This window comes from Micromys minutus, assembly GCF_963924665.1.
Source record: "Micromys minutus genome assembly, chromosome: 5".
In the NCBI taxonomy this organism is placed as follows: Eukaryota; Metazoa; Chordata; class Mammalia; order Rodentia; family Muridae; genus Micromys; species Micromys minutus.
The window spans coordinates 60,570,058-60,709,287 of record NC_137974.1 but is presented as its reverse complement, the minus strand read 5'-3'; the positions used below and the strand labels follow the sequence as shown (position 1 = coordinate 60,709,287).

General features: G+C 43.5%; 4 protein-coding genes across 6 annotated transcripts in view; 1 reads left to right on the top strand and 3 right to left on the bottom strand.

Annotated features, from left to right (window-relative positions):
• Positions 1 to 24,450: 24,450 nt before the first annotated feature.
• Positions 24,451 to 35,140, bottom strand: ANKRD66 (ankyrin repeat domain 66; the record flags this gene model as incomplete). Its single annotated transcript, XM_080917454.1, has 3 exons — positions 24,451 to 24,667; positions 30,061 to 30,289; positions 34,978 to 35,140. The coding sequence occupies 3 exons, from the start codon at positions 35,138 to 35,140 to the stop codon at positions 24,451 to 24,453; spliced, it is 609 nt and encodes a 202-aa protein (XP_080773580.1).
• A 22,077-nt stretch (positions 35,141 to 57,217) lies between these two features.
• PLA2G7 (phospholipase A2 group VII) lies at positions 57,218 to 93,344 on the top strand. Of its 2 annotated transcripts, none has more exons than XM_080916769.1 (12): positions 57,218 to 57,489; positions 74,237 to 74,376; positions 79,357 to 79,478; positions 79,859 to 80,003; positions 81,732 to 81,825; positions 83,183 to 83,251; positions 84,625 to 84,748; positions 86,857 to 86,970; positions 88,650 to 88,741; positions 90,012 to 90,182; positions 92,476 to 92,624; positions 93,085 to 93,344. In XM_080916769.1, exons 2-12 carry the CDS (start codon positions 74,271 to 74,273, stop codon positions 93,189 to 93,191), a joined length of 1,293 nt encoding a protein of 430 aa, XP_080772895.1. In that variant the 5' UTR covers positions 57,218 to 57,489; positions 74,237 to 74,270; the 3' UTR covers positions 93,192 to 93,344. The 2 variants fall into 2 exon arrangements, with proteins under 2 accessions (XP_080772895.1, XP_080772896.1); XM_080916770.1 differs by lacking the exon at positions 57,218 to 57,489 and adding an exon at positions 70,302 to 70,491.
• A 2,449-nt stretch (positions 93,345 to 95,793) lies between these two features.
• On the bottom strand, positions 95,794 to 110,404 carry TDRD6 (tudor domain containing 6; the record flags this gene model as incomplete). Of its 2 annotated transcripts, XM_080916749.1 has the most annotated exons (6): positions 95,794 to 95,873; positions 97,229 to 97,292; positions 100,577 to 100,666; positions 102,272 to 102,396; positions 104,356 to 108,225; positions 108,808 to 110,404. In XM_080916749.1, the coding sequence occupies 6 exons, from the start codon at positions 110,402 to 110,404 to the stop codon at positions 95,794 to 95,796; spliced, it is 5,826 nt and encodes a 1,941-aa protein (XP_080772875.1). The 2 variants fall into 2 exon arrangements, with proteins under 2 accessions (XP_080772875.1, XP_080772874.1); XM_080916748.1 differs by having other exon boundaries at positions 104,356 to 110,404.
• Positions 110,405 to 119,712: 9,308 nt separating this feature from the next.
• SLC25A27 (solute carrier family 25 member 27) overlaps positions 119,713 to 139,230 on the bottom strand; it is a 23,824-nt gene continuing 4,306 nt past the window's right edge. Inside the window, exons 3-10 of the mRNA XM_080916972.1 lie at positions 138,387 to 138,471; positions 135,551 to 135,673; positions 131,736 to 131,848; positions 127,252 to 127,336; positions 125,473 to 125,565; positions 124,834 to 124,936; positions 121,369 to 121,425; positions 119,713 to 121,276 (exon numbers count right to left, since the gene is read on the bottom strand). Coding sequence (XP_080773098.1) covers positions 121,199 to 121,276; positions 121,369 to 121,425; positions 124,834 to 124,936; positions 125,473 to 125,565; positions 127,252 to 127,336; positions 131,736 to 131,848; positions 135,551 to 135,673; positions 138,387 to 138,471 — 737 coding nt within the window. The 3' untranslated portion in view covers positions 119,713 to 121,198. The remainder of the gene's footprint in view (positions 121,277 to 121,368; positions 121,426 to 124,833; positions 124,937 to 125,472; positions 125,566 to 127,251; positions 127,337 to 131,735; positions 131,849 to 135,550; positions 135,674 to 138,386; positions 138,472 to 139,230) is intronic.

Sequence of the window (139,230 nt, the reverse complement as noted above, 5' to 3'; positions counted from 1 at the left end):
TTTCCATTTATGTACCAGTTCCTAAAGTAATGACCCTGATTCTTAATCATATATGAAGAAATGCCTAGGACATAAGTTTCGGCTCATTCCCTGACTAGCTCTCAACTTAACTAACCCATGTATTCTATTCTATGAATGCCATGTAGCTGGCTACTTCTCAGTTTCATGCATCTGTCTCCTCAGAGTTTGGAGCAAATATCCTCCCACATCTAACTCTATCCCAGAGTTTCTCTCTCCCTAGTGGAACTTCAGCCTCCTATTTCCCACCTCAGCTAACAGGCCATGAGCTTTTTATTAACAGGGGATGCCACCATACTATACACAAGAGAGTCTCTCTACAATATTGTGGTAGCAAGCACAGTATAACACTGACCCATGAGACACTATGGGTTCAGTGAGATGTGGTCTGCCATTCTTAGGAGGTGAAGAGGATTTTAAATACTCATATTATCATGTTCTCTCTGGCGTGTAAATATGCAACTTGGTCATTCCTTCCCTGAGGATCGTTTTGTCCTAATTCTCAGAGGCCTCAAGCGAATTTAATTCTATGGGTTTCATAACATTTTGTTGTTGATTTTCTTCTAAAATGAGCAGCCTCTGCATCTGAGCCAGGCTGTGGGTCCCGGGTCAGCATGCTTTAGGGAAAACTCATCCATCCATTCCAAATTTGAACCATCAACTAGCTGAGCAGATGGAAATAATGTCTTTTGAAGACTTTTGCCAGTAACCACACATCCCTAAATAATTATTTACCCCTTGTCCTCTCTGTGGCTGGGCAATGAGGGTAAGTCACAAAGTGGTCATGGAACAAAGTGAGCTACTGACAGCTGCTAGGTCTGTGTTTAGAAAAAGCTACTTGGTTGTCTTCCAGCAACTTAGGTCCTGGGGTAGCTATTTGCCCCCAAAGAAGCAAAATGGGACTTCTTAATTCTCAACTCAGTGTTTCATCATGGTTGATTTTAATTTGATTCTACTTAACCTAGAGTTCAATTCATGACTAATTTTAACCCATCTACACTAAGAGGGAACATGCAGTTACAAATAATCCACTTGCCACAGTAACTACAACCAGTATTTAATATGGCCCCTCGTGTGTACTTTTGTCCACACTAAATACTGAGGGGTAAGCACCAAGAAGATTGCTGCACATTCTTTTCTCAAAACCTTCAAGTCTGTTTATTTTTTTCCCCTCTTGATAATTCTGCTTCTTTCTGGGAAGGGAGAAGATATATCTGAAATAATGTCCATTATGGAATACTTTTAATCTTACAAAAAATTAAAAATATTTTGGAGTTACTACAATGGGTAGTGGTCAATGCCGAGACTCATAACTGTTGAAATGTTAAGATTAAATGCCCGAGAATGCTCAGCCATAGCGATAGGATGTCTATCCTATCTGCCTACTGCCAAGACTAAGAGAACATCTTCAAAGGGGGTTACAAAGACTGTACGATCCACGCCTGGGTTGGAGAGCTGTGAAATGCTGTCTTCTGGACAGGACATGGCTGTTGCACACATGAACTCAGGATGCCCTGTGCTTCCCTGAACAAGATCTAGCCAGTCAAAAGTTCGGCATAGAAAAGTGAGAAGTCACCACTTTCTACTGTAGGCTTTGATTTTTAAGATTCCTATTTTAATAAGGGTTCTCAAATACTTGAATCCCCCTCCCTTCTAGTCCACAAACCACAGGTAGGGAAGAAAAGATGGTAAGTTAAACGAGGTGGTGTGGACCTGTTTAAAAGTATTTTTGAGGTAATTCCAATCTCTTTTGTCAGAGTATCAGCATCCCGTTCCTAAGTGTCACCAAACACAAATCGGCAGCAACTTCCCAATCCAGCAGAAACAGCCAGGCCTTCAACAAGTCAGCTTGAATCCGTGGGAGTGACTAAAGGTAGTCAGAATGCCAGAAGAAGTTCTCTGCTGTGCGTCTCTCAACAAAGTAAAGATTAGTGAAGATGTGAGACCAATGAAGCTCTGCACAGCTAGCTATGTAAGTAAGCCATCAGAGTCCTACGTGTATACTTTCCAAACATCATGTGTTCTCTCCTGGGTCTGCTTCATCAAATCATCACACAAATTGGCTTCAGCAAAGCTTTATATGACACAACCAAAACATTTCACTTCACTTCAAAACATTTCAAAACCGCTATATTGCCAGTTGTAAATGCAACTTTTTCTTTTCATAAGATGGAATTGTCACCTTGCAGGGTTACTGTGTGCTCTTTCTGAACTTTGACTGGCTGGTTCAACTCAGCTGTTCTGGCCCAAACTCCTCTCCAAGCTGACTGATTCAGTCCAGCTTCTCTCAGCTTCTCAATGAATTGTTCTACTTGGCCTCAAACTAACTCTGGCAATTTGTTTTAATCTTCTGCCTCTTTTTTTAAATTGGATATTCTCTGTATTTATATTTCAGGTGTTATCCACTTTCCACCAATTCTATCCCCACTTCCCCTTCCATTGCTTCCATGAGGTGCTCCCTCTCCCAACCTCCCTCTCCTACCTCAGCACACTGGCATTCCACTACACTGGGAAAAGGAGCCTTCACTGGACCAAAGTCCTCTCCTCTCATTGATGTCAGAGAATGCCGTTCTCTGCTGCAATCACACCTGGAGCCATGGGTCTCTCCATAAGAACTCATTGGTTGATGCTTTAGTCACTGGGAGCTGTGGTGTGTTTGGTTAGTTGATAATTTTGTTCTTCACGTGGGGTTGCAGACTCTTTCAGCTCCTTCAGTTCTTTCCCTATCTCCTTCACTGGGGTCCCCATGTTCAGTCTGATGGTTAGCTGCAAGCATCCTCCTTTGTATCAGTATGACTCTGCCAGAACTTCTGATGAGGCATTCATATCAGGTTTCTGCCAGTAAGCCCTACTTGGCATCAGAAAAGTGTGTGGGTTTAGTGGCTGCATATAAAATGGATCCCCAGGTGAGGCAGTCTTTGGATGATCTTTGCTCCAGTCCCTGCTCCTCTATTTGTCTCTTTATTTCCTTCCATGAGTGTTTTGTTCTCCCTTCTAAGAAGGACATAGGCATCCACCTTCTGGCTTTCCTTCTCTTTGAGATTTATAATTTCTGTGAATTATTTCTTGGTTATTCCAGGCTTTATGGACTAGTATCCACTTATCAGTGAGTAGATACCATGAGTGTTCTTTTGTGACTGGGTTACCTCACTCAGGATAGCTTCAAGTTCCATCTATCTGTTTCTGGCTCCTTCTTGTTCTCTAGCTTCACCTGCCTCTGCTGCCATGTACTGAACTGCACAAACTCAGCTCCCACTGCACCACACTGCCCCACTCTTCTCTCTTAAGTGACCTCTCTTTCCTGCCTATTCTTGTGAGAGGTGAGCATATCTTTGATTCATTCATCAGATGTTTCCCTGACTCATCACTTTGTCTGACACTCAATTTGACATCATTTTCAAACATGACTGATTCCTTCTACAAACTAACTTTACCTTTATTGTTTGGGATTACTTGTATGTATAACAGCCAGAGGGATTAAAGGTGTGTATTTTCAGCTGAATCACACAGACCTACAGGATCTTTGGATGTGATTTCTTGCCAGAGCAGCCATGCTGCTAGATTAAAATTCCTGTCCGGTCAGTGATCTTACACTGACGGTCTGCTGGGGGAGGAAATGCCACTTTTCTGTGTCAGGAGTGGCCACTGATGGTTGTCCCTGCTCCAGTGGATAATACCCACGTGTATACAAACAGCTCTAACTCATCCAGTAAGTTAAAACATTGGAAATAAACAGGGGTAGTTGTGGGGGAATTGAAGTGGAATGTGAAGGGTGTGAATGTCATACATGCAGAAGCTATGTCCTATGCATGCATGACACGTTCATAGAGTAAACAAAAACCTTAGACTGGAAAAGCTAGGGTACCATTGACATATCCAGTTTTCAAATGTTTTTGCATGCCTATTTTATGCTCATATAAGTGTAGGTATATTTAAAGTTGATCCTGTGCCGGGCTTCCGGGCAGTTGCAGTGATGAGTTCTCATCTGTTTTCCCAAATGATGCCTTTTGTGGGAATGCGTTGCTGTTTCACTCTGACCAACAAACCCTGGACATCACAGAGCTCCGCCAAAGACACTGTTCTTGAATGTCTCAACTTCAAAAACCACACCAAACCAGACAAACAGAAAATGAATGCATAACTTCCTCTATTTTCACAACTCAGCGCTACCGAATGCAGAAAACTGGAAGACAAAGTGAGAAATGCTCACTTTCTTCAGATCCCTGCTGTTGGAACCCATATGTGTGGCCAAAACAGTTTTTCCTCCCTGTTCACTTAAGGGGGAAAAAAAGCCTGCATTGCATTAGGCTTATAGGCTGGCTTGCAAATGTTCTCCCATACTGATGAGAGGCTTCATGATTTGCAGTGGTTAGCAATAATTTCCCTAAATGCTTTTGCAGAACTTACCTAACTGAGCCTTTGTTAGGCATATACAGGTTATTTCCATGTGATCTTGTTTATTATAGGCAATGCCACCATGGATGGAGAACCTTGCATTTATAATCTTAGGCACCAAAGGATAGCCCCTTAAAACAAAGAACCTAGGGTTTTTGTTTTGTTGGGGTTTTTTGTTGTTGTTGTTGTTGTTGTTGTTGTTTGTAACAATAAAGAAACCTGCTACAGAAGATCCCTAATCTCCTGGCCTCCAAAAGCATCTCATAGGAACTTCCTTTTGCCCAAGGCCTCCTGTTTTCAGAAATTCCAGGGATGCGATGCACCGAGCACTGTGGTTAGCAGGCTCAACAAGACAAGCAATTCAAAAGACGCAACTGCTGTTTTATCATAGAAAACAATTTAATGGGATGTGGCTTCCTCCTCATTTATACTACGGCGGGGGTGGGGGGAGAGTTCAGTGATTTACCCAAGGCCACAAAAAAGCTACAGGCAGCATATGAATTCAATTCTAGCTGATGTCACACCCCAAATTACCCGTTTTGTCTTCCCAACTTTACAAAGGCTAAAAAACTGGTATGACCCTAAACACTACATGAATTCAAGGCCCTAAAACCTGTCCTTTATCCTTAAAAAGATTGTCCCATGTTCCAGTATCTTCTCTCTTTAGTGGGTACACCCTAAAACTTCCAATATTGGTAGAAGGGACAATATTTTAAGCCCAAGTATCTGATTCATAGTCACCCTTTGTGGTGATTTAAATATGTGTGACCTAGGGTATAGTAGCACTGTTGGGAGGTATAGCCTTGTTAGAATAGATGTAGCCTTGTTGGAAAATATTTGTCACTGTGGTGGTGGGCTCTTAGACACTTCTAACCACTTGGGAGCCAGTTATCTCCGGTTTGCCATTGGGACAAGATGTAGAACTCTCAGCTCCTCCTGCACCATGCCTGACTGGATGCTGCCATGCTCCCACCTTGATGATAATGGTCTGAACCTCTGAGCCTGTAAGCCAACCCCAATTAAGTGTTGTCCTTATAAGGGTTGCCTTGGTCATGGTGTCTGTTCACCACAACAAAACCCTAACTAAGATACTTTTCATACCCATGATACAATTCACCTAAGATTTTTGGAACATTATGCTTTCCTATAAGGCAGACCACATAAGAAAACAGACCAGGCTTACCCAGTTGTTCAGTATGATAGATAATGGTCAGACGAGGTGGCCAAAATTAAAATCACATAGAATTATCATATTCTGTCATGATTATACTAATGGTTATTACAAAAGTCTACATTTATCTCTTTATGCACTTATGTGTTTGTTTGTTTCTTTGTGTGTTTACAAGAGTGTGGCTGTGTGTGCCATGGCCTGAGTGTGGAAGCCAGAGGAATAGACAACCAACAGGAATCAGTTCTCTCTTTCCACTCCATGGCTTCTGGGGATTGAACTCAGAAAATCAATCTTGTTGACAAGTGCCTATACCCATGGAGACATCTCTCCAGTCTGAATATTTTATTATGAAACTTTTCAAATTGACAAAAATATAATAAAGCCTCCATTTCAACATATCAATTATTGACTCAAACCTGCCCCTCTTGTCCTATCTCCTACTTCAACTGTTCAGTAAATTGTCCAAAACCTGAAACATAAGAACCGTCATCTTCCTCTTCACTCCAGAGCTTCACCCGGACACCTAACTCAGCTCTCTAAGGTCTCAGGCAGAGTCGACTTTGTGACATTGCAACTTGACATCATCATTTACAAAGTTCACACTTTCAATGTGCCCAGTCCAGTTACCAAAGTAAACCTCGTCAGGTTTTAGGTGAGTCTGTGAGTTTGTGTTGGGTCGCATCCATAGCTACCTCAGGATGTAGGTCAGACACATCTTTAACTACCTACTTCACACCCTTCCATAGCCCCTACCTCTTGGGCACCGGTGCCTCTATTCTGTTGGGTTCTAATCAGACTCCCACCAGTTGATGCAAGATGGGGAGAAACATTAAGAATGTCAGAAGTAAGGTATTGTGAGAGTTTTTGTAGAAGCAGCACTAGGTTGTGTGTGTGTGTGTGTGTGTGTGTGTGTGTGTGTGTGTTTCTCTTAATGTAACTCTTTGTGATGTTACACGCACTCAGAATATCAATTCTGGCTTCGTGAACAGATTCTGTTCCAAACCAAACACCAAATTTCAATAAGTTACAATATGAAGACAATCAGTTTTTGAAAGCTTTGGTTTTCTTAACTGTGAAATGATCACACTCATGGTGTTACTTTCAGATTCTTCGTTTGTCTGCTGAAAATGTTATCTAGTAGTATTTCGCTTAGTTTACAAATACACTTCTAGAGATTCTATGCTGAGTGGCTAGACTGGGACTTCTGGTAAGAAAGGTTCATCTTTGGTTTTGCATGGTCTCCACCAGGGGGCGCGCACATCCTAGTAAATTAAATACTACTTCCCTGAAGTCACAGACATATTCTCATACTTCAGGGAAACCAGTACTATCGTTATCATGGTTAGTGAGGTCAACATAATGGAACCTAGAGTCACCTTGAGGACAAGCCTCTCCCCATGCATTTGGAGGATTATTTTAACTAGGTTAGCTGATGTAGAAAAATCCAGCTTAGCTGTAAGACAGAGCATTCCCTTGGTGGAGATCCTGGAGTATGGAGATCCTGGAGTATGGAGATCCTGGAGTATGGAGATCCTGGAGTACGCAGAGTCGGAAAAGCAAGCTGGGCACACCGCAGCATTCATTCCTCTCGATTCTGACTGCATATGTCATGTGACCAGTTACTTGATTTGTTTGACGTGATGTACTGTACCTGAACTGTGAGCTAAATGAACCTTTCCTTCCTTCAGTAGTGTTGGTCCCACCATTTACCATAGCAACAATAAGGAGACAAAGGTGTTACTGTGGGCACAGATTATAAAAAACTGAAGCATCATTTTTATTAACTTACTCAGTGATTTTAAAAAAAGATAACTTTTACTACAAAGTGATTCCTTTTTTTTTTTTTTAAGTTTTATTTGTGCAAGTGGAATGAGCTTGTGAATTTGCTCTCAGCACCAAAATGGTAAAATAAGGAACTAACTTTGAGGTTCCATTAGCACTGTAGCAAGCTCCTGGTTCATTAACTTATCAGCATCTTGCTTAATACTGGTGCTCCCTCATTACATCTGTGTGGTCCACAAATATAAAAGGCACTTTGAAACACCACCTAAATTTAAGTGTGCAATTCACAACCCACAGGCCTTACTTTACTTATTTGCTTGTTTTTGAGAGATGGCTTCATGATGTAGCCTTAGCTGGAATGGAATTCTCTATGTAGACCAGGCTGGCTTTGAACTCATAGAGATCTTAACCCTACTTGGCGTGCTGGGATCAAAGGCATATGCTACCACGTGTAGCTATTTTGTTATTTATAAACGAATATACAGTGTATTAGATATCATTGTGGCATTTTCAAATAAAGTATGTTTTTATACATTCTCCCTCTTGACCCTTCCCCCACACCTCTGTTCCTCTTAATTCCCTGGTATATTCTCCTCCAGTCTCTTCTTTCATGTTCAGGAATCCAAATCAGGTCCAGATGTTACTCAACAGGCACCTTTCTCCTGAGACATCTTCCCAGACCCCAAAACAGAGCTTTTAATAGTGCCAGTGATAGAAATAAGACATCAGGACAAGTTGCACTTTAGATCCATGTAAGTTCAAAAACCCTGTGTTAAATACACATTTTACTGAAAAATTAAGATGCTTACCTATACACTGTGATTTTAAATAAAATTTAATGTTGAAAATATTTCTGTATTTGTATGGAGCTATAGTGCTATTGATTTGAGCTCTCTACAGTTAACAAATGTATTGGGGGGCAACTATTGTTTTAAAATTAGAAACTTTCCTTTTTATTGGTCCCTTTCTCTCAGAACTGAAGGCCTTTTGTTATTGTTATTGTTAGCAAAATGAATAGATTGGCAATTCTGTGGACTCCCTGGGAATTTGTACTGTCACAAAAAAGTTAAGTTTGGGAACCATTAACCTAAGAATGCAGTCATTCCAAAATATAGAAGAGTCAAATAATTCCATTCTATGTATATTACAGAAAAAAAGAAAAGCGAAAGAAAGGGAGAAAGAAAGGAAGAAAAAAGGAATGAATGAATGAAGGAAGGAAGGAAGGAAGGAGGGAAGGAGGGAAAGAAGGAAAAAGAAAAGAATAGAGTCTAAGCAAGCCATGGGGAGCAAGCTAGTAAGCAGCACTCCTCCATGGCCTCTGCATCAGCTCCTACCTCCAGATTCCTGCCCTGCTTGAGTTCCTGTGCTCACTGCTTTTGATGATGAATTGTTAGGTAATGTCGTGTATGAAACAAACCCTTTCCTTTCCAAGTTGCTTTTGATAATTGTTTTCCTCTCATTCGGGAAAGTAAATAAGCAAGTTTAGGGAAAGGTTCTTAAGGACGATCCCAGTGTTGGCGGGAAGCGTGGGTTTCCAATGTGGGTTTGCATCACCTAGAGAAAGTAAGTATTGCTGAGCTCCAGTCTCTGGATTTTAACATGAGGATGGTAATATCTGTTGGTGACAATAAAAAGTGTCAACCTTGTTCATACAAAGCTGCATGTGGTATGTTCCACACCCTGGCTAATACTGCTGTAATCATTGCAATCCTTCTGCCCTTGTTAACATTGTCACTGTCATTATCTTCCTGCCCTCTCTAATTTTGCTGTCACCATGTCAGCATCACCTTGAGGTAAATTCTCCCACCCTCCACCTCTGCATCATCACCTGTGTCTATTTTCATTCTAAGGCAGGTGACTTGAGTCGTTCGATGAGAGGATGGGGGCTAGATGCTTGTGTGTTTTCTTATGCGTGGCTACTGAATTTAAAACACAGTGTTTGTGCCCTGTGACCAAACCAGTCTATTTCCATGTGTTTAACAGAATGAAAGGAAGACATATAAAAGAAAGGATAAATGAGCAGTCTCTGCAGTTTTGGCTACAATGGTCTCAAATGGAAAGCAACCCAAATATCTATCAAATGGTGAATTCTTCCCTTCTGCTTCGTGTAAATCATACATTCATGTCAAGTAGAACCCAATAACAGCCCAGTTCTCTGGAAAAACAAAACAAATGAACTCATGATGTTTAACTATCCACAGAGACCTTGCAAGTTGAAGGCAGGGTACTAAGATATAGTTCAGGGCAGCATGCAAAAAGATGGCTTTGCTGGCAAACAGACAGGACCAGCTAGATGGTGGGTAAAGCAAGAGCAACTTTCCAGAAGCGGAGGAACAACATAGCTATTCAGAAAAGTCACAGACTGGCCAGAACCACAGGAGACAAAGGCTTCCCTTTATAAAACTGACCTGTCATCAAACACAGTTGAGGGTCGTGAATGGGCTGACATGACATGTCCTGAACATCTGTCTACTCATCCTATAACTGGGCCCTCTGTCTCCTTTTGTGGAATGTTGTCCTCCAGGAACATCATGACCATTGTCCTGTTGAGCTATGTGTAAGTTTATACATTATATAGCATAGCTATATAATGAATACGCATAGCTTTGAGTAGCTATGATTACCAGAAGGACGACACCACCATCAGATTGTGACCATTAGCTTTCCACCATGGAGAATGCACACAGTTAATGTTGATGGAAGAGAGTGATCTTTTGTGCGGACATACTTTGATAACTACTTCTACTTAAATGCCTGTTTCTCTGAGCTTGACTTACAGGGAACCAGTCCTTTGGTCCGTCACTCATGTCCTTTCTATGGTGAACAGACATTTATTCCTATTTCCTCAAAAAGAATGAACACATTTCCCTCTAAAGTATATTCATAAATCTTGCATAGCTTCACCACAGCCAAAGAGGCGGGTGAACCAATAATACAACAGAACTGTAGTGATCATCCAGTTGGAAAAGTATTTGTCACACAACTATGAGAGTTGAAATCAACCCCCAGCACCCACATAAAGAAGCCAGCATGGTAACATATGCTTGAAATTCCAATGCAGGAGCAGTGAAGGCAAGAGAATCCTTGAGGCTCACTGACAAGCCTTGCCTGCTTGTGAGCCCCTGGCCAAGGAGAGACCCTGTCTCAAAACATAAACAACAAAAACAAAAACACAGCATGGGTGGTATCTAAGCCCCAAGCCAGGGCTGATCTGGGGAGTCCATGTCATTCACACACACACACACACACACACACAAAAGGACCAAAGGTAGGAATAATATCTCCACCTTCAGTCACAGTACGTTAACTTCACTAAAGTGCACTGTGAAGAGCCGGACATGGAGATGCTCCAGCTACCCAATAGCCTGGTGGTTAGCATGGTGTGAGCTACCTCTGTAACTTCACTCTCTCACCCAGAACCCCAGAGAGGGTTGGGGAGATGGTTTTGCTGACCAAGTGCTTACCATACAAACAAGAGGACTTGAATTTGACTCCTAGAAGCTACCTAAGAGAAGCAGGTATGGTGGCACAAACTTCCAATCTCAGTGCCAAGGAGGCAGAGACAGGTGGATCCCAAGGCTGGCTCCAAACCAGCCTTGCTGAATTAGTACCTTTGGGTTTCAGTGAAAGATACTGTTTTATTAAACAGGGTAGATAACAACTAAGAATGTCACCTGAGGGTGACTTCAGGATTTCAACCTACATACATGTATGGGCATCTTGCACATATATGTGCACTGCACACGTATTTACACCATATACACATGAATGCATGCAAGCCCCTAGAACAGTGATTCTCAACCTTCCTAATGCTGCGACCCTTTAGTACAGTCCCTTATGTTGTGGGGACTCCCATGATCATAAAATTAATTTCACTGCTACTCTTGATAATTGGAATTTTGCTCCTACTATGAGTCATAATGCAAACATCAATGTGATCTGATGGTCCTCTGTGACTCCAAATGGGGTTGTGACACACAGGTTGAGAACTGATATCCTAGAAGAAAACACCACCATCCTTTTAAATAATTCACAAACATGGGAACTCAAAGACAAGCAATTTAGAGAAACAATGATTTGTCTTAAGTCTTGACACCTGTTAGAGCAGATCTTAAGATTTGGGGATTCAAAGGGCTGATGGTTGGGCCGCCTCCTAGTTGGACCCTTTAGCCCAGTTGCTTCAGTAATATCCTTAATTGTGCCCCCTGTATATGTTTGCCCTGTCTCAGTATGTTAGTAACGTCCCCTGTCACAAGCAATCCTCCCTAAAGCCTGTCAGAAGCATCCTAGGGGCTACATCAGGGGCATTGGTGACCTGCCCTAACTTACCGGCCTGGCTTATCCCCTCCTCTGGCATTCCTGAACCACCTCACAAACATCACACCGTACCACTGTTTGCCATAGCAGCTCTGGTCTCTCAGACTGAGTCCAGTTTTAGGTCAAGGTCTCTCTTAGCAGTTCTCCTGCTTGAAGCACATTCACTCTTCTTTCAAGAGGCTGCCTCTGTCATATGACTTCTTTAGAGGAGAGTTATGCAAAACTTGTGGCCTTCCCTTCCTTTTTCTCCCCTCCCCTTCTCTTCCCTCTTCTCACTTACCCTCATCCCCCCCTCTCCCTCCCTCCTCCCCTCCCCCAGCTCCTCTCTCCTTTTTTTCTTTCTTCTGACAATAGTTTCCTGCATTCTTGGCTGGCGTTGGACTTGCTCATCATCTGATCTTAAGTCCCTGGTGCTCCTGACTTTAGCTCCCAAGCGTGGGGTTTCCAGGTATCTATTTCCAGCCCTGGTTCTTTTTTATTGCACTGACTATATAACATCTCACCTTCCCTGCAGAATGAGACTGCATTGCTCACTTCGGGACTCATCTCCAGCACCTACCTGAGCCTGGCACCTAACCTGCTGAGTGGATACTGCTGAGTGGCTTGTTGAGTAAAAGAGCAATGGAGATATTATTGTCCCTCCATCTACTCATTTGCATGGAATGAGCAAGATGAGCAGTTCCATAGAAACAGGAAGCACCCAAAGATGGGGAGTGACTACTGACAAGCAGATGGCATCTCTAGTGCAATGGAAATGTTCTAAAATTAGATTGCACAACATTTGCATTGTTTACAACATTTATTATAGACAATGAGACCATTTTATGGCATATCAGATAGACTTCAATGAAGCAATAAAACTTAGTGAAAAATAAGTCTCTGACTCCTTACATCTAGGGCCAGAGATTTTTCTGATGTCAAGGAAGAATCCCAAATTCTACAGAGCTTAACCTCTAAGGTCACTGGAGACCACAAAACTCAATGTTCCATGTGCAACTTGACTTCTCTGTGGAAGGTAGTTTGCTATGTCATGTTCTTCAGTGGCAACTGATAAAAAGGTCCCATGACTATGTGATTCCCCATAATAAGTATTAGAAACAAGAAAAAAGTCCATGGCTCAATATGCTTGGACATTAGCCCAATATGTATACAAGTTAGATAGGACCAGAGAAGTGTCCCAGTGTCACCAGCCAGGGGTAAGAACCTAAAGTAGCCAACCGAAGATATTGTCTCAAATTATAAAGTTACAGTACAATGTTGCCCAACAGTCACATGATTCCCAGTGGGTAAGTGGTTTCTAATTTCCCTTTTGCAAATTCGGCATGACTGGGTATGTTCCCCACTCCAGTATGGAAGCATTTTTAAGAGCACACTAGCTTTTTAAACCATGTCCCTAGAAGGGAACCTTTTTGTCTGGTCTTGTCAAATGAGATGGGGGAGAAAATGGCTTGCTGGGAGAGATGCTACCATACCTGTGATATTCTTACTTACCATCCCCTAGTCACCAAACAGAACATAGCAGTGTTTTATGGAAAAATCACTTTTCCTCTCTGAGCATCTGATAGCCCATCCATAAAACTAGATTTGGACCAGAGTTTTAAGATCCTGTTACTCTAGTCATAAGAATGGTTACAGCTGTACCTGGGCTGGAGAGGGAGTTCAGTCATTGGAGCACTTGCTCTTCACATGTGAGGACCCAAGGTTGAGCCCCAGAATCCAGGCAGGCGGGGAGCAGAGACAGCTGCATCTCTGAAGGTTACTAAACGCACATCCTAGCTGAGTTAGCAATCACCTGTTTAAACAAACAAACTAAGGGGCTCAAGAGATTATGCAGAGGTTGACTCAGTGTTTGTTCATTCTGCTAAGAGTTGAAAGTATGGTGTCTTAAGAAGGATCTTCCTGGTAATTTTGTTGTTGCTGTTAACCTGACACAAGTCAGAGTTATGAGAGAAGAGGGAATCTCAATTGAGAAAATGCCTCTATCATATTGGCCTGCGGATAACTCTGTTGGGGATTTTCTTGATTAATAATTGATGTGGGAAGGCCTAGATCACTGTGAGTGTTGCTCTTAAGCTCATGGTCCTGGGTCCTATAAGAAAGTAGGCTAAGCAAGCCATGAGGAGAAAGCCAGTTAAGTCACTCCTCTCTGTCTTTGCTTCAATTTCTGCCTCCAGACTCCTGCCTTGAGTTTCTGCCCTGACTTCCCCAGTGATGGGGTGTGGCCTGAGAGTTGTAAGATAAAATACACCTTCAGCGATCAAATTAATTGGGTCCTGTCTCTTATGTCAGCCTTGGTTCGTGAATGTGTTTGGGTGTGGGTTTTTGTAATAACTTTTTTTAGAAACTAGTACCTTTGAACCAAGTTGAAAACCTCAAGTTTCTTCTGTCTGTGATTGGTTTGTGTGCTCTGTACTGAATTGGTAGGAAAAGGTGTAGTGTTGAGTTTGGACTATGCTACCTTTTGCTCCCAGAGGGTCTCACACTTCCAGCCACCTGCTCAGGAACTTTTTGGATTCTTAAATGGGAAATAAACACACACACACACACACACACACACACACACACACACACACACACACGCCAGCTAATTTTTATTTAAATGCCTTCACTACCTCAAAGGGTGGGCACTTCTACACCTTATTATGCTACCCATAATCTAATTGGGGAAATGGCCAGTGGCCACTTATCTGAATTCTTACATGGCTCGTGGCTTCGTTCCTGAAGTTCCTACATCCAACTATCTCCCACAGCTTCGTGGCAATCTCTGTCTCCTCCCACCTGAATCCTAGCCTGTGCAACTCTAAGGCTCCCACCCTATCTTCCTATCCCAAGCCATTGGCCTCTGGCATCTCTATTTATTGATTAAAAAACAAAACAAAACAAAACAAAAAACGACTGGTGACTAGGGCCTTTAGTGTTTGGACATGCAAATTCCCAATTGAATCAAAGCATTAGAACCAATCTCCAACAGAAAGGATGCTCCCTTAGGGTAAGTGATTGACCTTTGAGTGATGTGGGATTATGAATGAAGGGTCAAAGTGGCTCTTAAGACCCAAGTCATATGACCTTCAACTCCTGAGAGTCTACATTCAAAGGCTGAATGAATACCCTGAAGCTCAGTATTGGTAGGAGAACAAAACTTAATTCTCTGAAATTGGGAAACACACACATTCTCTCTCTCTCTCTCTCTCTCTCTCTCTCTCTCTCTCTCTCTCTCTCTCTCTCTTCCCTCTTTCTCTCTCTCTCTCACTACAAACACTCTTTAGGAAGTATTGCAGTGGGCAAGTGAGCCCACTGTTTTGCATGGCTGTGGTGGGTGAAGCCTAGAGAGTTATGACCCCAGGGTTTCATACCAAGATTGCTTCTTGCTCCTGATGTGCCTTTTTATATTTGTCATTGCTGTATGACATAATGTGATTGGACAAAGAAAGACCCTTTCTTTCTGAAGTCTGTTATGATAGATTCCTTGTTATTAGCCCACCCTATTGAGCATACTTCCTTTAGATCTACATGGAGATTAACTCTTATAAAATAATATTGTTTGGATGAATTAATGATTTTTCAGATTTCTTGATTTGATTTAAATAGTTTTAGGAAGGTAGAGTAACTGATAGACAGTTTGAAGAGATCGTTTGAGAGATAATGTTAGAGTCGAGAATTTAATGTATCCCTCCTCACAGGATAGTAAGTCAAGGCTGCATAGGTGGGAAGAGGAAAACCATGAGATTTCCTGTGGTGTAAGTATATAGCTTGCACTAGGAAGGAAAATAGGCTTGGAACATATTAATGATCAAGTAAAACATTCATTGTAGGTTAGTTCTAGATATGAGACCACAGAAGTGTACTTGTGTTCTTGAACAAGGGACAAGGGGTGAGTAATTACTATGAGTATAAGAACAGAAAATCAGTGACTGGCTAGACTTCAAAACTAAGATGTAAGATAGATGACTTGTATCTTGTTTTTTCAAAAAAAAAAAAAACCTTTGTTAACCTACAACATAAAAAACTATTGCTTTGAACTTATAATGATCATATGGAATAAAAGGTGGATAAAACTACTGCTTTGAACTTATAGTGAACCTGTAGAATAAAAGATAGATTAAAATGTCTAGTTAAGAACAAGTTTTAATAGAACAATATGTACTAAATAATCCTGCTATAACTCCCTCTTGTGTAATGATTTTATCTGTTTTCGAATGAAGTCATTCTTATGTAGAGAACTTTGAGGAAATAAAAAAAGGCTAAGAGAAAAAATAAAGTTGTTAGAGCTTGCTTATTAGAATAATTCTCTATCCACTGCCAACAGTGTTTATGTGTATATGTATATATGTGCATGTATGTATGTATGAGTACATGTATATGTGCGTATATGTATTTGTGTATATAAGAATATATGTAAAATGGTTAGAGCTCACTCACTAGAACTTTGTTCTATCTACCAAAGGTGTGTGTGTGTGTGTGTATATATATATATATATATATATATATATATATATATATATATATATATATATATGTATATATATGTGTGTGTGTATATATATGTATATGTATGTATGTATGCATATGTATGTATATGTATATATATGTGTAAAATGGTTGGGGCCTACTTATTGAAGCTTTGTTCTATCCACTCAATGTGTGAATGTGTATATGTCTGTCTGTCTTTCTGTCTGCCTGTCTGTATGCACATATGCATGCATATGTGTATGTGATCTTGCTTGTTGAAACCTTCCTTGCTTCACAGACTAAGTTTGTGTCTATGAATGTGTCAATTTTCTTTCTTATTGGTCCCCAAAGAGTTAAAGCGTTCAGAGTTTCTCACTGGTCACAGAGAGTATGGTCTCCAGATAATTAAACAGCATGTTCCCCAATATCTTTATATGATTAATCATTTTTACAGATAAAAAACAATTACTCCCAAGAATGACATATGTTCATGTCTAAGAAACTTGTTATAGATTAACCAAGTGTAATTAAGCAAAGTATTTTTCTCAGCTAGTTTCTTTTACTGTCAGGCTGTAATTTGTGATTACAAAGCAAGGATTGATCATTTTATTTTTTATCTTAATATTTAACCTTATAAAAACTTAAAAGACATGCATACTTACATATATACACACATATCTTGACACGTATGTATATGCATATGTATAGACAAACTGACATACATATATACATTTGGTCGTTGGGGCAGAGCCCCCCAAGTCACCACTTATTCCTTCTCTCTGTCCTTCTTATACCTTCATAGATAAAAGTTCTTTAAACATTACCTCATAGATAAAGTGTTATACAAAAGGGGAGTTACAGAAGAATGTTGATAGTGAGTGCAAAGCAGTCTTTTGTTCTATCAGCTCATTATAAGTTCAAAGCCACAGTTTCACATGGCCCTGCTTTATCATAGTGCACACCTGTAGCTTCATCCTTGGACCTGACCTAGAATGAATGTCTTTCCTTGATTGCAAATTCGTGTCACAGCCTATTTCTCTTTTTTAGTGTAATTCTGAAGGCCCATTGCATTCCTTATTATACAGCCTTCCTTACTATTCCATGAGGAGTGATGAGGAGGGGGCACAGCTATTCTTGATTCTAACTTTATTTTATCTTTCTAGCAAAGTAACTAAACCCATCTCTTAAATTTTTCTTCCCAAAATTATGTGAATCAGGAATTCTATAAAATCATTATTTCGTGTAGGCAGCATTAATTCATGAAAACATCTTTGTTGATCTGCAGGAAATCTGCCCAAGAGAGTGGGCAGGAATCATTAGGCTATGTAATAGTGACAGAAAAGGCATACCAGCAGAAGCAATCCTGGGATGAAGTCTCTAAGGATCCTGCAACTCAGAGCTTACCCTTCGCAGCCTTACAAAGTGATGGGCCATTTCCAGAAAAGTTGCTTGCATGCCTTTAGCCTTTCCTAGATGGCTCATGACAAGGTCTAAAACACTTTTGCTGTTTTTAATGTTATGTTTCACATGGCCCCCCAACAGGATGTAGTAAAAAGGAGCTGAGTATAGGGTTTGCAAACTCCTCTGCTTCTGAATTTTATTCAGTGAAGGACTCAGCCTATTGTGTAATGTCAACCATCTCCTCACTTGCCAATCTGCATGCCAATCATCTCTAGAAATACACACACACACACACACACACACACACACACACACGTGTCCTACCACATTTTCTAGGCATAAATTAAAGTAAGTCAAACTGACCACAAAAACTAAACATCAAAGCTGTGATATGTTATCTTTTTATGTTTAAGTCATAGTATTTTGTTATGCTTAGCTCTCACTGTGTAGCCTTGCCTGTCCTAAACCTTACCATGTAGACCAGGCTGGTCTTGAAACATAAAGATCTACGCGCCTCTGTCTCTCAGGTACTGTGACCAGGTACTGAGCCATCACATCCAGCTGTCAAGCACTTTTATCACTGCATTAATGAATAATATTGGTCTGTATGTTTTGTTTTGAGTCAGTGTCTTGCTCTATGAACTAGCCTAGCCTGTAAGCCACTTATCCTGCTTTTTTGCCCACGTTCTGGGACTGCAGGCATGGTTTTCAGGGTCATCTGGTATTAAGTAGGCTGGCCTGTAATTTGTTGGCCCCTGCCTTTTCTTCCCATATTCTGGGACTATGAGATTCTACTGTAATACTTTCTACTGGATTCATCTGGGTAAAGCCGACACTCTAGAAAGGGTAGGGAAGTGTTTCTATTTCCTGAATAACTTTATCTAGAAGTCATAATTCCTAAACTGGTGATAGAACAAGGCCAGTAGATCCACTTGTTCCTGATCATTTCTTTCTTGAATGGTTCTAACAACAAAAGGCAACTCCTTTCTCTCTTTATTCTTTGAGTTGAGATCATGCTATGCTGCAGTCTTGTCTCGCACCTCAGCCTCCTGAGCAGTGGAGACTATATGTGTAGGCATTGCTATCAACCTTCAAAGGTAAATATAGAACTACTTGTTCCTTTCTAGGGAAGCTCTGACAAATGCTATCTATCTTCCAATGAGTTTTTACATTTCCTACAGGTCATAAAACTTGAGGTGGAAATATTTGTTCCATTCTGTTTTTGAATTTTTAAATTTGGTGCATCTGGGTATTTTTACCTGTCTGCAACTATGTGTGTGCCAAATGTCCTGCACTTCAGATACCAAAAGTGAGCATTGTGTCCCCTGGAATTGGCATTGAAGATGGTTGTGAGTCTCTTTGTAGATCTTTGGAATTGAATCCAGGTCTTGGAATTGAATACCAGCCAGTGCTCTTAAACACCAATGCATTTCTCCAGTGCCTTAATAATATTTTAGTGTTTGTAGGGATCACTATCTTTATTAACTGAGATACTTTGTAAAATCTACATTTATGTAGTCAGACTATCATCATGAAACTAGGATTATCTTCCAGATTGACATTAACTGTAGACCAAAGCAAAACTGATTTAAATGGCCATGCCAGTCTTGTTAAATAAGGACAACTGACTTGTCCCATCAGTACATTTTGCAACCCACTGAGTAATTTGTTGTAGCAACATTTTCCTCCTATGTTTGGAATTTTCAAGGTGGACAGTCATGTGAATAGTATTTTCATAAAAGAGAAAAAAAGAGAAAACTGGGCTCATGAATGGTTGTGTAGGATTAGTTATTTTTCTGTCACTACTCTGTCAGGGACTCATTTTGGAATGTCCCCCAAAGAATGTACCTTCTTTGTGAAAGAAAAAAAACAACAAAGGAAAGGGGAAAGGGAAAGTGAGGAACAAAATGAGAAGAACGGGAGAGAGGGAGGGAGGGAAGCAGGGATGGAGGGAGGGAGAGAGAGAGGGAGGGAGAGAGAGAGGGAGGGAAAGAAGGAAAACAGGCAGGCAAAGCCCTAGATATATTCTGAATAAAGACTGAGAACACAAACAAACAAACACACACACACACACACACACACACACACACACACACACACACACGGGTCAGGGACGAGGAGGAAGAGATAACACTATCTTTTAAATGAAATGGGGGTTACAAATGTTTTCTAGATGAGGGAGAGGATAAGCAAGCAAGCAAATAAAGAAACAACAGCAACAGAATCCTTCACAGACTCTAAGCACTTTAGAGCATAGAAGCCATTTTCTTATCTGTTCTCTCTTCCAAGCCTGGTGTTTATAGACTGGCACCATTTAATTCTGGCCCGAGTTACTGAGCTGGCTGCTGTGGCAAATTTCCATAGTGTGTGATTGCTGAGCCGTGGCTGTATGTACAGCAGGTATCCTTAGCCCCTTTAGGATACTCTACTGACTCTGTTTCTTACACTTGAAGCTTAGTAAAGACCTTCATCTGAATGAATCAATCGATGAACCACTGTGCAGGATTGCATGCCTCGTGTGCTGGAACGTGCACCCACAGACAGGACTCCAAAGCCTTGGGTGTTTCCTGATGCTCTTGGTCCACATACACATACACCCACACATATAAAATAACACATTCAAAAGGTGCAAAGGGGCTGGAAAAGTGGCTCGGTGTAAGCGTGAGGATTGGAGCATGGATTCTCAGAATCATGTAAATGGCAGGCTGGAGTGGTGACTCCCCTATAATTCCACCTTTGGAAGTTTGAGGCAGGGGATTCCTCAGAGTAAGCTGGCTGGGGAGACTGGCTATACTAGTGTCTTAGTTAGTGTTTCTATTTCTGCAAAGAGACCATGGCCACTGCAGTTCTTACAAGGAAGCATCTCATTGGAGCTGGCTTACAGTTCAGAGGGTTAGTCCATTGTCATAATGGTGGGAAGCATGGGGGCACACAGGCAGACATGGTGCCTGTCAGAACTCGGTCTAAAGAATGATGCCTGGTGAACAGTGCCCTCGGGGAGTGAACAGTGTGGGAGGCTTCAGGAGAAAAAGGCAGAGAGCCTTTTACCTCAGGTGAGTTTTGTTCCCTGGATTGCTCTTGGGTGTGATTTCATGCCTTCAGTGACGAACATTTATATTCAATGTATAACGTGTTTATTCTTGTTGGATGTTGGATCATATCTATAGAACCCAGCGTGCCCTGGATCTGGATATGGCCTCTCCCCAGCTTTCATGCTTCCCCAGATATAATCTATAAAGCCTGCCATGTATTGTGTTCAAATTGACCTGTCCCAAGGAAGTTTTAGGAAAGGACTGCGCTGTTAATATTTAGTATGTGCTTACTGGTGTTTATACTTTTTTTTTCTGATCATATTTTTCTGACCATGTTTTTTTAAACTCAAACAACCTTCCTTGGACTACTGCTTTTTTCCCCCTACATCTGTGTATGAGGTAAGGTTATCTACAGCATCAGACTGTTAGTCCACCCCATCCTTTTACAGTCCTCAGATCTGAGGTCCAGCAGACACAATCTGCACAGGTTGATGAAAGTCCACAGTACCGCAGAGATAGCTGAGAGCTCTATATCTAAATAGCAAGCAACAGGAAAAGAGCAAGACAGTGGACCTGGCTTGAACATCTACAAAAGCAAAGCCCATCTCCTGTGACTCACTTCCTCCAACAAGGCCACACCCCCAATCATGTGACTCCCTGTGAGTCTGTTGGGGCCCTGCTCATTTAAACCACCACAACTAGCCAGTGCTAGGTTGACTTAAGACATTTGCTCAGTGAATGAGGTAGAAGCATGATGAAGGATGATGTCTAAAATGAACCTTGGTCCTACACACGCACATGCACCCAGATATAGGTGTGCCCACCCACAGGCACATATGCACAAACACATGTGCACACCATGAACACAGATGTGAATATGGAAAAGTGGAATATGTAAGAATCATGCATGATCAAAGAAAGATTTTCATATAACTCAGTTGTTGACCCAAATGGTTCCTAATAATCATACTTTGGATGCTGGATATACTCAAAGCATTGTGTCCTCTTGGTGTCCTGAAAGTTGGTCTGAATCAGGAACCAACAGGTTTGTGTTACAGTCTTCATTCTTCACCACAAACCAAGGGGTTTGTGTCACAAATCTCAAATGGTACCATTCAAGAAGTATTGCTAAGTCTTTCTAATACATACTCTCTAACAGAACAATGAATAATGAGATAATGCCCCAGCCTGGGATTAATGCTTTTATCAAAAAGCCTTCTGAATTTGTTTTCCAGGGCAGTGTATTAGTCAGGGTTCTCTAGAGTCACGGAATGTATGGTAGTCCGTATATAGTAAGGTATTTGTTGGTGACTTAGTCTGTTGTCCAACTCCCCAACAATGGTTGGCAGCAGCTGTGAGTGGATGTCCAAGGATCTAGCAGATGCTCATTCCCACAAGGAAAGCAGGCAAAGAGAGAGAGAGCCTTCCTTTGTCCATTGTCCTTATTTAGGTCTCCAACAGAAGGTGTGTCCCAGATTAAAGGTGTGTCCCACCACACCCAGATCTGGGACTTGCTTTGTCTCAGATGACCTTGAGCTCATTGATCTCCTTACCTTAGTGTCCTAAGATCCATAGCCTCTGTGCCTCAAGATCAGTATCAAAGATGAGCCCCCCAATTCTAGATTGTGGTTCATTCCAGATATAGTCAAGTCGACAACCAGGAACAGCCACTACAGGCTGATACAACACATCACTGCATACGAGACATGTATATTATGTTTCTATTGCTGTGATAATACACTATGACCAAGGCAACTTCTGGAAAGAAAAGGAAACCGAGGCTCATGACACCAAATAGAGTCTCTGATGGTGGAAGAAAGGCATTATGGTGGTAGGAGCAGAAAGCTGAGACCTCACATCTTGAATCATGAGCAGGAAATGAAGAGAGTGCACTGGGAATAGTCTAAGCTTTTAACTCTCAAAGACTGCCCTAAATAATTTACTTCCTCTCGAAAGGCCACACCTCCCATGCCTGGAAAAGAAGTGCCACTAAGTGAGGATGAATATTCAAATGTCTGGGATTAGGATGGTTATTCACGTTCAAACTACCACAATACTGAAGCCAAATATTCTCTTTTTCATAGTTTCGGAGGTCATGGTATCACCACCACTTCTGAGGTGACTTGATGGTTATTCTTTATTGTCACCTTGATGGGGTTTAGAGTCACCAAAAACGATGTCTGTGAGGGTATTTCCAGAGATGTGTAACTTGGGGAGGCTCACTCTGAATGTGTGTGGCAGTATTTCATGGACTGTGGTTCTAGACCAAACAAAAAGGAGAAAACATTGAATAGAGAGAGGTTTTCTGAATGCCTCCTGCTAAATTATTAAATGAAAGATTCATTGCCAGACATAGGCCATTTTCCTTTGAGTCTTTGGTCAGGAAGGCCTGCAGGCCCCTGAAACAACACAGGCTATTGCCTTTGCTCTTGGCTGTCCATCATAGCTAGATGGTAAGACCCCATTGCTAAGGACATGGGATGTATAGAAGTCAGGCTGGAACTAACGTGGAACTTTCTCCCTGTTGACTATCTGAAGAGCCAGTAGGAGCTATATTAGCTGCTGGGGGAGAAAAGTCATCAATGGACTAACCTGACGGTAGACCTGCCACACACGGGTGCAATAGTGGCATGATTATTATAGGTGGAACCAACCGCTTCCTGATTTGATTTGAGGATTGCTCCAAAGGAAGAAATTCTTATCCAGCACTATAAACCTGGTCAAAAGCCCATAGCTAAGCAGCTCGTAGGCCCTAGGGGGTGGACTGCTACTGTTGCCTTGCTAAATAGACATGTTGTTGATTAGAGAAGCATACAGTGGACAGCCATCAATGTAGAGACTCATAATGGGCCAAGGGTATGAAAAGAAATAACTGTTTAGCCCTGAAAGAGACATTTATGTCAACACATACACACACACACACACACACACACACACACACACAATGTGACATGTCCATATGCCTCCCAAAAATAATCAATGTGATATATAAATACAAAAACACTCACCCTACAAAAGCTTCTCATACTTGAAGGGAAATAAAAATAAAAAATAGAAAGTGCTAAAATTAATTTTACTAGAATGTTTTATTTAGCACTAAAACATCTGTCATTTTTCAGCAAACCAATATTAAAAGTAGTTAATACAGCATTTAACATTTTCTTATATGGTCTTCAAAGCTTCAATATGTGTTTTTTTTTAATGTCTCAATTTATATGCTATATATTTTTTGGAATATCTGATCTACTTTTTGTAAAATCTACCATTGAAAAACTAGAGTGACAAGCCCACAGTTCGCCATTTTCTGCCGGTGCCCATTGCCATATGGAGCAGATTCCCTTCCAGACAGGCTTTTCTCTTGTCTCTCATTGTGTAGAAGCATTTCTCAGACCATTGACCCTAGCTAGATATGATCATAGGTAAAATCTTCAATGTTGGTACTGTGGGCTCCCACAAGAGGAAAAAAGAATATTTATAGATTAAATCATTCATGTTGGGGAGTTTTTAGATTTTTGTTTTTGTTTAGCTTCTTATTTCGTCTTTTGCCCCCAGTCTAATTAACTTAATTAGAAGAGCTCTTTGAACTTGAACGTTCTGTAGCTATGTGTGTTGGTGAGGTGAAGGGCAGGCCATGCTGACACTGCATGTCACAGAAACAAAATGCAAGCAGCTGTCAGCTACGTGTCCCCTCTGTGTCACGCTTCTGGGCATCGGGTTTTGCAAGGAGACCTCGGATCCAGTAGAGAACACTCTGGCAAGACTTTCAGACTGAAAGACAGGCTGGGACTCTCTGCGGAAGCCTGGGGAAGGGCGGCTGAGTCAAATCCTGTGGAGACATCTGAGTATCCCCTCTGCCTCCAGTCTGAATCCCGGAGCTCCACCTTCTCATACCCTCTGGGCGTTAGAACGGTTGCGTCTGGTGGAGCCTCGGGCGTTGGAATGGTTGAATCTGGTGGAGACTCGGATTCTCTTCTTTTTGTTGGTGTTTTGATCCGGAGCTGGAAGGGATAGCTCTAACTCCCTCTTCTTGAGGTCCCAATCTGGATCTTGCTCGTCAAACAACAGCCCTCTCTGGCGCCGGTCCCTGCATTCCGGTTCAGCCCTGCAAAGAGAGCAGATAGGGTGGAAGGAGGGGCCTGGCCAGCATCGCAAAGCTACACACAGCGCAGGCCACTCCCACAGGTTTATTGAGAAGGAAGGAGGACAAGATCACACATGTTCAAGAACACACCTTAGATTCTAAACCTCCTAAAGTTCCGAAGGCCCCAGATACCAGAGAAATTACCTGAAGACAGGAAAAGCTAGAATGTGGTCTGGCTGTGACTAATCTCAGTCTGAAAGACAGCTGGAAGGAGGGGCTGCTCCTTTTCAAAATGCTCAAATTTCCAGAACAATCTTCATGTTATCGGGAAGCTGTTGTTTTTATAGAATGTTAGGGAAAAGTTGATGCCCCGGGTTTCGGCATCAATGTTAGTTAAAAGATGAAGGGAGTGGGGGAAAAGATGAAGAGAGTAGAGGGGGATATGGTCCATGAAGGTTCGAGGCCTGGGGACAAGGAGGATGCCTCTGGGAAACCCATGTTGGGAATCCCTTCCTCATAAGGGACCAGCCACACGACAGTATAGTAAAGAATAGAGTTTATTTAGGTCATGGGGGGAGTTAAGAGGATAGTAGAGGCAGAGAGAGAGAGAGAGAGAGAGAGAGAGAGAGAAGTGGAGACGCAGAGGCTGGCCATGAGCAGGTGGAGAGAGGGGGGGGAAGTGAATGGGGAGAGGAGTGGCAAGGGGGGGGGAGAGAAAGAGACCAAAAGGCCAAGAAAGCAAGAGAGAGAGAGAGAGAGAGAGAGAGAGAGAGAGAGAGAGAGAGAGAGAGAGAGAGAGAGGAGGGGGCACGGATCCCTGTTTATAGTGCCAGATAACTGTGGCGGAGCATCCCTGGCTGTTGCCAGGTAACTGTGGGGTAAGGTTTACAGAATTCCTGTTGTATTTCTTTCTATTTTCCTGTTTATAAAATCACACATGTTCATTGTTTAACATTTTAAAGTATAGCCAGGCACGTGTGCAGTACCCAGAATGTATAGTGAACTCCAGGCCAGCCTGGGCTACAGGGTGAAACCCTGTCTCAATCAATCCATGAATCAAGTGAGTTGAAAGGGCTGAAACATGAGAAAGAAAATGGTAATTGCATTCATTGTATGTATAAATAAATTAGGTAAGAATCACCTAGGAACTCCCTTCCTCACAATGTGAACTGGGAAGCTATGCTCTAATCTCCTTGCCTAGAGTCAGAAAACCTCTGTCCCCTCTACAGGACACGCATGGCCACATCCTGTATTGTGTGAGCAACTTTACTAGCCTGCCTGTTTCAGCTCATCCATCCTATGATGAGTTCAGCATTGACTTCTCGCCTTACTAACTCTGGTCCCCCACCTACCCGCTTTAGCCTGCGAGTCTCCTGACTGTGATCACTCAGTTGGCTAGGGCCTTCTGCTTCCACATTCCCTCCACCTTTTCTCTCCAACACCGGACCTATGCACATTTCCAACATGGTAGCTATACCCACACCCACAGGTTTTGCTCTCTTCCTTCTGCCTGATCTTCGCTATCCTTGCACGACCATACTAACTACATCTTCATCCATAATTCGGGCCTCCAAATTCCCTAATATCAGAAGGGAAGTAAGTTCCTGTGGGATGTGAATTCACATGTGATGCAGTTGACTATACAGTTTTTGTCTGCTTAACATTGCCTGCCCACTTTCCCTGACAGTACCCACTCCATTTTAGCTGTTCTCAGGCCAAATGTTATGTGCCTAGCTGAGGACGGGCTAAGATTGCTGAGCGGCAGGGGCTGGGACGATCAGTGGTTAGCCAAGGGCAAGACTCAGGAATTCCAGCATGAAAGGCTCCCAAGGATAAATACTGAGGAGCTGGGCACAGGGTACCTCACATACATACACACACACACACACACACACACACACACACACACAGAGAGAGAGAGAGAGAGAGAGAGAGAGACAGAGACAGAGACAGAGACAGAGAGACAGACAGACAGAGAGAGAGAGAGAGAGAGATATGGGGGGAGGGACGGAAGGAGGGAGAAGGGTGGGAAGGAGACAGAAGGAGAGAGGGTTGGGGTGGAAGAAGGGAGAGAGGGAGAAAGAAGGGAAAGAAAAGGAATATTTACAGATTAACTGGCTGTGGATAAAGAAGGGCTCATTGTGTTAGCAACAGGAAGTTGGATTATTCGTTTGAGAATTGAGTCAGTACAAAGATGGAGAAGGCTTCTGAAAAGTGAGCCAGAGATGAGGAAGAAGAAACAATTTTGTAGATTATCTCCTGAGTAGCCTAGGGGAGAAGAGATGTGTGTGTGTGTGTGTGTGTGTGTGTGTGTGATGTGTGTGTGTGGTGCATGCACGTGCATGCACTGTCTGTCTAGCTCTTTGTTCATGTATTTAATAAGATCTATTTGAACATGTTCACAGACCAAAACAAGGAGGGGGGAAGAAGAGAATAAAAATAATTAACAAGACAGGAGGAAACAAAGACAAAGCAAAGAACACAGGGTGTCTTTCCTGTGGAGCTATGGAAGACAAGGTGGGCTGAGGAGCCCATTCGCACACCAAAGCACCTGCTGGCCTCAGGCTCTCTCAGCATTACAAACACCCGTCACAGGGTCCACGCTGGCATGCTGGCTAGTTTCATCTCCCCTCACCCTGTCTGTACCTAAATTTCTCCTGCTCACGGCATCTTTCCCCTACTCAGTCCTACCAAACTCGGCCATTTTGACCATGTACTCTCTTGGCTCTTGGCCTTCCTGGCCCTCTCTTTACTCTCTCTTCTCCTCTCTCACTCTCCTTTCATGGCCCAGTCTGTTCTACTGGTCACGTTTAATCTTCTCAGCCAGACCTTGGAGCAGTCATTGTGCCATTTCTAAGATGGGGTCTCTTTGAGTTACTTCTACAGATAGCCAATCGCATCCTAGGCAATGGTTTTACTAGTTTAACTTTTTTGGGGGGATGGCAGTGCCAAAGATTGAACCCAGGGTCTCACATGGGCTAAGAATGTGTTCCACCCCTTAAACACACTCCCCCGTGCCATTTTTCAGTTGTGGGATTTTGATTTTGGAGGCTTTGTTTATTTTGGGGTTTTGTTGTTGGTTTTTTGTTTGTCTGTCTGTCTGTTTGTTTGTTTGTTTGTTTGTTTGTTTGTGACAGGGTTTCTCTGTGTAGCACTGGCTATCCTGGAACTCACTCTGTAGACCAGGCTGGCCTCAAACTTAGAGATCCACCTGCTTCTGCTTCCCAAGTGCCAGGATTAAAGGCTGCATGCATCCCCACTGCCTGCCCAGTCTCATTTTACTGCTTCTTTGAGACAGTCTTCATAATTTGCCCAGGCTGGCCTTGAACTCACTCTTTAGCCTAGGTAGGCCTGGTCTTGAATTTACAGTCTATCTGGGTCAGCCTCCTAAGCAGCTGATATTGAAGGCCTAAGCCACAGTCCTGGTTGAGCAGAACATTCTGACCATAACTATAGTTTGAAATTCATACAAGACAGCCCTCTGTCTCTGTCCTTTATCATAAGCTAGAATTGTGTCCAGGTTTTCTGTCTCATATTCCTTTCCAAGCAACAAAATTTAGACCATGCCATTAAAATTTTTCTTGTATGAATTGCTTGTTGACCCAACCAAATAATAGATTCATAAATTTTATTTCTATATTTCTCAAGGTTATAACTGCAGAGAGCAGAATTTATACTTAATCATATTCAACTGCTTGACTTAGGTAGTAAATAAATAAATAATACCTGGCAAGTTCTAGTTGGGCTAAAGGAGTCATAGGTAAATGTAGATGGGTCTTAAAAAAAAGAAGTCTCCTATGTGCCAGGGTGTTGGTACCCAAGAGCTCCTCCCCCTTCTCAGAGGAGAAGGGGAGCGGGGTATGGGAGGGACTAAATAGGGCAACTGCGAGGAGAGAGGGGTGGGCTGCGATTGGATTATAAAGTGAATAAATAGATTAATGGAAAATAGAAAATACAAACAAATTAAAATTAAACCTTCATAAAATAAACATACAAAGAAGAACAGAAGTCTACTTCATCTGCATCTTGTTTGTGTGTGTGTGTGTGTGTGTGTATGTGTTACATGTATGTGCTTCTGTGCTAAGGAGTACATGTTCACATGTGTACATACATGTACATAAGGAGACCAGAGGTCAGTGTAGTGTATCTTCCTCTTTATATTTTGAGATAGGATCTCCCATTGACCTTATAGCTTGCAGTTTTGTCTGGATTGGCTGCCCAGCGAGCCCCTGGGATCCTTCTGTCGCTGAATGGCTACCTTGGCTCTTTTACATGGCTGCTGAGGATCCAAACCCATGTCTTCTTTTTTGTAATGTAAGCACTGACAGAACCATCTGGGCAGCTCAGGAAGTGGAAACTGAGGTTCAGGAGGCAAGTTTTAACTTGTACAAACAAGCTATACCGCTAGCTCAAGTACCTTTTAGAAACCTGAGGGTGGCCATGAAGCTTAGGCCAAGTCTTGTCCTCGAACTTAGTGCCCCGCTCTTATCAGAGATAATTCTTGTAGGATCTAAAGCCAAAGAGCAAGGTACTTTTCCCCCTTGACTTGTCATTCTGATAAAAGAGAAAACATTAAAATGCACGTAAAACACATTACAGGGGCTGGAAAGTTGGCTCAGGCGTTAAGACCACAGGTGCCTTTTCTGCAGAGGACCCAGAGTTTTGTTTCTAGTGCTGAGCACTTGGTAGCTCCAGTTCCAGGGGGACTTGGCGTTCTCTCATGGCCTCACAAGCAGGTAAAACAGTTATCCACATAAAGTAAAAGAAAATAATCTGAAAAAACTACAACAAAAATGATACCAGTCAAAAGGAAAGGTGGTTCTCAGCCTGTGGGCCACCACCCCCTTACAGTTGTGTATCAGATATCCTGCCTATCAGATATTGGCATTCTGATCCAAAACAATAGAAACTTATAAGTATAACTTATAACAATATAATTTATAAGTAGCAATGAGATAATGGTTGGGGGTTCACTACAACATGAGAAATTTATGACAGGGCCACAGTGCCAGTTGTGGTGGGGCATGCCAGTAAAATTTGCTGAAGGAGACAGAGGCAGGAAGATCATGAGCTCGAGGCCAGCCCGAGCTACACACTGGACTGCAGAAATGGCTTAGTAGTTAAGAACACTGACTGTTCTTCCAGAGGCTGGGAGTTCAATTCTCAGTAACCACATGGTGACTCACAACCACCTGTAATGGGATTTGAGGCCCTCTTCTGGTGTGTCTGGAGACAGCGACAGTGTAGTCACATAAAATCAATATATATTTAAAAAGAGAGAACCTAGGGTCACAGCTTTAGGAAGGTTGGGAGCCATGGGGTTAGGTCTTTTTGATTATTTACCTGAGATTAGTCAATTGACAAAGCCCCTGGTTGCAGGCTCCTTCCTGTAGCTGGAACAATACAGTACTTACATCTCCAGGAAGTCCACGCAGTCTTTCTGACCGTAGATCTGTGCAATCCTCTTGGGCGTGTCTCCAAAGAAGTCAGCAGCATCCACAGCTGCATGAAGTGCGTGCAGGGCTTTGAGTACATTCAGGTGGCCTGACTCGGCTGCAAAGTGAGCTGCGGTCCAGCCCACATCAGTTACCAAGCAGGGTCTGGCTCCATATTGTATCAGGAGATGTATCACTTCCATTTGCCCTTAGATACACCAAGGAGAAAAAAAGACAAAGGTGAGATTAAAGTGTCCTCAGGGGTCTGAGACCAGAAGCAGCCTATAGAGTACAGAAGCAGGAGGAAACTAGCTATTGGGGTACCTCTGCCTCGATATCAACATGCCCCTTCCTTCTCATTCTTCCTGGGAGGCAGCACTCCATCCTTATTCCATGGAGACCCGAGCCCTGTATGAACTCCTGTATTCTATCTAGAATGGCCCTCCTTTCTCTCCACTGTTCCAGCTTTTGCTCAAGACTTTTCCATCCTTGCACAAGCATTCCTCATTGCTTCTGCAACTGCAGTATCTTCTTCATTTGCTTGGTTTTTTTTTTTTTTTTTTTTTTTGTTGTTGTTGTTTACTTTGTAGAATTTGGGATTGAAGCTAGGGCCCTGCATGCCCTACCCATGGTCTCTAATACTGAGTTATAGTCCTTATTCTCGTTACGTTTTGAGAGAGGGTCTAATTAAGTTTTGAAGATTTCCTTTGGCTTTATTCCATAACCTAAACAGTTATTGAACTTTCTACCCTACTCATAATAACCAAAAGTTGGAAACAACCTAAATGTCTCTTAAGAGAATAATGAATGAAGATTACACAGAGGAATATTACTCAGCTGCTAAAAATGGTATCATGAAATTCCCAGACAAATGGATGGAACTAAAAAAAGTCATCCTGAGTGAGATATCCCAGACTTACAAAGGCAAATTTAGTATGTACCCACTTATATGTGGATGTCAGCTGTGAAATCAATGGTAACAAACTATCATCCATAGAGCCCCAGAGATTAACTATCAAGTAATATACTACAGGGTACAGACAGATCTCATTAGGAAAGGGAAATAGAACAGATAGTTATGAATAGATGTGAGGGGCTGAACTAAGAGGACCAAGTGGAAAATGAGGGGAAGGAGGGTTGTGAGAGGGAATACAGGGAGAACAGATAAAATTAAGGAGCATTTTGAAGGGTAGTATAGAAATATAATACAGTAGAAATGTGTTCTCTCTCTCTTTCCCTCCTTCCCTCCCTCCCTCCCTCCCTCCCTCCCTCCCTCTCTCTCTCTCTCTCTCTCTCTCTCTCTCTCTCTCTGAAATCACCAAATACCAGGGGAGTCAGAGACCCAACTGTCCATCTCTTGTTACCACACAAAACTTCCAGTACCAGGATTGGGTTCATTGAATTGAATTGTGGGTCAAAAGGACCTCATGGAAATCCTCAAACAGCTCAGGCTGTGGCCAGTAGTGTGGGTTGCTCTCGGCAAACTGCCAGCCAAGCCTCGTTGCTGAAGACAACACCTACACATCTCCTGGAGGATGGAGATGCTGACCCAGTGCCTACACAGAGCCTGCAGCCCTGTGCTTCGCCATCTTTGGTATAAGAAGTTACTCTTCACAATCTCTTATATTTATTTATTTATTTACTTTTATCGGGCATATTTTATTTACATTTCAAATGTTACCCCCTTTCCCGGTTTCCCCTCCACGAACCCCCCATCCCATTCTTCTCTTCACACACTCAAAAGAGAGATGTGAGCCCCAAGCCAGCCACAAACCCTTTATCCACAACAGCGTCCTGTCTGCAGGACAAGTTAGACGATGGTGGCACAGAGCTTATGGGAGTAACCAACCAATAACTGATTTGCCTTCAGCCCCACTCTAGGAGATGCAACTCATACCCAGCACTACCTGGGTGACCAAGAACCTGAGACTAGATAACCCATGGACCTAGGGTAAAACCTGTTAATATTGGTCTAAAAAAGGGAGGGAAGAAGTGTACTGATAAAGACCCCTAATGACATTCTGTTATACTCATAGATGAGTGCCATGACCAGCCATCACCAGAAAAGCTTCCTCCTGGAGCAGATGGGGACAGATACAGACCCTGGAACACTCAGTGCTAACTGGGATGTCACCATCAAGTCCCTTTTCAAATAGATCAGGAAACCCTGCAGAAGAGGAGGCAGAGAGACTGTAAGAGGCAGAGGAGATGTGGACACAAGGCTCTCTACGTCAGGATGAGAAAAGTTCATCTGAACTCAGAGTCCAAAGCAACATGCATAAGCCTACATGGGTCTGCACTAGGTCCCCTACACACACAGTATGGCTTTCAGTTTAGTGTTTATATGGATTCCTGAGTGTACAAGCAAGTGACTCTTGTGCCTGCTCCGGGCTCCTTTCCTTCTGTTAGTTTGTCTTGTTCAACCTCATTACGATAGTTCTATCTTATTATATTTTATTTTGTTTTATTTTTTAAAATGAATGAATGAATGAATGAAAACCTAGCCACTAGGGTAAAGGTTAACAACTGAACTGTCACTTATACCTGCTGGGAAGGGAAAATCAGTTTTCTTCAGTAGGACACTGGGTCTATCAACCACTCCAGGGCAGGCCTCATGTTCAAGAGTTAACCAACTTTGTAAGGGACTGTGGGGCTTGTTTTGGTTTGGTTTGGGGTATTTTGTTATTGTTGTTTGACTCTGTGTGTGTGTTGTGTGTGTGTGTGTGTGTGTGTGTGTGTGTGTGCCCGAGCGCGCAGTTTTATTCGGCTACAGTTTGCTGGGTTTGGTTTTCTATTTTTAGGTGTGGTTTTATTTGTTTCTTTGATTTGGGTGGTGGTGGTTATTGTATTGATTTTTTGAAAAAGAACTTGAAGTTGGGTGGTAGGGAGAAAGACAGGCTCTGGAAGGACTTGAGGGAGGGAAAGAATATGATCAAAATGTTTTTTAAATTTAAAAGTGTTTTGCATGATAAAAATATAACAAAACATTAAAAAGAATCAATTTTAACTAAAAAACAATGTTTAAGACATGGGTCGATGAGATAGTCCATTATGCAAGCCTAGTGACTCGAGCCCAAAGTTATTCAAAGTAGACGAGATCCAACTCATGAAAGTTGTTCTCTGACTTTCATATGTACACCATGGTTCTCACATCACGCACACGGCTTGCATACACACATACACACACACTCTCTCTCTTAGCAGTTTGAGCACTCTTAGGATACACCTGACACAGTTTAAGAGCACAGGGCTTTCTATTCAGACTTGTGGGGTTATATCCTGCCAGCCATCAATCACACACATACACACACACACACACACACACACACACACACACAATACCTTGGATAGGAAACAAATGCCTGGGAAGTGTTAGTGATATATACCCTTAGTCCCAGCACCCAGGGCACACAGGCAAGTGGATCTTTGATTTTGTGGTCAACCTGTTCTATGAGTCAAGTTCCCAGACAGCCAGGGCTACACAGAGAATTCCTGTTCCCAAAAAAAAAAAAAAAAAAAAGAGAGAGAGAGAGAGAGAGAGAGAGAGAGAGAGAGAGAGAAGGAGAAAGAAGAAGGGGAGGAGAAGGAGGTAGAAGGAAAAGGGACAGAAAACAAATGCTTTATGTACAATGCCCTCATTCCTCATTTGTAAACTAAGGTTATTACTAGTGGTCTCACTGAATCCTCGAGGAGTATGAATGAATTTCCAGACAGGAAGCACCCAGCATCATGCCCAAAATACAGCCCATGTTCCCTAAGATGTCATCTGGTATGGCTACCAATGCTCTCTATTTAGATTTCTGCAAAAATACCCCAAGCTAAGTTTTCTTACAGCTGGTCTTACTTTCTGCCTGGTCCTTTGTGCCCCTGCCCCCAAGAAAGAAAACAAATATGGAGAGCAAAGTTGACTATAATACTGTTTTACTTAACAGGTCTTGGTGGTATTTATTACTAAAGACTTTTTAAATGTGTGTATGTGTGTGTGTGTGTGTGTGTGTGTGTGTGTGTGTGTGTGTGTGTGAGTAGGTACTTGCTTAGTTAGGGTTTTACTGCTGTGAGCAGACACCATGACCAATACAACTTATAAAGGATAACATTTAACTGGGCTGGCTTACAGGTTCAGAGGTTCAGTCCATTATCATCAAGGTGGGAGCATGGCAGTATCCAGGCAGGCATGGTGCAGGCTGAGCAGAGAGTTTTATATCTTCATCTGAAGGCTGCTAGTGGAATACTGACTTCCAGGCTGCTAGGGTGAGGATCTTAAAGCCCATGCCCACAGTTACACACCTATTCCAACAAGGCCACACCTCTAAATAGTGCCATTCCCTGGGTCATGCATATTCAAACCATGACAGTGCTCACACAAATACATAATACACATGTATACATGTACTCCAGAGACAGGAGATGTTGATTCTCCTGGAGCTGGAGAATAGGTGGATGTGGGTGCTGGGAACCAAACTCTGATCCTTATAGAAGCAGTAATCACTCCTTACTGCTGAGCCATCTTTCCAGCCCGGATATCCAAAGACTTTTGTCACAAACTTTATGTTGTCTGACTGGCTGGGGGGGGGGGGTAATGATTCATCTTCATCTACTCCATTAATGACATCATGATGGCAGAGAACTAAGAGGAGCACATTTATAGTCTCATCGCTGTACACATAATCTAGCTCCCCATCAGAGCATTCCCACCACTGCTTCCATTATATAGAAGAATTAAAGGGATGCAAACCATTAGATAATATTGTCCAGGTGCTACATTGGTAAGGGTTAATGCCAGGGTTGAAATGTCCCATCTATTGCTAAAGAAACGTCCATCCCACTCTCTGACACAGGCTGATACACTTAGGAAAGTGGACTAGGAATGGGTCCACAGAGGCACTGTCCCCTGACCTCTGATTGCAGCCCAGTGAAGCGGGGTCCTGTCGTTCCAGTCTACATCCTTGTAGTTTGGGTCACAGAGACCTTTCTTCAAAATCTTCTTCACTGAATTGCAGTCCCCTGCAGCCACAGCCTGGTGGAGCTTTGTCATGTCTGATATTTTCGACAGTTCCATCCCAGAATCTGTTGGAAAAGATACAGGTCACTGAGAACTTTTCACACCTAGCAAGGAAGGGCTCCCTAGGTTTCCCATTAGTGACTTGCTTTCCTGTCTTGTGGATTTGTATCTGAAGTTGCCGTGTATGTGTGAGTGTGAGTGTGTGTGTGTGTGTGTGTGTGTTTGTGCATGTGTGTGTGTATGTGTGTGTGTATGTGTGTGTGTATGTGTGAGTGTGTGTGTGTGTGTGTGGGTGGGTGGGTGTATGTGTGTGTGTGTGTGTGTGTGCATGTGTGTGTATGTGTGTTCTGCTGTGTGGGTCCCCTAGCTCCCAGCTAGGATGGATAGTACTCACTGTTCTCCAACCCAAAACTACTAATAGCCCCCACTTTACCCAGAATTATCTCTAAAGTCAAAGACTCACACTTGACTGTGTGTCCTCCTCCCACCCTTCAGTGTGACTTTCTCCTCCTCCGTCAGAGTCCCCTTAGTTTTATGCTACCTTATTTTGACTGTGGAATTCTGCATCTTGCCTTTCTATTGAGTGGAAGCATCCTGAGATGCGGTGGGAACAGCAGTAATTTGCATTCAGTTTGGATCCAGCATCAACGCTTCATGGACACCAAAAGCTACTGCCACACTTCATGGGGAGCACAGCTTGCCCACACACAAGCAAAACTGCTATAAACTGTCACTAAGGGTAGGCCATGAGGGGCATGGAGAGATGGCACATCATTAGAGTGTGGTTTTTTTTTTGTTTGTTTGTTTGTTTGTTTTTTCTCAAGCATGAGAACATAAGTTCAGATCCCCAGAACCCACATAAAAAGCTGAGCATGGTAGCTCACAGTTGTAAACTCAGTATGAGAAATAGAAACAAATGATTCCTGAGGCTCCCTAGATAGATGGCCTGATGTTCCAGGCTAGTATGACACCCTGTCTCAAACAAAGAGTGGGAGGCTGAGAATGAGCCAACACCTAAAGTTGTCATCTGAACTATACACATACATACACGTGCACACACACATACACCACACACACACACACACATACACATACACCCCGCCACACACAGCTTTTCTCCCACACATTCCCACATATACATATGCACACATACACAAAATACTATGCCATGAGAAACCAGCTTTCATACTGCAATCTACCAACCCTTAGGGGTCCCTGATTTTAGATTTGGGGGACTTATGAAGTGAAAAGTGTTTTTGTTGTTGTGTTAAAATGTCACAGGTCTTGTTCCTTTTGTTCTTACTCATCTGTGGTTTAAAGGCAACCGGAGAGAAAACTGCTGATGGCGGCAAACTGCTGTTCACACACTTCCCAGAGTGCACAGCCTCAAGGGGACACACTCCATGTTACAATAAAGAGCACTTTATGGAATCCTATACCCTTAGATAATTAGCCTAGTAAAGTTGATTGTACAGTAAAATCATGCCAACATGTGGAAATCCCCATCACCCACGCACCAGTCTCTCCATATGACAAGCACTGAATGCTGCAAGATGGAGCACAAGTAAACAGAGTCCTGGAGGTGGGCCAGTTGCTTCCAATGGAGTATGGCTGGTATATGACACCATTTCAGATGCTACCTCACAACAAATCTTTGAGACATCGTCATATATTGGATGTAGATTCAGAGAAGAAAACCCATAAATACTTCTCCATATCCAACTGTACAAATATCTGAAACCACTATTTCTTTATATACTTCTATCAAAACATGACAGTGAACTCCAAAGATGTTATAAGGATCCAGCTGACTCCAATGAAGTTAGCTGTTTAGAGGGAGTCAGGGAACAGACTTTGTTGCTGTGGAGAGCACAGTTACTTTTCATTAAAATGTTTCATTTTGTTCTCTTAGTTTTATTTAATCCCACGAGAAATGCAACTCATGAAACTTTTTTAATAGATCTTAAAATATACTATTTCTGTCACTGTGGCACAAAAAGAAGGAACTGCGTCTATCAGACCATTTGAGGGCTGAAGAAATGTGTGGGTGGTTAAGAGTGCATGCTATACTTCCCAGGGGACCAGAGTTCTGCTCCCCAAACCTGTATCAGACAACTCATAGCCACCTATAATTTCATCTCCAGGGGATCAAATGCTTCTACCATTTGGCTATAACCCACAGACCTCTCCAAAGGATTAAAAGAAATCTTTGAAAATGGAAAATAATCCTTTAGCTTTGCATGGTGGTAGCATCAATGAATCCAAATATATAAAAGCTCCTTGGATGATGTTTAAAAGTATAAACCATCCCGAGATCTCAAACCGTAAGAAATGCAGATGAGGAGACAAAGTAGGAAATGGGAGGAGGCAGTTGCTTGAACTGCACTCACTCAAGATGCCCTAGATCTCAAGGCTCCACGTGAGAACTGGAAAAGGAGCCAGTTACATGCCTTACAATTTGTCATTGCCAGCAGCCAGAGAGGCTCATTAGAAATGAAAACTATTGGGCTCAATATCCTCTTCCTGAACCTGAAACTCTGGGACAGGGACCAAGGATGGCTGACATGGGATCTGCTGCATCATCAAATGGGAGAGTAGCCCTAGAGCCGGTGAATCAGAGAATTAAGCATAATTAAAACACAAATGCCCAGGGGGCAGGAAGAAAGAGCCAGCCAGTAAGGATGGGAATCAAATGGAGCTGTTCTGTCAGAAGCCTGGATCTGATCCTAAAGAGATGAGTAGGGGTCATCTTGGTGACTGACAATGACTGATCTGGTGACAGGGAGGCACATGCTGTGAAGTGAAAAATGTGTAGACCAGGGCCTGACAACTTTTCTTTCTGCAAGGCATCACACAGCAAATCCCTTTTAGGCGGAGGGACCAAGTGAAGGCAATTTCACCCAGCAATGTATAATCAGCTTATATAACAAAGGGAGGGGAGTCTGTTCCCACCTATTTCTCCATTTGCCTGGAGTGGGATGTGCCATCTACTTGGGATCCAGTACCTACTAGCAATAGACATTCTTGAGATAAACAAGTCAAGCCTGAGCATGTGACCAGTGAAAGCAAAGGGTTTCTCTCAGTCCCATGAGAGGAGACCTCAGGAGACCTTACTCCTCAGCAACCCCCACTTAACAGCTGACCAGTGTTGAGCTACTTCACTTTGTGGTGTACACTGTTGGCCTATGTAAGGATGAAACATTAAAATTCAGCCTCCGCCATTCCCTTCACGGGCATGCAGAAACCCCTGGCCTTTTCCATATCCCTCCAGGCTCCCCTCTGAGACGTCTGGATCTCTCATCCGAGGCAGTGTGTTTACATCGATGGTGGACAGGGGTCCTGCTCCTCACCCCTTCTGTGCCTCCTGCTTCTGAGTCAGACAGGGCCTGGCTTGTGACCTGAAAGTTCCTTCACCCTAAGAACTGTACTAGAAAAGGCCCTACTTCTGCCACATGGCTCTGATTCTTCTTCAGAGACTCTGCCATGTTGTGTGTCTCGTGCTGGGGCCTGAGCTCAGAATCCTGCCAAGCTGTTTACTCCCTGTCTATCATCCATGACAACCATAATTCTCCCCTAAGAAAACTACTCCTTAACAATCCAAATCAGGGTCCCCCTCAAGCCCCCATCTAAGACCTTTAAGGCTGTGACAGAGTTTAGTACCAAGTCCAAAGGGCACTCTTTTCCTCCCCAAAAAGGAACAGTGCACTGACTTGATCCAAAACAGAGTCTAGACTCAGCCCATGCTGGACTATAGAAGAATTTCTGGTGGTTAGATAAAAGAGTATTTCTCAGGAACTTGTGAAATTATTTCCTACCTGCCAAAAGGAGAAGAGCCCTTGCCTTTGGCAGAAGAGACATAGGACTCTTTTTGACATATATGTGTAGTTGTCAATGCTGATGCTGAGGTTCAGGCCCATTTGGGAACTACACACACTCACTTGTTATAAATCTCAAAGCCCAGCTAGCTTTCTTGCCTTTCTCACCTCTGCTCCAAGGCTTCTTCAAACACTGACACAGGCCTAGACACAGACATACATGTACAGACATGCACACATGCATGCTGTCTTTATAGTTCACCCTACCTAGCCAATCTTGCTATTCTCTCTTTCTTGTTAGTCTCTCTTGCTGTTCGTTAATATTCGTCCTTCCTTAGTCCTGACCCTGTGCAGTCTGCTTTCTTTCCCCTTCGCTCAGGAATCTCTAAGATGCCTCTGAATATTTTCTCTCTTATCCCCCCAATAAAAACTTTCTCCCTCACACAGAGTGGCTGGTTTCTTTACTGCACTTCTCCCATACACTTAGGAACTTTCACCACTGGGATCAGCAGGGCCTGAAGTAGAGACCAAGCGTAGTGGGGGCTGGGCAACCAGGTGATAGGGTCAAAAGATCAATATGGGTATATGAAGATATGACAGCTTGCTTTCAAATTCTCCTAGAACCAATCTAGTAAGGCCCAATATGTTAGGGTGAGTACAAGCTTTCAAAACTGGTATGGGATTTGACCTAGTGATCACAAATGGATAACCTCTGTCTGAACAGGTTGCTTAGGGAAATTGTTTAATTGTGCTTCTGGCTCATCAGGTATTATTAGCTAAGGCCCAAGATTCTGTATTTGTAATGAGTTTCCATAACAGACTTAGTCACACAGACTGGCTAGCAGCTTCTCTTCTCTCTGAATAGAAAGCAGGGAGCAGAGAGCAAACAGAAACAAAAACAAACAAAAACGAGCAACATCAGAATACGCAAAGCAATCTTAAAAGAAATAAGAGGAGAGTTCACCGACTTCCTGACCTCAGGTAGTCTGGGACAAATAAAAACCAATAGGTAATTTTTCTTATTCTTATTTTAAAGTTTTGATCTTACATTTGTATTATGACCCCTTATGAATATATACATTTATCTTTACATTATATAGTCTCATATATAAGCAACTGTGTAAAACAATGAACATGAGATTATAGCTTTATTTCGAGACTTTCTCCTCTGTTCTCTTCTTGTGCTAGTATCCGCATAAACTTGATTGCTATACTTTCATAGTGAGTCTTTAAATGGAGGATTAATCAACAAGAAAAAAGAAATGTTTATAGAGATTTGAACATGAGCCGAGCAATGGTGATACACACCTTTACTCCCAGCCCTGGGGAGGCAGAAACAGGAGGATCTCTGTGAGTTCAAGGCCGGCCTGGTCTACAGAGTGATTGGTCTTCCAGGGCAACTAGGAAATACGCAGAGAAATCATATCTTGAAGAAAGAAAAAGAAAAAAGAGAGAGATTCGGACCTGAATCTTCATGGGCATGTCCTAGATATCACCCAACAGATAACAGAATAAAAATACAACAGTCAGGTAGTAGAATATCATTTGGCACTAGAAAAGAATGAAGTAGGACTGGAGAGATAGCTCAGTTGGTAAAGTGTTTGCCATCTAAGTGTGAAGACCTCAGTCCAGTGCCCAGTATCTATGGCAGGGAAGTAATTTCTAATTTCTAATTCTAATTTCTAATTCTCCCTGGGAACTGGGGGACAAGCAGTTCTCTGTGGTTCAATGGCCAGTAATACTAATCTACTTGGTGAGCTACAGGCCAGTGAGAGACTCTGTCTAAAAAAAAAAAAAACCAGGGTTTCTGGCTCCTGAGACACAAGACGCAAGGTTGACCTCTGACACACACAGACACACACACACATGTTCACATATGACACTGTTAGGTTTCAAACCTGGGACAAATGGCTGAGATGCCTATTCAACATACCAAAGTGGAACACTTCCCAGGTTCTCCCTGCATCCTCAGCTCCTGCCTGTTAAAGGGTATGGCTGGCATACCCTGCCCCATCCTGATTCTCCAGCCCTGGGCTGCTTTTCCCTGTGTAACCCAACCATTTCAGTTCTCTGTTCTTTGTACCTTTGGGCCTTCTGGCTGCTACCTCTGGCTCCTTTCTCTCCCTTCTTCCTTCTACCCCTCCCCCACAGCCCAGCTCAGGTTCATGTACACCCTGAGCTCTCCCAGAAGTCTTTGGTTCTGGTTGTGCTTTCCCACATGTCTATAATAAACTTTATTCCCCATTATACATGTTTTCTTTCTTTTCTGACACACACACACACACACACACACATGCATGCACACACATGAATACACACACACACATGCACATGCATGCACACATATGAATACACCCTCCCTCAAACATACACAAAAATAAATGAAGAGTAATAGTTTTTTTTTTTAATGGAAGAATCATGAAACATGTTGTGTGAACAAAGTCAGACATGGAAAGCCACATATTACATGCTTTCATTCCACATATGTGACATTCAGAGTGCAGGTAGACTTATGGTGTCAAATGCAGATTAACGGTTGCCTAGGATTGCTTGTAGTTGGGTGTGGGGCAAAATGTGCTGACTCTTACAATCACACTGTGATGTCAACAGTTTTCCAACTCTAAAATTCTAAAGCCCACTGACTTGGACACATTAAACATACCCAATTTAGGTGAACTGACCAGAACTCACTAGCCTATCAATAACTATGGAAATTTAGAAAGCTTCCCTTTGTGGATTAGATCAGGTATATCTGAGCTATAATATTTTGGGGAGATACGCCATAGTTTTAAAAGTAGCCAGTAGAACACTGTCAAATTACAAGTGATTTATCTAATAAAATAAGAATTAAGATTAAAGCACTTACAGTCTTCCCAGGAGCTCTGTGCTGAGGGCCGCCTTAGCTGGTTTGTTTGCACCATGGAAACTAACCCCTCCCCCCCCAGGAAAGGAGACAATCAGGCCCAGCTTTCCAGTCCCTAGGAGCTGGGAGTTGGTTGGGGCAGATTTGCCTCTGCTTCCCACTGAGACTCTTCAGGAACTCCATCTTCTACTTTCATTTAACTATGATGGTCCTCAAAAGGTTTGCAAGAGCATTTGACAGACTAAATGAAATTGAAAATCAGCTAATTCCTGGCAAGCCCAAGATAATGTAAGGCAGACCAGCTGTTTAGTAGCCAACTAGGACCTGAGGAGTGTCCACCTGTCATGGTGTATTCAGGACAGCCTCAGCCCCCAACATTCAGAACCCATCTGTGAATGAGATCCTGAGCAAATTTCTTAACTTCCACATTTCTTGGATCTCACCACTCAGAGGAAACATTTTTAACTCTGTCCCTCTGGATATTAAACATAAGTGGCTGGTGTGAGTTATAAAACGTTGGATGTGAGAGAGACGTTTAAACAATAACATCTCCAGGATGCTTTCTCCCGTATATGACATCAGCTGTCAATGACTCAGACATGAGTAGTCAGGGGAAGGGAGAACGATGGCTGACTCCTCTTGCTTATGATATTGTGGTTTGGGGATGACTACAGCTGGGCCATCTTGGAGTTTTTATTTAAGTTTGAGGAGCCTCCAGAGTGTTAAATATGGAGGAGCAGTTCAAAGTCCTGTGACTCTGGGGGATCATGTTACCTAGTTGACATCACAAACATGTGGGTGATATGTAAAGATATAAAGAATACATAAGACACACTAAGACTGGTCACTGTACAGGGGAGGCTCCAGCGCCAGATCGAGGCTCGCCATTCGTGCAAACCTGAGAGCAGAGAAAGAATTATCAAGATAGACCATTGCCAGGGAGACTATAATATCACAAAAACCAAAGGAGAAGAGCGTCATTGGAAGGAATAGGATTGGCTATGTCAAAGACAGCGGTGTTTAGTGGGCTTCTATTACAAGCTGGGGAGAATGTGTTTGAGAGCCTCGTTTCCAGCCTCCAGCGCACCAGCTCTGCATCATAAGGCTCCCACTCATCTTGACGTCTCTGAACAAACACTTACTGAAAGCCCTCTGAAGTTCACAGGGTTCAAGGGCAGATGTCCTCCTGATAAGGTCCAGGGGAAGTATGATAAGAGCTATGCGGTGGAGGGAACACGTGGGAGTTTCCATCAGCAAACTGCAGACATCTGGGGCCCCATCACCTCCTATGTGTTTACTCCCCCTGAGAAAAACATTTCTAATGTCAAACCTCTATCCAGCCATCAGCTGGCCAGAGAGCAAGGTCAACAAAGGCAAGGGTGGGGGGCAGGATTTCTTTCAGTAGTGAGATTCTCACACCCCATTGAAACAATGACCCCTTCCCAAAGCCTCAACATAATGTTATATACTGAAATACCAAGATGAAAACTTTGACGTAAGTAATGCACAAGGCCACATACAAATAAGATGAAGTTAATCATGATAACATTAAGTATTTATTTGTTACAAGTATCAGAATATACTGAGGATAAACAGATTCTGTGAGGGCTCTTCTCCAGCGACCAGCTATGTGAATGCCAAAAATCTAAACCCTGGAGTTGGGATATGACTCAGCTGATAAGAGCACTAGCCTAGCATGTGTAAATCTAGAATCCCTTTACAGCACGGCATAAAACCTGAAATGGCAGTGCATTCCTGCAGTCCTAACGCTTAGAGGTAGAGGCAAGAGGAGCAGGGTCAACCTTGGCTACATTATCAGTTTAAGGTATGGGATACAGAAAACCTTGTCTAAAAAAAGATGAGAGGAAGAAAGAAAGGAAGAAGGAAAGGATGGAAAGATGGTGTGGACCACATGGTGACCACACTGCTGCTTGATGGAATTCCAGCCTATTAACATCACAGATCACAAATTCTCCAGCATCCCTTAACTTCCATCCTTGGTGACTTTTCACTGTGCACTATGGGAGTTTCCTTATGTTCTTTCCTTTGGGAAATTTTGTAAGAAATGCGAACGTATACAATGGCAGTCTCTCTGAACAAAATAATTCTTCAGGAAAAAAAAATAAAACTCTGCCACTGTGGAACCTGTAAGCTGATAATTCTGTCTGCTCCTATACAGAAAACCCCATTGTGCCCACCTGTTTGCACTAAAAATGGGGAAGTTAAAGGTTTATAGTTCCAGAAATTCTTAGGCACGTTTACCTGGTCCTAAGGATGAAAACACATGACCTAAAGAAACAATTGGCCCGGATCCAGAGTCTGAGACCTTGGAAACTGAGGGCAAGAGTTCAGTTAATAAGTATAGAATAGTACCCATGATTGATTTCCTGGTTACGTGACATACAGGATTAATAGCAAGATCTGGTGTGCCCCCATGAGAAGCAGGGTCTGTTAAGAAGCTAGACTGGTTACCCTCCCTCTGCCATGTCCTGGAACATACATTGAAGGAATTAGGATGGAATCGCATATTGGAAAAAGAGTAAGCTATCAGGACCTTCCCTTTGGGGAGTGTATGAGGAGAACAGGCCCGTATTGTAAGACATAGGCACATAGGAGCATAATTAGGAAACAGCTCAATGCGTGTTATGTTACCTGGCACAAATACTGTATAATGCCCCTTGAGGAATGAAAATTGTTCTTATAGGTTTGTTTCTCAGGGCTCCATGTCTGACACCCCTGACCACAAAGGCTGAGAGCTTACAGGAGGAAATATAAAGAGGCGTCCAATAGGGTTGCTAAACTAAGAGAGCAGTAGAGACTTAGATGCCTACTGAACTTACTGTTCTTGCTTCAAAGAAAAATACTGCAAGGAAGCTGATGACCTGAGGCATAGACTAAGAAGGCACTTGCTGGTATGTAGAGAGTTCTGTTGATTTTGGTTGTGGTATTCATGCTTTTCTCTACAATCAAGCATTGCCTCTTGAAGAGGCAAGTTAAAGTCACTTAACACCTGCACCCTAGTTCCTGAAGTAATGACTCTGAGGCTTAGTTATATATATGAATAAATGCCTGGGTCGTAAGCTTGGGCTTGTCCCTCAACTAGCTCATAACTTAATTAACCTGTTTATTCTATTCTCTGAGGGCCACATGGCTGTTTTCCTCTTCTCAGTTTCATGTATCTGTCTCCTCAGAGTATGGGGTGAATCTCTATCCCAGAGTTCTCTCTCCCTACTGGAACTCCCACCTCCTACTTCCTGCCTCAGCTCATTGGCCAATCAGCTTTTTATTGATAGATGATGCTTCCATACAGAGATTCTCTCGACAAACTCACATGGAACAGTTATGAAAGGACAACATAAACCCCATTTGTCTCCATCTAAGGACCAGGCCTGATTTCAAAAAGAAGGCCATAGGCACCAGCTTCTGGGACAGATCATAAAATCCAGAGCAAGATCATAAAACCCCCCTGCCAAAGAACAGCCTGGTGATAACCACAAAAAAAAAAAAAAAAAAAAAAAAATGGGGAAATACCTTATCTCAAAATGGGCCATCTGTGCTGGGCAGCCCTATCTCATCCTATGATTAATGTTTGTGACATAGGAATGCAGACCACTGATGACCCTTGACCTCCTAGCACCCACCCATAAAATTTTAGATTACCTGATCCTTCTAGATTGTCCCTTCAGTTCCCTATAAGAAGGCCTGCACACCTTTGTCTGGGATCATCATTTCAAAAAATGGTTGACCCTGCACACTGGTTGTTTCTGCAGAATAAACATTGTTTTTGCATGCTCTCTGAGTCTGGGACATTCTTCCAGTTACTGAAGTTGAGGCTTTCTGCCTAGAAAATGATGGAGTTCTGACTTCAAGCCAATTTTCCTTCTTTAAAAGTGATGCGCATAGTCGGATGTACCCATCGGTGAGGCAGGTCGCCCTGAGAGCTGCACAAAGAAAATGGAATGTGTGTGTGGAAACTCTATTATTCAAGGGATGCCTTTATGTATTAGACATCCCCCCCTAAAGATTGCTTCATTACCCTTGATTCCAAACCTGAAGTATAGGGAGTTTGCACATAAAGAATCTGAGGGGTCTAGAGGGCACAGGCAGATTCAGATCACCTCTCTCCTCATGGCCTCTTCACCGTAGCCAGACAGCTGACTCTACTCAGAGCTTGGCAGCATCATTGTCTGAACCCTGATCTCCAGGAGCCTCCAGCATTCCCACATCTTGAGCTAACAAGCTGAAACTCATCTTCCCTTAGCATCCCTAAAGCTTTTGTTCCTGTCTATATCTATCCTTCAGGAACCTCCGCAAAGCCTTCTGGGTAGTAGGACCCTGGTTCTCTTAGACTTGAGAAGGGCTTATCATGGAACTAAGATTACAGCCCTGTGCCAGTCATCTCAAGTGGGCTCTGCATGCTTTGTCACCTTGAGAGGGTAAGTTAGGAAATCCATAGGGTCACATTTTCTAGGAAGGACCATCTGGAGAGGTAGTCATGGTTCTCCCTTGACCTAAACTGGATGCGATGTAACCTGAGAGGGATATGCACAGCCTGCTTACAGATGGTTGAGGATTACTGTCTTGGTTAGCTCGTCCTTCTACTTGCCTGTATTAACACAGTTATCTTTTCTAGCATGTCTTCGGAGTCAATAGAAGGCCTCAATTTGTGTGCGTGCATGCATGTGTGTCACGTGTCTGTGTCTACTTCAGCTGTGGTTCTTGTGTTTTGAGACAGGGTCTCTCACTGGCCCAGAGCTATGTAGGATGTTCTGGCTCAGCAGTAAGCCCTAGGGATCCACCTGTCTCTGTCTTCCCAGAGCAGAGATCCCCTCCCAACACCATGGCTCTATTTATTTCTTTGATTTTCATTGTTGTTGTTGATACGTGGGTCCTAGAGGATTGGACTCATATTCTAAGGCTTGTAAAACAAGCATTTTACCAGCCCTAGAAAGTCCCTTTGAGAGAAATTCACAACAAAGATTTTTGACTTCTCATAATGCATGTGAAGAAAGTCAGATTTCTCCTGATGGGGGTATTAACATATTTGAGAAAGTGAGACATTGAAAAAAAAAAAGTGTAATTCTGACTGTGTTAAATGGCCTGAGAATAGCACAAGGTGCTTTGAGACCCCGAATTTTGGAATCAGTTAGAAGTCTCATTTGTCTCATTATAGCCACCCCCCTCCATAAAGGCTGACCTAGCTGGATACCATTCATGATGGACTCACGCCAGCGGCTTCCAGCTGGATTGGGAAAGGAGATGAAGAGTGGGGTTAGAGGACTGGCTCTCTAGGGAGGTCTGCCAGCCAGGCGGTGAAGGTCACAGCCCTGTCAGGAGGTTTCCTCCATAGAGCAATGCTGGCCAAGTCCCAGCCATTGCTCCAGCAGGCGCAGCATGGCTGATTGGGGCTCTCAGTGCTGCTCGGTGAAGAGCAATGTACCATGCTCTGTGGGTTGTGCTCCCTGAATGCTGTCTCTCCTTTTATCAGCAGCCTCTTTATTAACACTCATCAGCTAATCCACAGGGCTTCCAGCCAGGGCCTGAATAACAACAAAAAAAAAAGCCAAGTCCTTACCAGCAAAGGATATGCCCATGGCATGAAATCCAGAGGGGCCGCATGTAAACTGAGCTGACTATGGGAGACTGCCAGGGGAAGGTGAACGAGGCCAGATGCTGCAAGGACGTGCCTGCCTCATCAGCATGACTAGACTGCATTTCTCCCAGTGTGCAGTGGGAAGCATTGAGAGTTTCAGAATGAGGAAGTCAAATCTGTATAGATCTCTTGGTACATTCCTTTTTTGTAGAAGTAACTTTTATGCAGTAACAAAGTCTATCTTGGGTTCAGTCAGGACACCCACAGATGAGAGAGAAATGGAAGAAAATAATGCACATATTGTGTCACATAAAATTTACTCCTAGGTATTCATGATCAACTATAAATGTGAACAAAGTTTCATCTGCAAGGATGCTCGCTGAAGCGCCATTTCAAACATGTAAACACTGCAAACAACCCAAGTTTTCACTGACAAGGGAGAAATGTATAGCCTTTAAAAGTGATGTTGTAGATGTGGTTACACTAGCTTGGAAGGACAGCAGTGTCACACTGCTAAATGAAAACAGTACACTATACACACAATAAACAACTTCAATGTTTCTAACAACGCTCATTTATCTTACTCTACATTGACTTGGCAAATGAATGCCATTTTCCCATGAGCACGCACAATTCATACCAACAAGTATTTTGAGACTATTAAGGGTGTAGCTTTTAAGCATTTAATTATCACAGTGGAGTAAAGGAATGATACCGTAAATGTACAATCAAATAAGTCACAACTAGATGATCACAAATGACTCAAGGAGATAATCAGCTACCTCACAACCGGGTGACTCAGTTACAATAACACTGAGGTGCCCAGGAGCTTTGGACTTGACAGGATACTGGACAGGAAGGTCTGTCTGAACTGGCAGAAGTGTTCTCAAGGCTTTAGCCAAGAGGACAGCCCCCTACAGAAAGCACAAATATGGGTTTCCCATCTCTGAATCCCCTAAGTGGATGGAGAAAATGAAATCTGCAAAAGGTGCTGAGTTACCGTAAGATCCTGGATAACCAACCCAGGTCCTAGCTAACACGTTGAGCAGGAGATTCCTCATTATTCTGTTTATCTCTCTACTTACCTGTTTGCTGAGAGAGTCTCATTCACATGCCAGGACTGGCTTTGCCGTGTATCCAAATTTGGCCTCAAACCCTTGATCCTTCTCCACCCACACACCAACTACTGGGATTACTTGTTCACATTCACCCTTGGCTGAATTATCCATTTTAATTCTCAACAAAAACATTTCATGCAGAAGTTGATGTTATTATCAGTTTTAGGTAACCGGGGGATTCAAAGGCTGTCTAACTTGCCCAAAGCCTTGGAGGTAAACTACTGAACTGAACGCCTGCCCACATTTATCTGTTCTCTGTGTTTGTTTGTTTGTTTTAAAGACAAGGTTTCTCTGTGTAGCCCTGGCTGTCTTGAAACTAGCTCCGTAGACCAGGCTGAACTAGGACTCCCAGAGATCCTCCTGCCTCTGCCTCCTGAGTGTTGGGATTAAAGGTGTGTGCCACCACCAACTAGCTTTTCTGTGCTTAAAACAAACAAACAAACAAAAAATACTCCATTTATCTGGAAAAATATCTGTAATATTGTACCAAATTGTAAAATGTTCGTCTGATGAAATTGGACTTGTAAAAAGCTAAAAAACAAAGACCTGACCCATCAAAGACCACAGTTCTGAGAAAACCTCTGGAAGTACTAACCTTGCTTTTTGTAGTTCTAATTATGGCTAACTGTTCTTGTTGACTGTAGCATGGTCAACCCAGAACATGGATTTTGTGCTTAGAAGTTCACCCTGAGAAAGGTTCAAACACAGTGAGACTTATAGATACCCAGCAAAATGTTGGTGTCTTACCATCTGTCAGGAGACTATCTCCTAAAGTTCCATCTCCAGTCAAAGCTACACTGGGGCTATCTCTCAGAATAACAACCAAGATTCTTGGGGTATGAGCAGTAGTCAACTCCCTAACCCTACAGGACTGGCCTAACCCCAAGTTCCAGTTAACCAGTTCAGCTACTCCCAACCAGATTAAATTATACTCAATGACTCTGGAAACAAAAGGGGGAGATTGCAGATCATACTGCCTGGCTTAGAGAGACAGGCATCCTGGTGTTCTGCCATCTACCTTGAAATACACTTCTTCTGCTTGTGAAGAAGCCTGGGACTTCCAATTTCCATAAATCTGATTTTTCCAGAGAAATACACATAAGCCATCTTGAATCTAAAAGACGTGTTCTTCAACCTCCCATTGGCAGAGGTGAGCCAACCCACCTTTGCTTTGAGATGGACAAACTCAGGGTGAGGTTACAACAGTCAACTGACATGGACCAGCTGGCCCCAAAGATTTAAAACTTCTCCAATCCTATTTGATGAGACACTAAATGCTGATATCCTTCTCTTCTGTGACAGGCTTTCCTAGAAAATATGTAGACCTTGAGCTACAGAATGTCAGCTAAGAAAGTCCATCATTGTACACCAGAGGCTACCTGTCTTGGCTCCCAGCTGAGGGGAGGCAAAAGTATCCTGTCTCACCCTTCAGATGGCAACTCGAATGACTAAGAGACAGACTTGTGCGTCCCTGGGTGCAGCTAGGTATTGCTACCCCTGGAAACCAGAGTTTGCAAGAAATAGCAAGGCCTCTACACACCAACACAAAATGGGCACCGAGCCCTAGTTAGGACTGAGACAAAGCCAAAGACATCTATCTGAGGTTTTAAAAATAGCTCTAACTTTGTCTCTAGCCCTAGCAAGACCAGAGGTAGTGGAAAGGAAAGATTAATAGAGCAGAGGAGGGTGTGGACCTGTTTATAAATAGTTCTTTGGAGCATTTTTTAATCTGCGTTGTCAGGATATCAGCAGTTCAGTTCCCATGAATCAGCAGGGCAGCTCGATTCATTGGCAAGCATCACTTGTGAGTCAGCAACAGCACGTCGAACCAGAAGAAACGGAGAGGCTCTGCCAGAAGTCAGCAAAAGCAGCGAGGAGCCCTCTGAACACCACCAGAAGGTTTTTGGTGCATTCCTCCCTATGAAGTCATGGCAAATGATGAACAGCAAAGAATGGCAAGGCGAACCAGTTCCACAAAGCGCTGTCCACCGTCGGGTTGTATTTATGTGCTTTCCAACCGTCACGTGTTCTCTCAAGCATCCACTCTCGAAAAGCATCACAAGCCTGTTTTCCAGTCTGCTTCCAGAAAAACACCATGTCTGTTCTCAACAAAGCATCCCCCCACATGTCTGCTTAAGCAAAAGCCTCCCCTCATAGGACCATTTCCAGAAACACATCACAGGGCACAACTGAGTCTCCAAAGAAACCAGAAATTTCTACTTCATATTCATCTCGGGACTATAAAACTTTCTGAGTTGCTCGGGTCCAGGTATGTTATACCTAGACTAGACAGCCTAGTGTGGATGTCTCAGTCAGTTGCCAGGTTTGTGCTCGAATAAATCCAAAACAGAGAATTCTTACCCAGCAATGGGGTCCAAATAAAAGTTTAACTTGATCTGGCAAACTCTGGGAAACATGATTTCACTGAGATCTAGTCTGCCAAGAGAAGATGAAAATATACACCAATTTTTAGAGACAGTTTTCCTGGGTGGACAGAAGTGTTTCTCATGTGGATCGAAACCAATGAAAAAAAATCCTCCAGGAGCTGATCCCCTGGTTAGGTTTCTTTCTAGCAACAGGGGTCCAACAAAGGTCTGGTTTTCATAGCTGAATGTCTCAATTAATAGCTAAAGCTTCAGACATAGATTTCAAACTTGGGATTCTAAAACTAAGCCTTCCTTGTAAATTTCTTTTAAAATATTCTGGCATTTGGGAAACAGGAAAAACCTGAGGAATTAGACTCTATGCCACAAAAAGGGACTCTGAAGCTTGATTTACTAGAAATTACCCCACCTAGATCTCCAGGCCTTGGTTCTTAAACACACCCAGGTCCAGAGTCCAGGAAGTAAGGATCTCCCATCCCTATTTTCCGTTCCTGACAAGGTCTGCCTCTTAGTTAAGTCTTCCCAGAAATTGGCCAGGATTAGACACCCCACACCCCTTGTGGTACATAGAACTAGGAACTAACCAGACCAAAGACCATCAGCCCTTTGACTGACAAAACCCATTGTGATTGAGGGGAAGTCAAATTAACATTAGAGGACTTACAAGGGGCAGAAACTTGTCAAATACCCAAAGCCTTTAACCTACATGCTTCCCGTTGTTCTGACACCTGCTGTTCTGCCTTACAGGTTAATTCATCTGGATAATAGTAATGTTACCTACCCACTGAGAACTACTTGCTGGTTGTTACTAATGGTTTGACTAAATGTGCCTCCTCCGATGCTTTCTAAACCAAGTACACAGGCTGACAAGAACCTAAAAGCATCCAAACAAGTTAGAGTCCCTTGCAGGTTTGGTCCAAAAATTTAGAAAGGCTTAGACTTACTTCTCATGACATAAAGGAAAGTATGTCTGGCTTTGGGGGAAAATGTTGTTTCTATGCTAATTGATCAGGAGTAATTAAAAACAAATATTTCCATGATTGGGGGGAGAAGCATCAAAAAACCAGAGAGAGACATTAACCAGAGAATTAATACCAGTTTCTGTTCTCTAGTTACCCAGGCTGACTACTCTGCTATCAGCATTGTCTGGGCCTTGAATTCTCATTTTGGATGAATTACTGGTGGGGCTCTGTATCTTAAACTATGGGGCCAATTGTGTATTTGTTCAGTAAAATTAGTGATCCTTAGAAACAACTACACCTCCTTAAAGCAGGGTGAGTCCATGATTTGCCTCAGTCACTAAAACCAGTGAGAAATGTCACAGGGCTCCAGATCTTCACACCACTGGAGCCGTGATGGAAGTAGCCTTCAGGCCTTAGGACCAGCATGTGGACAGCACCATCTGCCAAAGGGAAAACAAAGACTGAGTAATCCATCAAAACCCATCGTTCTGGGAAAGTCTCTGAATGTACTAACCTTACTTCTGACTTCAGTAGTTCTGCCTCTGGCTGACAGTTTTTCCTAACTGATATGTCCACCCAGAACATAGGCTTTGTGCTTGAAAGCTCACCCTGAGAATGGTTCAGGGCTACACCGGAATCCTAAACACACAGGGCAGTTGATGAGCAGCCATTAAGAACTCTCTATTGGCTTAAAGCTATGTCCAAGCAGTCTTCTCTGGTGGATACCCCACAACAGGCTTATGAAAGAATATCCACTTCTGACTTGTATTTTTCTACTTGGATTAGATTTGGCGAAAATGAGTGTATTACATCATTTTTTAAAAAAAGATTTATTCTTAGCTTTTTCGTAACTCCTCCCAGATCCACACCCCCTTCCCTACCTACAATACTCTACATTTCCCTGTCCCCATAGATTAAGTTCATTTGTGCTGCCCATATATTCAAGGGTGTGTGAGCTTCCACTAGTCTGTCTGGTCAACCCACCAGTGTACAACATCGTTAGAGAAAGCTGACTGTCAGAAGCTCTATCAGAAGCTATCAATTGCTAATAGCTCCTTATGTGGAAGGCTGGGGGGTGGAGGGTGGGGACTTGCTGTCTATCCAGCCTCTCCATACTGAGATTTGGTCAGGCTTGAACTTCCTAAGCACTAGTGTGTTCTGCCGACTACTCTGATTTAGTATGTGTGGTTGTTCTGATGTGGCCGGTGCACACTGGTTCTTCTTCATACCCCTCCCAGGTTCTAAGCACAGGTGACCTCCCTCTCTTCTCATCCCTGCACTGGAGATGCCACTAAGAAAGGCGCATCACCACATGGCTGGACCCCATCGCTATGAAGAGAGTTTTAACTATCACTGGATCAATGTGGGACTCAGAAAGCATCCCACATATCCAAGGAAGATTCCCATATTGGGGGTTGATGTTAAGGTAATACAGGGTTGGACAGTGGTAGGCGGGGAAAAGGCTAGGAAAATGGAAGAGGAGGAGAGGAGGAGAAAAGTCCAGGAGGAACAGAGATGGAGGCAGAAGTGTATGTTTTTCTCAGCGCATCTCTAACTTAATGAGGTTGTTATTATTTCTAAGGGCTTCTGTGGGTCTTTTTATCTCATATTGAAGGGTAGTTTGTATCTTTGTCTATTGGTTTTAAACTTACTGTGTAGAGAGTTTGTGGATTGAGAATTTGACGTATGACCCTACTTGATAAGCTACCGGGCTGTGGAGTCATGTCTGTGCCGGGCGGTGGAGGAAAGAAACCTTCCCCGGGTGGTAGTATCCACCCGGGACAGAAAGCAGCAAAGGGGTGGTGGAGTGAACTTCGTCAGAGTTCATAGAGGCCATATAAAGCCACCAAGTTAGGGTTCTCAGCAGTGCCAGGTGCTTCCCCACCCCCCCCCCCCGAACCAGCAAAGCTCTGGATAAAAGGTTAAGCCTTCATTTTAATATTTACTGCAACATATATTACTTCTGGGTTCTTACCGTCTTCATTCGCTCCCATTTGCGCTACAGCCATTTCATAACCTTGTTTGTTTCTTTGGGCTTGGGTTTTGTTTAAACCCCACAAATGTCATTTTGTGATACAGATGGCTAGAACTGTTAATCCCAAAGATGGGAGGAGAAAGACTGAGGGCCCAAATTGTCACGGCCAATATCATCAATAAAGCAAGCTTTTTAGAAAGTCATGTATAGGGGCTGCCTCCTCCTAAGGTGGGGTTCCAGAGGTCAGGCTTGGGAGTGAGGAAACCAGGCTTTTAAAACTCAGAGGAAATGAGTTTTCAAATGAGGGATTTGGTGGGCAAAATCAGTTAGATTATGGGAGCAGAACAGAAACATAACAAGTTATCCCTCCTGAAACAGAGACAGGGCTGCACGGTGGTCACAACAAAGTAGTCATTGTTAGGTGAACCTCTCTCTATTCACCACCCCAAACCTCTTCCCACCCCCACCCCCCACAAGCCAGGGAACCCTGTCTGTACTCCTTCCCTCATTCCCTGGAGAAAACGGTCTAACACATCATCACCCCGCATCTCCCATTTCTGGCAACTCACACAAAAGTGACCACCCTGGGATTTGGCTTTTGACCATGAATAGGCACAAGCCCAGCTCCTAGCTGACATAGTATCACTCCTGGCCTAAGCTCTAGGAAACTATTCCCTTTGCTTTAACCCAGGTTTCCAACTCCACTGCACTCCTCCTGTAAGATCTGTGAACCGGCTTGGGGGCTGTCTCTCAATGAACCTGCCTTTATGGTCTTGATTTGCCTTGGACCGGCATATTGAGTTGTCCGAGAAACCTATTAGTCATAATAACAGTTAGATTGTTGTCGATGGTCAGATAACCTTTTGAAACAAAGACAGGGTTGCAAGATGATTATAAACAACTTTTTGAAACAAAGGCATGGTTTGTTCCTGGTGCAGGCATTACGGAATCATCTGCAGTTAAAGTTACACTAGACCTGACAGGGGTGGGGTGAGAAGCATTTCCACAATGTTCTGATTAAGCAAATTTTATTTAGACTGGCCATTGAGTTGCCACTCCCAAAATCAGGATTTCAGAGAGCAGACCCTCACCAGCTGTTGAGGCCCCTATTATGTGGTTAATTAGATAGCAGTGCCTAGACAGAAGAGCAGGGTACTCAGGGCTCAAGGGTTTCTGTGGGGTAAAGTGGGATAGGAAACAGCTGTGGGGATAATGGGCGGTTAAAAAGAAGGCAATAAAAAGAAATATAAGATTATATCATGTGGAAGGAGAGTCATCAGAGTATCTGGGAAGGCATATTTTCTAAGGCAAAGGGGCAACCATATTTTACAGGTTCAGGAGTTTAGCAAGGCAAAGGAATGAACATTCTTCATGGGGTTACAAGTTCAGTGTAGACAGAAAAACATGGTCTGCAGGATAAATAGGAAACAGACCCTTCTTGTAAGGAATGAAGTTTAATGGTTAACAATATAGCTCCTGTTCTGGTCTCACAGTTACATGTGGGGCATAGCCCAATCTTTGAGAAATAGAGGTTTTAGCATAAACAAAAATGAACCTAAATTGTCTTTACTACAAGATGGCCAAAATGGAGGCATGCTGGTTCTTTAGGACCTCATGCATACTAGGCAAGTGCTGTACCACTGAACAGTATCTGCAGGCCTCCATAAATATTCTACAAGTAGTTCTCAGTTACTGTGTTTCTATCCAAAGGGGCTCTAGTAGCCCGAGCATGGCAAACATGGCTCTGGCAGCCCTTGCCCTACTCCCCCATTTTCTCTGCCTTGCTAAACTGTTAGATTACATCCTAAAGCTAGCCACAGAGGTTCATTTCCTTATTTGGCCACTTCCTCCTTCTGAGCCTGACTACCAAGGTTCAGCTATTAAAGTATCAAAGCCCAGCAATCCAAAGCCTCCTTTTGGTTCACCTAATTAACATGCCTAATTAAAATGAAGCACCTCATCCTAACATGGGGGTTTCTCTCTTTCCTTTATAAACCGTCATTTTCCTATGGGCCATATCTGTCTCTTTATCTAGAGGCAGTCCTTTATCCCTCTGGGACAAATGCCCCTTCCTACTCTCCCTTGACCCTTTTCTCCCCTCTCCCTTATTTCTCTTTCCTTCTCCCTTGTCCTCTCTCTCAGATTATTTACATGTATGTATGTATGTATGTATATATGTATGTATGTATGTATGTATGTATGTATGTATGTATGTATGTATGATGTATGTATATGCCCTCTAGGGCAAATTAATCTACTCAGTACTGAGAACTTGGTCTTGTAGTGTCTTGTTCCAAGTTTGAGGACCTTTTCTTAGCTTCGTGACTACTCCAGACTCAACTATCTCTCCACCCTCACTCCAGCAGAAAATTATTGTTTAAAAGCTCATAAAGACTAAGTGAGAACTTAACCTAACCAAAACTAATCAGAAGTGTAATAGTGCAATACAACATATAAATTTCAACCTAAATTCTCTAAACATTCTAAATAGCTTTAAATGAAGATGTTTCAAAATTATTGGAAGATGAGTCTGAGGAGAAAACAGGGTTCTGAGAGAGCCTTTGTGGGAAGATATAACACACGTGCTAATGCACCCCAGAAAGGGAATCCGGACTGAACCATTGAACAATATTCCCACTGTCTAACTTGGTGAACCAGTAAGTTTGTACTGAGGCTCCTAGCAGAAGTATAGGTGAAGGGTTACTCATAGGAGCAGGAAGGAGCAACTACATCACTGCCACAGAACACCATAATACCCACCGTGGGTGAGAGGGATGACTCATTAAAGCTGCAAGCCTGGAGCTCTCCGCTTTTCTGCATGCATCCTTGCAAGCCAGATCTCTCCACTGTTCTTCAGTTAGTCTCCAGTCCCCCCCCCCCCACCCAGTTGTTATTCTTTTTATATCTCTGAGAAGGGGCCCTCAAGAAGATTCCAAACGACTTTTCTATTAAACCTTTCACATTTCCACCTTCATCTCCACCTCCACGCCCTTGGAGGGAATGTTTGCATTTGCATGGAAATGTTTTTGCAACAAACATGAATAGCCTAGTCAGACTGAGCTATAAAACGTACATTTCAATTACTATATCCCTCGAAATCAGCAAAGAAAGCTGGATAGGGGCAGACCTTCCAGTCTGGGGTATCGTCTCCTCAAGGAGTGAAGCTGGATTTTGGGTACACAGTATTAAAATACGAGCTGCGCAGAACTTTTTAGATTCTAGACCGCTGTTCAGTGATTCAGTGAACTCTGCGGATTTGGAGACCAGAATGGCGCTGGAAAGATGGGCTTTGGAGTGGACACAGCTTGTCCGAAACTTGGTGAGAATCGGGTGTCAGACTAGGAAACTAGGAGCCAATCACCGCCCCAGGCATAGTCAGGATTGCTGCACAGGCGCTTGAGGAGGTCAGTGGTGACAGCCCTGGAGCTAGCGCGGTGAGCGGAGTCGCATCAGCTAGAAGCTGTTTGGAGGCCGGGCCACAGGCTCCTCCCCTCCTGCACAGCAACCCAAGGAGGGGAGGGTCGAGCCTAAAGGTAGATTTTAAGAGGCTGTTTGCTCAACCCACCTCTGAGGTAACCTAGCACCGGGATAAAACGACTGTCCAAAAGAAGCCTGTGCTGCTGGGATCTGGCTCGCGCTGGTGACATTGGTGCGCCCAGAGCTCCGGGTACCCGGGAGTCAGCGCAGTAAGACCAGGTAAGAAGCCCCAAGACAGGGATGGGCTTGAGCTGTGGGCTTGTGGCGCTGTCACTGGGTTGCTGCGGGGACATGGGAGCGTAGTCCCCAGGGAGGGTGAGCTGGAGCCACAATGTCCTCCTGTTTGGTTCAGGACTCACCTCTGAGGTCCCCAGAAACAGGGCTGAAGAATTGTTGCGCGGAAATGACGGGTTGCTTCCGAGGAAGCCACCTTAAGAATTCAGTAGTGAGGGATGGCAGGGAACCCAGTGATGCAGGGAAAAGTGTTGTTCTTAGATCTCATCCTGGGACTCGCGAGCGCACATACTTTCTTATCCCAGATCTTAAAACGTTTGCAAACAGAATTATAAAAATGAAGCAATGCCTCTCGTTCTTGGGGCATCTGGTTGCTGGCCAGATGAAAGGATGCTTATTTTACGTTTAAGGCTGGATTTTCTTTCTTTCTTTCTTTCTTTCTTTCTTTCTTTCTTTCTTTCTTTCTTTCTTTCTTTTTTTTTTTTTTTTTTTTTTTTTTTTACAAAGACAAGGAAGCCAAAAAAACGGGAACATGGTCCTCTTGAGGATTCTATTCTATCCCATGAAAATCATTGCCAGGTCGTGGGAAGAAAGGAAGGAAGGAAGGAAGGAAGGAAGGAAGGAAAGAAAGAAAGAAAGAAAGAAAGAAAGAAAGAAAGAAAGAAAGAAAGAAAGAAAGAAGGCAAGAAGGCAGGCAGGCTCTTGCTCGCACGGTGCTGTCACCTGTAAAGGGCATGCAATCTGATTTGGGCGGCGCACGTTACCAAATTACACATTCACAAATTACATTTGACCCAAATGAGACTGCTGAGCTGGGAGACTAGTGTATGAGCATTCGTGCGTGCGTACACAGTCGTGTGTGTGTGTGTGTGTGTGTGTGTGTGTGTGTGTGTGTGTGTGTGTGGTGTGTTCCCTTGAAGCAATGAGTCTGGCAAGCAAATTTTGGAGTCATATTGAACTTCTGGGTCAGGAGTCAAAAACAAAGAGGTCTGGAGCATCCTGGCAAACTGCCAGCCCCCAGGCGGGAGCCCTAGTAGCTTCATGAAAGAAACAGCTTATTGATTTAGCCAGCTTCATGTCCTTGCCACGAGGACTAAGGCTTACTTTCCTCCCTCGGGCATTTATACACAGAACCTGTCCCTCACCCTGTACTAACACCATCCTTGAACCAGTACCGTGGCCTGTCATTCCAGGCTGGTACTGACCTCAGTGAGCCTGAGACCCAAGGCTCAACATTCGGAGCCTCTGAGAGCTTGTGACGAGGGAATTTATTGAGTCTCAGCCACTTATTAAGCTATTAAGGATCCCCCTGTGGGGTGCAAAGGGCTAGTTTAGGATTCCCTCACAGCCAGGCCGCTGGCCCTTTATTTCCTCTCTATCTGCTCACCGTCCTAAACAACACCTGGGGATCTAACTACCCCTTCTGTTTGTAAACAAACAATTTAGCACATTCATTGAGATGGCCTCAGAATATAGCATTAAGCAAAGAGCCAGTGAGGTACTTGGAATGGGGGTCCTTTTGACAGACTTCAAGGGGGAACAACCTTCTTGTTCTTATTTTTTTGTTCTTCTGAGGAAAGTCACATGTAGCCCAGCCCAAACTGGGATTTGCTGTATAGCTGAGACTAACTTTGAGCTGCTGGCTTTCGTTTCTTATCTCCTGGACTGTGGGATTCCAGGCCTGAGGCTACCTGTTCTGAGACACCAGGATGAACCCTGGTATGTCAGGTCAACAGTCTACAAACTAAGGTACATCCCCAGTTTATATATATATATATATATATACACACACACATGAACACACATTTTATTTTATGCATATTGGGTATTGGGTGCTGCCTGTAAGTCTGTTATAAGTCTGTGTACTGTGTGTCTGGTCTTTGAGAGCAGCAGAAGAGGGCACCAGGTACCCTGGAACTGAAGTTGCAAATGGCTGTGAGCGGTCCTGTGGGTGCTGGGAATTGAACCTAGGTCCTCTAGAAGAGCATCCAGTGCTCTTAATCATAGAGTCATCTCTCAAGCAGCCCCGCCCCCAGCACTACAGCATAAGCCTGCCAGCTTTTTACGATTCCTGATTAGGAGTCTGACTGACCCACTGACCCTAAAAAGCGCAGAGCCATTTACATCCAGCAAAGCCTGGATGAGGAAGTATTGGATAAAAAGAAGTTGAATGAGGGAACATTTAGTTCTAAATTATGTTCTCCAGAGTTTTGAGGAAGCTCTGTGGTCTGCTGGTATGGGAAGGAGGAAGGTTCCTACAACTTCTCAGTCAAGTGTCGGCCACCTGTGGCCTGCAATCCCCCACTACTGTGTTACTAACATATAACATCATAATATATTATATACTTATAACATATAGCATACTATATTAATTATGTATTATATGACATACAAATATAATTATATAATATTGATATATTATATATTAATATGACATATTCTTAATAATATACATTACATAATATATAACATAAATAAAAATATGTAATATATTTTATATATTATATATGTAATAATAATTGTATTAAATATCATTAATTATACTAATAAATATAATTAAATATAATAAAATAATAACTAGCAAATACAAATATATTATATATTATTATATTATCTATCAGACATCAGACATAATTACCATACCTTATATATTATGCTATATGTTATATATTATATATATTACATATCATCTATCATATTCTGTATTATATTATATATTACATAATGACTTATAGTAACAGAACAGACTCACACAGACTTGTAGAGCTTTTGTTTTTAAGTAAACTTAGTAGCTGAGAAGGAGAGAAGTTACTATATGAATACTCATTGAATTAATTTGTAGCTGATCCCTAACAAAAGCCATGTTCCTTCATTCCTTCATTTATCTGTTTCAAACCTTGGTGCCTGAATGTGGTGGTTCAGGCCTGTATTTACAGTGCTGGGGAGAGTAAAAAAGGGAGATCTCACATGTTCAAGGCCATCCTGGGCTAGACAGTGAGTTTAAGGCCAACTCCATTTATACAAAAAGGTCATGTCAAAATAAAAATAACCGAGGACTAGGGTATAGCTCAGTGGTAGAGAACTCAAGTAGTATGCACAAAGAAAGCCTGGTTTGATCCTGAACTCTGAACCAGATAATAGGTAGATAGTATAAATAGATAAGAGATAGATAAGATAGATAGATAGATAGATAGATAGATAGATAGATAGATAGATAGATAGAAAGATAGGTGATGCTGTGTACCAGGGCATGAATATGGAGAAGTTAGTTAGATATACTTTCTACTGGCAAAGAATTCTGGAGTCAAGAGATAAGCAAAAAAACAAGAACTGGTCAGGACCAGTCATCCAGTACTGCAAGTTTTGAAGACAAGCCAAGAGCTTTAGTGTCATGGAAATGACCTTCAGTGTGTAGACATGTCTCTAGCACATAGCAAGAGCCCAGCTTCTTAGACTCGCCCCTCCATTTTTTAGATTCATTTATTTCTACTGTGTATGAATACCTGCCTACGTGCATGTATGTGTACCTTGTGTGCCTGGTACTCTTGAAGGTTCCCTAGAACCAGACATAGGGAAGGGTGTAAGCTACTGAGCGGATACTGGAAATTGAACCCTGATCCTCTACCAAGAAAAAAAAAGGCACAAGGGCTCCTAACTGTGGAGCTGTGTCTTTAGTCCTTTGGATTCAGTTTTGAGGAGATAGTTTTCTGAAGAAAAGAAAAAGTTCTTGAGGTAGGACAATGGAGGAGCCTGGTGTCCAGGTGTGGGGGTCAAGCACCGTGTGTAGAAAGAACAATGGAAGAGCAGAGTGTATGAAATGGGTAAGGGAGAGGAGGGCTGGGTGTCATAAAGGAGAAAGGAGACAGGGGTCAGGTCACTCAGAATCTCATTGGCCAGATGGAAGAACGTAGATTTCATTCCAAATCGGATAGCCAGAAGCTGGATGTGCTCTAAGCAGAGACATGACAGCACAGACTTGTGTTTAGTGAGCCGTTGCTCTGGATGTGGTGTGAAGAATGGGTTTGACAGAGGGATCAGGAGAGCATCTCGAGATTGGCTACACCAGTCTAGTCTAGAGTGTGTAAGTGTCAAACAGGCACAGGATAGTTTTTGAAGGTAGAGTTAAAAGTTACTTAATGTTTCTCTGTCTCAAATTTACCACCTACAAAACGAATCTACTATTGCTACCTCTGGCCTTCTGTAAAAACAAACAAACAAACAAAACAAAAACCAAACAAACAAAAAAATCAAGCTAGTGATTGTGCTTTTATAACATATTATGAATGTTCTCCTGAGAGTTTGCAAGATCCTACTACAAGTATTTTTTACTAGTACTGTGTCATTTTAATTCTGTGTGCTTGACTTTAATCTAATGAATCCTAGCGTCCTGGTTTTCTTTTTGTTCTGTTCAATGAATTTCATTTTGACACTAAAATATTTTGGTGGTGAGGAGAGGGCTCAGTTGGTAAAGAACCTGCCTTGTGAGGGTGAAAACTTGAGTTCAAGCCTCAGAATGAACATGAACAGTCTGGGCATGATGGCCCCTTACTCACAGCCTCAGAGCTAGAAAGACAGGTCTGTGGGCTCCTTGGCTCACTGGTCTGGCTTGTGTGTTAAGTTCCAGGTCCCAGTGAGAGACCCTCTCTGAAAAACAAAAGACAAAAGCACCATGCTTCTCACAATAGGGTCAGCACCCTAGAAACAATACCAGAAGTTTTCTGGCCTCTACCTAAAGATGCAAAAGTGTATGTATACATTTATACACAAAGACTCACCTGCGCACACGTGTGTGCACACCCATACCCACAAACACAACACAATACAATGCATCTCACCCTCTCTGCACCATCAGAAACCATCAGGAGCACCATAATAGAATATGACACAAAGGTTTAAAACAACAGGGAACTTAACCTTAAGTGCTGAGCATGCTCACGTCACATACAAAAAATGTAATATTTGAAACTAGGGTTTGAAAGAAATGTTGGAAATGTTTCAGAGGACAGGCTGGTCTTTATCCTGGATAGGGCCCTTGCAGATTCCAAGGGCACACAGATCTGTTGAATAGAAATCTCCATGAGCAGCAGAATTCCCGGGGAGAGCTGGAGAGCCGCAAACAAGCTGTGAATTACTTTTCCTTAGTGAAGCATTATCTCCCACAGGAGGCTAGGCCACTTCCCCAGTTGGTTGCTGACTGAGTGAGAAATGAGGGCTTTGAAGTTGTTTACATGACCTTCCCAGGACAGGCCACATGAAGCAACCCCTGCTTCTCCTTCCTCATTTACTTTGAGGTGCAACTTCAAATGGGATCTCCTAGTTCAGAAGAAGAAGGGCCCCTTCCTCATTTGCATTTCGTGCTATGGAAATTTCAGCTGTCATGACAGCCTGTGGGTTACAGCAAGATGCCAGCTGCCGTTAGATGTGAGTCATGTCTGCTTGATTCTGAACTAGCCAGTCTGCTGATTCAGGCTGATGAGGCGATGTGACAATGACCCTAGGACATATCCACCCCATTTCCCTAGGATTGGAAGCTCATGGGGAAGGTCACAGTCTCTCCTTTGTCCATAAATCTTGTTTATTACAATTTTTATTTATAACATGTGTGTTGTATATGTCTCATGTACATGCATATGTGGAAGCCAGAAGTCAATACTGTCTATGTTTACTGTCATACCCACCTTAGCCTTTGGGAGCCAGGGTCTCTCCTTTAGCTCCCTTATTCAGCTAGATTGGCTGGCTGGCCAGTCTCCCAAGCCCTCCTTCTTCCACCTTCCAGTGTTCAGGCAACACACCCTGTTCTGTATAAGGGTCCTGGGGATCCTAATTTGGGTAGTCACGCTTATGTTGTACAAACTTTACCACTGAGCCATCACCTCAGTCCTAAAAGGGCTACAGGTCTATCTTAGTAGACTCATATAATAGATTGATGTATTGACTCATGTGATATATTTAATTTCTTGATTATCTTTCAAAAGCCAGTAACTGTTACAGGTAAATGTAGTCCTCCAGTTTTTCTTGAAAACAAATGATGTAGTGACGTTTTGCTCTCATTCCTACACTGGGGAAGTCTCCTGAAGTAGAGTGGTAATGGTCTGTTTTCCTCCTGTAAGTCACCTTCGGACTTCTAATTTTGACCTCTGAGGCCAAGACTGTCCAGTCTAGCTTGCTTTGTTTAGTGGAGCACAGACCTGTGCTTTGCTAGCTATTGAAAGGCTCCATTAATGGATCCAGGTAGTCACCTAGCAAATGACTAAGACCTTCTGTGGAGAATTAGATCTGTCATGAACCATCTATGTTTTCCATGGTTCTTCAGCTTTCTGCCCCTGAATCTGCCTCATTCAGATTGCTCTTAGGTTATTGTATCTTTGCACCAACTTTCATTGGCTACAATCAATCCTTGAAGTGTAGTACAATGTGGTCCAGCAGGTACAGGGTACCATTCGAGGGCGGCTTTTCTCTCTCTAAGATGTCATTATTCTTTTAGTTTTACAGCTTGGGACATCTTTATGTTGTAGTGGATTGATTTACTTCTGCCTATTCCTTATATATTTATTTTTGTCTCATTTTTAGACTTATTTTTCCAGTTAGATTGTTTCTGAGTCCTTAGCAGGACTGAGCAGTATGTAGTAGCTTTCAACTACTCTTGCTTCCCCTTGGGGTACTGGGCAATGTACAAACACACACCTGGTTGCCACAGTGGGGTATGCTTTTGGCATTTAGTTGGTAGAGGCCAGAGGTGCTGCTACAAGCATCCTATGAGGTCAGGCCACTTATGCACCTATAAGTGCTGTCTAAAAAGTCCTGTTTCAGAGTCAGGACCTAAGTTTAGGTGTTGGCTTAGCTGTTTTCTGTCTGTGTGACACCGAACATGTCCTTTAATGAGCCACCTCTGTTTACTGATATCTATTGAGCTCTGCAGACCAGATGAGGTCATTTGTATAAAGTACCTAGAGGATGCTGCACGACACTGTCATTTGCCATTATTGACAATTGTCATAAAGATGCTACCACAGTTTTCTTCTTTTCTCTAGCCCTTTAGCCTCATATCTAAGCCACCAGATGCTGGTAAATCCTGAGAGTTGTCATTTATTTTTTTAACTTCATCTGGCAGGTATGCATCAATGCATTTGAATATGTTCAGACTCGGTTAAGAGATCTCAGAACTGCTTTCCCTTTATGGCCTCTACTATTAGCCCTACTGCTCCCAGACCTGTAGCCAGGAAGTATTAAGTGGAAAATTCTCCAAAGGAACACTTCATGAATTTTAAGTTAGGTACCATTGTGGGTAGCATAAAAAAATACCATGATATCCTTCTTGCTCTACTCTGTGGCAGCCTGCTCAGAATATGAACCGCCTCGCATTCAGTGTGTCCACACTGTGTATGCTACCCACCCATTAATCACTTAGTAGCTTTCTTGGTTATCAGATCAACTGCAGCGTATTAAAGGAATCTTGACGTCATTTCTGAAATCCCCAGATGAGAATCAGAGTGTAAAGTGTAGAAGGACAGATTAGCAATGTTGTTCTGTGATTTTTCCAGATGTCAACAAAACCTGGACATTTGTACAGGGTTAATTTTTTTAAAGATTTATTTATTGTACGCATGTGAGTACACTGTAGCTGTCTTCAGACACACCAGAAGAGGGCATTGGATTCCATTGTAGATGGTTGTGAGCTACCATGTGGTTGCTAGCAATTGAACTCAGGACCTCTGGAAGAGTAGCAGTGCTCTTAGCCGATAAGTGATTTCTCCAGTCCAATTGCTTTGACACACACACATAATTTTATTTTCTGTGTGGGGTTTTTGCCTACATGTATGTCTGTACACCACGTGTTTGCCTCTTAAAAACTTGAAGACGGCATCAGGTCACTGAGGAATGGAGGTACAGACAGTTGTGAGCTGCCACATGGATGCTGGGAATCGCTGCAGGTCCTCTGCAAGTGCTCTTAACTGCTGTGTCATCTCTAGCCCCTGGGTGCAGGTCTTCCCATAAGTAGAACTGCTTTAGTTTTCTCTTCTTGTCCCCACTTCTTTTCTGAGGTTGTGAAACGATTACCCAAGAATCATGTGAACTCTCCCCAAAGTGTGCTTAGCCATTTCTGCAGAAGTTGCTTGATTCTTACACCTCTGAAGTCGTGAGATTAAGTTCAGAGTTCACCAGCTACCTCAATGGCCATTTGGAGTTGAATACTGCTTAGTTTCAATAATAACAAATGTTGAGTAGGAGTTGTTTGGCTGGTGTTAAAAAGAAATCCCGTAAGGTGTTTGATAAAGGTGGGACAAGAAAGTCCAATCTCATCCTCAAACTATCCTTGTTTTAGGATTCCTAAGAGACCACTTATCAGAGTTTCTATTGAACTCTCTTATTCCCTGAGCCATATCAACAACTCCCAAAATTGCTTTTTAAAAATTTGCTACACAAGCTTACTAGCATGGTTGACCTAATTTTACAATTTTTTTTTTTTTCTTTTTTAAAGTCTAAGGAGATGCTGTGTTCCTGGATTTGATTTACAAGTTGCTTCTATATACCTAGTTCCATCTTTCTCAAAGAACGGGTTATATTTATCTTTTGTGTCAGTGACCCAGAAAAAGGCTTCTGAGTGTTGTGATTTTGAAGACAGCTACATTATCCCTTTGGGGCTGGAGTTACAGCTCAGTGGAAGAGCTCTTGCCTAGCATGCAAGAGGCCCCAGTTCCTTTCCTAGCTCTGCTAAGCAAAATGAAAATAGAGATTTTATATTCTCTAGTTCTAAGATAATGTCTAAAGTGATTGTCCAATGTGAGTTTCTCCTTCTGAAGATTATTTTTAGCGAACTCTTATTGGCAGGCAGAGCTCAGAGCGACTTTGAGAGTTACAGTCTCCTAGGAAGGGTTCTACTGCGTTCCCCTCTAAAAAAGCCTTGAAGGCCGCAGCTGTCTCCCACACAGTATAGTGACCCTTAGAAGCAGCCTAGGGAGTCAAGGACATCTGCTTGTTTGTAACCGTGCTTTGTCCCGAAAAGCAGGAAGTTCTGTCTCTTCTGTGTAGCCTGGAAAACTGGGGTCATGTTTATTTAAAAATGTGAAATCTTTTCAAAAGTATTGGACAGCTCTTTCAGATAAAGTCCCTCAAACAAGAAAACAGCTGACAGACTAAACAAGACAGACAAACGAATCAGAAGCCAGAGAAATGTGTTGTCTCCCACCCCACCCTGCCCCCAAGGTGTACAGAACCAAAGTGGGAGGGTGGACCAGAAAGGATTTCCTTATGATAGAAGAGCTGAAACCAAGAGCCGTGCAGATACACAGCCAAGTACTTAACCACAGAGTCATAGCCTCCACTTGCTTTAAGTGTGCTGAGGCAGCAGAAATCAGTGCTAAAAGCATAGACTAAGAATAGCGTAAATGGAGTTGCAGAGGTCCTGGCAAAGCTGTGGTTAGTGACAGGAAGCCCCAGACCTCCAGACTTTGGGCACAGGGATGGTGAGAAGAATACAGGGAGTCTCCTACAGGACAAGACTTGGAGGAAGGGTCGCATGAGGACTATGGCCCTGATAACCCCTGTTTCTTAGAGGATAATGTTTTCATTTGCAAGAGATGGTAAACCATATGGAAAGAGGGGTGAGCATACTTAGACAGGGAGAACTGAGCTACAGAATCAGAAGGCAGCCTTGAGCTCCCTACAATGCAGATAGAGCCTGTAGCAAGGTATGCCCAGAGCAGAGGCTAAAATGGCTACTGCTCCACTCTCTCTCTCATATCCCCCGGGGCCGGTGTGAGTGCACACACTGACAGACTAAAGACACGGACACGATTTTGCGGGGCAGAAGGCGTTTCTGTATCAGCCCAGCAGATACGTGTGCTACACCTAGTGGGCCAAAAGCCCTGACCACCAAGTGCACTGGAAACACCACTAAGTTCAGGACAGAAATTCAGCAGTTTCTTGCTGCTTTGTTCCCTTCAGTGGGGTTTAGCGTTCCTGTAGAAGCCAGCCCTACATTTAGCACTCAGCAGTACAGGTCGAGGGTGGAGAGTTCGTGAGATGGGCGATGTGCTCTGTGTTGAAGAGACGTGCACACCATGAGAGTAGGATCAACAGAGGAAACCGACCCACTGTAGTTGGCACTGTGGGCCAGTGAGGCAGGGACTCTGGAGAAACTAGGAAGAGGATCTTGAAGGAAAAGCACCAACCTCACCGACTGGGTAGTACGCTGGAAGTAAGAGTGACGTGTACACGTTACGTGGTGAATGCTTCCTTCATGAAGCTATGCTTCTCGGTAAACCTAAAACCAAAACAAAATCTTCCTTAGTGCATCAGCTAAAACCGTATGAGTACAGACTGCTCTTGGGATCTTCTTATGCAGCCGAGGATAAGCTTAAACCTTCTATCTCCTCACATCTACCTCTTAAATGTTGAAAGGACCGGTATGCCTGAATGTTTTGGTTTTCTTTGTTTTGTTTGTTTGTTTTATGTTGGATATCATTCTGTAGTGTAGGCTAGTTTGTAACTCACTAAGTAGTCTTGAACTTGTGGCAATCCTCCTGCCTCAGCCTACCGAGTGCTGACTGTGACAAGCATGTACTCAAATTATTTTCCTGGTAGATTGCAGCCCTTTTTGATTCCCACTGTGTATTTTTAGCTCCTTTCCAGTGCCAGCCTAGTACCATTGCCTATCATCTGTCTTGGTTTTGTTCCTGATGTTGCCTGCTGTGTTTCAGATGGGGACAGTTTTACTTCCCAGAGACAATCTCTTCTTTGCTTTCTCTGACTTGCTGGCAGGCATGGAATACAAAGTATAAATTAAAATGAAGAGAAAACCAGCCATTATCCTGTCCCTTAAAAGTGATTACTGAAGACAGTCTGGTATTCTGTTTATCTGGTTAGTTTTTTCGCTATTTATGTAGAAATGTAGCATTAAATATTAAAAATGCAATAAAGTATTAAGCACCATGCTAGGCTACTACCTGCTACTCTCTGGCCCCAGTGGTCTCTCCCTCCTCCATGGCTAGCCCCATGCAGAGACAAGGCTTATCTCTAGGCTCTCTTACTGAGCATCTGCCCCCTGTGGTTAGACTCACCATCCCCAGTAACCTGGCGAAATCAAAACTCTAGAAGGTTGTAATTTATCAATCAGATTTATATCAGTAAATTCTCACCCAACAAAATGTCCACACAATAAATTCAGAGCCTACTGATACTGACATAAACTGCCCACCTAGATGAGACAAACTGTCCTGTAATTATCCATCCCTTATAAATTATTCATAGCTACCTGTGGCTATTTAAAGCCACATAGGGCTGAGTCATCCTTTTCCTCCTCCATCTTCTCTTCTTCCTCCTCTCTCTCTCACCTCTCAAAAACTCTGTGCCCACCTACCTTTTTCACTGGCCAGTCACAGGCCTTGCCTTATCTTGTGCCTGCCCTCAACCTGCATGTACACATCGACCCACATAGAAATTATATATTTTAAGTAGAAACAACACCATGCTACATTAATATGTTTTTAAAATTTGAATCAGAATCATGGGTTTATTTCTCTGGCTGTAAAACTTGCCATTCATATGGCCCAGAAAGGTGACATCAGTGCCAAAGACCCCGCGATGTAAGAAACAGAGACCATGTGACTCTCGAAGCCAACCAGTGCTTTGCTCAGTGGGCACTGACTAGAGGGAGTCATTTATAGCTCAGATTCCATTTTAAGGTTTCATCACCACTCATATTTGTGATTTCAGAAGCCTAAACAGAAGGCAAGATACGTCGTTGCACGTGAAGTCGGCTCTAATATGAAAACATAACAAAACCCAAACCAACAGGTCTCGATACCAGAAAGCCCAGTGTGAGTCTCCTCAGACGCCTTAATCAGAGCACTTGTTTTTCCTTCCAGAAGCAGGAGGCAGGCTTCATCATGTCTTGTCTTCATCTGGAGAGCTCTTGTTGAAGTTTTGTCTTGTTTAAATCATGTATGCACGTGCATGTGTGTGCATGTGTGTGTGTGTGTGTGTGTGTGTGTGTGTGTGTGTGTGTGTGTGTGTTTATATGTGTGATTATGCTGCCATGAGTGTGTGGAGGTTGGAGGGCAATCCTGAGTATGGCTCCTCACCTTCCATTTGGGTTGAGAAGGGGCCTCTTGTTCACCTCCACCTTTCTCTGCTAGTCTGGCTGGACTTCAAGCTTCCAGGGTCATCCCTGTCTCCTTGATCCGTCCGTAGAGGGGCTGAAGTTCCACTTACACTATATTGTCCAACTTTATGTAGGTTCTAGGGATCTGAACTCAGACCCCCAGGCTCACACAGCAGGACTTTACCCACTGAGCCATCTTCTGAGCTCCTTCTTAAGGGTGTCTGGGACACCTGTGATCCTAGCACTCAGAAGGTGGAGCCAAGGAGTCCAGGGTTACCTTTGGTCACTCAGTAGACTTCCAGGCCAGCCTGGGCTACATGGAACTCTTTCTGATCCTCTCCCCATCCCCTAGAAAAGGGGCAAAAGTAAAAAGAGTGTCAAAACATTATAATTCCGTTAGCCCTTCGTCTTAAGAGCACAGGCTAGTTTCAGAAAGAAGCTGAGGTTTAGCCCCAACAGGACTTTGGGGCTGCCTCACTGTCACCCCCATGTGTTCCCACCAGGGAATCCTGTGCTTTGGAGCAGAACAGTCCTTCCTTGTTTCTTTCAACTGGAACAAGAGCAGCCTGCCAAGAACAGACTTGCCTGCTCTACAGTCTTGCCTCTGCTTCCGGACGGAGGCATGTTTTCCAAAGTGTGCCTTCTCCACTTCCCCCCTCCCCCACCACACACACATTGAAGCTGCATCAGGGGCATCAAAGAAGCAGCTGAGCCCTCAAGAACGGCGTGGAGAGTGGACAGTTGTCCTCTCGCTTTTGTCTGAAGCTCGGCAGCCAGGAATACTGGGACAGCCCGAAGGATTACTGCGGAGAACCTGATTTATGGAACATTAAATTCCTCTTTACCATTCACACTCCTGCAAACCTAGAAGCCAGGAGACTAAGGTAGGAGGACTACAAGACCAGTCTCTGTGGCATAGTCTCAAAAAATAAATCCGCTTTCTCTAAAACTGCTCTTTCCACTGGCAGGAGGTTCTTTCCTTTGGAGAAAAGTTCTGGAGGCTTAGTGTAATACTTCAAATGTCTACTCTCTCTCTCTCTCTCTCTCTCTCTCTCTCTCTCTCTCTCTCTCTCTGTGTGTGTGTGTGTGTGTGTGTGTGTGTGTGTGTGTGTGTGTGTGTACATGCTTGTAAGTGTGCATGCACATGTGTATGGAAGTCAGAAGTAGACCTCAGGTGTCTACCACTATCTTTGTCAACATCATTTTCCCCCCTTGAGACAGCTTTCCACAAGCCCAGCTTTCGCTGATTGGCTAGGCGGACTGGTCAGCCAGCTCCAGGACTCTACTTCCCATCTTTGCTCCATCTCCCTACTGTAACAACAGTCACAGGGATCGTGACTGTCCCAGTTAGGGCTTTATATTTTTGATCTGATCAAAGCACCCTGGGTGAGAAAGTGTTTAGCAGGCTTACACACCCCAGTTCAGAGTCCATTTGGGGAAGCCAAGGCAGGAATTTAAGAAAGAATTGAAGCAGAAGCCACTGAGTGAGGGCTGTTAACTGGCTTGCTTCTCATGGTCTCTTCAGCCTCCTGTTCCTGGGTGCCACCACTCACAATAGGTTGAACCCCTCCCCCACCTCCCATATCATTAATCAAAGCTGCATTCCAGGTCAGTGTCAGATAGGAGGCATTTTCTCAATTAAGATTCCCTCTTCCCAGCTTTGTCTAGGTTTGTGTCAAGTTTATAGCAACAAACAAACAAAAACAACCAACACAAATCACCACGCTTTTAGACAGGGGCTTAGGCTCCAAACTCAGGCCCTGACAATTGCAGGGTAGGCAGGTCACCTGCTTACTGAATGTCCGCAGCCTTGCTACAGACGTATTCTTAACAAACTGAGGAGAGGAAGCTTTGCACAGTGGCAGTATCGTAACCAATTAAGTTTATTCAAAGTGTGGTTATTGCTAGTTGGAAAATCCCCCTCCCTTCCAAATGAGGTAAACAAACACAGGAGGAAATGTATATGGAATGTATGAGTGAGCTGGCGTTGCTTGAGAGGGTTTGTGCTTCAAGGGTAAAATTAGAGGTCCCTTGAGATGGGGGAAGGGAGAAACTCAGTAAGAAACAAATGATACTATTGTCCATTTGCAACAGTTTCCAAACATGGGGCCTGTGGGATGGCTGAGTCAGAAGACTAGGCAGCCTCTGCACCCAGGAAGGACTCCCAAGAACCTCTGCGGTTTTGTGTCTTTCTTCTGCTCCACTCCATTGAGAGCAGCTAAATCCTTGAGAGCAGAGCACCCCCACCCCATCTAAGGATTTTGGAAATACAGAGTGGCATCTGCCCTTTGCTATCATCTCTAATAACACTTCTCTTGGTTGTTGGTAGGAAGGCGTAATGAAGATCAAGGTATGGTGTGCAGGCTAACCTCTGCCTATCATAGCTTTCCTGAACCACCCCCACCCCCAGATCTCAGTGTAATCTATTTTCCTTTTTCTCCCCCTTGTTCCTGACCAGAAGAAGAAAACCAATTAAATAGACAAATACAGTCCTTCTGTGACAAATTCCCAGATAATTGGCATCCACTTTATTTATTTATTTATTTTATTAGCTTTTGATAGCCAGATCCAATCTTACTACAACCTGGGTCTTCTGGAGTCTTTCTGAAATCCTTTTGCTCTCTGAATTAGTTCCATGTCATTTAAGACTTTTAGAATGTCTCGGAATCGTTTCCTTCCTACATCGTATGTGCCCATCTTGCTTTGAGTCCCATTTATAAGCTTTTGTAGGTCAATAATTGTATCACATTCTCAGGATTCCCAATTGCTCCCATCATGGAGAGTATACCTACTTGATAAATGCCCTTGAATTAAACAGCTGGGATCTGGTATTAAAATAAAGCTATTCAATGCTGCAAAGAGGCATTAACATCCTGGAAACGCCATTGCTTTCAGGTAATGAAAGCAAGTAAAGTGTATTTCTTATTCATGTGAGGCTGCGCACATAGGTTCTGCCTAGCGACTAGACTTCCAGAGACCCACTGTTGTCACGTGGCTTCTGAGTTTTGTATTGGAAAAGGGAAGGGAGGGAGAAGACTGTCTCAGTGTCAGAAGCCACTTCTTTTGAGATTTCTGTCAACTGAGAATTAGTGTCAAGACTGGATTCCAGCCATGAAAGAGAGCAGGCAGGATTCATAGGGACATCCAGGAGTGACAGTTACCCATGCTTCAGCTTTATACTGTCCCCATGGGTTAGTTATCTACTTGGTTAGCTAGTTAGAGCCTCCTTAAGGTCAGCCAAATCAGTCCTGTGGGTTGTGAGGTTTGTTTCGGTGTGTTTTAGAAACCATGTGTATCGGAGATTAGTCATTTGTTTAAGCAGGCTTTTATTTAGTGCTGACTGTATACCATGTGCTATTTTAGGTCTTTGGAAGACAGTAGAGGGATAGAGTCAGAGTTTTCACATTTCCAGGACTGCACTTCTGCAGCAAGATAGAAAACTAATAATTCACTGAGTATATCAATTGGCAACAAACGCTGCAGACGTGCACATGGGGTCGTGGACTGTACTGGTATGCAGAAGTAGCTTAGAGTCCGGTTCTAAATGGAGAAATCAAGAACCCACTGTAAAGGTGACATCGGGACAAAAACCTGGAGATGAGAGTCATTATGGTGTTAGGTGAAGAGCCTTAATGTGGGAGGGGTATTCGCAGACTTCAGAGTGGGATTGGGTAGAGAGGTTAGAATATGTGTGTCAGGTGGCAGGGAGGCCAGGGTAGAGACAGTGGGGACAGAGTTTCGGTTTCAAGCCTGTTGACTACAGATCGGGGACAGACTTGTATGCAAGTTTGCCCTATGACAGAAGAAGCAAATGAAGTTTGGGAACCGAGGAGTAACATGACCATCTGTGATTATATTGGACTTTGACTTTGAGGTTGGGACAAAAACAGAAAGACAGTTATTGCCAAAATTCAAATGAGAGGCAATGGTAGTGTGGGCCATTTCTATCAATCCTCCCAAAGACAAAGAGTGACATTTTGTTTCTACTTAATTAATTAATTAATTTGTTTTAGACATCGTCTTGTGCCATCCAGGCTGCAGTTGAACTTCATACATCCCTGAGGATGACCTTAACCATCTCCTGCTTCTAATTCCAACACACTAGGCTCACTGGCATGTGTCAGCAAGCCTCCTTTATGCAGTGCTTGGTACTGAACCCAGGTCTTCAGCAATGATAAGCAAGCACTCTACCAAGTGAGCTGTGTCCCTCGCATGGAGAGACTCACACTGAAGGGGGGAATTACATGCACAAACATGAGTGCCTTTTGTCAAGAAGATGCTTGCATATGGCTCTAATGTCTACTATCTCAGTTCTGATACCTTATTGTCTCGTCCATTCATTGACTTAGGAACATTATCCAGTTCCTACTAATGGCTGTTAGATCCCTGTGCAAGACATGCCTTTGGGTACAGTGATGACGGGGACTCAGTTGTTATAATTGTCAGGACTCGATATTTTCTTTATAGCTAAATGACACCTATAAAAATAGAGAGAATCATATTTAGCCATCTCGAAATGCTGACATGCTTTTCCTGTGTTCTGCCATCCATCAGCATTCATATGTCTGCCAGTTTGGTACCTTCTGCAAGCCATTTGTTATATTTTCTTTTCTTTTATCTGCTCCGAAGAACATCAAAGCAAAGATACTGCTCAGCTCCCAAGATGGTACCACCCAAACTGCACATGCTTTTCTGCCTCCTCTGCTGCCTCCCACGGGTGCATCCTTTTCACTGGCAGGACCCGTCTTCTTTCGACTTCAGGCCGTCAGGTAAGAGGCATCAAACTCCAAGGGACTCCAAGAGGTGGCATGTTTTGAGGTGTGAGAAAGCCCTTTTCAGAAGCGTCCACACTTCCGGGACATTGTAAATACCTGTTCATCTTAAAGAACAGTGACACACTTGAGTCTCAGTCCATGTCCTGTGGAGAGCACAGCAGGAAGTGGCTTAAGATTGATGTCACACCAGCCACACCCACAGATATGCACATGAGGATAGATGTCCTCACTCTAGATCTAGTTGCTGGGTTTGTTGAGTGACTCTTCACCACAACATGTACAAAAGGGCTTTCGTAACACATCATCATCAACATAGCCTTTGCCCCACTTTACATTTGGGGAAAATGGATGGATCAATAGGAAAGGGGCTGGGCCTTATGTTGATATTTGCATGGGTAGTTGAATAATATCTGAGAGGAAGTGAAGGCACCATGGACTCTGCGGTGACTAAGTTGCAGAAAGTTGTAGTCAGAGAACATTGTGACCTAATTGAAGTAGAAGTCATCTTTCTGAATTGTATTTCCAGGGGTTGGAAACAGGTCACACAATGGGTCAATTATCATTCAGGGTACATTTTATATTATTGACTCTTATTGACTCTTATTGATGAAGGGTGAAATTTTAAAGATGTGGGCTTGTTTTTTTTTTTTTTTTTTTTTTTTTTTGTTTTGTTTTTTTTAATCTTCTTATTTTTAAGCATGACTGGAAATCTGATAACAAGGTTATTGATAATTCATCTCCCTTGGCCTTGTGCTAACCCAGTGCTACACTTAGGCTAGCTGTTTAGAAGTAAATACATGAGTATTTTAAAAGTTAAAATAGTTTAAAACAATAGATAATTATTTTTATCATTTTTAATGAATACATAGAAAATACAGCTATTCAGGTTAGAGTTTATTTAAGTTGGGAGTGTGTGGGTTTGTGTTATAAGTGCAGGGGTGTCTGTGAGTGTCCACACCTGTACACACAGGTAGAAGTTAGAGGAACATGCCCAGTGTCCTGTTCTATTACTTTCTACCATATTCCCTTGAGACAGAGTCTCTCAGTGAAACTGAAATTGGGTTGACAGCCAGCAAACCTGGGAAACCTGTCTACACATGGCAGGACCAGGGTTTCAGCCATACCTACACTTTTGTTTATTGGTTTGTTTGTTTGTGGTGCAGCAGATTTAAACTCAGTTCTCTGTGCTTGGGTAACAAGCACTCTTACCCATCAAACCATCTCCCCAGACTCTTCTTTTGGTTGTCTGAGAGCCTGATGTAGCCCAGGCTGACGTCTAACTCACTCTGCAGCAAAGGCTTGCCTTGAGTCATTGATCCTGTTGTCTCTTATTCACGAGCCCTGGTATCACAGGTATGTGTTCCTGTGCCTGGAAAGGCTTACAAGTTTGGGCTGAGATACTTCCCATGCTGAGGAAAGACAATAAAAGTATTGAAACATAATGCATTTTTTTTTTTCTAGAATGTATACATCTCAAGCCTCGGAAATATTTGACTACCAAAAAATACATACTAAGCAACACCCTATAGGGTCCAAAGTTCCTATACAAATAAAGTTGAAGAGGATTAGGAAAAGATAACTTCTGAGCCACAAACTATAGCACAGATAAAGCTGAAGTTGGTCTGACAGGGTCTCTCGCTTCTTTTTTCTTATGATGATTCCAGATAGATGGAGAGATAGAGATGCAGGCTCATGGGATGTGCAAATTTCAAGGTGCTCTTCCTTTCCTGTACCCAGTGTGGTACCTGTGATTCCTAAATTCTAAATTGAACAGGTTTCTAAAGTAGAGAAGGTTTTGGAGAGACACAAGTTATTAGATGAGGTTCCCTTGGCATTAGTGGAATCCCAATCTCATAAGAAGGGAGATTCATTTGTGTACTCTGGAACTCTGCTGATAGGTTAGGGTCTCCAAGGTATCTAAGAGTTCTCTGGAGCTCTTCCCTAAGCCGTGAGAGCCAGTGGCCTCCCCTTGGTCTAGTCCTGCCATTGCTGACAATGGGTGGGGACACAGCCACTCACTGGATGCCAATCCCAGAAGGAAAGGCAGAAGGCGTTGCCTACCCTGTTACTCTCTAGACATGTCACCTCCCAGTTACACCAAGCCTGACTCCACAGATAACCTGAAATGGGAACAGAAGAACCTTCTGTAATTCTAAAGAAGGCCTGGGATGTTCACCAATAGGATGACAAACAAAGCCAAAAAACAAAGCCACACCCTTGAGGAAATGTTAAACCTTTCTAAGGACTCCTCAGCCTCTGGGTAGTAAGGCTCTATCAGCTCTGCAGAAGGAAGGAAGTCGTGGCAGTTGGTTACATACTGCGTTGGTGTTAAGCACACAATGAATACACTCACTTTATCTGTCTATGCTCATGGCTGTCCTGCAGGCTGGTTAAGAGCTTTTATGACCCATTTCACCAGTGAGCACCAGAGAGAAGCGTTGAACTGCTTAGGCCAGACCACCATAATTTGATACTGAAACAGGACCACCTGAATCTAATCCTGGGCTCTACTCTGCTTTATCTTCTGCCTTCCTTGAAACTGTCTCCTATTTTTGCTTTACCCATGTGGCAGGCCAAGATGTGGGCTGTGACACAGCGTGTCTTCACCTTGAACCAACCTACTTTGAATCTTTTTGATTAAGTCAAATCAGGACCAGGAGCCTGCATTTCTAAATTCCTACATGATGGCTCTGATGCTCACCTGAGGACCAGCTTTGGGTAGGAGGCCTTGTGTATTAAAAGGCTTAGTCACTGGCTGGTACTTCACATATGAGTCATCAGTGGAGGATGTGAATAAGATTGTTGCCAAGACTCAAACTCTTGCTGAGCAAAGATGCATGCTAGTGATGCTGGTGCCACCCCTCATATAGTTCGGGGTGTTTGACAGAGCCTGTGCTACAGAGTAATCGGCTCCCACAGTTCAATCAAGTGGACACTGGGGGTCGACTCAGTGTGTCAGGAAAAGAAGAAATCTGGATATATTGTTGTGTTGCAGTAAATATTGAAAAATAAAAATGCTTATCTCTTTTCTGGCCCTGAGGTCTCATTCCTCAAGCCAGACCCTCATACAGAGCCGGGGGCACCACTGGTGCTGGTCTAAGCTATCACCACGGCCCAACTTGTCCGTGAAACTCCCTTTCTTTGGCAGTTTACTACTGCCTGTTTTCTGCCTCCATCCTGGGGTGTTTCTATACCCCAAATCCCACAAACACAACTCTATAGCCCGATAGTTTTTCATACAGGTTTATATATCCAACTCTCAATCCACAAACCCTCAACACAACAAGATTGCATCAAATAGACAAAGATACAAACTGCCTTTTTATATAAGATACTAGACCTATAAAATCCTTAATGTTCATAGCTTTTTAACACCAATCAATCCCTGGGTCTAGCTGTTCCTTGGGAAGCTTTATGTTGCCATGATCTTCCCCCTCCATCGTCTGACCTCTTCCAACCTCTCAGCCTGCCCAGTCACTGGTTTTTCTTTATTTTACTAAATAAAATGGGAAGGCTCAGTTGGATCACGTGACTAGGCAGCCTTTCTTGGGGAAATGGAATTAACATTAAAATACTAACAGCTTCAGGACAATCTACATTGTTATTTAAACCTAACATCAAATAGTAAGCCATAATTTTATTGAGGTCTAGAAAGGAGGCAGGTTGCTGAGATACAGGCTTGGGCTTCAGACAGGGGTGGACAGGTCAAAGAACACATGGGGTGGACTTGAATGAAGGACAAAGCAGGTTGGTGGTGTTTCAATTTAGTTCCCTTCCTTCCCACAAATTTATTTTGAGTCTGGTGTGTCAGAGGCTGTGTTTAGATTAGTATAGCTGTAAGACCCCTGACCCTAGGTTAGTGGTACTTACTTCAAGACACTCCCAGTGAGACACCAAGATGCAGATTGGTGCAAAAGCAAGAGGTTTATTTTCTGGCACATCAGGATCTACCATCAATCAGTCCCTCAAGGCAAAAGAGTAAAGTCGATCGCAAATGGCTATTACAAGCAGTTTTTATACTTTTTATGGGTGCAGGTTACATCATCAAGGTTGCAGTTCAGAGTTATTGGCTAAACATACTGATCTTTGAATCTATTGGCTAGCAAGCATGGGCAGATCATGGCACACATTTGAACTCTACCTGGGACTTTCCAGAGGGTCAGGTGACTATCAGTCAGTACATTCTGAGAATTTTCTACTCTCTCTCTCTCTCTCTCTCTCTCTCTCTCTCTCTCTCTCTCTCTCACACACACACACACACACACACACACAATGTAAACACTAATCTGACGTATGGGATGCAGTTCATATTCAACACAGAATATAAACAGATGTGAGTTATGTTTCATACACTTCGTATAGAAATAGAATTTGGAGACAAGTCTCTTTGATGATACCTCAAGCATCTTGCCAGAGATCCATGTCTACCTTCATCTTTTTATCCCAAAAACATATGTTTTGTACAAAGCAGGCCCTTGAGTAGGGGGAGAAATGAGAGGGTGCTGGGGAAATGACTTGGTTAGCAATGTGTTTGTCTCACAAGTATGAAGATGTTAGTTCAGATAACCAGCACCCATGTAAAATATGGGTGTCTCTCTATAACCCAGTGCTGGGAAGCAGAAACAGTTAAAGCCTTGGAGTTCATTGTCTTAACACCCAGCAATGAGCTCCAGGTTTAGTGAGATTCTGTCACCAAAGAATGAGGTGGAGAACAACTGAAGAAGACAGAAAACATAGACTAGACCTTTGGCCTCCACAGTCATATGCAGAAATGGAAAGACACACACGCAGACATACACAACACACGCACACACACACACACACACACACACACACAAACACACACACACACACATGATCAGAAACTATGGGCAGTAGTATTTCATTCATTGCCTTTGAACTCCTAGCACCTAGTCTTGGGTGGATAGGTTACTGCCATGCATTTACATGAAATTACATGAACCTATTTTTCAGTAATGTTTCATAAGCTCCAATCGGTGATGTCTGCTGCCAGCTTTGACCATAGCAAAATCCCCAAAGGAAATGGATCTTACCCCGTCGGTTGTACAGATCTGATGTTCGGTTATGGGAATGAGGTAAAGCCTACTTCTCCTTCTCCTTAAATCCTCAGGGCTTACCCTTGCTTTATAGCATGGGAGACCCTGCAGTCTCCAGAGGATGACTAACTGGCCATCCCTGTTGCAGCAGCTTTTGCTACTGTGTCATTCCTCAGTTGTCTATTGTCTCCTGACTGATTTACCAGGGAATTTTATTCTTTCTTAGATTTTTCCTTTACTCAAAGCATCATTATTCCATCTTCTCTTTTGTGGTTATATTCAACCACCCAGCAGCTTAAACACTTTCCTAGACCTTTCAGGGAAAGATGGGGATCTGGGCCCTGGTAATAAAATATCGAAAGCACCGCACGTACTGGGCTGCATTTGACTGAGACTCTCTTCATTTCTGTTCCCAACAGAGCATCTTCTTGCGTTTGTATTACCCAGCTCAAGATCAAGGTCACCTTGACACTGTTTGGATCCCGAACAAAGAATATTTTTTGGGTCTTAGTAAATTTCTTGGAACACCCAGTTTTGTAGGCAATATTTTGCACCTCTTATATGGTAAGATTTCTATTGGTCCGTGTGTGTACAAATAGTTATTATGTGCACATGTCTATATGTATTTGTACATGTATCTTTGCATATGTATATAGAAACAAGAATTACAAGTAGTAAGACTGAGGTCAATTTTCTAAGATGGTAAGGGTGGGATTACTTTCCATTTCTTTCTTTTTCTAAAACTGTATATGTGTGTGTTCTTACATAAATGTACATTCATGTGGAGGCCAGAGGAGACAACCTGAGGTGTTATTTCCCAGAAACATGGTCTACCCACCTCCTATGAGGCAGAATCTCTTAGTAGCCTGGGGCTCACTAGGCTGGTTCATCAGCAAGCCCCAGGGAGCTTCCTGGCTCAGACTCCCCAGCACTGGGCTTACAGGTGTGTGCCTGGGGTTTTTATACCATCATGCCAGGCAAACACTTTCCCAGATGAGTGATCTCCCCAGTCAAAAAGACAGGATTTCTCACAGAACTAGGCAACACTGGGAGAAGCAAAGGTTCTCTCATTACACATTCTGACTGTAATGGGATGGGGACGGCAGACTTGCCCTAACATCCCTTCATGCCTGATCCTCAGTTTCCCTTCTTCCACCCTGTGGTGGAAGGCACAATGAGGTCAGAGCAGCAAATTATCTGGTGGGACAATTCATTGCCACCTATATTTTGTGTCAGAGGAAAATAAAATAAATAGATGCCAAGCCCGGCTGATAAAGGGATAAGCTATTCCAAATTTAATATTTCTACAACACCCGTTCTCTACTCCAGTCTTAGGCAGTCATCATTTACTAAGTCTGAATTAAACCAAAGGGAGACTTTCTGTTCCTAACATCTGCCAGATCAGCTGTGACTCTGAGTCTATGCTAATTACACCTTCAAATTTATCCTTCCATGTTGCCAGCTTCAAAAATTCATTTTAAGTTTGTCTTAGAGTTTTGACAGAAACTGCTTTAAAATGGGAAAACTAAAGTAGAAAATAGTACTGTGTGATGCAGAGCAACTCAATTGATAAGTCACTTCCATAGCAACCACCATGGTCAGTCTTCATGGCCACGTTTTTGTTTGCAATAAGAAAACAACACACAAATGATCATAACAAAGATGAAAAGAACTTATACGTGAACGAAGGGAAGCCGTGTTTTCCGGCTTTGGGATGTTTCCTATGTAATTGGGTAAGCACCATACATATAAAACCTAGTTAGGTACAAGTTTAATCAGAACTATTCAAGGTCATAATCACTCCCTCCCTTTATAGAGCAGGAATCAATCTGAAACTGGAAGAGACTGAGGACGGTGTTCAAGGCTCATTGCTAGCCAGCGGCAAACGCTTCCTTTGGCATGGCGTGTCCCGGTCTCTCAGTCGAGCCTCTGGTTCCCAGCAGGTCTCAGTTTACTTGATAGTCAGTTCTAAATTTAAATGTTCAACGTTATTTCCAAAACTTCAAAATAGTGACAACTAGTGTCCTTCCAGAATACCTATAAGTAGCAAAATCTCTCCCCTGTAAATTCAGTGGCTGTGAAGATTGGTAATTGATGGGTTTATGGAAAAAGGCAAAGGAAGTCCCTGCTTGGTGAGTATCTAGTATCTGGTTTTTAAAATGAGTGTCCTAATTTGAAAAATCATAGCTAAAATTCATGGTTTTGGAGATATGTACTCAGGATATGTAAATGAAATTAACTAGCAGCATTCGAGCCAGAGGAAACACTGATTTACCTTCCACTACTGCCTAGGTCATCTGACAACTCCTGCAAGCTGGAATTCCCCTTTGAGGACTGGAGAAAAACACCCACTCATTGTCTTTTCTCACGGTCTCGGAGCCTTCAGGTAATGCCTGGGAGAGCAGCCAGGGTTAGTTCCAAGCTGTCACTGATTAGATCCATGTCTTTAAAAAAAAAAAAAAAATCAGATTTCAGAATGTAGTGTTGGCCACGTTGGACATTTGGGTTCCCTAAAAACGAACTGTGGGACTGCTGGGAAGTTGGGGAGTATCTACACTAAAAAGCACTGCCTTCAACACTGCAACCACAGTCTGGAAAATTATTTAATTTCTGCTGCACTAGTGGCTGGCAAATGGGGATTCAAGAACCGGATCTAGCCAGCCATCTATATACAAGCTTCCGTGGAGCACCGTTTCACCCAGTCAGCATCCACGTTGTTAGTAACTCACAGCATAGTTGGGCCAAGCTGCGGTTGGCAGGTCTTCGAGGCTCCGCGGTGGACCACATCCCATCCGGTACCTTCAGCAGTAGGTGTCAGTTCCTAGGCAACCCATTTGTGGTCCTATGTTCGCTGCGGAATACATGGTGGGAGAAAGTCTCTGAAGACACGTGCACTCACTGGCCCGCAGGGAGGACCACCTTTCACAGATAAAGAGCCACAGCTGAGAAGACTCAGGAGCTTTGACGCAGGACAAGCAGCTGGGAAGTGGTGAAGCTTGGCCTACTTTCCTACATAGTGCCTCCCTATGCACATTAGCAAGTCAAACTTTCTCTCCTTCCAACTACCTGTGGCTCCAGCTCCCTGGGCTACAGTGCCCTCTACTGGCCTCGGCAGACACCTGCACACAGAAATAAAACATTTTAAGTTATAAAAAAAGAAGCCCTTGCCTCCTCTATCCTAAATATAAGCCTTTGGTTCTTAGCTCTACTTTATAAGTGGCAAAAAAAAACTTAATAACTATCTAAAAACCATATAGCTAAGAAGCAACAAAGATGAAAAATCCCCAAACTTGAGGTCAAATCACTTTACCAATGAGTTGGGGCCCCAGGTCATGAGAATGGCTTTTTGATAAAGTCCCCACTTTGCCTTCTGGGGTTGTGATAATGGAAGGGATTTTTCCATGTCACTAGACAATGGACAGTCAGATTATTTTCTAGACTGCCCTTATGGTCCTCTATTATTTAAAAAGAAAAAGTGGACCGAATAATTGCTTGCTTTAGAGGCCCCATCCTGCGTACTGAAGGATGCTTAGCAGTATCATCTGCCAGTCACTGGATGCCAGTAGCTTCCTTTTCCCCAGTGCCAGATGCCTCCTAAGGGGTAAGCTCTCTGAAGATGAGAGCTCTCCAGTCTGCTGGCACAGGGTGTAATGGCCTCCAGGTTCTCCATTTTCTTATCGGACTTAGGTTTATAATCATGATTGGTAATTGTTGTATTTCCTGCTTTTTTTTTTTATTTCCAGGACAATTTATTCTGCTATTGGCATTGGCTTGGCATCTAATGGGTTTATAGTGGCCACTGTCGAACATAGGTAGGTTCCTGTGTATGTCAAATACAAGCAAACAAAAAGAAAGTGAACCATGTTCCATCCTTAACTAAACGTGTAAGTGTTCTGTAAGTTCACAAAAAACGTGGGTGGAGTTTTAAATGATGGGAACAAAAGACAGTGAACTGTGTTGTCAAACAGTTCATGTTCTGAGATCAGTGAAGGTCTGCCATGGACTAAGCTGCAGGTTTTCAGACACACTGTCTTAGTCTTCTAGTGTGGTTCTGAGTTCTGTCTCTCCTTGTGGAGTGCCTGGGTGATGCGGACACACCAGCTCGGAGAGGACAAGATGATGTCCGGAAGAGGTGGGGTCCAAGATCTGCCTCTTCACTCTGGGACACCATTGTACACCAGGCTTGGGTGGGGAAGGGTGAAGGGGGTCTGAGGGGTTGGGGTGGGGGAGAAGACCTTCTCCGAGGATCACGGTGTTATGGCCCTTTTAGACAAAGGCCTTCTCCAATCTTACTTGTTTTTATTTCCTTACTCAGGGTGGGCTTGAATATACTGTTTATTCAGAGGTAAACCAAGTGCTATATAGTTTTGGGGATGAGAATATCCAGGGTGGAAGAAGGTCATTAGCTGTAAGCTAAGGTACTGAGATGCCTCATTAGCATCGAGAGGCCTTCCAGGTGTTCTTCTATGTGACTGAATACTTGTGACCAGCTTATTGAGGGTGTCCTGCTTATGTTCTCTGAGGTGAGCATGGAAACAGGGAGGGGGGTTAATCCTGCCAGACTCAGGATGAGATTCTAATACCAAATTTCAAGATTTCCAGGGTTTGGACACTCTCAACCTTGCCCGTTCCATTCCAATTCCTGATGGCATGGTCCAGGTGCCCCACATTTTAGAATTTGCCACAATCCTGGGAGGTGGATATTTTATTCATTTCCACACAAGATAGAAAGGAAGGTATGAAGGTACTTTGCCCAAAGTCAGACAGCTATTAGGTGGCAATGCAAAGATTAGATTTTAGAGAGCCACTTTGTTTTATTCCACTGTGTTTTGTGTCACTTTCACTGCACTTGGGATGGAAAATGATCCTGTACATACTAGGCAAACACTTTACCACTGAGCTGGGTCCCCAGCTCATGGGAATGCCTTTTGAACATGGTCCCAACGTTGCCTTCTAGGATTGGGATTAATGGAGAGGTCATCTACATGTCACTTGACAGTGGACAGTTAGACGGTAGATGTTTTCCATGTGCCTTCCTTGGGGTCCTCTTTTATTTGTGGGTGCAGGGGGCAGAGTGGAAGAGGAAAAGGAAGTCAACAGATGAAAGGAAAATAGAGTGAAGGATGGAGCTGAGGAAGACAGTCCAATGAGGAATGAGGTGTAATTAAATCTGTGTGTGTTGTAGAGATGAATCTGCATCGGCAACTTACTATTTTGAAGACCAGGCGGCTGCAAAAGTGGAAAACAGGTCTTGGTTTTACATTAAAAAGATAAAACAAGAGGAGTCGGAAAGAGCTCGGAAAGAGCAGGTATATTTTAGTCGAAGGGTCATGGTGGCTTTCGAGCACAAAGAAAATGTCGGCCTTTGTTAAAGCCATTAGCTTTTCTGCTTATCCATAAAGATCTGTCAGAAGACTCTCTGGGTGCTGAAAATTCCTATTAATCAGAGATCTGTTTCACAGAAAAACAAACAAAATTACTCTTAGAAATGACAATGGTATTCAGAATTCTCTTCCGTTCAAGTGCCTAGTTTTTGGAATCTGCAAGCCAATAGAAAAATAGATGAACATGCTTTCTTTGTTCCTTCTTTAATTTTGCCTTCTTTCACATATTACCTCTCACCCACAGATCTCTCTCTCTCCACTCCTCACAGTCCCTCTTGCTACCTCTACTCTCCCCCACATTCACTCTTCCTCCATTTACCTTCAGAAAAGAGCGGGCCTCTCAGGGGCATCAAATAAACACCATGAAAACAAGTTACAACAAGACAAGTAGGCAAAACCCTCAAGTTATTTACCGTAACATGGTAAAATGGACAAGGCAACCCAATGGGAGGAAACGGGTCTCAGGAGCAGGCACAGGAGTCAGAGACATGCCCACTCCCACAGAAACATCACACTAACAACTGTAACATACATATATATGTATATATGTGTGTGTATATGTTATGGTTATATATGTATATTTACATATATACATATTTATATTACGTTATAGTTGTGCATGTGCATATATGCATATGTTATTGTACATGTATATATACACATATATGTATGTTATAAACATGTACATATGCATATACATATATATATACATATATGTGTTATGGTTGTTAGCTTGATATACATGTACATACATATACATGCATATTTACATACAGCTTTAGCTTGAAAGTATATATACATATATACATATATACACATATACACATATACACATATACACATATACACATATACACATATACACATATATACAATCTTCTTCAGGGTTTCCTGAGCCCCAAAGGGAGGGACCAGATGGAAGTCTCCAATTTGAGCTCTCCTCCTAATATTTGGCTGTGGGTCTCCTCATCTGCTCCCATTCGCTGCTGCCAGTGGAAGCGATTGGGCTAAGAATAGGATGAATAGAAGGTTTATTAAAGGGATTTTGGAGAGATAACATTCAGTGGTCCTTAATGTACAGGTCTTGCCCAGGTATGGTTGTATACACCTTTGATTCCAGAACTCAGGAAGCAGAAGCAGGCAGACTTCTGGGATTTCGAGACCATCTTGGTCTACATAGTGTGTTCCAGGAAATCCAGAGCTACTTAATGAGACCCTGCCCCATCTCTCTCAAAATGAAGTGTACGGGTTTTAAATTCCACTTGTCTGTGGATGTTGGCTCCATCACTTGGTAGGGGGAAAATCCTGGCCAAGTAAATCTTGCGCTTTTTAATGTGTTATACAATAGTAAATAACAATCTCTGTCTCTTGTGGTCATTGGAATGATAAAGTATAGCAGTTACTTCTTTATCTTAGGCATGTTAGATGTGGCACAGTAGTTAGACCCACACACATTTCACTGACATAGGTTCTTGTGTCCCTTGGAAATCTTCCTTTCCGGAGTGAACGTAGACCCAGAGAAGCTCATAAAGTTACAAGACTCACAAGGTCCCTCCCTGAGGTTACACAGGCAGGAAGCATCTATTGGTCAGAGGATTGTTCTATAGCTTAAAGGATATAGCTTTTGAGTCAAAACACACACACACACACACACACACACACACACACACCCCTAATAAACTAACTGGTTCACCAAGTTAGTCTTGGAACTTAGGTGGAATAATTTCTTTGATCTGTTGGCATTCTCTCTATCTGGGATGGATAGACTTTATTCATATTGTCCCCACCATTACCACACAATAAATATAAACCCAAAGGATTTGCACAGTGGGTAAGCCAGAGGTGAGCTGAATCTAGATGCAGCTGGTACCCAAGCTGGAACCCTCAGTCACAACACTAGCTTATATTTCCTTCACGTTCTGATGAGGTGTTTGCAGTATGTAACTAACCATTTCTCCCACAGGCAACTCTACACAAACGTGAAGGTGTTACAATATCTTACATTGTCATTTTTCTTCTAATTATTGCATTAGGTTCGGCAGCGAGCAAAAGAATGCTCCCAGGCTCTCAGCGTGATTCTTGACCTTGCACATGGAAAGCCAGAGGAGAACGTACTAGGTTCAGCCTTTGATGTGAAACAGCTGAAGGTGAGTTTTAACAGAACTCTTCCTTCCTTGGACCGTGTTTCCGTATATTTGTGGGGGAGGAAACTTCTTTCCTGCTATATTGCAAGGTACATGATAAAAGGTTTTGTGATAGATGGCTTTGATTGTCTACTGGACAAGATCTAGAATCACCTAGGAAGAGAGACTCAGTGGTCTATATTGGGTTGGTCTGTGAGTATGTTTGTAGGGGATTGTGTTAAGTTAATTGATGGATGAAGACTCAGCCCACTGTGAGCAGCACTAATCCTTAGGCAGGAGGTCCTGAACAGCAGAACACAAGCTAAACAAGCTAGCAACCAGGTGAACCACACATATATTCAATTCTCTCTGCCCTTGATTGTTGATGCAATATGACTAGCTGTTTTAGTATCTTGCCATCTTGACCTCCATGCCATTTTGGACTATAAACATGGAATTGTGAGCTAAAATAAACCTCTCTCATCTACTTTGACTTTCTTCCACTATGTTTGATCACAGCAAGAGAAATAAAGCTGAACTAGAATTGGAACACATACACACATGCACACACACACACACACTCTCTCTCTCTCTCTCTCTCTCTCTCACACACACACACACACACACACACATGCACACACACACACACACACTCTCTCTCTCTCTCTCTCTCTCTCTCTCTCTCACACACACACACACACACACACACACACACACACATGCTTACAATCATGCAAAGCAGGAAGCAGTGAGACCATTGCCTGGTTGAACTGTATGTAAATAAAAACTGCCCATTTGAGCTAAACACAGCAGTTTCATATGGTCCAACTTCACATATCCAAGGTACGTATAGTTTACTGCACAATGCTGGCATCATTTTAAGCTTGATCTTGAAAGATTTGGCCAAATGTTTTGGATGACATTGGGGGGGTTGTGTGTTTGTCAGTGTGACTGGCATGAGTTGAGGGTTAGAAAGCACAGTGCAGAGGGAACTAGAAGTAATTTGATTTGAGGATAAGATATTGGTTTCTTCTCTAGATACAACTGAGAGGTGATCTCAACAAGACACCTGTCTACATGCTTCTATATATGTTCCCTTGGCCTGACCCAGATACTTCCTCTTCAGTAACTCTTGTCTAACCTTCAATGCTCAAGTCAGACATAATCTCCTCTTTTGCAGAGCTTGGGTTGGCTATCAAACTACCAGAGTGCTCCTTGGTCTCAGGAGATTATGCTGTGTGCATTGCACAGTATCAAAAAATTGCTATTATTTCCTTCCACAATAAATATAAGCTCACTAAAAAAGAGACTATGGTGTCTGACATGACAGATATTCAAGAAATATGCTTAGAATAAATAAAGTGATAATCATGGAATAAGGTGAGGCAGAGCTCGGCAAGGTGGGGATCAGGATCATAGGGGGTTAGTTTTGGGCGCAGGTGACAAGACCAATAGGTTCTCTCTCTCTCTCTCTCTCTCTCTCTCTCTCTCTCTCTCTCTTCTCTCTCTCTCTCTCTCTCTCTCTCTCTCTCTCTCTCTCTCTCTCTCTCTGTGTGTGTGTGTGTGTGTGTGTGTGTGTGTGTGATCAAGGTATTTACCCAAACCTATGAAGTGAATGGTGATTGTATGGCAGACAGAATTATTTAATGTACTCTTCTAATGCCAAGTGAGATGATAACTCGCTGTCCTGCTTGTTTACCCAGGATGCTATCGATGAGAATAAAATAGCTGTGATTGGGCATTCTTTTGGAGGGGCAACAGTTATTCAAGCCCTTAGTGAAGACCAGAGATTCAGGTAAGATAACAAGACAAATCAAAACAACGGAGGATGACCGGGAGAGAGAGGGCACGTGTAATACATGACAGTTAACCAGTTTTCTGAAATTCCAGTGATTAAGGGGTCTTTTGGGGTGTATAAATCCTACTATACACACACACACACACACACACACACACACACACACACACACACACACATTTGTTGGTTTCATTTTACATGTATAGACATTTTGCCTGCTTACATGCATGTGTACTGTGTGCATACTTTATGCTGAAAGAGGTCAGAAGACAGCATCAAATGCCCTGCCACTATACTTAAGAAGAGGTGTGAACTGCCATGTAGAAGCTGGAAATTCAGCCCATATCCTTGCCCAGAGAAACAATTGTTCTAACCCACCGAGCTATCTCTCCAACACAAGCCTTACTGTTGTTCTTTGCTTCATCAAGTTTATATATTTCCTTAGGCAGAAACCATGTCTTTGACCTGCCACTAAGACCTTTCTCTTGCTATGGTAATGGCAGCAATGTCCATGATGCAGAGGCATCTCTGTCGCAGGCCATGGAGTCCTTTGGGTGTATGCTCTGAACTAGGATAGTTGGGTCACACAGTAGCAATATGTTCAGCATTTGAGAAGCCTCCACATGGATTTCCAAAGTGCCTGCAGCAGTTCACACCCCTACCAAGCCCTTTCTGCAGCCCTTGCTAGCATTTGCTGATTCTCACTGGGATGAAGTGCCCTCCCAACATAGTGCTATTCCGCATTTCCATAATGGCAAAAGATGTTAACTTCTTAGCCATTTGTTTTCAAGAACTCTTGCCTTTGGCACATTTTGGCCCATTCTTATTTGTTTTTGTTGTTGTCGTTGGGTTGTTTTCTTGTTATTTAGTTACTTTGAGTTTTTAAAAAATATTTTATGCATATTCATGTCTCTGTCAAATGTGGATCCCCTTGGGGTGAATGCGTGTAGAGGCCAGGAAACTAGAAAGGGTCCGGTGATCAGTGAAGTAGAGGCGCTGAGGGAGGAGTGGGAAGCGTAACAGAGCAAATGCATTTGGAGAACCAAGTGACAAACTGAATATTAAAATCCTTTCGGGATATAGCTTTCTTCATGTTATGATTCCCAGGGAACATAATCATGGGGTTCCAGCTCAGCTGTGTTACGAAGCTGATTTTTATCCCCCCCCCCCCCCCCCCGCATCCTTACATTAAGGTGGTGTGAAGGGAAGGCCTCTGCTGGCTAGCCTGTAACCTGTCACTCTCTGTCATTGTCAATGATGCCTGCAGATGTGGGGTTGCCCTTGATCCATGGATGTATCCGGTGAGCAAGGAACTGTACTCCAGAATCCCTCAGCCTCTCTTCTTTGTCAACTCTGCCCGATTCCAGACTCCAAAGGACATCGAAAAAATAAAAAACTTCTACCAGCCTGACAAAGAAAGGAAAATGATTACGATCAAGTAAGTGCTCATGGTCTGGAGGGCAATCTAGGACCTGAAACATCTGGGAGCCACTGCAGAATGGCTGTGTCGGTGGTGAGATTTTTAATAGGTAGAATGTAGCTTGTCTTCAGTACTCATACGCTTTCTTTGTTTTCTTGTAAAGCAAGAAACTTTAATTATGTAAAACGAAGTTACGAGAAAAAATTTTAGCTTGTTGTGCAATGCTACAATTAAAAAAATAACCTCAACGGTCCAATGAAATACATTTATATTAAATACATTCTATTATATGATAATAATTGTAGTAATTGTTATTCTGGGGGAATGCTACACTCCCTTGTTGTCTTTAAATATCTAGTACGGGTTTCTACCCTGTTTCAGATCATTTAGTTCCCAAATACAAGACACAGAGACCTTTTAGATTTATACTAAACGTTAAAGCACTAGTGCTGGGGAGATGTCAACCCTCTGTGCTATTTTATCTATTTTCCCTGTTAACGTGCCAAAGAAGATATGTTTTTGCCATGCGTTCCATCTGTGTCCCATCTGCTCAGGCCAGCCCTCGTGGTCATGCATTCAAGATCCACCTACTGCATGGTGACTTCTTCTCTCTTCCTCCCTTGTGGTTACTGCCTAAATCCCAAGCCCGGGGAACCATTGCTCTGACCCTCTCTTCTGCCTAGCCAGGCTTTAGGTATTTTTGATAACCAATTAGAGGTAACTTGGAAGGCCTGGTTTACACACCATCATTTGGTGTTCATGAGGATCTCATCGGGGTCAACCAGATCTTGGGGACCAGTATTTAAAATTCAACTGCAAAGCAGTATTAGAACACCCCCCTACATACATTACTTTGCACGTCTAATGTATTACTGTATCCTGTCTTCTCTGGAATAAAGAGGTATGTAGATTTGTGGATGTAATGTTAAAAAAAAAGTCTTGGATTTTAAATAGTACCTATCCTACTTTCAGTAAAAAATTTTTATTGATCTCAGAATTAAAAAGTGTTTGCTAATCTAAAGCAGTAAAACCATGCAAGCTAAAACTCACTGCTTTAGTAAGTAAATTAGTGACGTTGCAAACGTTGACTATTGATTTCTTGGTACTGTGCAATAACTATGCTGGCCACTAATACTTTACCAAAGCATAACTGATAGCCTTACTTTTTAAACTTTTATTCTTTGTGATTTTCACATCATGTATCCCAATCCCACTCATCTCTCTGACCCTTTATATCATCTTTCTACTCTTTAAAACCTGGTTAATTCAGGGCATGGAGAAAGGCAAAAGGATGCACTGAGAATAGTTCCCCTTCATCTGTAGTTTGGGTTTCTACCTTCTCTTTTCATAAGTTTAGTCATTTATGGTCAATTGTGATCAGGAGACATTTACTGGGAAAAATTCTAGAAGTAAACAATTCATTTTGTGAAGTGTGAGCCATTCTCTATAATATAACAAAACCTTGTATGACCCTGCTTTGATGGGGAGTATTCCTTCATCCAGTCATGGATGTTCTGTGTGCAAACCTCCTGATAGTCACCCAGTGTTATGACAGTCATGACTATCATGTTGCAATATTCAAGATTAAATACAGTTCCAAAAACTAATGGGGAAAAGAAAGAGAAAAAGAGAAAATGCTTTCACATTTTCTCCTTTTCTTCTTTCTCTTCTTCTTCTTCTTCTTCTTCTTCTTCTTCTTCTTCTTCTTCTTCTTCTTCTTCTTCTTCTTCTTCTTCTTCTTCTTCTCTCTCTCTCTCTTTCAGATATAGTTTTGGTTACTTTTCTTGTTTCTGTGAAAAATACAATAAAAGAACTCTGGCTCAGTGACCAGCAAACCAGGGAGAGCAAGCCAGTAAGCGCACTCCTTGACAGTTGGTCTCTGCTTCCGCTCCTGCCTCAGGGCTTCTGTCTTGACCTCGCCCTGCCTTCCCTCAGTGAAGGTCTGTGTGCAACCTGGAACTGAAATCAACCTTTTTCTTCCCACATTGCTTTTGTTTGTGGTGTTTATCATAATGAGAAACCTAAACCAGAACACAAATATTTTAAGATCCTTAAATGAATGGCTTTTGATCCATTAAAATGACCAGACTGCACATTTTGTTTCCCTATTTTGTAGAGAATTTTCTATTGGAGCCAGAATTGTTTTTGTGCTTTTGTGTGTGTGTGTGTGTGTGTGTGTGTGTGTGTGTGTGTGTGTGTGTAATGTGTGTATACATGTATGTTATTGTATATATATATATACACATATATGCATATAAATATATATGTATATATTCGCACTACATGATTTATAAATATCTTTCTCTCCTAGGGGCTCAGTGCACCAGAATTTTGCTGACTTTACTTTTGTAACTGGAAAAATAATTGGAAACAAGCTGACACTGAAAGGAGAAATAGACTCCACTGTAGCCATCCACCTCACCACCAAAGCCTCCTTGGCTTTCTTACAAAAGCACTTAGGTAAGAAAGGGCACATTCCTCAGTGACTCAAGCTGTTGGTTCTCAGGACAAAACCCTTTTATATGCCCTCGGCATAGTCTCAATGTAGTTGTTTCTACCTGGTTTTTGGTAGACAAAGCAGGAAATTGATTTAAGAAGAAACATTTCAAAGAGTGAATTATGTTGCCTTGCATATATATATATATATATATATATATATATACACACACACACACACACACACTCACTGAAGCTAACAGTCCTTCTGTGAATCCTAGAGTGAACTTACATGTTGGAGATACTGACAGCTGCTTGCTTGTCTCTAAGCTGTTCTGGAGGCTGTGCATTTGTTAATGCAACCTGGCCCCCTATTCTATCACCACTGTGATAATTCTGTAATTTGTAACTCTGTGGTGCCACCTAGCGGCACTCAACTGTTTAATAGTATTGACAGGTTTGTTTTGTTGTCTTGCTTTTATAGAACTTCATAAAGACTTTGATCAGTGGGACTCTCTCGTGGAAGGCGAGGATGAGAACCTGATTCCTGGGTCACCCTTTGATGCAGTCACCCAGTCCCCGGCTCTGTAGCACTCTCCAGGGTCACACACCCGGAGTTAGAAGAGCTTGTTACAAAGAGCAATGTTATTTACCCTAAGCACTTTTAAATGTTCACTGTACTGTAGGATAGTAATGAACGCCTGGCCTAAGCTGGTTTTCTCCTGAAAATGTAAGGAAAATAAAATAGAGAATACAAAAGGTATTGGTGGTTTAAATTGTAATTTTACAAAGCTGGTCCTTTTAGAGTCAATGAAAAGCTACTTGCCAGGAACGACCCCTGAGAAAACACATTGTAAATGATGTAAACAGTGAGAACAGAATGTCCAGTCTTTGAGAAGCAGAATTAAGTCAGAGAAGCAGAGCTTGTGTGGAACCCGTTCGCCTCTCTCTGCAACCCTTGGCTGAAGTAAGAAAGGTGCATCGATCTGATCACAGAGCCATTGTCGTAATATAGGATTGGTAGTATTCTATTTCGGTTGAAGATGAAAGGGAGTATGAGAGAGATTTTTGGAATATCTGGTACAAGGGCAATAGAATCAGTGTTGTTACTAGGATTTTAATCTCTGCTGTGTTCTGTTTACTAAACAGAGGTGCTGTGTGCAGGCAGGCCAGGGATACACGCTCAAATATGTTAGGTATTTACCCAAAGACTGTGAAGGACACAAAGGAAGTGTTTAAAACTATCTGCCAACTTTGGATGTCTTATGTATATGGCCTAGTCAGGCCTAGTGTCGCACACCTTTATCCCAGCACTCAAGAGGCAAAGACAGGGTGATCTCTGAGTTTGAGGGCAAGCAGAGTGAGTTACAAGACAACCAGGGATATACAGAGAAACCCTATCTTGGGGAAAAGAAAAAAAACATATGTGTGTGTGTATGTGTGTGTGTGTGTGTGTGTGTGTGAATGTGTGTGTGTGTGTGTGAATGTGTGTGTGTGAATGTGTGTGTGTGTGTGAATGTGTGTGAGTGTGTGTGTGTGTGAATCTGTGTGTGTGAATGTGTGTGAATGTGTGTGTGTGTGTGTGTGAATGTGTGAGTGTGTGTGAGTGTGTGTATGAGCGAGCTCAAGCGCACACACTTCTTGCCTGCCACTTCTTGTGCAGATGCAGAGGGCAGAAGAGGACATTGCCTTTCGTGGAACTAGAGTCACAGATGGTTATGAGCTGTCCTACATGGGTGCTGGGAACGGGACTCTGGTCCATTTCAAGAGCGGTAGACACTCTTAACTGCTGAGTAATCTCTCCAGCGTCTTCCTTATTTTGTGATGCAACTTCTCCATTTTCCATATTGTTGTGTTTTTAAGACAATGTTTCATTGTGTCACCCCAGTTAGCCTGGAACTCACTGTGTAGACCATGCTGGCTTAGAACTCTGAGATCTGCCTGCCCCTGCCTCTTGAGTGCTGGGTTTAAAGACACCACCCTGCCTAGCAAGACCCAGTTTTTAATGCTTAATTCTCACTCTTCATATAGGACCACAGGGGATGATATTTTTATTTTTATCCACATACGTTCACCCTATTCACATTGGGCATATCTTTTGATTTTTAAAAATGGCTCTCATGGCTGAAATGGTTTGCTTAAGAATACTCTTTTATAGTTTGTGGTTTATGCAGAGGCTCAGAGAAGAAAAATGGAAAGCATCCAGTGAGCTACAATTTAGCAAATAAACTAGCACACTGGACATTCCTCACAGGAAAGGAGGAGAAAAGCACTCGAAACGTTTCAGGTACTTTTCATGTTGTAACCTGATGACCCGAGTTCTATCCCCCAGACCTTGGTAGTGAGTGTATGGAGAGACAACTCTTGCAAAGTTGTTCATTGGTCTGCAAGTGTTATGCTTTGGCATGCATGCACCCACACACATATCTACTTCTACACCCCCCCACACACACACGGAAATGTAATCTTAAAAGTATCATTGGAGTGACTCACAGGTCAAAGCTGTTTTTATTTTATTTATTTTGATGGGGTCTCATTATGTAGTTCTGGCTGTCCCAGAACTGACTTACTATATAGACCAGGCTGCCCTTGAACTCAGAGATCCCCCTGTTTCTGTCTCCTGAGTGCTGGGATTAAAGGCATGCTCCACCGTGCGGGCTCAGAGCTAAGTTTTCCTGGCACCAAGGTCCCCCACTTCTCTGTTACAGAACAGACAGAGGCCACAGCTTCAAGGATAAACTTTATTCAAATCTTAGGTTGCATTTGTTGTGTTTCAGGTTCACACAGAGCAGTGGCATCTATTTCAGCAGACACACAAGCCAAAGTTTCAAGAGACAAACGAGGCTTCTGATGGTCTTGCTAACAAAGTCTATCCTGTCATGCTCACTGAGAACCTAATAACAACAATCTATTGAAAAGAGAGCACTTTGGGGGATACAGTAATAGGTTAGCAAAATAAATTATCCTGGCCGAGGAGAAACTCAAGAATGCTATTGGCTGAGGGACAAGACCAGATACCTCTAAATAGCAAAAAACAGGCTGTATTGTCACCCTGAGACCCATCGCTTCCACCACACATCAAGTTGTCCCCCAAAGGACAGCTTCCAGGGGTCATGTGCTTTATGTTGCCTCTGGCACGTTTGGTCTGGGTAGCACACATGGCTTGTGAAAGGCAGCTTCTGATTGGCCGCATCTATATGCTCAGCTTGGCTGTGTTCAGAGTTGAATAATCTGCGTCACCTCCAAACTCCTCATCTGAAACAGAAGAAAAACCCGTGGGAGACAAAACAGAGTAACAACAGGATGGGGTGGGGATGTGTGCCCCAAGTAGTACCGAGATCCATTCCTCTCTCTCTCTCTCTCTCTCACTCTCTCTCTCTCTCTCTCTCTGTGTGTGTGTGTGTGTGTGTGTGTGTGTGTGTGTGCGCGCACATGTGTGTGTACATGCGTGTGCAGTAAATCAGTAAATCATGTGTAGGGATGTGTGGAAGCAGACACAACTTGGTAAGGACCAGTTCCTCCTTATACAATTTACTGGTTATGTGTTTGTTTGTTTTCAACATGGCACAAGTTAGGGTCAACCATGAGAACATGCTCTGTTAGGTTGTTCTTTGGGCAAGTCTGTCTGCCATTTTCATGATTGATAATCCGTGTGGAGAGAACCCAGCCTACTGTGGGAGGTGCCTGCCTTGGATAGGTGGTCCTGACAGGTAATGGAGGGGTAGCAGGATATGACCATAGAGCAACATAGTAAGTCTATCCCTCCACGGATCCTGCCTCTGCTTCTGGCCTGGGTTCTTGCCCTGGATTTCCTCATTAATGGATTGTGACTAGACCGTCCTAAATATACACTCTCCTCCAGAGTTGCTTTCAGTCGTGTCCTTTATCACAGCAACTGAAAGCAAACTGGAGCACATCACGTGGGATCCAGGGATAGAACACAGATCAGCAAGGTCTCTATACCCACAGAGCAACATGGCCACCCACCAAGGTACTGTTTATTGAAAAAGCCACATGAAGTTCTAGGGGTGCCCAACAAACTGAAACGTGTCACGGAAATGAACTAAATGTCCAGAAGAAAATTTCAGAAGACTGACAGACAGACAGATTGAATGTACGAGTAAATTAGATATAAGAACAGATTTAATTTTCAAATTGTACTTATTATTTTGTATAATGAGAAAGGATGGGAGTCTGTGTGCACATGCGTGTAGAGGTGAGGGGACAATTGACAGACATCACTTCTCCCCTTTCAACACGTGGGGCCCTAGGTTTGACAGCAGTGGCAGTAGGTACCTTAACCCGCTCACTGATGCCATCCTGATTGCCCCCAAGAAAGCCATCTCATTTCATTTAAAGTATTCATCTGTCAAGTTCAGAAGTTAACGTCTAAGATTTACTCAGTTCACCACCAGGTTTCTGATGACATTTCAGCCAATCTTCCTCTTACTCATCCAATCAGCACCTATAAACCTGTTACTCCCACCCCCCCCCCAACCCAGTCCTGTTAATATTCACAGAAGCTGCCAACCCATTCCATTTGAGAGATTAAAGATAATGCTTTCTTTAAGACTTGGAAATTCCGGGTAACAGAAAAACCACTGTGTGGTTTTATGCCCACGGGTTACCTTTGATGGTGGTGTCATCCGATGGCATGGCGGAAAGCTCCTTTCCTACTGTTTGGAATACAGCCTACCAAACGGAACCTTAGAATTATTACCATCGTTAGAATAACACAGAAATCAGATCCTCACCACAGGTGGGGGTACATGGTAAAAATGGGTTCCTGATGACTTGGCATGGTTTGGTCTCAGAGTCAGGGATCGGAAGCAGAAGCATGCCTTCAGTTTATCAAGTTCTCTCTGCTTACTACATCTCTGCTGGAGCTCAACACAGGCCAGGAAGTGCCGTTTTCCTGTATGTGCGCTCCCCCAACCCTGGCAGCTTTGTTTGATGAAGGAAAGAGAGGATGGCTGTACAAATGGGTGTGCTGGTCTGTACTGATAATCCCAGCACTTGGGGGGAGACAGAAGGAGCAGCTAAACATCATCCTCCACCATAATGTGTGTGTGTGTGTGTGTGTGTGTGTGTGTGTGTGTGTAGCTCAAGGTTAGCCCTACAGGGAACATATAGACTGTACCCCCTCCTCCCAACACTCAGGGAGCATTGCAGAAGAGAGAACAGAAAGAGTGTAAAGAGCCAAAGGCCGTGGATAACTACACAGCAGGGCAGATGTACTCACAGCCTGTAATGACAGCATGCCCAAGACCTATGCAAAGCCAAGTCAGACCAAATCCCTGCATGGGAACAGGTGTTGGGGCCAAAATCCCACCTCTAGCCATGAGAGACTGATGACTGGGAGAAGGGACAGTTTTTTCTAGAGCCTACCCGTTACAAGGCCAGTTTTACCCCAGTGGAAAAGCCACACATCCGACAATACCTGGCCAGCACAGATTGGTCTTGAAAGTTATAAAACACAAAGGACATGAAGCTGGGTGGATATAGCCTAGGAGTGGATCTGGGAGGAGCTGGAGAGAGGGACTGTATAGGAGCAAAACACATTGCATGAAACTCTCAATAAATTCAGACAAACAAACAACAGCAACAATAAAATCAGGCCGTGCTTTGAGGGGGAAAAGAAGAAGAAAATGGGCCATGGCTCTTTAAATAGCTGCGCTGTAAACCTGTTATGTTTATGGTAAGGCTCTGATGAGTTATTAATAGCATTATGAGCAAGTGGAACTTATTAGTGAAGCATTCTTGTGGTAAAGTTAAATCATTCAGATAATAAAGTTTAGAAATCAGAAGCCTAGACACTAACCACACACACACACACACACACACACACACACTTGCACGAACACACCTGTATACTTTTGCACTGAGGGCACATCAAACAGAAACTGTTAATGGGGCAAGACAGTAATATCAGAGATAGGCTCTGTCTCTTAAAAGAGATTAAAATGCATCAACCCTGAATAGTGGAAAACAGGAAATAAGCAGGAAATTCCATCGTGTTAATTTCTTCTGGTCTTATACTGGGTAACATGGGTGTGCTGGCACCTAGACCGTGGATGGAGCCTGTCTCGGCCCTCAGGTTCCTGAACAAGGCTGAACTTATGCTATTCCCTCACCCACTTTAGTTTAATGGCAAGCCCAGCCACACAGAACTGAAGGATCAAAAAGAGAAAGCCAAAGAGACAAGCATACCAAGTCTACCCAGGGGATCAGTGAATGAATCTCCGGGGAGCTGAGGTAGCATGGGTAATGTGCTTGGTACACAGCATGTAGACCTGAGCTGGCTTGACAACATCCATATAAAAGACTGGGTGTGGCGGAGCACGCTTTGTAGACAGGGGCAGAGGTAGACGTCAACCTCAAGCTTGCTGCCAAGTCAGCATAGCCAAACCGAAGAGCACCAGCCCCCTTTTAGTGAGAGGTCCTTGTCCCGGAACAATTGATAACAACAACAACAACAACAAAAACCAACAACAAAAGAAAAGCCACCATGGTGGGTGGCTCTTGAGGAACACTTGAGGTTGACCTCTGTCTTCCACATACATGTGTGCATGCCCTCCACACACAAAAGGTGACATGGCCTAGGAGAAATTTGGAGGGTGAGGAAGCACTGTTTTAATGCTGGCATGCTAACACTAAGTATGAGCTAAGGCTCAGTCTCAGAACTGTGCTTGGCAACAATAACCCAGCAGTCTCTCATGCCTGACTGTCACCGTAAGTTCCAGACTGACCTCTCAGCTGAAGTGCTGAGCAGACCTGAGCAGCAAGACAAATGTGCTTTGAAACTAAACTAATCTGGGGAGGCAGAAGCCATAGATGGATGGAGTTTACAATGGGAACTTTAGTCAGTCTTCTACCAAAATGAGAACCTCAGCCTTCTCCACAGGATGCTTACAGGACCTGGGTCATACATGATTCAAAGTGTTCACAAAATAATAATCCACAGTGACTCAGCTTATTAAGAAGGAGGGAGGTCTGAACCATCTTTCCTAGGAACAATCGACAGAGACAAACTGTGCTGGCCAGGCATTGGATCTGCCAGAAGCAAGAAGTTCAAATTCAACGAGGAAAACAACAAAATTTGATACCCAGGGGTACATCCTGGTGGCTGCGGAAGCTGTCCACCATTACAGTCCTCCTCAGACTGTAAAACCACATGCTGCCGCAACATCTGCATGGCAGTGTGTGAGACAATTCAATCTACACGGTAAAGAGTGGGAAAGGAAACAAAACCATCAACCAGATGTTTTTGTCTTTGCAAGGTTGATGACAATGGCGGTTACTTTTTCATTTTAAAGGAGAAAAAGTGTGTGCGTGTGTATATACATATGTATATATGTAATATATTTATGTGTGTGTGTGTGTGTGTGTGTGTGTGAGCATGAGTGCAGGTGTCCTTGGAGGCCAAAAAAAAAAAAAAAAAAAAAAAAAAAAGCCCATCGGATCCTCTGGAGTTGGAATTGGACTAGCAGGCATTTACGAGATGACTAAAGTGGATCCTAGAAACTCAGCTTGTATCTGTTGCTAAGAACAGCAATTGAAGATCTGAGCTATCTCTAGCAACTTCATTACAACCTATTTCTTGGATCTTTGGCATCTCTCTCTCTCTCTCTCTCTCTCTCTCTCTCTCTCTCTCTCTCTCTCTATCTGTCAATCTATCTATACATATACATACATACATACATATATATATATATCATATGAGTCATCAATACCAAACTTTTTTTTTCATTTTTTAACCTCAAAGTGGGAAAAAAAATCAAGGAATAAATCATAAATAACTGGCTTGTTTAATGTCCCAAAAAGATTGATTCTGTCATTGATGTAATCAACTGTGTTGACACAGGTTCTTTTCCCTGTGCATTCTTCCTAACACAAGGGCTTTGAAAAGTGCTTGTCTAAACGTCTTAAAAAAAACAGAGCCTTGTTTTCATTATCTAATGCTTACTCAGCCATACCTCAGAGGGTCTCTTATCTACCTTGGGAATACCATTCCAGACATTCTCAGGGCTTACTGTCTCCTCCACACCACTTGAAAGGTTCAAAACCTACAAGAGGAAAGAGAACACCTGGTAAACAAAACAAAACAAACACAACCAAAACCAGGCAAGATTTACAAACTGCAAGTGACTTGTGTGTCCCCAGAATCTTCACAATAAAACAGTAAAAATGATTGCATCAGAGGCTGGGGACATAGCTCAGCTGCTTGAGTATTTGTCTAGCATGCACAGACCTGGGCTCAGTCCTCCAGTGTGGTGATGAATGCCTCTCATCCCAGCACATGGGAGATGGAGACAGGAGGCTCAAATGTTCAAGGAAACTTTGGGTTAAGTAGAGAATTTTGAGGCCAGCCTGGGCTATATGGGATGTTGTCTCTAAAGAAACAAAAAAGGGTTATATCAAAGTTTACCCTATATTTTAAACTCAGAACTATGAACATGTTGAGTGTATATGCTAAGGGATCAGAAATAAGTAAAATTCCAAGTGTAATAGGGGAAAGGCCTACAATCAGAGAGAGTACAAGAGAGTGTACACTACAGTGTGAACACTGCTTCTGAAAGGTCTGCTGCTATGTGCTCAAACATTCAGATAGATTACAGGTATAGAACTCTCTTGGAGGCTGAGTTTGTAGTTATAGGGCAAATCTAAACAGCAATACTAGTGATTCTCAGAAGAAATGGCCAAAGGAAATCACTAATGATTTGGAATTATGTGGGAATCAGGGCTTGCCTTTAATCTGAGCACTGGGTGGGAGAGGCAGGCAGCTCGCCAGGTTTAAAGCCAGTCGGGGCTACACAGAAAAAACCCTGTCTCAAAACCAAACAATGACAAAACAAAAAGCCTGTGGTAGATGGGATGGAACATGAGTGAGGTGGGGCTATTTTACTACATACACCAAAGCAAAAACATGATATACATGTATGTACATATATACATATGCAACGTAAGCAGTTTGATGTCTAGAATATAGTAGACAATATTAAGAAATGATGCCTAAGGCTGGAGAGTATAGACATTCAGCTGGATGTTACTGCACATGCGTGTCAATGACATTAATTTACGTTCTACACAGTGGCCCTCCCACTTTAAGATTTGCTCACTTACCTGTATGTGTGCACGCCTGCTTGTCTACATGTGTACCTCATGCATGCAGGGGTCAATGCAGGCCAGAAGAGGGTGCCTGCTTCACTGGATCTGGACTTGGAGGTAGTTGTGAGCTACCCGATAGGAGTGCTGGGAACCAAAGTGGGTTCCCCTACAAGAGCATAGCCACTCTTAGCTACTGAGCCTACTCTCCAACTCACGCTGTCTAGTATTCAAGTGATGTAATAATGTACATTCTTGAATCCACCTCAAGAAATTCAGACTTGGTATGTTCGGCCAAGGTCCCAAGTTATAGAATAGGCCAACAACTAGTATATCTGGTTTTCCAGATTACAGAATATAAGACAAAGTAATGCCAATAAGCTGTAAATCCCCGCCAGTGTTTATAAAAGGGCAGGTGGGTTTGAGTCTCACAACCTTCACTGAGGTGCCAGGAGAAATGAGCAGAGATTAACCAATAGCTACTTGGAACCTTTGAGAGTCTGTGAACAGGAGTGACGCACTTTTAGCAAGTCACCTTGAAACGAAGTCCTCCACTTTCCCCTTACCCTTGTTCCTTCTTCTGCTAGTGCCAGAATCTCACAGTTAGACCAGGTGTTTCTTAGACTCGACCACACAACACATTTCGATCCAACCGAGAAGCCTTTCAGAGTGTAGGTGTTCTGTAGCTGAGCTGATGAAGTGAACACAGAAAGACTCAGTGTGCACAGGCTGGCACCTTAGTATGAGACAAGGGAGAGGAGCACTTTCCTAGTCAAAGTGTACTACAATCCTTGTTTAATCAGTAAGTCATATGTTAGTATGTTTTCTGACTCTTTCCTCAATTTTATTATATACAAAATATATTTTACATTCATTCACACACACACACACACACACACATATCTGTATGCCCCAACTTTATATAATCCTAGCACTTCCCCCAAATGACAAAACTAAAAACCACCACTGAATTTGACCTCTAACACTGAAAATTACCGCTAAAGGCATATACTGTCACCATGAGTGAACATGGTCTATTTTCATGGTCCATACCTTACCATCTATACATAGATGAAAACTGATGCATTGGGTATGCATGTGAAAAAGGATACAAGGTATTTTTCTTTCTAAGACTTCGATATTTAATACCATGGTGATGTCCAGTTATATCGAGTTTCCTGAAATTTTTCATTTTTCCTTGTGACTAAATACAGTTCCACTTGAGTATATTTACCACATTTCTGTGGTTGGTTCATTTATGGATGGACATCTAGGTTGATTGGTTCATAGCTATTTTGTGAGTGATTCAGCAATAAACTTAGATAAGGAAGCATGCTGGCTAGTTTCATGTCTACTTGACACAAGCTAGAGTAATCTGGTAAGAGGAACTCTCAGCTGAGAAAATGCCTTGGTAAGATTTGCCCGTGGGCAAGCCTGTGCTTCATTTTCTTGACTGATGCTGTAGGAGGGCCGAGCCTACTGCGCGAGATGCCACCCTCGGGCTGGTGGTCTCAGCCGAGTCTAAGAAAGCAGGCTGAGTAAGCCTGGGGAGCAAGCAAATAAGCAGCACCCCTCTGTAGCTTCTGTATCAGCTCCTGCCTGGAGGTGGTTCCTGCTGGGATGGCCCTGGATGACAGACTACAAGCTACAAAACAAAATAAAAGCTTTCCTCCCCACGTTGCTTTTGGTCACAGTGTTTTATCATGACACTCCAACCAAGATAACAAGTCTCTACTAGGGAAACTTAGGAGCCCCTTTGGATATTTAAGCAAGGATGGTTATAGCTTATGACAGTTCTATTTGTAACTTTCTGAGAAGTTACCATACCAGTTTCCATAGCGACTACACCAGGTTATGCGCCCACTGGTGGTGAGTAAAGGCTAACCCTTCATCTCAGGTTAGCCAACATTTGCTTTCTTGCTTTCTTGTTTCCATTGGTTCTCTTGACAACAGCCATCTTACTGGGATGGGGAACTAAAACACTTTCTGTTTGCATTTCCCTGATGGCCACGGATGCTAAATGTGTTAAAAATGTTGTATGTCTCCTTTTGGAAAAATGTCTGTTCAGTTCATTGGCCAAGTTGTTGATTAGAAAGCTTTTTTTTAATGGCTAATTTTAAAGACTGTTGTGTATTTCAGATGTTGGCCATCTATATGAAATGTAGCTGGCAATGCTTCTCACCCATTCTGAACACATTTTAAAAGGTTAGATTTTCTTTTATATTTGTATCTGTTTGTGCAGATGTGCGTATGTGTGAGTGCCCACAGAGGCCAGAAAAGGGCACTGGATCTCCTGACCTGGGGTTATTGGTGGTTGTGAGATGCTTGATACGGGTGTTGGTAATCAATCTTTGGGTCTTCTGCAAGGGCAGTGCATGCTAGTAACTGATAAGCCATCTCTCTCTACCCACCTGATCAGGCTGAGCCAGAAGGGGGCCCAGATCCAAGATAAGCTGGCTGTAGAGACAGAGACTTTCCTTCTAAAAACCAAAACAAGCAAAAATGAAACGCCCTTCACAAAATTCAAATCTGAGCTAACTTCGTTGTGTTTAATCTTCCTTCATAAAAATGTACATAGCTCTGCACTGGGTATGCCCTTTCTGGGAAGCAAGAACCCTGAATGACTAAAAGCTGAAGGAGACCAACACACCTGGTACTGTGCTTCCACCCTTCCTTCCTCCTCTGGCTCCTTCCTCAGGGAACAAGGGTGCCAATAAGGCGGTGCTGTCTCTGTTATCGAGTTGTAGAAACTCCTCTTCAGACAGGTTCATTTCGTCATGTGCTGGGGAATCACTGCCCTTCCCATGGTGCGGGAGCAGAGACACGCTGTGGTCGTCGTCATCAGAAGAGCCCACGCGGCTGGACTTCCTCTCCTCCTCGGCACACCGGGATTCCTGGATGATCTGACTGACAGTTGCCGACAGAGGACTTAGGCTGTCATCCAAAGACAGCTGGGGTGTGGGGAGTTCCAGTGCCAGCTGCTTCTCAGCCTCACAATCCGGAGGAAGCTGCACCATGAATGGTTCCAGGATGGCTCCTGCCTCGCAGACCAGGGACAGAGGAGATCCCAGGCCCAGCTCCTCTTTCTCTTCCTCCCCCGCGGGGGAGTGCTGTAACTCAATGGATTCCAGCTCTAAGGTTTCTTTGCATTCCTCATCAGGGGAGAGTGGAACCTCTAGTGAATTCAGTTCCAGCAGCTCCCTTGGCTCACTAGCACGGGCCAGTATTGGATTAAATCCCGTGCTGAGGTAGCTGTTGTCATACTTGGCTCTGTCCATGAAATGGTAATCCCTGCCACCTTCTAGCCTCTCAGAACCCATTTTCCCTTTGCATGAGCTCTCAAAAGCATCGAAGATGTTCCGGGTGCTGCGTTCGTAGAACTTACTTGGCTTGGTTTCAATAGTTAAATCCTTTTCGATTCTCTCCGAGAGCTCACTTGCCCGGGGTTCCATGAAGAATGTCTTATCTGATGCTAATTTGTGACTTGGTTTCTTGAGGCCAAGGTCAGGGCTGGTCAGGGCCCCCTTTCTTTCTAAGCCATGCTTCTCAGAGTACAGGTTGCTCTTGGGCATGCCCATTTTAGCGTACTTCTTCATCTTCTCATTAATGTCCTCTCCCTTGCTCCTTAGCTCCACGATTGCTAAGGGGATGTCACAAACATCTCTCTTAATCTCCAATATTTTTATCTCTAACATGTCCTCTGTGACTATGTCATAAAAGTAATCATTTCCCTCTTGAGGGCACACACCACCAGAGACAGCAAATCCAGAAAGGCAGCAGGGAAACGCTTGCATGGGGACCAGCAGGAGCTCAGAAGGGATGTTCCAAAGTGCTTTGGTGTCCACACAGTCTTCCATGTTCCCAAAGTCCACAAGCCTGACAGAAGCAAGGTGGTCATCACAGATGTTAGTGATGAGGGCTCTGTAGTAACGCCCATCTTCTCTGTACCTCACGATGCACGGGTCTCCGACTCGTGGACACTGGATGAAGCTTTTCCTGTCTGCAAGCTGCTTGGCGGCACTTTGAACCTCCGTTTCTAGATACTGCAGCTTCTCAGAATCGGCAAACTGACACCAGAAATACTCAGGCCCGTCTATCACGGTGGCGTAGGCTTTTATCAGTTTTGCTTTGGGGTTATACCAGTTAAGAAACACAGAAGTGTCAATACTGGGTTTGTTAGCCAGCTTCAAACAGTCCCCTTTCATGGCTTGGGTGGCAAGCCCCGCCTGAGATGTGTCATTTAATGGAAACCTGCCAATCATTTCTTCAGCTATGATTCCATGTTCGTCCGTGAGAATCACTTCCCAGGTGCCTTGGAATTTAACAAATTCACATCTTATCTGAGCCTCCTCTGTCCTTTGGGAGAAGTAGCCCACCATTTCCTTACAGCTTATGACCTCAGGTGCCAAAAACCCCCTTAGGGAGCAATGGAGACACAGCACAGGTAACACCGCATCAACAGGGCCAAGCCGACCGGTTCTGTTAGTGTGGACCACAGACATGTTGCCATAATCTATAAACTGTACAGAGAGAAGGTCGTTGGGCTGCTGTTCCAGGACTACTGCTCGGTACCATAAGTTATCCTCTGGGAAAACGGCGCCTATCACGTCTCCGCTTTGCCACGGTGGACCCGTGTGGTACTGGGGCCTCGTTCTGACATCATTCAGTCGCTCTGAAAGATGATTGATCTCAGCTTCGTCTTCTATCAGCTGGATGTAGAAATCTGAAAGGTCGTTAATATGCGAAACATACACAGAGGTCTTAAAGCCAGGCGCTATTGTCTTTTGTGGGAATTCACAAAACTTGGGGGGCAGATCTTTGCCGCTGGCCTCTCCCACTCTTCTCTCAGGAAGAGTGGAGTCTAGTTTTCTGCCACTCATAGGTGAGCTGGCAAACATGTCTTCTTTCTTCTCCCTTGTTAATAGAAAGCCTCCACCATTTTTGCTTCCCATGGAGTCCTGATACGGTGTGACGAGGTTGGCCTTTGCCGGGCTTTGTGAATATCTGAGCTCCTTACGTGCTGGGCTGAGCTTGGGTTTGCACGATTCACCCCTAATCTCTACACCGGGTGCTTTGCCCTCTCCCGATTTACCCAAACAATCCATGGGTGGTGACCTCACGTTCTCAGTTTTACCTCCAAGAGCTTCGGTCTCTTGGAGCATCATTTCATTCTCCTTGTCCTTTTTCCTGGTGCTGTTTTTGTAACCAAGGAGCCCGAGCCTCTCGTTAATACTGGCATTGATTTGGACACTCTCGTCATAAAGCTCTATAATCAGTCTTCCATCTGGGTCTTTGGCTACGACTAAAGCCTTCAGTGACTTATCTAAGACGGTCTCCTGGAACCATGCTGTGACTTCCTCGGGGATATGATGGGGGATGTCAGACAATGAGCATTTCACCGCTTGCATGGGTAAAAGTAAAACATCGTAGGCATCTCGGGGGATGGGGAGCAGATGGTCACTTGCTACGTACGTGTTCCCAAAATCAACAAAAAAGACCTTACTTGGTTCTTTTTCTATTATTACTCCCCTGTACCAGTTTCCGTCGGTATATTTGGCAAGGCACAAGGTCCCAGGGACCAAGGTGGATGGTTTTAAATTCAGTAAGGCTTTACTTAGCTGCATAATGTTGTATGACAGTTGCTCCAGGATGTTCGTGTTTCTCGCAAGTTGGCAATAAAATGTCCAGGGGTCATCAGCGTGCGTGATGTACACCAATTCTTCACTTCCGATTTTTAGGTCATGGGTGGAATAGTAGTAAGAGTGCAGCTGGACAGACGGTTCCAGGGGCTTCTGAAGTTTTACAGGCCTCGCAAGTCTCTTTTCTACCAGAAAATGGCAGGCGCTCTGAAAGGGTGTTAGCAAGTCCACAACATTGAACCACTCTTCCTCGTGTCTTGACGCCAAAGCGAAGATGGTGCATTTTAGCTCTAAGTTGTTCTGCCAAGCATTATCAATAAACCCACTAAAAGCCTGCACCGCCTTTTCATCCCAGACAAAGGGGTTTTCACCAGTCGGTTGAATTAAATTATAGAGACTGCACCGGAAGGCCTGTGCTCTAACCTTGAAGAAGACATCACTGACGGAGAGTATGTCCTTTATTGATACCACGCCCTTATCTCCATAGTCTACAAACACCACTCTAACATGCTCTAAAGATGGCGCCCCACTAATCAGAGCTCTGGACCACCTCCCGTTTGCTGTGCGCTTTGCCAGACAAGCACGCGTGTCCCCCTCATAGGGAGATGGCTCACTTTTGCAATAGTCCTCGATGTCACACATCAGCGTTCGGAAGGCTTGGGCGTTCCTCATCAGCTGACACCAGAAAGAGCCAGGGTTTTCAATGTGAGACACCTTGACTTCGACCGTGCTGCCTACTTCCAATTCCCCTTTACCGCAGCAGTCCGGGTTTGTTTTCAAGAAATTCAGCATTAGGAGAGACGGGTCAGACGTCACCTTCCCCTTGTCCTGTGCAGTCTGTCCAGTGGAAAGGTTCAAAGGGCTCGCCTTGTCGGCCAAAGCTTCCGAAACAGAGAGGGTTTTGTTGTCTTTGTTGGCTTTCTGGTCTCCTTCGATCTTCTTGGCAGAGGGTACTTTACTAGTCTCTGCAGTAAAATGACCCAGAACATGCCCGGGGGAGTGGGCACTGAGTCTGATGTTTTCTTTGGTTTCAAATTCCTGGAACTTGGCATATCCAGCCTGAGCGATGACCTTACTGATGTTTTCCTCCCCGGTTCTGGATTCATCCAGGATCTCTATCACATATTGGCCATCCTGTTTATCAAGAACGTGGACCACCAGCTCTTTGTGAAGCACCGTCTTTTTAAAAAATGAAATTGCTTCCTGGCTCCATGTTTTCCCGAGAGGCCAGATGTCAGCCAGGGTGCACTTCAGAGCCAGTATGGGTAGCTGCCTGAACTGAGGCAGCAGCATCCGCAAGGCGCACCAGTCAACGTTCTCAGAGTTGCCCCGGTCCACCAGGAACACGTCCACACTCTTGCCGTCTAATCGGGTGACCACGGCCCGGTAATAGCCATTTTCTTTCCATTTTACACAGCAAAGATCGTCCGGTTCCGGTTTCAAAATAACCCCGTCCAGCTTACTGGCAGAAGAATAGAAGCTGCACATTCTCTTCGTCAGCTTGCTGAAGGTGTTCTTGTGCTTCCTCAGGCGAATCCAGAACTCCGAGGGGCTCTTCACGAACTCCACCTGGGCGTCATAGAAGGTGTTCATCTTCAACCTGAGAGATCTCAAGGAGGGGAGGGAGACTTCCTCCTCCGTTTCCTCAGCGGGGGACTGAGACTGAAACTCCACTTCATCGTCATCCTCATCCTCTTCTTCCTCTATGCCCTGGCTCTGAAGAAACCGGTCAGCCAGGCAACAGGATTGTGTCCCAAACGCGCTGTTGAGATTGATTCCATCTTCCCCGTACAGGGTGACATAATACATGTGCTCCAATGAACAGTAAAATTCAATCTTCGCATTCACTGCCTGGCCCAGAATCAGAGCTTTCAGATCGCCTACTTGGGACCGGGACCAGCCTCTCCCGCAGTCCCACAGTCCGTACAAAGCACAAGGGTATGTCACCACCGGCATTCGAAAATACTCCGGCAGCAAATAGCGAAGGCTGCGACAGCTCACCAGTTCTTTCCTTCCGTAATCCACGTGAAGCACCTGGGCACAGCGCTGAGGCCTGAAGGTCTCCAGCAAGAGGGCCCGGTACCACTGTCCGTCCAAGCCACAGGAAGCACAAGGAGACCCCGGCTTGTCAGGGCTCTCCTCCCTCTCCTCCCAGGTGCCACTGCCAGAGTCCTCATCCTCTGTCCCCGTGGGCGCCCGGTACACCTGGGCCATGCTCTCAGAGAGCCGGTGTATCTCCTGCGAGAGGCTCCGGAGTTGGCAGTGAATTCGGTGCGGATGGCATACTTGGGTTACCACCACCGGCTCCGTCACCCCCAGCTGCAGCTGGGGATAAAAGTAATCCAACCCAGGATGCTCTTGTTTGGGCGCGGCTCGCGGGAGAACTGGAGCTCCGGAGCTACCCAGCCCGGCCGCCGCTGTCAGGTAGCGTTTGAGCAGGGAACAGAAGAGGCTGTCGGGCACCTGCCGGGCCAGACCCAGCTCCTCCATCTGCTGAGACACAGCGGGCACCTCCAGCAGCACCAGGCGATGGAGGAGTAGCACGTCCAGGACCCGTCCGTGCACCTCCTTGCCCTGCAGGTTGCTAAGGAAGTCCACAGCGCTGGGGGACCAGTGCTGGGGCTCACCACCGCCCGTGCCACCGCCGCCCGCGGGCACCAGGCCGGCTAGCACGCAGCCCAACACCTCGGAGGGCAGGTGGAAGAACTCGCTGCGCCCTGGTGCCAGCGAGCCTGCGCCCGCCGTAATGGTACGACCCTCATCCAGCAGGAAGACGCGGCTGTCTTGCGCCTGGCGACTGACCACGCGGCAGCGGTGCCACATGAGCCCCACCTGCACCAGGCACAGCTCCCCCGGCGATGCCGACGCCCCACCCAGAGCCCAGGGACAGCGCGTGGCTGCCGCCTCCTGGATCTCCCGGCTCAGCCGCACGTACTCCTCCCGCCGCTGACCCACCAGTCCCCAGAGCTGCACCGGGATCACCTCGGGATGCACGTCCACGAAGGACACCCGCAGGGCCAGCGAGGCCCCCGGAGTTGGTAGTCCGGGAGTCGAACTCATGGCTGCGGCCGATCGAGAGTTTCCTTAGCGTCCGGAGAAGGTCCCGCCAAGCCAGGTCCGGGGCACTGAGGCAAGGGAAAGGAAGTCCGGAGAGGCGACCCTTCAGCCAGGCTCCCGGCGCAGGACCTCGGGGACTCGCGACTGGTAGCAGCCGACGGCTGGCCAACCGCCCACGGTGCCTCGCAGGCTCGGGTAGCGCGCGGCTGCCTGCCTTCCCGGCGCGGGGGGTCTCAAGGCGACCCATGGGGTGGCTTCCCGGCACAGGGGACACCTAAGGACTGCCAGCAAGCCTGAGGGAGACAGAGTCCTGATTCTTCCCAGGACGCTTTTGACTCCCGGGAGCTCAGCGGCAGTGCCTAGCAGACATCTAGTAGGAGAGCAGGGTCTGGGTGTCTCCTCCGTTTCCTTTTTCTCGGAGTGGATAGAGCACTGAATGCCAAGCACAGTGCCAGCCATTGGAGTTCCCAAAGAGAAACCGGGAAGGGAAAAAAAAAAAAAAAAAAACGGAGGCGCCAACGGTGCCTTCCCGGGCGTTGAGGCTGGAACTTTCATGGCTCTAGGCAAGGCCCAGATGAGGCCCCGCAGTGCGCTTGCGCGGCCCGGATGAATTTTTTTTCCCTACCTGGTGCGTTGGAGACCTGGAGCAGGTTGCCAGAGCCTCTGTAGTAATCTATGTCTCTGTTCCATGCCTGCATGACAGATCCTATAGGCACTTAGAATAAAGTCTGAAGTCTACAGTTTCTTCCCAGCACTTTGTCTGGTGTGTCTTTCTTCCCTGCTTCCCTTCCTTGTTGCAAAGCTATGTCCTGCTAGAGCACCCACCATTGCAGATACTCTATGGATTTCAGACTGAGCACATAGCACATAAATTGATCCACTAAACAGCGCTCCCCCAAAAGCCGAGAGGACTAAGCTATTTGCAAACTCTTGCCGTGTCTGTTATATCAGATTTCTTCTCCTAACTTACCAAGAAAATAGTAGAAATCTCTGCTGAGCGGGTAGAAAGACAATGGGAAATGAAGGTATAGTTGGAGGTGTGCCGAATAGACAATGGGATTAGATTTGGTGTACATTCACAGAGTTGTGACATCCCCGGAGGACTTTTCAGTTTGCCTATGCATCTCACCTCACTGGAGGGTTCAGAATTGCAGTATGTTCCAGATTAGAAGCTGCCACGCTTCTGAGTCTCCCTATTACCTGATTCCCACTAGCCCACATGGGGGTGAAGGAAACAAAATGCACAGTAGCTCTTGAACGAACAGATTTGATTTTCCAAAAGCTTTTATTTTTCCACGACAAGCTTATCCTTAAGACGTTCACTTCCATTTCCTATTTTCCCACTATTTCCCTTTTTTTGTTCCATTATGGAAGAAAATCAAACACTGGATTAAAATAAATACTTAGCAAGGGTCTGGGGAGATGGCTCAAAGGTTCAAGAGGACCAACTGCCCTTGCAAAGGATAGTTTGTAATCCTATCACTGTGAATGGCTCACAGCTGCCTCTAACTCCAGCTCCAGATAGTCCTATGCCCTCTTCTGGACTCCACAAACAGCTACACACACACACACACACACACACACGCACACGCACACGCACACGAGCGCACACACACACACACACACACACACACATCTTGGGACTGAAAAGTTGGGTTTTGAGGACCTGGGTTCAGGCCTCAGTGCCTACATGACTGCTTACAATTATAACCTTAACTCCAGTTCCAAGGAATCTGGTGCCACCTTCTGGCTTCTGGTGTCACAAGGCAAGCACACTCAGCACAAACATGCAGGCAAAACACTTGTGAAAAAACAAAACAAAACAAAAGAACAACAAAACCCACTCATGCACATGAGTAAAAAAAAATTTGTTTAAAAGTATTTAGCAAGAATGTCTTTTCTTGGCGACTCTGCTTGCAGAGTTACAGGGAGCCTACCAGAAATGGCCATCCAGACACAGTCTGTAGCCCATTGGAAGGCTTTATTCCAGATGGCTGGCAATACACCCAGCTATTCCAGACCTAAGTGTAGCGTGGTGTGTCTAGAGCATAGGGTTTTGGAAGGCAGAGATTTTGGCATGTCATTGTAGGGGCAAAGAGCGACTTAAGCAAGCAAACTGATAAAAGGAGCTTAGACATTTTCACTTTGGGCTCCTAGAATAGAGCTGGATACATTTCCTCGGGGATTCTCCATCAAAGAGATCAAATTCTAGTTCAACTTGAAATGGCTTTTGCAAGAATGCAAACCAGAGGAGCCTCTGTGTTGTCTTGCCTCGTTACACTATGCAGTCCTTGATATTTGGAAACTGTTGGCTCTTTCCCTTACCCTCCCATGTGATTTTCATCAAAGTGAGAACTCTTACTTTCCTATTCTCAGTGCCTCATACAATGTGGGAATGCAAACACTCAGCAAACATTTAAGGAGGACAGTATATCTAGGATGAAGATGGGCTGGAGATTTCACCCTAGGAAATGGTTTGACCATCACATGAAGTTATTGAGGTTTCAATTTTTCAGGTACAAGCGTAGATATTAAGTAATACAACCAAATATTACACAGCAGAAACATAGAGATACAATGAGATATTATTGACTCATAGATACTGGAAATTTAAACTATGGTCCTGCATTTGCTCAGCAAGTACCTGCCTCAGAGCTGCACCCAAGACCTTCCTTTCCATTTAACGTACCTCTTGGAACTGTCCGTGCCTAACATATTGGACTTGGGGGTCAAAGCCTGTGCTCTAAACCCAGGTTCAGCCACCCTCCCTCAACAGGACAATTACAAGAGTCACATTAGTAATGGAAAGCAGAAAAGGGACTGTGGCCACTGAAAAACAGAACAGGGAGATCCAGTGAACCCCCACCCTTCACCCCAGTGTGTCTATCTTTGGGGTCCTGACATGAGATTAGAGTTTAAATAGCAGTGTAGTGCAGTCAGTGTGCCTGTAGCCTCGGCAGATGGGAAGCAGAGGCAGCGAGATCTTTGTTAATTTGAGGCTAGCCTGGTCTACGCAGTGAGTTTCAGGACAGCTAGTGCTCCAGAGTGAGACCTCATGTCAAAAAGCAAAGCACAAGAGAATAAAGGCCCATGATACACCTCTGAGCAGTCCTGGCCAAGGTGTCCAGCCCAACATAGATTTATTACTGTCTGAGCTCCATCTCATCCAGTAAGGTGGCAGGCACGATGTTAGAGCTATGTGAAACCTCTTTAAAGGACACAAGGAGCCTCCTCCCCGACCCCTGGTTAGGGCAGGCTGATTACTTCTCATAGCTTGGGATTCCTGGGAAAATTCCCATTTCTTTTGGGGTTCATTGTTTCTAATTGTCAAATCAAGAGATGCATGTGTAATTTTAGAATATCTCCACTCCTGCGAGGTCCCTTAAATAAAGCTTAACCCTGGAATGTCAGGACACGGTCACTCAGTGCCGAACCATGTTAAGATGGCAGTGTTCTCTTTCATCTGTTCCTGGAGTAAGTAATTTTACATTTTTTCCCATCCTACTCTGCTGTAGAAAAGAGAAGTGGATTTTTTTTTAAGAAGGTGGACCATTACACTATGGTGATTGAGCTCCAACTAAATTATCTCCTGTTCTTTATCATGGAAAATATTTTCAGGTCTACTAAAAAGTATAAGCTTCCCTCCCTATTAGTTCTGAGAGGGCCGTGCCTTCAGTAAAGTAGGGGATATTTTAGCTTTAATTCTATGTTCAAGAACTACAAGATGGAGGAACCTCTGCACTGTTGTGCCCGGTCACAAATGTCTCTCGTGAATCCAAGACCTTTTAGCTAAGAGACTGGAAATAAGACTACATACTGTATAACTGTCATCGTATAGCATTGCTAGATTGACACAAGGTAGCAATGGATAGATGAGGAAGTGGGGCAGGGAGATGGCTACAGAGGGAGGCAACTGTTGAGATCACCATTTGGATTTGTGAATGTGGCAGTGGCCACTAAAGCCACACAATGATGGGATTGCAGAGGACTGTCTCAACTTCCTACTCTCAAACACACAGATGCCTGTGAATGGGCGAAATCCAGACTTGCTGGGTGCCTGATATGGGTGTGAGACTTCCAGGTTCAGTGTAGAAGTCATAGAAACCATGTTCCTTAGCAGTGAAAGGAACGAAACAAGAAGAAGGTGACAGACACAGGAGCTACCAACCCGGTAGTCGATGGGTCGAAAGGAAGCCATCCAGGAGCGCAGGAATCAAAGTGTGGTGACAAAGATGTTCTCAGTCAGCAGTGGAAGACCATTTGTCTGCAAGTGAGCTTATGCACAGAATAGCAGGGTGAACTGGGAATATTTATAAAATAGCTAAGAATAGCCATGAAATACAACTATCTCTTTGGTTAGTATTTACCACCCCAAACCCAACACTCCAAAACAAGTCAGTTTGGGTTTCTATGATGAACAATTAAGGTTAAAAAAAAACATTAAATTTTTATTGTTATCTTGAAACCATTGCAGGGTTAAAAATAACCACTACATCCGCCAGTCATTGGAAAGCATTTATTTTGAAAATTCAGAATAGCACGCTTTATTTATTCAAGGATTTTCCTGTTACCAGATATTTTCAGCAAACAGATCTCTTTAGACACCTCCATCTGCTTTAATCAAGCCTTCAAAGTGGCTCCTGCCACTGTTGGCAATTACAGCAGCCAGTCGGGGGTCAAGTATGGAGGGCTTCGGGGGTGGGGGTGTGTGTGAGAAATCAATCATGTGCTCTCCCCACAGACACTGCATTTGTCTGGTATTAAACGAAAGCCAAATTTCCAGACGCACATTCTAAAATGAAAAATTAGCTATTAACCAACTTACTAAATGTAAAGTTACCCAATGTAATACAGCTGAGCGGCCCATACGGAAGACATTTTTTCCCCATGAATTTATTTATTCATTTTACATCCCCATCCCTCCTCCCCACCGTAGGCTTAGATTTTCAAAACCTACTTGAAGGGTTCTCAAATACCTTGACCCCCACTTCTAGCCCACCATCTAAGGGTAGGAGAAGAAAGATGGTAAACAGGACAAAGGGATGTGGACCTGTTTAGTAGTAGCTCTTTGGAGAGATTCCAATCTCTGTTGTCAGGATACCAGCAGTCCAGTTCGCTAGTATCAGGATATCAACAGCCCAGTTCAAAAGTGTCACCGGACATGAATTAGCAATGGCAGCAAGATCCAGCAGAAACTGCCAGACCTCTGCCAAATTGGCACGAGTCAGCAGGATTGACCAGGACCAGCTGAAATGCCAGGAGTTCTCTGCCATGAGTCTCTCAACAAAGTGAAGATCACCGAAGACTCAAGACCAAGGAAGAGCTGCACAGCTAGCTATGTAAGAGCCCTGTCACTGTCCCTTGAGTCCAAACATCAAGTGTCTTCCCACAGGTCTTGCCTCATCAAAACACACGAGTCTGCATCACATGATACACCAGAAACTTTCTCTTCACCACCCCCTTCCTGGTGCATGCCTCCCACAGGCATTTTGTCTTTAAACTTTGTGTGTCTGATGTGTGTGGTCAGGCGTGAGTGTGTCATGAGTGTATGGAGGTCAGAGGGGTCTGTTCTACTATTTGGGGCCTGGGGTAGAACTTAGGCTATCAGGCTTGGTCACAGGTGCCAGTGCTCACTGAGAGATCTTGCCGGCCCATTGTGGGAGGTTTTAAACTGATGAAGAGGGTGCTTCTTAAAAATTATAATAAAGATTCTCATATACACAAGTAACAAGTTTTGATCAAATTGCATCACGACTTGAGGTTGCAGACAGATTCATCTTTTGTATGTTTGTCCACATGTCACATGAACAGCAAGCACAGGGTTGGTAGGCTAGAATGCATCTTTTACTTTCTGTGTAAACATGTGAATGCTGCTTTCCTCATTCTGTGTATTGGCGGATCTTCCTGTCTTTGTTTTTAAATGTTGTATTGTGGTGCTTAACTTTTCTTCTTATTAAATACCATCTCCAGAAACTTGTCTTGGAGTTTAGAAAGCACTTTTGCTTGTTGATTTCCTTTTTCTTTCTCTTGAAAAATCTCCTAGTCCTTATTAACAGAATTATGCCAGTTTCATTGAAAACTTCAGTCATGGAAGGTGTAGCTTTTCACATGAAAGACATTCTAATTTTCAGTCGAAAGTTTTGAATCATATTTAATCAACAAACTGCTTTGAATCATTACGATACTTAGCTTTCAAAAGCAGACAAACAAAATTGAAGTCTCTCTGTCTTTGACCAAAGGTATCATTTTCTCAAGCTGACCTAATATGGTGCTTTGCAGTGTGATTTCTGCAGGTGGCTCCCTTTAAGTTAATGACTCCATAGGACCAGTGTTCAGCGGTTTTTCAGCAGAGAATCTGACGCCAACTGAAACTGGACTGCCCTGTTTCTCATAGCAGGTTCTCTATCAGTGTTAGAGCTGCGGTGAGCTGTACCCTGAGCTGCAGTAGTACTGTTTGTTCAGAGTCCATGCTGTTTGTACATTATGATTTATTGACTTGTTGATGCATGTAAACCGGGTGCATTTTGTTGCCTCTGTATGATAAATAGTGACCAATATTTTTATGAAAGAATTGAACAAAAATATCTTCTTAAGACAAAAAAATTATAATACATTTGAGCACCAATGGTCTTTTCAGTAGGAAGCTAAGCATTATGTAAATAACTTAATGAAGTCAGAGGTGCTACTCAGCATAATTCTTTTGACGATAGAGAGAAAATAAAACATAATAATCTGTTCTTAAGCGTTTTTCTCTCCATTTCCTTACAAAAAAGAAAACCGTCCTGATTTAGTAGATGTCCTCTGTGTGGCTCACAGAGAATTATTATAGAATCCTTGCTTTCAGATAGCTCCCTCGTGCAGGAGAAAATAACATTTCTATCCACTTAGTTGGGGGAAACAACAGGACCCACTGGTACTACGGCTCTTAAAAGCTTCTGATAGCCAATATCTGGAGCTAATTATCTGATCTAAATGAAGATGAATGAGTGGGGTGATCAGACAGAAGTCAGCTGAAGGACTTGGAATGAAGGCCTCACAAAACACAGACAAGTGGACCACATCTCTAGGGAAATAAGTAGAGTGCTGTGCATCTGAAAGGAGGAAGATATTTGAAAGCAGGGAGAGATGAAGGCCAGGAAAAATATAGATGGAGCCAGACCAAGAGGACCTTGAACACATGACCAAGGACTCTGTTGTGAATATGATGGAGCAACTGAAGGCAGTACTGCAGTGATGCCTCTAAGTTACTGAAACTGTCCCGAGGAAAACAGAGTTCAGGGTGAGACAGACCAGATGCAAGTGCTTATGTTAACACATCTATTAACAAAACAAATGTTATGTGAAAAACATTCATTTTGATTAGAGCTTTTTCCAAACTTGGAATCTGAGGAAATTATTATACTCAGGGAAAAGCACATCTAAATGAAAAAAAACAAAAGTCCCCTTCAGATACAGAGTAGGTTAAGACACAGACCGCAGTGGTTTCTCTATTCCTTCCTATAAGGAAACAGAAATCTAGAGATGTGAGGGGCGTGACCACAGTGTCCAAGTTCTGCCCTGTTAAAAGTGCAGCCTGCAGGTGGGGGCCAGTCCTCAGACTTCAGGGTCAGACTTCCTTCGATGTTAACTGGCTGGAACTCAGTAACAGTATGTGTTTGTTTTGGCAATCATACTGAAGGAGAGCTTTGGTTTAACCTGGGAAAATGGTTTTCTCTTTTTTTGGTTTCTCAAATATTTGGTTTCTGTTTTATGGTTTGTTTTTGTTTTTGTTTTCATTTGGAGACATGGTCTTTCATGTAGCCCAGGCTGGCCTTAAACGTACCAAATAGTTAGGATGACTTTGAACTCTGATCCTCCTGCCTCCCTCCACCTTCCAGGAACTTGGGATCATAAGCATTACATAACTATAGGATGATGAACATGTGTTGCCATGCCATGACAAAACCCTTATTTAAATCATCAAATACTAAAAAACAGGCATTTACCCATGAGATGTCTTGCAAAAATATGTATTTGTTCATAGAGGGGGAAAAGTATAACTCTCTCAATTGCAAATAAATGTAGCAGGGAATCTGAAATTTAAATAATAAAAATTTTTATTTAAATCTTCTTTAATTTCTTTCCTTTCTGAATTAACACGGTCAGACCCATATGACAGCTAATCTTAAAATAATGATGACAAAACTAATATATGTTATATTATCAATATAACTTTATTATATATTGATATATTAATATAATATTATATATTATATTAGCAATAAACAATTTTTCTTGGGTACCTAACAGCAAAAATAAATAAATAAGTAAACAGATAAATAAATAAATAAATAAACAAGCAATCAAACAATGAAAGTTATTAATGAAGGCTATGAATCACATAAAAACAGAGTACCTACCTCATCCTAACTCTGAAGAATTATAATCCAACAGGGCCTGGAGCTCTTTAAAAACGTCTATTATTCCCAGGACTGGAGAAATGGCCTAGTGGTTAAGAGCACTGGCTGCTCCTCTAGAAGGTCTGGGTTTAATTCCCAGCATCGATTGGCAGCTCAAAACTATCTCTAACTCTAGTTCCAGGGGCTTCAGTGCCCTCTTCTGGCCTCTTCAGGAACCACATGCAATAGTACACAAACACACATCCAGGCAAAACACCCACAGATGTAAAATAAATACATACATACATACATACATACATTCATAGATACCCTTACTATTTTTAACTAAGTTAATACTTAAGAAATTCTATCTCTTTAATTAAATATACTTGTTAATTTGCTTTTAAAGATCAGAACATAATTTATAACTAAATATACATAGATTTTAGAAAGAAAAAAATATTATTTGACTAGAGAAGAAATGTACAAGAAAAAAAAAAAAAGGAAAGAAAAGAAAGATCCTGAGCATAAAGCCACAGGGTTACACAGTAGGGGCTGAGAGCTATAGACAGGATCCAAGTGGGTACCAAGAGGCCAAGTTTGCCAATAAAGTCTGGCGTAATGGGCTCAGAAGACTGACAAGCATCCAGACATCAAAGACTCTTGGTGTTCATGTCCATTTCAGCCTAAACTGAAAAGTATGAGACAGAATGACATCATCATCATCATCAACAACAAGTTTGGAGATGACTCGGACTCTGAGACAGGGTGGTTGTGAGGTGGTGTAAGGGCTCTGCTTGGGTACCTCGTTAGTGTACAGTATTATGGTCCCTTGTAAGACCCATACTAATCAGGATCTTTGCACTTTGCTGCATGAGCACCCGTTCTCTGGGTTTCACTTTCCAAACAAAGGAACGTCTCTGTGTCCCAGTTTCCAGCCCCCCAAAAAAGAAAGCTGAGCCAATGTTTAACGAGTTTTCATGTAATTATTTGATTCCATTCTTACTTAGTCATAAACATTAGAAAACATAGAAAAGAAACCCAAAATGTCCCCAAAGTAATTCAGTTTCTGGAGCAGAATACTTGGGGACTTAAGCATATAATATAGGCTACATAGATGTTTAGCAACTCAATTGCAGGTCGACAAATGAAACAGAAAGGTAGGCAACCTGAAGATGTACAGGGATCAAACTCCACCTTCTGTAATTAGAAAAATGGGACAGATACACATGTAGAGCGGTCTTTAAAAGTGTGCTTCCTCCTTTGAAATGGCAGTGATTCTCCAATCGCTCCTTCACGCAGCATGGTGGATGCTGCTTCTGTCCATCATAACAGCTATTTGGTTGGCTCTGAGACCTACCTTGGGCCTGAGTGGTCGGGGTTTTTCTAGTAACATCCCCAGCCATTACCCCTAAGCGGTAGCCATCCATCCACAAATGCACTGTGCCTGAGTCTGGGGGAGCAGGCGTGGACAGCCAAATCTGGAGAAACCTTTCTCAAAAGAGAACAGAAGATTATCCCGAACCACAGATGGTTAACATTTGCCACCCCAGAGGCAAAGATGAATTAGATTCACAATGATTAACACTCGGGTTTCTCAAAGTTTTGGCACGGCATCTGAGCTCTCTAGCTCTCTCTCTGCCCTCTCCTCTCTGTAACAGAGAAGAGACACACAGAGGGAGACACAAGAGAGTGAGCTTGCTCCCAAAATAGCCCTGAGGAGCTGATGACTGCATGAGGCGCTTCCTAAGGACACCCTGGAAGCTGAATCTCAGGCAAGTACCTTGTGGTTTTCTCAGAGCTACGGATGAGCGTGGGCTGTAATGGAAAGTGGTGCACAGCAAGTGCTCTGCCCTCTCCGACAGACTGTCGCTGTCAGGGGATATCACTAGGCTCTAGCATGCATAAAGGAGTGGCAACCAGTGACACACCTGCAAAGACAGACCCAGCAGCAAGCTCAGCCTCTTTCCTTGCAACCCAGTATCACTTCACGTTGCCTCTTTTCTCTTTCCATCCTCCATGCATGAAAAGGTAAAGCAACTTCTTTGAGCACGAGGAAAACTCAAAATGTTTATTCATGACTTCTTGTTTGCCTCCCGTGTAGATTACAATGTGTGTGCACTCTGCTAACAGAAAAGCGAGTTGTCAGTCTGCAACAATAAATACTGGCGCAGAGGCTAAATGTTTCCTAAGCACTACAGTCTTCCACATCGCTGACGTCTCTCCAGGTTAGAGATGCTGGCTCCCTCTCGTACTCCTCTAAGGCAGACACTTCTGCACAGATCAGCAGCTTGAAGTCCAAGCCTCCTGGCCCAAGGTCAAAGTGGTCTGGGTTCCATTCTTCAGCAAATGCCTCGCTGTGTCTCAGTGATTGGTCTTGAGAGTTTGGACCAGACAGATTGCTCTTAGATAAAAGGAGTCAAAGAGAACTCGGGTTTCCATAGAGATAAAGTGCTGCCCCCTGCAAATCGCAGTCTCTGTGGAGTAAAGTATCTTCCTAAAGAGGTAGAAATAACAGGGGCGTGTGTTGCAGATGCTCTTGTTCAGTGACAATGAGCACTCTAGCTTAAGGGCTTAAAATGGACTGACCCCACTCATCTGTCTGATTTTTTCATAAGTGAGCCAGAACACCATTGACCAAGGGGTCTGAAAGATTAACCAAAGAGGTTAGTGCATATTTCAAAGCAGTTATAAATGTTCTACATATACATCTTTGAGTGACAGTCATTTTCAATCCACTTATAAAAACAAAACAAAGCAAAAAGCCCCACAAATATCTTAGTAGTGTATCTTTGTAAATCACCTTGAAGCTTACAAAACATTTTCCTATCATATTGATCACAGATTTCCCTAAGAACAACTTACAATAGAAAAAAAAAAAAAAACAGATCTTATCTCCATTTATAGATGAGGATGCTGGGCCTTAGTCTTTATAGATGAGGATGCTGTCCACTGACACAGTTCGGAACTAGAACACACTGCTCTTTCTAAGGATCGTTTCTGGCTAAGAGCCTATAATCTGATGCCTTAACCTTTGTCCTAAGCTTCTGTGTAATTAAATACTTAAGATGTGAGGAAGACATAAGTAAGTCTCTACGATCTGGGTCATAAAAGTCTCAGTCCCAGATGTATTGCAATCTGCATAAACAAGTTCACATGGAAGAGAAAAGCTCAGAACGGCTTGACCTTAACCTGATTGAATCCACCCACGGGAACTAGGAAGGATGTGGTCTGGAAGGAGTCATGAGCACCAGGAAGCAGGGATTACCAGAAAAGGTGTGCTTGGATTCAATCCCTCTCTAGTTTGGTTCTGATCAGTGTCTAGAAAGGATTTCCATTCTAGAGCAGAGAGTTAAGCTTAACTGGTTCCAGTGTTAACTGGATCTGCTAGCTGTGTTTGTAAAGGAATGCATTTGCCTGCGTCGGGAAATACTGAATGTGTTTCGGTGGCAGACTAAGAAGATACTATGCAGCGGTCAGCTGGTCTGCACACACATGGCTGAGAAAATAAGCACAAAGTTGCAAATGTGCCACAGCCCTGTGTCATCAGAATGGATCAGTCAAGGAGGCAACTGCAGAGAGAGCATGAAGATGGGGGTCCTGCTTAAGAAAAAAGGACCCTGCAGCCAGTGCCAATGGTGGGTTTCAGTTTTGCTCTTAAGTTGAATGTGTCATTACAGGTTCAAAACCACAGGGGCTGGGTGAGGCAACTCTATGGCACCTCTGTCTAGGGACTTTCTTAGTGATGGGGAGTGTGGTGGGGTTTAGTTCAATGAGCTCAAGAGAGAGAGCATTTAGCCAAAGACTATGGGGAGTTAATGGGTGGGACTGACGGAGCCTCTGTACCCTGTCGGTGGGCATGCTGTCTGAGCTTACTGAGTTACCCTTCAGCCCAGTCGGGATTACTGGAAATAATCCAAGTGTGTATGGTCTCGGTTGCAGCCTCAAGTTTGTCTCCAGCCTATTGCAGGCCTTTCTCATTTCTGTTTCTGCAGAGCTGGCCTTCTTAGTTTGCTAATCTTAAATCTTTAGTTTTAAGTTTGCAAAAAAAGCTCCTCCAGCAGGGATGCTTAGCAAGTGACTTTCTAATGCTGACGTGGGCCCCACACTGGGCTTGAACTTCAGGAGGACATGTTGGCCTGGAGGTGCCAGGTACCTGCATAATTTATCAAATGTGTCTGTGTGGTGTGAATATACCAGGTATAATTATAAGCTCCAGTGAAGCCAGCCAGGTACCTGAAGGTTCTTATGAGGCAGATGTCTGGGTTCAATCATGCATAGCAGCGACAGGACAGTTACACACCATGATGATGCCTGCTTGATGATACTTTATCCACTAACCCATCACCTTCACCCCTGCACAGGGTGTATGGGAGGAGTCTCTGCAGGGTGCATTGGCCCCTGGCTCCTTCCTGAAAAGAACTCTCTACTTCCTGGACACACATACTCCTGCCAGAATGTTCTGCCTCACCAGCCTACAAAAGCAATGAGATCAGCTGACCACAGCCTGAAGCCTCTGAACCCTGTATCTTCTTTCAGGTTGTATTGCCTGGTGTTGGCTATTTGATCACAGCAACAGAAGGCTGGCTGACACACTTTATATCAGGCAATGCTATGAGCTTTTGCTTTTTGTTTGTTCTTTTTAATAGCCATCTACTGTCCCCTCTGTATGTTCTTATACTCCCTACATCTTCATCCCTACTTCCCCTAGATAGATTATGGTATTGATCTAACTCTGATATTAAGACAGTCTTCTATTCAAATGTCCTACAGATACCCCAAACTGTCTGTATCAAAAGCTATACTGAATCTACATTTTCTTGCCCTGCAAATGATGTCCAAACTGTTGTCAGTGCCAGTTGTTCAGGTCCTGGGTTTTTTTTCCCCTATCTTCTCTGGCCATGCATCCACCCTCATCCAGTCAGGCTTCTATGCCCCAAATAAACTATGAAAAGGTATCCTCTTCCTCGCTGCCAGATTTCCCTTTGCGCCACCATTATGTTTCATTGATCACTCCAGGCCTTTTTCTCAATGCACGAAAGATAATAATCTAGAAGTGTAGAACTGGCCAAGCCACAATTCACCCTGCCTATTTGCTTTCTGCTTCTCTGCCTGACCTTTTGCCTTGTTCTCTGCATACTGGCCACTTGTGCTTCCTGGGCTCCCCTGCCCTTGGGATCTCAGTACACTCCCACCCATCTCCAGAGAACATTTTCTTACCATTTTGCCTGGCCCAGCCCTACTCAGTCTTCAAGTGTCTCCTAAGGGGAGGCCTTCAGAACTGCCCAGTGTAGGCTGTACCTACCCGCTGTTTATCTCCAAAGCACTAGAAAGTCTTTCTGTGACAGCCACCATTTATAGTGTCTGATTCAAAGTTAAATCTACTCTACAGGGCATGCGCTCGTGTGTATTTGTGTGTGTGTGTGTGTGTATGTGTGTGTGTGTGTGTTATATTATGTTGATTTCTGATTGAGTTTCTAGCCCTATGACTCATCCACATTTTCAAGTCTTTATAAGCACTTACAAAAGAACGGAGCTGTAAATTACAGCTACGCATTGCCAACCCTGTCTACTACACGGCAGTAAATGGCAAAAGCACAGAGAGGCACGGCGCTTTTTAAAAGCAGGGTCTCCCTGGTAATCAGACCTATTTAACTGTGTTATCAAAACAAGCCTGAAGCAGCAACATTTCCTAGAAATTCTGAATCTCTATATGCATCCCAACCTGTTTAGCTAAGAAGACTATTAAAGGCTTTATATCATTTAAGAAAAATCTGTCTTTCTGTACTTATGTAATAGATTATGAACCTGTTTATTAATAAATGTGACAGGGTCACTTAGCCTTAGTCTGTTAAGAAAAGAAACATGATTCTAAGGAAAGGTTCAAAGAAAAAACCCCTACAGTAAATATTTAAAAAAGGAAGGATGGGCAGGCCTCTTGTGGGGACAAGGACGTGCCACAGAGGAGAGAATGAAAAATACGGCCAAGTACAAGTCATAGAAATACAAAGAAAACAGAAGGAAAGGAAGAAAGAGACCCTCCCCCATCTTTACCATTCTCAGCCAGGAGGGTAGAAAGCCTTTATACAGGCTCAGGAAGCCTTCCCCTTGGACAGCCTGGATCAAGCAGTCAGTAGATGACTTATACAAAAGTCCTCTGGAAGTAGAAGGAGACCTTTGTCACATTCCTTCCGTGTAAACAGAGATGTAAATGGAGCCACCTATGGAGCGCTATTCTGAGCTAAATACTTTCTGTACCCGTGCTTCTTAGACATAACACGTGAGTACCTTCTGTTCATCAGAGGAATTTCCTGCTGACTCCTTGTCATCACCCCCTCCATCCTCTCTGGAGTTCATTCCACAAGACCTCTTCCAAAGAGAACACATATTTTATACCATATCAAATTGTTACCTGAAAGGCACACGCTCTGAACAGAGTGGTCTGCAAATTCTCAGCTGAGTATTTCAAAGCTTTCACAGTAACTACTCTGTGTCTAAATAACATGACTGTTATCTCAGTTCCCCAAAGGCTTAGCATCAGACAAAGAAAATAATTTCACATGAACAGTTGCCTCACTGAAGAGGAAAACATGAACACATCTCCGCATATAGACCTTTAGGAGACGACAGCATCTTTTAAACACCAGCACTGCCGCAGACACTCCAGCATGTGGACACTGGGGCTTTACCTACCTTCCTTGTTTGTCTCGGGGTTGGTTCATTATTCGGCTTTTGATGACATCAGCTGGTGTTCCCAGAATAGAAGCCACGAGTCCAGAACACAAACTGGAGACAGGAACAAATAAAATTTCAAGGGAATATTTAAGAGCTTCGGAATTCTAAGAAAGGGCATTTAATATTTAAAAAGAAAGGAGCACTAATATTCTTTGAGATTAAAAATAATGCTTAGTTCAGTCAAGGGAGAAAACTTTAAAGCAGGGCCAGTCAACAGAGATGTGCCTCCTGCTGCCTGGTGTCCTTTGATGTAGGGAACAGGAGATAAGATTCTCTCCTTTGTGATAGCTTGGGAGGGAAGGTGCTTATTGTCCTCTGACCTCCTCATGCGTGCTGTGGCATGCACACACACAACCACAAGAGGTACAGATTCTCTCTCTCTCTCTGTCTTGCACACACACACACACACACACACACACACACACACACACACCCAACTACCACCATAACCAATACCAACACCAAGAATAAAAATACTGAATGCTTAAGAAGATCCTGTTCTGTAGGTGCCTACACTGTTGAGGGAGAGGCCAAGGAAAACTAGATAGTTTTAGGTACTCACCAGTGCCAGGAAAAATTAAACTGGGCAAATGTGATAGGTGTTAACTGAGTGATAGGCAGGGAGGGACAGGCACTGAGGGTGACTGAGTCACCTGTCAGCGCAGATCTGGAGGCAGTGTTACAAGGACAGAGTCTCGTGTCCAAACAAGTATTTTTGAGGGGAGGAGTGTGCATCTTCAATACCATCAACTTGAGAACATTAATATTATATCACATCGGCTGCTACCCATTCTAATGGAGCCACTGAAAGGATGGATGTGTCAAAGAGAAGGAAGAGCCGGATCCCCTCAAACCCTCATGCCTCATCTGCTCCCTCTGTGTACCTTCCCTTTGCTTTGCTGGTGGTGTTGTTTTTCATTCCTTTGAACCCCGAAGTGACCAACTCTTTAGTCACCTCATTTACTGTCCACCACTTTCACAGTGTCCAGGTCTCCAAGCTGGGGAGTGCCCTGGGTAGGGGTACTGCAAGATGGAGACTGGGACAGGCAGCCCAGAAGGTCACACATATCTGCTGAACTGAGTTAGAGACCATCGTCAGAAACTTCCCTGGAGCAGCCCCATCAGATACAAATGTTTGCCCAGTTTAATCTGAAATGTGCTGTGATTTTATCTGTCTCTTCCACATTTTAGTTGCCACAAATTTGAAAAAAAAATGACACTTTGAGAACATAGCATCATCCCTTCCTCATCATGATGGCATGTCATAGAACTGATGACAACAATTCAAGAGAAGGCCAGATATGTCCAGAGAGATGGCACAGGGGTTAAGAGCTCCTTGCTGCTCTTGCAGAGTGTTGGCATTTAGTCTAGGCTCCGCCCCACAGTTACCTGGCAACAGCCAGGTGTGCCTGACTCACTGTAAAAGTGGCTGCTTGCCTCCTAATCAGATTGAGCCTGCAGAGGCAACCCTTCCCCCACATCATACTTCGCCTCCACCAAACATATTCTTGACGTCTTTTTCTCTTTAGACACAAGACAGAGGACCAGACTGTGGTTCCCAGAACCTGTCACTCCAGCTCAAGGGGACACAAACTCTTCAGGCCCCAGGGACAGCCTCCACTCACCTGCACATGCCTGCACATAGACTCAAATGTATACACATAATGAAAAATGAAATTACATCCTAAAAGCAAACAGGAAACAGAGAAACTAAGAAGAGCCCAAACAGCCGCCTACCTGGACAAGCCGTGGGTGGCGATAGTGTCCTCAAGTGGTGTGTTCAGTACCAGGTAGTGTTTCACTGTATCGTACGTGGTTAAATCTGGCAAAGGAGAAAGTGGTGACTGACTACTCATTCACTCAACAGTGACTGTCTTCTGTGTCAAAATTGTGCCAGGTTTGGGGGTGGGTTGTGTGCCAGAATGTAAGACGTTATTCTTGCTTGTAAGCGGAGGCAGGCAAAGCTACAAACGGTTGGAAAGAAACGGGCCCTCATTGTCTTGATAACACTATGCTGGTGTTAGCCTCTGCGATGTTTGGTCTTTGGACTGGGAAGTTTCTGTCTGAGCTTAAGTCAGAATGAGTCAAGACCCTGACTCAAGCTATAATCAACATATCTGGACTGCTGTTTTACATTAAGCTTGTTATATATTTCCTAAGGCCAATCTGAAGCGATTAAAAGGATTTTTAAAAGGAGAGTTATACCACAGTGCTGGGGTTTTATGGGGATGACCCACGCTGAAGGCCACTGACTGCTGAGAATGGACAGGCATGCCAGCGGGGAGAGACGAGACACGGCCAGTGCTTTTGCAGAGCTTGGGGGAAGAGTCACCGGTAAAATGAGTTTTATTCTGCTCCCCGGTGGCAGATGCAGCTAGCCAAGCAAACTACCAGATGGCTGGGTGTCAGTGGGTTTTAAACAGGTATTCTGCTGACCAACAGGAAAAGGGAAGGGATACAGAAGAACAGGCAAAGGGGTGGATTTTAAAGTCTGGGCGAAGTAGAAGGTCTCTTGCTAAAATGACACCAGAGACGCAAAGGAAGCATGAGAAAAGTAAGCATTTAGAGAGCTGCGAGAAAGCGCTCTTGATGGGAGGAAAGCACCTGCCTGAGGTGAGGCAGGAGCCGGCTTGGGTTGTGGATGATGATGCAGAAGGCAGAGGCTGGTGTGGCATGCAAGGGGGACTGGAGAATGACAGGTCTGTGCTGGCCCAGGAGGCTCAAGAGAGGGTCAGAAGTCAGACTGCAGGAAGACCAGGGGACTAGATAGGAGACATCAGGCTAATCCCAATAAGAGATGACGCTGGCTTGATCAGGGTACAGTGGAGCCCCTGCTCAGCTTCTGGATGAATTCTGAGAGCAGAAACAGCCAGAAATAGTCAGGAGATTAAAGACAGAGAAAAAATCGGAAGGTGAAGGCAAGGTTCTAAGTGTGAACAACTTCAATGGAAGAGCTATTAATTTTGAGATAAGGATGAAAACAGACGGCTTTTATGTTTTCAGTTTTAACAAGACATCGGTGGTCACCTTTGTACAGCCAGTTCAGGCACAGTGGCACAAAGTGGTTTGCAGCGCCTAGGAAGGGACCACTGAGGAGGGGTCTGGTGGCGATGAAGGATACAGCAAGTCAAGTATGAACTAAGCAGCTCCAGTGACCATGAGAAGACAGAAACCATCGCACTCAGCAGCTAAATGACTCAAGGAACAAGGAAGGGTGAAATTCATACCCAAGTAACAAAACGGACTCGTGGGTATTTGAGACAATGAAGAGTGGAGAAGAAACTGGTTTGATAATGAAGTTTGGTGACACATTACATGTGATACTCTAGACACAGCCAAAGGAAGATTCAGAGAAAGCCACTTGGGTGAATTGAGGCTCTGAGAAAACCTTGAAGAAACAAATTGAGTCAAGAGAACTTCCTGGGGTGGGGGTGGGGAACCAGCTACCAAGGAGACACAGCAGACATACATGGACTGACAGGGAAAATAAACTACTCCACATTTAAGAGACCTGTTACTGGAACTCTCAAAAAACATTACATATTCATTCCCAAGCATCATATCATCCATCTTAGGAAGGATTCTTTCACTGACTAAGCCCTGAGCATTTGGTGAGTCAGTATGAAAGAGACGGGGGGCAAAGGATGAGTAAAACAAACTATAGCCATCAGGGGCTCACTCACCATGTAGTCAAAGGTACACACACACACTAGAGGCCAAGGACAGTAATGACCTCAGAGAACTCTAGACAGAAAAGGACAACTATCCTGACCAGCTCTAGCTATGGAGAGGGCCTTCGAGAGGTTTAGGAACAATCATGGACAGAGATGACAGTTTAGCTGTGTATTAAAGGGATGTGTAGATGAAAACTAATCGCAAGACAGGACAAGACCACAGCTTCGTAGGTTCAGGGCTGGGCGGGGTGAGTGGGTAGGTGGGGGGCGTGTCCTCTCAGCTCCTGTCTTTCTGCTGTGCTCCTTCTGGCAGACAAGGTGAACTGCTGAGGAGCTGGAAGCCTGTGGCCGGCTCTGCAGCATCCTACACCATATTCCAAAATTTCCACTTTGTTATCTAATGAGAGGCCAGCAGAAGGTGGTAAGGACACGGGAGGCATGTTGGATCAGAGATTTAGATAACTCTCTCTGGATAGCTACACTGTGTACAACTTTGAAGATGGGAGGCCAGTCAGATGGCTGTGGCAGAGGTCAAGCTGGAGTCCGAAGGGGTGGCCTGCTGGAAGGTCACTGGGGATACTGAAATAGCAGGTATTTGTGTGTGGGTGTAGGGGGTGAGTTTAAGATGATTCCAGAAGATTGGAGTAGTTGGTAGCTTTGCCAACTACATTTCAAGGAAGCTGCGGATATGTACACAAAATGACTATTCTCAGAGATGCAAGCCTAAGAGCCAGGAACACATCTTTCATTTCTGCACCCCAAATTCTGTATTTTTAACACAAAGGCAAGCTGCTTCTTTATCGTTTACTTGTAATCTTTCCTACATGCTAATTCTCATGGAGATGTCACGTTCACTTTGGGAATACACATGGATGGTATAACAGTGACCACAGCATAGACGGAGCCACTTGCTGTAGATTATCCTTTATACTTTCTGTTCCCTCAAGAGGGTTGTCCAGACTAGGAGTAGATCACATACTCAGGTGAAGTCAGACAAAAATCTTAATTGGTTAGATAAGGCTTAATTGGTTAGATTGGTTAGACAGAGACTGTGATTGGGCAGTGGAAGGAAAAGGCGGAGCTAAAAGTTCTAGGGAAGGGAAAGAGGAAGAAGGTCAGATTAGACGGAGGATGGAGGGAGAGAAAAATGGAGGTAGAAGGAGATGAAGATGGAGCAGACCCACACGGCCTGGAGGAGCCGCAAATAGCGAAGAATTTCACAGCCGGGCAATAGAGTGGTGAAGTGGTATATTGTCTAATCTAAGCATGCAGCCTGTATTTACAATATTGCGTTGTGTGTTCTTTGCACGAGCCTTTTGGGGTTGGAGATTTATCGTCACAAATCTGGCTAGCATATTATAAGTCTCTAGTGCTTTCCTTTCACGGGGCTGGGGAATCCGAGTGAGCAGTCACTGGCTCTCTGCAGGCCTGCACAGGGTTGGATGACCTGGGAAGTGGGCGGGGCGCAGGCACTTCCGGAAAGACTGGTTAAGTCAGCTCAGCTTTTCCAATGGAGCTAGTCTGAGAGCAGTTTTCTGACCAGAGCAGCTTGGCAACAGGCTGACCCCAGAAACCAGGCAAAAGAGCCCAGGTCGGCTGCCCAGGCCGGCACATAGCCGGATTTAGCGTGGGTTTCTTTTTAAAACTATGTGCAATATCCACTGTATGTTTAAAACATAGCCACTGCTAACTTCAATAAGTGTCTCTCAGTGGATGGCCATTAGCCTCCTGATGTTATGAAATGTTTATAGATTTTAGAGTTCAAAGTTATAAAATTAGACAAATACATTTTAAATAATATATCTTCTTAGGGACTGCCACATATAACTTCTCAGTAAAGATATCTGTCAACATATAATTTAATTTTAAAATGCTTTCCCTCTTATATAATAGTCAGTGTAGCTTGTAGTTTCACTAGTAATACATTACCATATTAATAACATTTCCTAAATAAGAACATTTGTCTAATAGGACTTCATTTTTAATTTTTTTTTTTTTTTGTTTTTTTTTGTTTTTTTTGTTTTTTGCCAAAGGTATAACTTTATGATTTAGGCTGGCCTTGAACTCAGGATCCTACCAGCTCAGTCTTCCAAAAAAAAGGGTTTTAGTCTTTTCTAGCTTCCTTGATATGTAACTGACCAATTGAAACTTTATGATTAGGGTAAAACTTCCAAGTGAAGGGGAGAGATGCACAGGGGGATGTTCCTGTTTCCAGGCTGCAAGCTGTGCTGATCAGGACCACTTCTGAGGGAACGGGGCAGTGTCAGGTGGGGAGAGCTGGGCATCTGGGCTGGTGACTGTCAGTTACACTCAGTTTTCATCTCCTGGACAATCTGGACTAGGGTAGGAGGCCTCAGAAATGACTTTCTTTTCTCTTCATGGAAACAGTTTTTCTCTCTTTAGTTCTTTTCCTACATTACCAATTGGGGTGAAAATGCACCGGTTGCCATTGCTGGTTCATGCTATTGAAAAATAAAATAATGCCTTCCACATACCAGTGCTCATAACTCAGAGATGATGGCTTAGACATTCGAGAAGGTGCGTTACCTCCCATGTTCACAAGCGCTGCTCTCTGGATATTGGGTATCCAGCCTGCCCAAAGCCCACGGATTCCTCCTTCAGCTAAGATTTTTGCAAATGCGTGATGTACTCCGCGGAATCTAAGGAAATAGCAAAGACGTGTGCTCTATGTGTTTGGAAGGCAGAGGTTCAAATTTCACCTTCAGGCGATACTTGTAAAGGGACTTTAGGCCACTCTGTGGGTTCTTTTCCTTCTACCTTTTATCACTTCTTCCTTTTCACCCCCTCACACTGGGTAGGAGAGGGTAAAAGGATAGAAGGGAAAGAGGGTGAGCATATCATTAGACCACTTCCTGCTGATTAGGGGTGTTGAGTTCCTTGGTGCAAGTTTGATCTTTGCTGTCAGGATATTTAATTTCTTCTCATCTTTTTACGCAGGACTACTTGACAAACTGCAGCAAACTTTATCCAGCCATCAACGGGTCAACCCATCCCTTCCACAGGGGCTCTGGCATTTATGTATCCCAGAATTCCAAATGTTACATGCTCAAAAAAACTATCTGAAGCTGGTAAAATCCTGACCCTGCTAGAGCATGAGGCAAATTACAGTCACCTCCTGAGGATAGTTCGAAGCAGCCCCATACCCCACACCTGAGGTTAATATATATATATTTCTGGGTTTTTAAAGAAACTAAAATTCTCACTTCAGATACCGTGAGAACACGGACACAGGACTGACTCATGGTAAGCAATGCCTTAGGGAGCCAAAGTGAGAAAGGGTCCAAGAGAACAGGCACAGGGCCTTTTACATCAGGCACGTTTTGTTCCCTGGATTGTTCTTGGACATGATTTTGTGCCTCCTGCAACAAATCTTTGCATTCAACTTATAAGACATGTGCTTTTCTGGCTGGATGTTGGAACACAGCTCTAGAACCCAGGCTGGTGGAAGGATGCGCTGGATGCTGGCCTTCATGTGCCCTGGATCTGGACATGGCCTCTGCCTCGCTTTCATGCTTTCAGATACCATCTATGGCGAGTGCCAGGCGGTTGCGCTTACACCGATGTGTCCTGAGAAGCTCTGGGAAAGGGCTGTTCTGTTCATCTGTACTATGAGATTATTTACCTGTTTTTCTAAACTCAAAGGACCTTCTTGGATCACTGCTTTCTTTGTTACATCTGTGTATAAAAGTTCACTGAAACTGAGGTCAGGCTGTCTACAGTTTTAGATTGCAGTCCGTCCCATTCTTTTAACATCCTCAGATCCCAGGTCTCATGGACAGATCTATACAGGTCGACAAAAGTCAACAGATCCAATTAGAAATAAAACAGTATGTATTCAGAATCATTAGAAATTTGAAAAGATTAGAAAAGTCTTGTTTCCAGATAACTAAATGATTTGTTGTTGATAGCACTGCATTTCGCTGGAACTGTTACAGGTGGCTGTGAGCCATCATACGGGAACGCACACTGAGCTCTGAGCTGCTGAAACATCTCACTAGCTGTTTTCCTTCCTGTCTTTATTCTTTCTCCCTTTCTAGTGCTCAGTCTTGTTATTTGGCTCAGGTTGGCCTCAGCCTCCCCGGTACTAGGATTACAGGTGCGCACTGCTGTGCCTGACACTATATACACATTTTTAATGGGCAGCACCATAAGTTCTCTCATGAGTTCCTCCTCTCAGTCTAGTAAAATGATCAAGATGCTACTTTTGGTATTTTTATATCGCTAACCCTCACATAATTATAGAAGAAAGCAATAGTTATTAGCCTTCATTTTATTAATTCAGGGACCATATATAGTTATAGTATACACACATATATTCAAACAATACTACAAGCCACTGACTTGGGGCTGGGGGTGTACCTCAGTTGTAAATCACTTCTCTAACATGCCCAAGGCCCCAGGGACTTGATCCTTAGCATCATCAAAGAAAACAAAGAAACCAAAACCAGTAAACACTGACCCTCAGACACTCTTCTGTCAGTCTGGGCTGGAGAGAAGGCTTAAGAGCACTGACTGCTGCTCTTCCAGAGGTCCTGGGTTCAATTTCTAGTACCCACTCTGCAGCTCGCTACATTCTCTAACTCTAGTATCTAATGTCTTTTTCTGCCTCTCCCATCATATGGTGCACAGACTCACATGTAGGCAAAACACCCATACACATAACATAATAATAAGCAGAAAAATTTAAATCTTATCTCCTAAGCAAGATGACATTTTAGGTTAAAAATAGAAAAGACAACCTGAGAATTCTTAAAATTAAGTAATATAATCTTTGTGAAAATTACCATCCTATATTGATTTTACTCTTCTGTGTGCGGGTGAAAACCGAAGCTGAGTCTGCACTTGAGACAATGCCACCGTCTGTTACAGAAGAAACATCCAGGCTTGTGTGGCCCGAAAGGGTCTGCATTGGAATTCCTTGCTTTTTGCTTGCTAGCTGCATAGCTTTTATGTAGGCCCTGTGGTTTCTGAATCTCACCAAAGGACAACTATTTTGCCACACAAAATAGCCCTGTGTTTTGACTGTGTAGGCACTTACTGTCCTGGGATCCACATGCTATTTTGTTCTCTCTCTCTCTCTCTCTCTCTCTCTCTCTCTCTCTCTCTCTCTCTCTTTCTCTCTCTCTATATGTATCCTTTCATTCCTTTCTTTCTTCTTTTTTCCCTCCCTCCTTTCTTCCTTCTCTCCTACTCCTCTTCCTCCTCCTTTTTCTTCTTTTTTACAATGGCATCAACCAACCAAAATTACCAACATTAGGAACAAAAGAACAAAAGCAGCCAACATAAAAATCCAAACTCAACTGAAACCTAGCTGAAAATAGGTGTCTGTGGCTGTTTTTTTCTCTGCAGACAAACCAATCTCTTTTACTGATTCGTGGGTATTAGATATCAGAAAAAGCTCAGGATGGGTCCTGGGATGCTGTAACCCACTTGCTAAGTGCTGTCTCTTGGCCCAATGTGCACCCCACACACTTTTTAAAGTCTGCAGGGGAGCCCTGGGTAGAGCAGGACAGACTAGAGGGCAGGAAAGCAGTATTCAATGGTGACCGGCCAAGGGAGGTCCCAGCCTTCTTCATTCAAGTCTAGCTCAGCTAGAGCCAGTGTTCCCAGGAGCAGATGTCTTTAAACTCAGCTCAATCCCATGTTGTTTTCCCCCATTCCTGGGAGGGATGCATCTGTCAGAGTCACCCTTTCCCAGGACAAACAGGCTACAAGAAATTAGCAACACCTGACCCTTCGATATTCTTGTTAAGAGGAAAACTGAGATTTTTTAAAGACAGTAGTGTTAACCACCATGAGTCCCCTTTAAAAATGAAGATACAGAGACTGGGTTTAGTGACACCCAGGATACCAGCCCTAGTGATCAAGTTAGGGCTCATACCAGCACACATAATTTATACTCTCTCTTCCCATCTCTCTCTCCTTTGAAATATAGTATCACGTATAGACCAGGCTAGCCTTGAGTTCACTATATACTCTTGGTTGGCACCATACTCTCAGCAATTCTGCCCAGCCTCCCATGTGTTGAGATTATAGGCCTGAATGGCACTGCCCTGCTTTCTAAATTCTTTACATCAGCCTGGAACAGGGGACTAGCCTATCAGTCTTTTATTAGGGGGAGCAAAAAGTTATCAACACATACAGTTTGTCTGACACGTGTCAGATGCCCAACACATCATTGTGCACAAGGACAGTTTGAGCTTTCACACATGTAACTTCAAAGAAGAAGACAGCGTCATTTCCTTTAGTAAAGACTAGATGACAAACGTGAGTGCATGAGATAAATGCCCAAGAAACAAGTGGCGGAAGGCGGGGAAGGGAACGTTTTGTTAGCGACTCACCTCAAAGGCTTCCCTTCCAGTCTACGTTTTCCTTCCATTTGCATCTGGACCTTCACGAGGTCAGTGGGGTTGGCTAAAAACTGTCCGATGACGCCAGCTATCATCCCTCCAATGACCGATTTCCTAATTGTAGAAGGAGATAGTTTTGTTTCGTTTCTTTAGACGGATTGCCATTAGTTTAACGGAAGCCTACAGGTGGGCATCACTTCTGTAGCAGAGAGACCTGAACGTGGAAAGGGGGAGGCAGTTTGTCCACGGAAATCATTAAGGGAACAGAAAGGGACTCAAGCCCATCTCTGACTTAAAAGCCTAGGGCTTTTCAAAAGGAAGAAATATACACAGGGCTATACTGACAGGCTGCCATAGGAATTCTGATGGTACAAAGCTACTACACTCCTCATTTTGAGTGTGTATAAGACAGACAGACAGAGAGAGAGAGAGAGAGAGAGAGAGAGAGAGAGAGAGAGAGAGAGAGAGAGAGAGAGAGAGAGAGAGAAAGAGAGAGAGAGAGAGAATCAGAAGACTGGGAATCATTTCTTTCTAGCATCAGGCTTGGCAACAGCCACTATCTCTTTAGCTTGCTACCGTGGTCTTAATAAGCAGTGTCATTGTCATGGTAGAAACATAAGTCACTGGCATCAACCACGCACATGTCAGTGCTAAATGAGTCACAGCGACAACTGGATGTTGAGTGTCAACTGTATACATATTGATTCGGATCTCAGCCTGTAGATGAAGTCAAGGCTACAGGGATGGGAGAACACAGCAGGTATACGAAGAAAAGAGAAAAGCCTCAACATTAAAGGATAAAACAGCTCTTCTCCCTGCATGGGGCTCCTCCCCTGTGAAATACCTATAGATGTGGCTTGGTCCTTGCCTTGGCCCTTAGCTACTTACTTCATTGCCCGTGTAAGAAGGAAAGACAAGAGAGGGGCAAAGAACAGGGCCAGAGAGATGCTGGGAGGGACAAAGAGCACAGTGTCTGGGAAGTTAAGGAAGTGAGTCATGGGGAACCGGAGGCACCTAAGCACTCAGGACTCGAGGTTTAGTCTACAGTTCATCAAACGCATTCTTACATCTCGGGAATTGAGGACATTAGTGTATGGGTTCATATCCCACAACTGTTACTGCTCTTTTCCAAACTTCTACATTTATAACCTAAAAACAAAAGAAAGAAAAATATAAAAATGGAAAAAAAAGCACAATGGAAACAAACAAACAAAAAAACAAAACTAAGTGACAACCTAAGACTCGGAGAATGCAATGATTCAAATATGAAACCATTTATTTGCTAAGCATGCTTTGGGAGAGCTGACAAACCGTCTTTATTACTGTGTCACAAAAAGTGTCCAAACAACATCAAACAAGTCCCCGGAAGGAAGTCCACAATCCTTTAAAGAACTATGAAATCTACCTCCAGCTAATTTTTTTTCTTACAGAAATTTCCAGAAATTTGTAAGGGATGTTACAGTAACCCACTGACTGAAAATAGTAAGCCGCCCAGTGTAGAAGGTAGCAAATTCTACTTTTAGAGATTATTTAATTAGGACTGATACAAAAATGGGAGCCATAGTTTACTTCCTGGACACAGCCTTTAAAAACTCGACCAAGGTTTCTCATAATATAAAAGCCAGAACCTGAAAAAAAAACTTAAAAAAAAAAAAAGAAAAAAAGCAGAAACAAAACATGAATTAATAACAGCTTGTCTCTAGAGAGAGATGCTGGTTTGTTTATTCTTGGATGACAATTTTCGGAGAGAATATACTTTCATTCGTCTAACTAAATATTTTGCAATTAATGGTCACTAAATAAAAGTCACACAGGCAATGTGTTAAGATGTAAGAGTTTAAAGTGTTTCATCATACATGCAGTATCTTGAATTAACCAAAGCATTTGTGTAACCGAGACTGCTGTTTTTTGATTAAAACCACAAAGGTACATGCTAATGTGATTTAATGTTACTTTATATATATTCAAAACAGACCAGCTATAATAAAAACCAGGTGATGGCTAGTCTTGTATCAACTTGACACATCCTAGAGCCATTGAGAAGAGAGATCCTCAATGGGGAAAATGCCTCCCATCAGATTGGTCCATAGGCAAGTCTGTGGGGCATTTTCTTGATGAACATCTGATGTTCTGAGAGGGCCCATCCCATGGTGGGTAGTGCCACCCCTGGGCAGGTGGTCCTGCTGAGCAAGTCATGGGGAACAAATACGCTGTGTAAGAGTAAGCAGCCTTTCTCTGTAGCCTCTGCCTCAGTTCCTGCCTCCAGGTTCCCACTCTGAACTCCTACTCCGACAACCCTCTGGTTGGGAATTAATTGTAAGTGGAGAACAAAACAAAACACCCCTCTCCTCCCCAAGTTACCTCTGGGCATGATGTTTTAACAGCACAATAGAAAGTTAACTGAGACAAAGGCAATTGAAAAAGGCAACCCCAATAAAAGACGCTCCAATAGAATTATTTTCATTATTAATATTTGTTTTTGAGACAGGTTGCATGTAACAGAGGCTGGCTTCCAACTCTCTTATCTTTCTGCCTCCATTTCTCAAGGGCTGGAGTTATCGGCATGTGCCTTGCCTCCAGCCTTTGAGTTCTTTAAAATTATTAAATAAATAACATGTGTGAACAATACACATACACACTTCTATGGTGTTTGTATACAATATGTAAAGAATTCTCACCTATTTGAATTTCGGTTATTTATTAAGTCTGTTACTAGAAGCAATTTTAGTAGAAGTGGATAATTTTCCATATAATATCATCAATACACCTTAAGGCCTTGGGGGGTGGGTGGGTCATCACAGCATCTTGTTTTCAAAACTAAACTTACCAGAGGGGATAATGCTTATCCTCACTTTTGCCAAACACAGCTTCCCGGAGATGTTCATAGGTGACCATCCGACCTCCAGAGTACACTGCATGAAACAGACCACGGAAATTCAGTCCTGTGTCTAAGGAAGTAACTTTCTGACCTGACCACAACCATCTTCCAAAGGAGGAATCCTTCCTGGTCTGATCGCTCTACAACAGGGCCTCCCTTCTCTGCTTTGTTTAGACCTCTTCCTCTTTTAGGACTCAGTATGTTTTCCAGAAAGTTGCTCCTTGACCTTTCTCTCAGCATCCTGGTGCCACACTGCATGCTCTGACACAACAGTTATCAAATTCTTTAGCAATTAGTTGTTATCTTTCCTTTGGAGCTGCTCTTCGAAGGTTCTGAGTGCTTATTTATTTACTTTTGACAGACATTGATTCACTAAGCTTGAGTTTATTTATTAACTTACACACAACTTGAGGTTTTAAGGGTCTCTGACTTATGTAGCTTGAAGTGAGACTAGGGAAGAAGAGATCTACAATTGTCTTCTTGTTTCAGTTCTGACCATCTTGAGAATCTCCATTGTGGTGGTTTGAAAAGGAATGGCCCCCACTGACTCATGTGTTTGAATGCTTGGCCCATTTGAATGCTTGTTGGAGTAGGTGTGGCTTTGTTGGAGGAAGTGTGTCACTGTGGAGGTGGGCTTTGAGGTCTCCTATGCCCAAGGTGGACCTAGTGTGGCAGTCTCGGCTGCCTGCAGACCAAGATGTAGAACTCCCAGCACCTTCTCTGTGCCTGCCTGCATGCTGCCATGCTTCCTGTCATGACAATAATGGACTGAACCTCTGAAACTGTAAGCCAG

What these genes read in the sequence shown, in the direction of transcription:
- PLA2G7 (XM_080916769.1), top strand. Translation starts at nt 74,271, where the DNA reads ATGGTACCACCCAAACTGCACATGCTTTTCTGCCTCCTCTGCTGCCTC. An exon ending in TGTTCGGTTATGGGAATGAG is followed by an intron (nt 79,479 to 79,858) that starts GTAAAGCCTACT and finishes TGTTCCCAACAG; the next exon opens with AGCATCTTCTTGCGTTTGTA. An exon ending in TTTCTTACAAAAGCACTTAG is followed by an intron (nt 92,625 to 93,084) that starts GTAAGAAAGGGC and finishes TTGCTTTTATAG; the next exon opens with AACTTCATAAAGACTTTGAT.